Genomic DNA, 144,179 nt, shown 5'->3' with positions numbered 1-144,179 from the left:
GTTGCTGCGAAGGAGGACAAAGATAAGTAACTGAACAATCAAAAACTAAACTCTGTAGTCAACTGTGAACCTCCAAAGAAGAGAAATCCCCTAGTAATCCTTTACGATGTACCCACCATAATGACTGATGAGGAACTGACAGACACAATAAGAGAGCACAACTTTGATGACGTAAACGAGGAGGAATTTAGAAACAGCTTTAAATTAAGATTCAAGACGGGGCCTTTGGGGCGTGATGTTCATCACGTTGCTGAGGTCACGGCACCAATGTGGAGGAAGATCACGGCAATGGGCAGATTATACGTTGGCTTCCATTCGGTCAACGTCAGGGATTACATCGTGGTACCTCGCTGCCACAACTGTGGTGACCTGGACCACATTCTAAGGCTTTGTACCAGGAAGTCGGCTTGTACGAAATGTGGCACAAACGGACATAACCGCAAAGACTGCAAAGCACCAGCGGTCTCCATTTCCTGCAAAACCCGCGGAAAAAAGTCATGTGGAGCCACGGGACGTAATTGCCCAACATATCGAATGCTAGAGCAACGTTTGATCTCTAGAATCGATTATGGCTGATCACGGCCCACAAAACAGGATGCCAAGGCGCTAATCCCCAAGCAAGAGGAGGCGGGACGCTATGAGGGCAACCAGATTTAAAAACTTCTTGATGGCGCTCTCGGGCGCCACTAAGACAGAAGTAATAGACAAGGCCATCCAAACAGAGCCTTACATGATTGACAGCAGTATACAGTAGATCTCCCCGCAATGGGCATAGATCCCGCCCCTCAACGCCGGGGAACGAAGCTGACAGTCCATCTGAAGCGGCAAGGGGTTCCTATGACTGTAAGAACCCCAACAAAACTTAAAGAAAACCAACCTATTCAAGACAACGCTGTCATAAGTACAAGCCTGAAGTCCACAACGCAGAGTACTCCAGTGGTCAGATTGCCACCTACGGACCTACTAAAGGTGTACCCCAACATCAAGTACACGATGCAACTGGCCAGGCTGGAAGAGCCGATTACCCTGGCCACTGCCTTACTAAATGTGGTCCGTGTAGGACATGAAGAGGGTAGGAAGGTAACCTTCTCGGTAATGGAGGCTGTGGACAGAATTCATCTAAAGTCAGTGAATATCCCCACTGTTTTCGGAGCCCTGCAGGACCTGCTGAAAAAAGTCTTTGAGAGACATGGTGAGAAGTTTGACCTCCTGGACATCTAGGAAAATGCTGTACTGGCAAATGGACGAATTGCTTTCGACTGGAGTAAGACCTGGCCAGACGACTACATGCACACATACTTCCCATGACGACTGAAATAACAATTGGACAATTAAATATCCACAATAGCCGACTTGTTATGCAGGAGCTCTGTAAAGAGATGGAGGAGAGGAGACTGGATGTGTTCTGCCTACAGGAGCGGTACTCCCAAGCTGGAAAAATTGCTTTTTCTGCCGCAACATGGCAAATTCTCAGCAGAGGGGAGGACCCCAGAGCGGCGATAGCAGTTACAAATAAACTTCTGAGGGTCACCACGCTCTCACAATTTACAACTAGTCACTGCGACGTTGTGGAGCTTCAGTCCCCAGTTGGAGTAATTACTCTAATAAACATGTACTTCCAATACGGAGACGAGATTGAACAGCATTTAGAACACTTGGAAAGACTTACCACGGCTTTGCGGGGACGGAAGATAGTCATAACAGCTGACATCAATGCAAAATCCCCCCTGTGGTACAGCGGCACCAGACATACAAACGGCGATAAAGTGAAAGAGTTTATCATAGCTTCACAGCTCGTGGTGGCCAACAAGCCGGGCAATCCTCCTACCTACGAAGCAGAAGGAGGACAGGGCACGAACATAGACGTAACCCTAACATCTCATAACGCAGTAAATCTCATACAGAGCTGGAAAGTCGTGAGCAATGCCACCGCTCTAGGTGAAAGGGGGTGCCGCTGGACCATGGGGTGGGAAGTACAATTCAATTATAACAAAGCGAATTAGGAACGCCTAGCAAGAGAGTGCGACATTCCTGCGTTACCGGAAGGTGACGTACATCAAGACATAGACGTGGACGAAAGAGCTGACGAACTGGTGGGCGCAGTACACAGAGCGGTGAGGGCCGCTGTACCAACCAGTAGGAAGGCCATTGCGGCCTCACTGTCACCATGGTCGGCCGAATTAGAGGCACTACGTCAGTCTGTAAGGAGGAACTACCAGCGCAGCGCAGTGTCGTCTGGCTGGAAAGGCAAAGATGGCAAATGCAATACAGGGAGGCCAAGCAGAGATTTCAGAAGGAACTACGCGAAGTGAGAATGCGTAGCTGGGAGAGCTACGTGTTGAACCAGTTGGCCTTAGACCCGTGGGGTCTCCCCTATAAATTAGTGAGGGAAAAAATCCGCTCTTCCCAGGAGCTATTAACACTCAGGCAGGGGTACAGGATGACGGAATCTTGGCAGGAGACTGCAGAGGTCCTTCTCCGGTCCCTGCTGCCTGACGACAATGCGGATGGAGAAATCGTAATCCAGCAGCAATTGCGAGATACAGACCTAGAAGATTACAACAACGACACGGCAGTCTACCCCTTCTCGGAAGTGGAGGTGGCTGCACAAATAAGATCCCTAAAAGAGGGAAAGCTCCAGGACCAGACGGCATTGTGGCTGAGGTGGTGCAATTTCTGGCACCCCAGTTAATCGCGCCGCTGACACACCTCTTTAACGAGTGCCTCAGACAAAGGAAGTTCCCCAAGAGGTGGGAAACCGCGAACGTGGTCATAATAAAAAAGTGACCAGAAAAAGACCCGGCCGAAGTCAAATCATACAGGCCAATCTGATTATTGGACCTATTCGGGAAGCTTCTGGAAAAACTGCTGGCTGACAGATTGACGGCTCACTGGCTGCTGTGTGGGGTGAGCGACAGGCTGTTCGGCTTTAGGCCGGGGCGGTCGGCATTTGAGGCTATCGCTCTGGCGGCTGAGGTCTGTGGCTCAACCCCGCATATGTACGTCGTCGGCATCATGGTGGATATCAGTGGCGCATTCGACAACCTTTGGTGGTCTTCGCTCTTCTCCTGTCTGCGGGAGAAAGAGTGTCAAGGGCCACTATATGGGTGTCTGAGGAGATATTGTAAGGACTGTGAGGTATGGCTATCATCCCCTAGCGGGAGAACTGGGAAAGTAATTACCAAGGGGTGTCCCCAAGTCTCTGTTCTGGGACCCCTTTTCTGGAACATCCATATGGAACCGTTGCTAGACAGACTACAGCAAAGTGAAGAGGTGCTAGAGGTGATAGTCTACGCAGATGACCTCCTCCTGCTGGTCGGCGGTCGCAGCCGAGAGGACATCGAACCAAAGATCGTAAGGGCCATAGAGGAACTGCACCAATGGTGCCTAAATACAAAGATGAAAATATCTCCAAGTAAATCTACATCCTTACTGCTAAAAGGTCAGCTAATCAGGAATCCCACTGTTAGAATCGATGGCTCACCAGTTCTTCGGCGACGAGAGACGCGATACTTGGGAGTCATAATTGACGAGAGATGGAACTTCGGGAAACACATAGAAACCGTAACCCAGAGAGCTCTCCAACTACTAAACAATCTCATCTCCATTGGACATCAAAGATTTCATCTCCCTCCTCATCTCATAAAACTTTATCATAATAGTATTCTAATCTCAGTAGTGGGTTACGGCTCGGGAGTCTGGGCGCACCGGCTCAAGCGGGTCGTGCCCGCCATGACAGTGAGAAGAGTCCAAAGAAGCATGATTTTGAGATCGGTGGGGGCCTACAGGACATCACCAGGGGGAGCTCTGTTAGTCATAATGGGTCTCTGCCCGCTAGATATCAAGATACGAGAGTAAGCGGCATGGTACTGGGCCATAAAGAGAAACAGGGAGAAAATAATAGAAATGTTGGGTGTGAGGGTAGAGGATAAGAGAGAAATACGAAACAGAGGGGAGGAACTTTGGCAGAGGGTTTGGGAGGAAGAAGAAACGGGGAGAAGAACCTTCCAGTTCTTACCTGACGTAAAAGAGCGTGGGGACATGAAATACTTTGAACCTACACGAGGACTTACTCATTTTCTCATTGGTCATGGACCCTATCCGACATATCTATGTCGGTTTGGGGAAAGGGTAACCCCCGAGTGTGACTGTGGCGCGGTGGAGGGAACTCCCGACCATGTGGTTTTCGAGTGCCCTCTCTTCAATGATGTAGCGACAACACTCCGAGACAGACTTCCGAACAATGACACATACCATCTACTTAGACAAGAAGACACTTTTCATACTTTGAATGCTCTGGCAGATGAGGTATCACGGAAAGTGTTAACAGAATACCTGAGGGACCAAGAATAGGTACCAATTCATAGACCTACCGATTTCCATCACTTGGAAACCGCCACGTACGGGATTAGGGGGGGGGGGGTCAGTTACCACCGATTGTGACTAAAAGCACCGATGATGACATAAGTGAAGTTAGTATTTAATAGGACTTATATTAGGACATTAATTTAGGATACTGCAGCGAATACTAACCTTGGCCAGCCCAGTGCCAGGGGCATGCTCCTCGGGGTTAGCTTGTGGAGCCTGGCTATTCTAAGTAGGTTTGTGTTTTACTGGCACACCTGTGATGCTGCAGTTAGTAGTCATTTCTAGGTTAGATAAAAAATGGTTCAAATGGCTCTGAGCACTATGGGACTCAACATCTTAGGTCATAAGTCCCCTTGAACTTAGAACTACTTAAACCTAACTAACCTAAGGACATCACACACACCCATGCCCGAGGCAGGATTCGAACCTGCGACCGTAACAGTCCCGCGGTTCCGGACTGCAGCGCCAGAACCGCTAGACCACCGCGGCCGGCTAGGTTAGATAATTAAATAAAGTAGGTTAAGCTAAACTGCATACTGTTATAGAAAACTAACATACTGTAGTAGTTTAAACTGTAGTTCACTAACATAACTGTAATATCAAGCTGCATTATAACCCAATTCTATGTATCAATTAATGGCCCACTAATCATGTTAGGAGGTGGGTTAATATTTATAAATAGTATTGTTGTAAAAATAAAAAATAAAAACAGTTGTACGCGTATGAGCGAAGTCCTAAGCGGCCTCACCTTGTGTTACAGTGTATGTTATTATGAGTTTTGTGCGTGAGATGAATGTTATTGTGTGTTGATGCGAGCACGATGTGCCGAGTCGGAAGGGACCAGTTGGAAGCAGTTTGAATCAGACATGCTGTGGCCTCATGACTGAATTTCCACTCATGTTGGTACTGTTATTGAGTCTGGCTGCAACATTTGTTTTGAGAGAGCTAGCTGTATTTTTTGAACTGATTTTGACAAATACCTGTTGCTCCTCGCTGTGCATTCTGTTCAGCAATTCGAAGTAAGATGTTACTGCTTTCCTTTCCTTGCAGCTTGGCGTATAACTAGTGGCAGTGTGACTGATTCGGTTTTCTGACAAACAACACAGCAGAGCGACAATTAGGCTGAGCTCAATATTCAGCATTGGTCACGTTCACGGCCAATATGTATCCCTTGTATGGAAGTTAGTAAATCATTGCTTTCTTTCACCAAACTGGTGGGAAATAGTTCTTTATTTTGGTAGTACTGCCGATTCAGTATTCGAGCTAAATGTAGCTGCATTAACTGCAGCAGATGCTACATTTTGTTTTAATTTAGAATGGGTTTATTGTAGTAATTATTCTAATGAACGACAAAATTTATGTTAACTTTACAGTTAATTAACTTTGGTCAAGCGAATGTTCTCATGTCATACTTTTTCTAAGGTAATAAATATTTTCTTATTCATTTTAATGTGGATTATTAATTCCACTGCCTCAGTAGGGTGTCGATGACGTATGGCAGTTGTATGTTAGGGTAGAAGTAAGTCACGTTGCCAAACGACTAACCTGCGTCTGCCGCCTTATTATCTTATTTTTTCGGGTTGTTTGTCGTTGTCAGTCCATGTATGAGTAATCGTATCTGTAATTTAATTTTCTTATTATCTTATCTGATGATACATACTGGCCATCAGTAGCGTACAGAGGTTGTTTGTTAATCGAGGCACACTAGAACATCTCTAGAAAGCTCACAGGTTGTACCGTTGCGCAATACATGTGTTGCTGTCTGTCCAAACGTTCTTGGATTTAAGCAATTACTCATAATCGATATAGATACTTTCTTTTTAACAGGCACCATATGCTTTCAGCCGTGTCAGAATCCACTAATAATTATGATACACGCTCTGCAGTGAATTTATTACTGGTCTTACATTTTGATTGTAGTTATGGAAAGATATTAACAGTTTCTTAATTGACTTTTGTAAAGGACGAAAGAAATCAACTAGATGCGCTCCAATATGAATAAATGACTTGTAGAATGAAAATAATTGTAATGTATTTTACTTATATTCCTGCAGCTTGTGCATATAACCCTTTCATTTATTGTTAAACAGAAACACTTAACTATATTTTTGATTGTTCATTAATATGGGAAAACGCAGTAATATTGCCCTAATTTAATTCCTGTACCACTGAACAGTTGGGTGAAATAGACGTTACTGTATGTGGTGTCACGAAAAAACTGAAACCGCTGAAACTTAACAAAGTTCCACTGTCAAATGGAATTCCTAGCAAGTTATACTCCGAATTTATTGTTTAGTTAGCCTTCTTGGACCTGTAAGCTATAGTATATTGCCCAAACAAAAAACTTTGCCCAGTGGTTGGAAGACAGCACAAGTCATGCCTGTCTACAAGAAGGGTATCACAACACGATTTTCCATTATACTTGACCTCCATTTGTTATAGAATCTCAGACATAATGATTGACTTTCTCCCGCATTATGGATTCCGAAAACGTAGATGATGTGAAACCCAACTCACACGTTTTCTCAGATGATATATAGCAACCCATGGATGAAAACAGATTGATGAAGTATTTCCCGATTTCAGAAGAGCATTTGATTGCGTACCATGTCTACGATTCTTATCAAAAGTGTGATCGAAATTTGTGGCGGTGTTGAGAATTCATTGGTAGGAAGGATGCAGCAAGTTATCTTTGATGGAGTTTCATGGAGACATGTAGAGAAATAAATTTATTAACTATGCACCAGGGAAATGTATTTTTTTGCGTTCTTCTTCGTGTTGTATATTACACCTTGCGAACAATATTAATGGCAAGCTCACAATTCTCGTAGATGATGCAGTTATCTATGATGAAGTAGTGACTGAAAGTTGCTGCACACATTTTGAATGCCATCTTTATAAGATTTCAAAATGGTGCAAGAATTAACAACTTGCTTTATATTTTGACAAACGCGGCAGTGTGCAATTTGCTAATCGAAATGACTAAAATATCACTGAGTCACAGTTATAATTGGCCAACTCATACGAAGATTTGGGTGCAACAATTTGAACAGACATGAAATGAACGATCACGTAGTTTCAGTCGTAGGTAAATCAGGTGGGAGACAAATGGTTCAAATGGATCACAGCACTATGGGACTTAACTTCTGCGGTCATCAGTCCCCCAGAACTTAGAACTACATAAATCTAAGTAATCTAAGGACATCACACACATCCATACCTGAGGCAGGATTCGAACCTGCGACTGTAGCGGTCGCGCGGTTCCAGACTGTAGCCCCTAGAACCGCTCGGCCACTCCGGCCGGCAGGTGGGAGACATCACCCACTTAATCTAGCCGATTATATATGCAAGTGTAGGTGTGGAAACCTAACTGCCGATTCAGTTTTCCATTTTTTATCGACTACAAACTGTTGTTGAAATTTCTGCTCACAGTATCACAAATTCCAGAAAAATATTCCGTCATTCTCCAGCAAATGTCACTTCTTTTTGTTTGTACTCGTAGACTCCCGTTCACCGTTACAGAAATAAATCTGTACCCCTTACACTATACTGAAAAGGCGTCTGCTGATATCCCGTGCAGCAGGTTCCGTTAATTGGATTTTCGACTCACGCCAAAGTCTATATTTTCCTCCTGAATACAGGACAATTTCGCCCCTGGCTCCGAAATACAAGGAAATGCAGTCAGTGTACATAGGGGGCTGTATACAAAACTCTCGAGCGAACCTCCTTGAGTATTACACTCCAGCGCGTCATCACACGCATCTTCTGTCAATCTCACAGACAAGAGTGTAAGTGTCTTCAGTAATGAGCCCCATTCCAAACTAAGCCGCAGTGACCAGAAAAGGTTATGAAGACGCCCAGGACTGTGGTGGCTCTGACCCGCCATACTGCTCGACCACTTTGGTTGTCATCCGCGTCATCCTTACAGCACAGCGGTACGTCGACGATAATTCATGCACCACTATTTTGTCCTTCATGGCAAGCCATCCTGGGATTATATTTCAGCCAGATATTGCCCGACAGCAAACTGTGAGAGTTCCTAGCGCTTGTCTTGGTGCTCGACAAACTCGGCCTTGACCAGTAAGATAACCAGATCTCTCCCCGATTGAGAACGATTGGAGCATTAAGGGCAGGGTCCTCCAACCATGTCGGGATTTCGAATATCTAATGCGCCAATCTGACACAGTTTGGCACGATATACCTCACTAGGGTAACCAGAAACTCTGTCGATTGATGACAAGCTGAACCATTGCTTGCTTAATATCAAAAGGTTGTAATATGCGTTTTTGGCTTACTCAGTTTGTCAAGCTCTTTCTCGTGAATAAATGTACAGTTCTTTGAAATTGTAATCACATTTATATTTGTATTTCAGTGTACACCTGAAGACACTGAATGATTGGAAAGAAAGGCAGTACAGGTTTTTACGATTCATGGGAGAGATCACAAAGATGTGGAAACAACTGAAATGGTAGACGCTTCAAGATAGCCTCACACTGTGTGGCCTCTAAGGATATGTACAACTCTCCAGGCAGTAACAGTTCTTCTGTTTAGTTTCCTGTGAGATTTCTAACTTCAGGTAGGATACTACCTTCGAGCAGTTATACCGCTGCTCCCTTTTCTGTCAGATGGAAAAGAGATCGTAGTTTCTCGTTCTCTGATAAGGACCGATTACATACACTACTGGTCATTAAAATTGCTACACCAAGAAGAAATGCAGATGATAAACGGGTATTCATTGGACAAATATCTTATGCTAGAACTGACATGTGATTACATTTTCACGCAATTTGGGTGCATAGATCCTGAGAAATCAGTACCCAGAACAACCACCTCTGGCCATAATAACGGCCTTGATACGCCTGGGCATTGAGTCAAACAGAGCTTGGATGGTATGTATAGGTACAGCTGCCCATGCAGCTTCAACACGATACTACAGTTTATCAAGAGTAGTGACTGGCGTATTGTGACGAGCCAGTTGCTCGGCCACCACTGACCAGACGTTTTTAATTGGTGAGAGATCTGGAGAATGCGCTGGCAAGGGAGCAGTCGAACATTTTCTCTATCCAGAAGGGCCCGTACACGACCTCCGACATGCGGTCGTGCATTATCCTGCTGAAATGTAGGGTTTCGCAGGGATCGAATGAAGGGTAGAGCCCCGGGTCGTCTGAAATGTAACGTCTACTGTTCAAAGTGCCGTCAATGCGAACAAGAGGTGAGCGAGTGGCTCCCCATACCATCACCCCGGGTGGTACACCAGTATGGCGATGACGAATACACGCTTCCAATGTGCGTTCACCGCAATATCGCCAAACATGGATGCGACCATCATGATGCTGTAAACAGAACCTGGATTCATCCGAAGAAAATGACATTTTGCTATTCGTGCACCCAGGTTCGTCGTTGAGTAGACCATCGCAAGGGAGCAGTCGAACATTTTCTCTATCCAGAAGGGTAACCGCAACCATGCTCTCCGAGCTGATAGTCCATGCTGCTGCAAACGTCGTCGAAGTGTTCGTGCAGATGGTTGTTGTCTTGCAAACGTCCCCATCTGTTGACTCAGGGACCGAGACGTGGCTGCACGATCCGTTACAGCCTGTCATCTCGACTGCTAATGATACGAGGCCGTTGGGATCCAGCACGGCGTTCCGTATTACCCTCCTGAACCCACCGATTCCATATTCTGCTAACAGTCATTGTATCTCGAACAACGCTACCAGCCATTTCGCGATACGGTAAACCACATCGCGATAGGCTACAATCCGACATTTATCGAAGTCGGAAACGAGATGGTACGCAATTCACCTCCTTACACGAGGCATCACTTATCGAAGTCGGAAACGAGATGGTACGCAATTCACCTCCTTACACGAGGCATCACTTATCGAAGTCGGAAACGAGATGGTACGCAATTCACCTCCTTACACGAGGCATCACAACAACGTTTCTCCGGCAAACGCCGGTCAACTGCTGTTTGTGTATGAGAAGCCGGTTGGAAACTTTCCTCATGTCGGCACGTTGTAGGTGTCACCACCGGCGCCAACCTTGTGTGAATGCTCTGGAAAGCTAATCATTTGCATATCACAGCATCTTCTTTCTGTCGGTTAAATTTGGCGGCTGTAGCACGTCATCTTCGTGATGTAGCAATTTTAATGGCCAGTAGTATAATATTCACGCCCTCGTGTATTAGAAATTGCGAGCCTGTCATCTCTGACATTTACCAAACAACGTCGCCATTTTCCTGGAGCAAACCAACATAAGCGTTACCGTATCACGCTAAAAATTAATGTCACTTTCAGAAAAGTAGGGACGCAAGGTGCAGGCATGAATGGAAAGTGCACATAGCACCCAAATTCTCGGCGCAGTCGTGTGGAGGGCTGGCTCTAATCGTAAATGGGCCAGCGATCGTGAAAACTTTTCGATTATGAGTCAGTACTGAACGTTGTTGGGTGACACCTAGTGCAGCAAGGATAGGGAGCCGGCCGGAGTGGTTGAGCGGTTCTAGGCGCTAAAGTCTGGAACCGCTACAGTCGCATATTCGAATCCTGCCTCGGGCATGGATGTGTGTGATGTCCTTAGGTTAGTTAGGCTTAAGTAGTTCTAAGTTCTAGAGGACTGATGACCTCAGCAGTTAAGTCCCATAGTGCTCAGAGCCATTTGAACCAAGGGTAGGGAGGAGGGAGGGACTCTCAAGTGGCAATCAAAGACAAATTTAACTGTCACCAAACCATGATTGTTGATGGAAACTTACCATTTACACACTTCTAATATACGTTTTATATAACACAACAAATATTTTTGAGTGAGAAGGAAAATAATATCTCGGAACAACATCATTTTTCTGAAGGCTTAGATAGTGGCCAATTTCCCGTACCTAAGTGGATACAGTGGTCAGTACCATCATAAGAGGTCTCCATATTTGTTTTTCTGATGTCTGGGTACATTATCTAAACGTCTTCACACCCTGCTATCTGAAAGAATACCAGTCTGCTTCCGCATACCATTTTGTGTCAGAATTTAAAGCAAAATAGAACAGAGACGGTTGTAAATAATACAACTTAATTGAGTCAGAATTGTCACATCGTGGTAGAACAGCGGATGATAGCTTTGTACATGAAATACTTTATATCCGGTATTGCGGTGAACACATTGGCCACTTTTGCTAACGTGTAGTTTTGCCACTTTTCCCAATTCGATACCATGGCAGGCTTAGCGTTCCACAGAAAAACTGTCAGGCTCAAATAAATAACGAGTAACTATATTTGTAGATCAAATGACGTAGTTTGAACACTGTTATAGGAAAAACTGTGACTCTCCATACAAGTGAGCTAAAAAGATGATATAAATGCCTTATCTTACGTCAGACGACACAAAAACAAAATCGTTTCTGCTACGGAACAACGAAAGGATCTCAGTGTGATAGTCTCAATGACAACAGAGGCAATGTACATGAGAAGTACCAGGCAGGCAGCTTTGCTTCTCAGGGAAAAAATATGGAATGGCCACTTTTCCCCTTCCTGGCCACTTTACCACACCTGTTAATAGGTAACCTACATAAATTAGTATGTTATATTGGTTAATAACAGTAATCGTAATATGAGACACGATAACGAAATTATGTTTAGAATGTCAGATTTCCATTACTCACTGCAATGTATTACAACAGCCTTAATGTGATTCCATACTACTTGGCACAAAGACGAAATACATTTGAAGATGAGTGTCTTTATAACGTGCATTCATGAATCCATATTGCTTCCGTTTCACATTTATACCGTGGCAGCAGATCGGCGCTAGTTGCACATGCTCGTGACTTGTCGGAAACGGAAGGCAACTTATAAAATATTTCCCCTCTCACAGTGGCTGCTTTACACACCACTTACCACTGGCGTAAGGGACAAACGTTAATTACCTTGTAACATTACATGAGGTAATCGGCAGTCCAGAATTGCTATGAGGCGAGTTGTATTTGACACACAGCAGAGCGCTAGAGGGCACAGGGCACGCGGAGGCCAGCCTGGTTAGTTCACGTTTTCCAGCCAGTCACATGTAGAGAGAATGATTACGTTGCCGGAAACGAGTAAAGCCCAGAGCTGGGAATTTGGTCGGCTGATACTCAAATTACCATTTTGCACAAAATGCTCCAGGAAATGGCGGAGTGTCACACAGTCTTAACTATGGCGAAGTTACAGCTCTCTGAGATTCGACAATAACTTATGTGGTGTCACCGCCAGATACCACACTTGCTAGGTGGTAGCTTGTAAGTAGGCTTTTTATGTTTTCTTTATGTAAGTAGGCTGTTTATGTTTTCTTATTGGCAACGTTACGTAGCGCTCTATATGAAACTCACTGGCTGTGCTGTGTGCAGTCTGTGGCTAGTTTGCATTGTTGTCTGCCATTGTAGTGTTGGGCAGCTGGACGTGAACAGCGCGTAGCGTTGCGCAGTTGGGGAGGTGAGCCGCCAGCAGTGGTGGATGTGGGGAGAGAGATGGCGGAGTTTTGAAATTTGTTATACTGGGTATTATGAACTGCTATGTATATTATGATTTTTCAACACTATTAAGTTAAATACATTGTTTGTTCTCTATCAAAATCTTCCATTTGCTAAGTATGCCTATCAGTATTTAGCTGGCAGTAGTGGCGCTCGCTGTATTGCAGTAGTTCGAGTAACGGAGATTTTTGGTGAGGTAAGTGATTTGTGAAAGGTATAGATTAATGTTAGTCAGGGCCATTCTTTTGCAGGGATTTTAATGACACAGATGAGTGCGAACAAATTAGGAAATTCAAACAAAATCACAATCAAATTAATACGCAACACCAAAGAGAAATCCGGGAAGTACAAGATCAGCTGACACAGGTAATACAAGAATTACGTATTTGAGAGGACACTCGCGCCCCAATACGGGAAGAGGGACATAGAAATACGGAACAACCACAAAATAATAACACAGGGCATTTCGGAAGTTATGAAAGAAACTGGCAATGTGCACCGAATTTTGAGATGGAACCGCCGACACGACGTAACAATGACCGACATGTGACTCGGCGACATGATGATTTTGACTATAAGCTGTTCATTACTACACGTAAATTCAAAACGTTTAAGAATTCTGCCAACGACATTCATCCACAAGCGTGGCTCCATCAATTCTCTCATTGTTTTCCTCCCAACTGGTCATTAGAACATAGATTAGAATTTATGTGTGGCTACTTGGAGAATGAACCAGCTGTAAGAATGCGATCGGTCATTCACGATTGTCACAGTGAAGGAGAATTTTATCATGCCTTCCTCTCAGCGTATTGGTCTCAAGCTACACAAGACCGAGTAAAACATGGTATCATAATGGTGAAACGTTTCGAACAATCTGAGTTATCCAGTCTTGTGAAATATTTTGAAGACATGTTGCACAAGAATCAGTACCTGTCAAACCCATACAGCCCCTCAGAACTCATCTGCATATGCTTAATCAAATTACCTGAACATTTACGACATATTATTTTAGCAGGACGTTGCAAAGACGACATTGAAGGTTTTCATGGACTGTTACAAGAACTGGAAATTGACACTGACAGTCGCGGGATGCGAAAACAGGAAAACAATCACTACAGGTCACATCCGTCACAATTCCGTGACGACAGAAACAATAACTGGACACGACAAGTCTATTCTTACAACGCAAATCGTGACCAAAACAGACACCACCCATATGACAACCACTGGCAGAGTAATAATAGTTACAGAGAAAGATCGCATCTCCGTAGTAATGAATATGACAAAAATTACCTTTGAAACAGACAATATGGGAACCACAACAATTGTTATCAAGGGAGACAGAATAATTTCAGACGCAACAGTTCAGCGGGCAGTTACGATTCAGGGAGAAAGTCTCCACGACGTGACCGACAAGAAAGAAACTGTGGGATCTACCGACATGACGACAGACGATATAATCATAACGACAGACCTGAATTTTATCAGAACTGGCGGGAATCAAATAGAGCAGGGCACTTTCGACAACGTGAATTTGTAGAAGCTAGGTCTCCTAATCCCAATAACGACGCGCGCCAGCAAAGAAACAGACAATGACTCGCACTGCAGGCAGCCACTTGTGCCCGCTGGCTCAGGGAAATATAAGATAAACGCTAACCTTGAGAAAAATTCCAGTATTCTTTACCGACGTATACCACATGATAATTGCGTTAAAGTTGAAACTCTGCGTACTAGGAAGAGCAAAGGGTTACACCACATTTCACATGAAAAACCATTTATTGAAAGATAATCTGCTTTTTAACTTTGTCTTAGCCATAAAACATTTCACTTCACGTTACTAGTATGCTTTAGAAACTGTTATCATGCAACAATGTTTGAAGTTAAATATCCAGTCAAGAACCAAGAGAACTTATTTAGACAAATAATTGCGAATGCATTGTTATTGCGAACAGACGACACAGTGTTATTGTGTGTGTACATTCTTGCTTGTTAGTTGCACGATTACGTAACGACTATAAGGCTCACATACTTAGAACATTTACCAGTACTGCTAATGAGATTTTAATGCAACATTTTGGTTTACTTGAAAATACATTCTGAATTAAAGTACTTTCTGAGAGATACTAGATGACACAGTGGTTAGTTTATGTGACAGCTACACTATTATATCACGACGCTACTAATGAGTGACAATTTACAATATTGCTTTTGCGGTGTTTCTGTTTTATATCTGCACAGTTTTTCTGTATTATTCTGGAAAGTAAAACATGTTTTAGTAGTAACTTTTGTGGTATAGATACAAGGAGACAGCCTTTTCTGTAGGACAACAATACGTTACAGCACAGTATTTTCCTCATCACAACAATAAGCGTAATAACTAAGATATCTATATGCAAAGCATTTCACTTTGTTTATCATGAGGTAAGTACATTGGCTTCTGCAGAACTTAGCTTTCGGAGGAAAATAACTACGACACTTCCACAGAGATTATCTTACAACAAGATGCACATTTAGCGCTACAGGACACGCATTTGAGTGCTTAATTTTGTACTTAAACCATTTATTTTTCAAGATTTTTGAAATACACAGGTTTTCCGTGATACATTTCATTCCATTGCTGTAATCTGTAACACCTGAGGGTATAATTACATTAAGCCTCAGGGGGGTACACGCTTACTTTGTGTACCATGTGTTTGGCAAGCACAAGGAGCCCTAGCTAATATGGTATTTGCTTACACAACTTTACACATCGGTGCCATATTTCTCTAACAGACAAATTATACAGCTATCTGATCATTTAACTGAGAGATAAACATTTTTTTTTACTACATCAGTGACAGATGTTCATGTAATTACACCGTTGGATAACTTCACACTTACGAAATTGTATTTTGTCTGTACTTTGTGAACTTTTCATATTTTTTCAGACCCATTGCGATATTATGAGAGCTTTGAATGATGTATTTGGTATGGGATTACGATTTTTAAAGTACGTTTGAGGCAGATGACACCTTTGACATGAGCAGAGAATTTTTTTAGGTTTTGAAATTATTGCAGAAAGCTACGACGTTTTTGAGATTTGACTGAGGTGTTTTGATGTTATTATTACGACGGCGATGTGTATTATGCTGTTGAGGAATGTTTATTATGATATGTATTTATTATGATGAATTGTTGAAGACATGTTGATGAATATGTATATGTGTAATAACGTAAGGAATAAGGAGTAGTGGTTAGGGACTCTGAATTGTGGAAAAAGATGTTGGAAACCAAGAATCGTACTTTAAGAGTTATGAAATGTGTGTAAATGCGCGAATGTATCACAATGCCGAGATAAACTTTTTGGACACTGTTATATTTATAGGATTTTGTTTCTACACATTTGCTACATAAATTCCTGACCTGTGAAATACTTTTATATGAGACTGTCACTGTAGCGGAAATGGCTGTTGTAAATATTTCTGGAAGAAAGTTAAGTGACCACCTGCACGTAATGTGTCGTGGGCACTCAGCTGTGTCAGACGCCTGAAAAAAAAAGCCATTAGTGAAAGCCTTTGCAGAGGCACAGGTAGAAAAAAAAAGGGGGGGCCCTTATCCTCGCTATTGACATTCCTTTATAGAAAGCACCGCAAATACGACACGCTCATTACTTGGAAACATTCTTACATCTGCACGCCTGATTATGACAAGTATCTTTCTATGAGAGTTGAGAGACTTTTTTACTACCTTATGAAATGCCATATGGCTAATGAATGATGTTTCATGCCTTCCTTTGTACATAGTTGCTTATTTCATTTAATATCTAGTTTCTAGCTGCACTGCAGCATTGTTTAAAATAAAATTTTATGAATGTACTAATATAGATATTTTATGCCTACAGATCCAGTAAACAATGACTTAAAAAAAAACGAAAGAGCACAAAAAGACATTTCCCTTCACGGGACTTGCAAACATAATTTTCTTTTCAACTACTTGGTAATATTTTTCATAGAATAAGTTGTGGTGCACCACTTTCATTACATAGACATTAAGATGTGAATATACATTTCCCTTATCTGCATTGTTGTTTTTACTGTAATATTTTTTCTGCTTGAGATATGTCATGTTTAGGTATAAGTTACTGCTGTTTGCCAGGCATAGTGTTATTGAATTTGACTTTGTGTTACTCTTCTAAGCTAGTTTTAGTACTGATTTATTTTTCTTGTTTGCTGCGCAGTGCCTTATATTAGTTGTAATATTGCAATTGCTTTGCCTATTTAAATTCTTTGTCATTGATGTTTGTGTTAATTGTTTTGTGCTGCTGCATTGCCTCGTCCCCTAGTTTAGCATCTGAGCTCAGTAGATTTAAGTTAGCTTAAGAGGGGGTAGCCTATAAGACAATGAGTTGCGATGAATTTGAAGAAATGCACTGAGAGGTTATACGAGAAAAATACAGAAAGCATGCTTGGATAGGATTTTTTTGGCTGGAGCAAATATCGAAATAAGAGGAATGATCTATGGAATGAAGTTTTGGGTTGGACTGCAGTACCAAATGTTACACTGAAAACAAACCCTGTCCTTTCCTTTTGTGTCATCCCTCTATATGTTTGTGTACCCTTGTGTATTTGTGTTTTTCCTGTCTTTATGTGTTTAGCTGATGAGAGCTATGTTGTAGAATTTTTCTAATACTATATTATTTACTTTGTAAAGATGTTTAGACATTATTTATTCTGACAAACTGCCTATTGGCTTCCGTCTCGGGTTCTTCGGCCGACGTTCATCTAATGATTTTTCTGACGTTTCGCCAGCACGAGTGGCTGGCATTGTCAAAGCTTCACCCTCCATTGCCGGTGGTGAACTGGAGGCGAGCTCGCGGCCGCAGACTATATGTACCTGGCGCGCCAACGTCCGAGGGCTTCTCCACGGTCATTTCCGGTGCGGTTCTCCTCTTGCTACCTGCGACGGTCGTTCGCTGCAGTACGGGAAGCCAGGATCCGTTTACCTTAAGGCTTTCCTCCTTCTTGTTGAAACTGTTCGCGTGTTTTTGGATTTCTACAGCTTCTCTGAACAAGCGCGTGTGATAGTGCTTCTCTACAGCCAGAACTTCCGTGTCGGCGAATTTTATTGCGTGGTCGGTCTCATTCAGTGCGTGCTCTGCCACGGCCGATTTCTCCACCTGCCCCAACCTGCAATGTCGCTTATGCTCTTTGATCCTGGTGTTAATGGATCGTCCAGTCATTCCGACATAAACTTTTCCGCATGTGCAAGGTATACGGTATATTCCCGACATTGCAAGTGGGTCTCTTTTCTCCTTCGCCGATCTAAGACACTCTTTGATCTTCCTTGTCGGTTTGAAAATCGTCTTTACGCCGTGTTTGCGCAATATACGGCCGATTCTGTCCGTCACTCTGGGAATGTATGGCAGAAAGGCCGTACCCGACATTTCTTTTTCTGGTTCCTTACTTCGCCGAGTGTTTGGCTCTGTTACACTTCTAATGTAATTTGTGGAGTACCCATTGCTCCTCAGAACAGTTTCCAGGTGTTGCATTTCTCGTTTGAGGTGTTGAGGCTCACATATTCGTCCTGCTCTCTTTACGAGCGTACTAATCATGCCTCTTTTCTGGCTCGGGTGGTGGTTTGACAGTTTGTGCAGGTATCGGTCCGTGTGTGTCGGTTTTCGATACACGCTGTGTCCCAGGTTTTCGCCGTCCCTTGTGACCAGCACATCTAGAAATGGCAGTTTCTTGTCCTTTTCTACTTCCATGGTAAATGTTATGTTGGCATGGAGGCTGTTCAAGTGTCTCAGGAATTCACCGAGCTGTTCTTCACCATGGCTCCACACCACGAAAGTATCATCGACGTACCTGTACCACACCTTAGGTTTGCAAGTCGCCGAGTCCAGTGCCTGTGCTTCGAATTGTTCCATGAAGAAGTTGGCCACCACTGGACTGAGAGGACTACCCATGGCGACGCCTTCCAGCTGTTCGTAGAAATCGCCATTCCACGTGAAATAGCTCGTGGTGAGACATGCATGGAAGAGCTTTTTGATGTCTTGCGGGAACATGGAACCGATGTGCTCCAGAGCGTCGCTGAGTGGCACTTTCGTAAATAACGAAACAACATCAAAACTGACCAGGATGTCGTTTGGCGCAAGTTTCAGTTTCTTCAGCTTCTCAATGAAGTGTCCTGAGTCCTTAATGTATGTGTCGGTCTTTCCCACGTGTGGCTGGAGCAGAGAGGCCAAGTGTTTCGCCAGTTTATACGTTGGTGAGCCAGGAGCGCTAACGATCGGTCTCAGTGGAACGTTGTTCTTATGGATCTTGGGTAATCCATACAGCCGAGGTGGTAGGGCTTCTGTGTTGCGCAGGTTTCTCTGTATGGAGGAAAGCCTTAAGGTAAACGGATCCTGGCTTCCCGTACTGCAGCGAACGACCGTCGCAGGTAGCAAGAGGAGAACCGCACTGGAAATGACCGTGGAGAAGCCCTCGGACGTTGGCGCGCCAGGTACATATAGTCTGCGGCCGCGAGCTCGCCTCCAGTTCACCACCGGCAATGGAGGGTGAAGCTTTGACAATGCCAGCCACTCGTGCTGGCGAAACGTCAGAAAAATCATTAGATGAACGTCGGCCGAAGAACCCGAGACGGAAGCCAATAGGCAGTTTGTCAACAAGTGGCCACGAAAGCCTCAACAATTTTGTATTATTTATTCTGTTTTGTTTTAATGCTCATGTGTGAAGTTGATGTTTCAATAATTATTCTGATCTTTTATGTATTTACTTATGTCATAATTCCTGTAACACTGATTTATATGTCTATCTCTATTCTGTTGTAAAGCCTGTACTACAAATGTTATCTGTATTGTTATGTTCTTTAATGATGTATTTTGTACCTTTGTAATTGTATTCTCATGTTATAAAATCGTAATTGACACCAGTTCATCATATTAGTAACTTGTAAGTTCCATTTCACTGCACACGTTTCTGTTGGTCATAGTAATGCACAATATGTGAGAAGTTGGGACTGTTAGTGTTTGCAAGTGTGTTACTAATTCAGCAAGGGACTGGATAACAGCATTGCTGGTTCTAAGGACAATTCCAAAAACTTTGTGAGTGCACAAGTGGTGGTTATGGACTTGCTATATTATCCGCAAGACTCTTCAATGGTGATTGTGCACCTGCACAGTCACAACAGATGGCTGCTGGCCATCTCTACAAGGACTACAGTGGGTCTGCATCTTTGATGACCCACCAATACCATTATATCTACAAGGACTACAGTGGGTCTACACCTTTGCTGTCTCACCAGTACCATTATTTCTACAAGGACTGCAGTGGGTCTGCAGCTCTGGTGGCCCACCAATACCGTAATCTCTACCAGGACAACAGTGGCTCCACTGTGTGATGACCTACCTACCAATATTCTTCAAAACTTCGAATGACTCTGCTGTGGGTTTGCTCTGTTGTAGCCCATTACCTGTCAGCATGTCAAGAGTCAGCATTGTCTTTCTGTTGGAAGGACAACACTACTTCTTCAAGACTGCATGGAAATCCACTACTTCCGTGTGCATTTTCTTTTACTGCTCAGACTTTGGGAAAAACACTGCAATTTTACTGTGATGACCAATCTGGACTGTCTTTATGGACTGTGAGAAAATTTTAGCTTTTGACCAACATTTTATCAATAAGTGTGTGCATTGGATATCTTTGTTATTGTAATTATGAAAAATTTTATCAAATCATTATTGACCACTGCTCAAAACAATTTGTAAAATTTTTTTTTTGGGGATCATGGGGGCTACGTAAGTAGGCTGTTTATCTTTTCTTTATGTAAGTAGGCTGTTTATGTTTTCTTATTGGCAACGTTACGTAGCGCTCTATATGAAATTCACTGGCTGTGCTGTGTGCAGTCTATGGCTAGTTTGCATTGTTGTCTGCCATTGTAGAGTTGGGCAGCTACATGTGAACAGCATGTAGCGTTGCGCAGTTGGAGGTGAGCCGCCAGCAGTGGTGGATGTGGGGAGAGAGATGGCGGAGTTTTGAAATTTGTTATACTGGATATTATGAACTGCTATGTATATTATGATTTTTCAACACTATTAAGATAAATACATTGTTTGTTCTCTATCAAAATCTTTCATTTGCTAACTATGCCTATCAGTAGATAGTGCCTTCAGTAGTTTGAATCTTTTATTTAGCTGGCAGTAGTGGCACTCGCTGTATTGCAGTAGTTCGAGTAATGGAGATTTTTGGTGAGGTAAGTGATTTGTGAAAGGTATAGATTAATGTTAGTCAGGGCCATTCTTTTGCAGGGATTTTTGAAAGTCAGATTGCGTTGCGCTAAAAATATTGTGTGTCACTTTAGTGAATGTTTGAGTACGTTCAGTTTTGCTCAGCTGTTTGAAAAGCAAATAATGTAAGAGGTTTATCAGCACAGTAATTCTAAAATTGTTCTAACGGGACGTTTCAAGCTTTAAACCGGCCGCGGTCCATTAGTACGTATCGGACCCGCGTGTCGCCACTGTCAGTAATTGCAGACCGAGCGCTACCACACGGCAGGTCTAGAGAGACGTACTAGGACTCGGCCCAGTTGTACGACGACTTTGCTAGTGACTACACTGACGACGCCTTTCTCTCATTTGCCGAGAGATAGTTAGAATAGCCTTCAGCTAAGTCCATGGCTACGACGTAGCAAGGCGCCATTAACCTTTTCTAGAGAGAGTCTCACTTGTATCATCAAGAATGCTGTACACAAGTGATGGATTAAAGTTAAGTATTCCAGCAGCTATGTACTTTTCCTTATAGCATTCATTACGTATCCTGTTTCAGACCTAGCGCCACCTGCGTGAGTTGACGCGTGCATTTCGGCCTCCTCTTGCAACACAGTGTTGGCCCTTCTGCCAACACTACAACTTGAGCGACGACAACTTACTCTCTCCACTATTTTTATCATACAGATAATTATTAAAGATTTCATTACAATCTGACGCATCTTGTGTGAGACTCTAAATAGTTAGCCTGAGCAGACGTTGATGGAGTCTCATAGGGTGCTGAAAGCATGAGGTATTTTTATGTTTCTTAGCTCATAGAAACGGCCTGGCAGCGAGTCCATCACTTAGTAAATCTTGCTGGACAAGATAACAGCCATACAGGACAGACAGGGCAGCCCCTCATCAAGACAGGTTTCCAGTAGAACAATGCTGTGCTACCTGCTGCAGCGCCAGCAGAAGCCTGAGCTGGGGCAATGGTCTAAAGGAATGTGTCTACAGAGTGAAGTCAAAAAAGGCATTGTGTGCAGAGCCACACGTAATAAATATTCACATGTTTTTATGTTCACCAATAGACTAAATAGGCTGTCTTGGTTCTATAAGAAAAATCTGGCTATGAGAAACGTTTGGAGATAGAATCATTATTACACCTCACAGCTAGGACTAACAAGCTCTAGGGCACAGGTGACTTAGATAAACATCTTTGGGATTGTATCTGTTTGCTTGCCGCCGTGCAAAGACACATGACTTTGGAAGAAAATCATCCCTTCCACCTCTGTAAAAACTTAAATAAAAAGCCAGTAACTGACGGTTTTTTTTTTCAGAGACGCAGGTTTCTTAACTCTTGCTCTGGTTTGACATGAGTTTGTGGTGTCATGTGGGAGTGGAGATTTAGCGCCTACAGAGCCCTGTGATTGACTCAAGATGGGGTGAAGGTGGTGTCATTCATGCACTATGTGGGGAAATGGAAATTTTTTTCTGGAGAGGTGCAAAGCTCTCGGGTGAGGAACTTCGGTCTGGTAAGCACTTCTGGTCGAAGTTCTGGCATGTGTGGTTGGTACTTCTGACCTAGTTTAGACTAGGGAGCCTATGGTGACGTTCTTACTGTACCGACAGTGTGACTTCAAAGTCTCGGACTACACATTTGCTGGCGGCTCACTTATTCATTTTTGGTTTACCAGTCTTGGCGTTTGGTATCCTTGTGCGCTCTGTCGTACAAGTGAGCCAAATTGGTCCTTGGTACTACCAGCGAGTGGATGTGTCACAAATTGAAATCTAATGTGATTTCAGGGCTCTGGTAGAGTGTAAATTGCGATCGGTCTGCCTGATCGCTAGACCGTGAGATTTTTGCATTTCTTTCGTGGCCGCGATCGGTTCATATGTGCCGCCTCTATGTGTCACCTCCTCCGCACACATTTCGCCAGCTGCAAGTCACGTTGCCGCACGAAACAACAGGGTAATGTAATGCCGCTCCACCATTGTCAGGGCGTACAGATCTCAATCGCCACTTGCTCTCAGCCGCAACTATGTAGAGAAACTTCAGTGGATTTGATCAATCAAAGACTGCTAAGCGTCAGGCCAATTCAGCTTGCGTTATCCACATTTCTAGGACCAGAGTTTAACCATCTTTGCCACCCAGGATCCACCAAATGTAGTCTTAAATCACACACAATGACACAATAACATCTCTGTATCAGACACCAATAAACTGTTCTGTACGTAAGGTTTGGGAGAAGTTTCAGGGAGCTGTTTATATGCGTTACTTGTGATGCAATGGATGTGTTTCTCGTGTAATACGTGTAGTTCGTTTATAATTGTATTCCGCATTAAATTTGTTGTGTCGAGGTCATCAGATCTCACTAAAATTTTAATTGCTTAGTGCAATTATGAGTGAACATTTGCTGACACATGATCCAGTAGTGTATTGAGCTAAAACGAAAGCTAAGGGGCGATATCGACATAGGGTATTGTTAGTTTTAAACTTTAAAATCAGATACGATAAAATTGTAAATAAACGATAAAATGTTTGTGATTTATGGCATTGAAAATATTTCATAGCACGAAATACATGTCTTCTAGTGGGAACATGGATGGAGTGTTTGAAATGTCGAGCTGAATCACGTGTTTTGTCAACGCTATAAATCATTTTTGATTGCTATTCTGCCTGTGAATACATCGACTCTACTGTGCAGGACGCTTAGTGCCTGAACCGTGGGGATTTGAGATGTCAAATGATGTATTGTATTTCGACAGCTATCGTCCTTCAGCACTGATGGTGACTGCGGCTTGACGCCTGTTTCGGCGCAGTGCATGGCCAAAGGGGTCATGAACTTCTGCAGAGGCGACTGGGCTGCGACCAATCTACACTTCAACGCCAGAATACTGATCATGTGGTGTGTCAGTGTTAGGGAAATGGTATGTTGGAGTGCTCAAAGCAAAAGGTGGTGCTAAATGGGAGTGCTCAAAGCAAAAGGTGCTGATAAATGAGCGCAAAAGCTAATATGCCATCATTTCTATAATTTGTGTTAGGTATAGTAAATGTGGACTAGAACAGAGAAACAAATACAGCAGAAAACGAATAGTAGCTTTAAGATATAAAATACCGAATGCAGGAGAAGATGAAATATGTAGAAAGACAAGTAGAGTTCGAGTCTCGGTCCCGGACACAGTTTTAATCTGGCTAGAAGTTTCCTAGTAGAGATCTTTGGGTAACAAGAGAGATACTGATTTAATTCATGAAAGGACGAAATATAAAAATGCTGAAACCGAAGCAGGCGAAAGGGAATACAAACGTCTGTGTTGTTGCCGCGTTTTGACGCAGCTCTCCATGTTACTCTATCCTGTACAAGCCTCTCCATCTCTGAGTAACTAATACAACCTACATCCTTCTGAATCTGCTTACTGTATTTATCTCTTGGTCTCTCTCTAAGATTTTTCCCCTTACATTTCCCTTCAGTATTAAATTAGTGATCCTTTGATATCTCAGTATGTGTCCTACTCCTTCTCCTACTCAGGTTGTGCCACCAACTTCTTTTCTTCCCAGTTCTATATAGTACCTCCACATTAGTTAAGTGATCTACCCCTCTGATCATCAGCAGTCCTCTGTAGCACCAAGTCTCAAAAGCTTCTACTCCCTTCTTGTCTAAACTGTCTATCATCCACGTTTCACTTCCATACATGGCTACACTCCATACTTTCAGAAAGAACTTCCTGACAGTTAAATCTACATTGGATTTTAACGAGTTTCTCTTATTCAGAAACGCTTTTCTTTCCATTGACAGTCTATATTTTATATCAGAATGATATTTTCACTCTGCAGCGAAGTGTGCACTGAGATGAAACTTCCTGGCAGATTAAAACTGTGTTCCACACCGAGACTCGAAATCGGGACCTTTGCCTTTCATGGGCAAGCGCTCTACCATTTGAGCTACCCAAACACGACTCACGATCCGTCCCCCCAGCTTTAATTCCGCCAGTACCTCGTCTCCTACCTTCCAAACTTCGCAGAAGATCTCCTGCAGACCTTGCAGAACTAGCACTCCTGGAAGAAAGGATATTGTGGGGACATGGCTTAGCCACAGCCTGGGGGATGTTTCGAGAATGAGATTTTCACCCTGCAGCGGAGTGTGCGTTGATATGAAATTTCCTGGCAGATTAAAACTGTGTGCCAGACCGAGACTCGATCTCGGGACTTATGCCTTTCGCGGGCAAGTGGTCTACCATCTTAACACACTCCGGTGCAGGGTGAAAATTTCATTCTGGAAACATTCCCAAGCTATGGCTAAGCCATGTCTCCGCAATATCCATTCTTCCAGGAGTGCTAATTCTGCAAGGTCTGCAGGAGAACTTCTGCGAAGTTTGGAAGGTGGGAGCCGAGGTGGGTAGGGCTATAAGCGCTCTAGTTTTCTACATTTTCTAAGTGCTCTAGTTTCTTACATTTTACTCTACTTCAACGGTCAAGAAATCAAATTGACAGGAAGTGCAAAATAGCTAAGCAGGAATGGCTAGAGGACAAATGTAAGGGTTTAGAAGCATGTTTCACAAACGGAAAGGTAGATACTGCGTAGAGGAAAATTAAAGAGGTCTCAGAAGAAAAGAGAAGCATCTATATGAATATCAAAAACTCAGATGGAAAAACAATCCTAAGCAAAGAAAGGGATGCTGATATGTGGAAGAGGTCTATAGAGGGTGTACACAAGGGAGATGTTCTTCAAGACAACATTATAGAAAGGGAACTGGACGAAGATGAAGAGGAAGTGGGAGATGTGATACTACGAGAAAGATCTATGTCGGAACAAGGCACCGGGATTAGATGATATACCGTCGAAACTACTGACAGCCTTGGGACAGACAGTCATAATAAAACTCTTCCATTTGGTGTGCCAGATGCATGAGACAGGCGTAATATCCTCAGACTTCAAAGGAATGTAAGAACTCCGACTCCAAAGAAATGAGTCGATGGCAGGTGTGAAAATGACCCAACTATCACTTCAATTAGTCAAGTTTGCAAAAGAATGAGACGAATTCTTTACAGAAGATTCAAAAGCTGGTAGAAGTTTACCTTGGGGAAGATTAGTTTGGATTCCGGAGAAATCTCAGAACATTCAAGTCAATGCTGGCCCTACAACTTATCTTAGAAATTAGGTTAAGAAAAGGCAAACCTACGTTTACAGCATTTGTAGACTCGGAGAAGGCTTTAGAAATGTTGACTGGAATACTCTTTTTGATTTTCTAAAGGCAGCAGGGATAAAATACTTGGAGTGAAAGGCTATTTACAACCTGTTAAACAGAAATGTGACGGCAGCTGTAAGAGTCGATGGGTATGAAAGGCAAGCAGTGGTTGAGAAGGAAGTGAGACAGGGTTGCAGTATATGCCCGATGTTATTCAAGCTGTACATTGAACAAGTAGTAAAGGAAACCAAAGAAAATTTTCGAGATGGAAATGAACTTCAGGGAGAAGACCTAAGTCTCTGAGGTTTGCCGATGACTTTCTAATCCAGTCCGTGACAGCAAATAAAATTGAAGAATAGCTGAACGTAAATGACAGTGTTCTGAAAGGAGGATATAAGATGAACATTAATAAAAGCAAAATAAGAATAATGGAATGTAGTTGAATAAAAACAAGTGATGCATAAGGAATTAGATTAAGAAACGGGACGCTTGAAGTACTAGATGCGTTTTGCTATTTGGGCAGCTAAAGAACTCATGATGGCTGAAGTAGAGAGCATATGAAATGTAGACTGGCAATGGGAAGAAAGTGTTTCCGAAGAGGAGAAGTTTATGAACACCGGACACAGATTTAAGTGTTAGGAAGTCTTTTCTGAAAGTATTTGTCTGCAGTGCTGTCATGTACGGAAGTGAAACATTGACGATAAACAGTTTAGACAAGGAGCGAATAGAAGCTTTTGAAGGTCAGGTGGGTAGATCATGTACCTATTAAGGGGGCACGGAATACAAATGGGGAAACAAGAAATTTGTAAAACAACTCGACCTAAAGAAGGGATCGGTTGACAGAACACGTTCTGCGACATAAAGGGATCACCAATTTAGTACTGGAGAGAAGGGTGCTGGGTAAAATTGTAGAGGGAGACCAAGAGATGTAAGCAGTTTGAAAAGGATGTAGGTGGCAGTAGTTGTTCGTAGTTGAAAAGGCTCACACAGAATAGAGTAGCATGCAAAGCTGCTTCGGACTCATGATCACAAAAACAGCAAGAACAAGGTACTACGACGTATTCTAGGACATATACGCTGTTTCATACACCACCACAAAGGTACTTACACTATTGTTCTAACACGCATGAATATTTCTATCGCTTGCGTTCATTTGTAAATCATCATATTGAACTCTGAACTATTTCGAGCTGGTGAATACTTAATGTACTGTGGTCACTAAATGGACTTCGTCCTCGCGTGTCTTTGATGACTATTCGAAACGCTCTCATTGTAACTGTACTGCATCTGATAAGGGTATTTTCCGTATGGATTTCAAGTGAATAGCCTAGGACCACTTCCCTTTTGTTTGAAATTTTCTTTCTTGAATGAACATTATTCAAAATAGTTGTCTGTCATCTTCATCAATTACAGACTTTACAATAGAACCATGATTATTACGTTTTTCATTTATTTTTTATTTTTTATTTCTGTGTATTTTATTAACTCTCAATTTTAGCCAATGCAGTATCGCAGCTACATGTTATTATTTGCAGCGAATTGGCTGCGGGGCATGAAAACAGATGCGGGCAGCTTGATCCTATGACTACATCGAGCTATTCTTCAAACAGAACCCTGCATAGCCTCTGTAACTAAAGTACGAGAAACCACAAGTGAAGACGTAGATGCTTTTCTCGTATGGACTGCTGTTTAGAAGTGGACCTACTCAGCAGTGATCTTTAGGTATCGTCGCAAGCTAATGGTCGATTTCACCAATGTCAATAAAATTAAATACAACTTCAGTTATTACTGTATCTGTAAGTATATTCCTTTGTTACTTATAAGGAAAAGTACACTATTAAGAATCTCTTGATGTTAGTTGACGTTTTTAGATTTTGCTGTTAGTTGCTACTAGAATTAGAGTGTCATTACAAAATAGGGTTGATAGATGCAGGCTGCACGAAAACATGATTCGGGCCACGTGCGACCCATGGGCCGCAGTTTCACGAATACTGATGTACTGTTTTTGATGTGTTAACATGCCTCCAAAGATGATTCCGAGCATAGACCTTGTAAGAATGGTTGTCAGTACGAGAAGGTGCCCTCTGAACTGGTCTAAATCAAAGCGACGTCCTTGCAAAATTCAGCTGGTGCCTTGAGACGCTTATGTACGACAATGTTTATAATCTGTATTCTGAGCGAAGAGATAAACGCTATCTACAGATTAAGGCACAGAGGCACCCCACGGAAAATTCAACAGGACTGCACCCTCCCCTTTCGAAACCTACTTGATGGGGTCTATCGATGTAGAGAGACGTAATCATGTCTACAAATTCAGTTATACCTCTATACTTCCTTTATGAACGACAGCACAAGCCCGCCAAGAGCCATTTCGGGTTAAGAAAGAGAGCCAGGTTACAACTGGAACGGAACTGACGTCAGTAATGACGGGATGTCTTCACTGATGATTGTAGGATTTGTCTGATGCCTGATTCTCATCCTAGTAGACTTTAGAGGCGCAGGCAAGCATTCCCACGGGTTCAGCAGGGAAATGGACCAGCCATGTTGTAGCCTAGTACTTAATATTAATGCTGCACTCCTGTCAGCGCAATATAGGGTACTTAAGGAGATGAGCAGTTTCGACAAAGGACCATCCTACAAATTGTGAGAATGTGTTTGTTTCAAGACAATAATGCAGTACTACTCTACGGCATCTATTAAACAATGTTCTTGCGTATGCGTACATCGTTTACGGTACTTGCGGATAGTGTTGCTTAGCTACCGTTTCCTTGGCGTCAAGTGGGATTAAATGCCTGTGCAGCTCACTCTCACTGTCCACTCAGAGCTAGGGGTTTGTGGTAATATTGCGCGGAGTGGCAGATTGTCCTGGGAGCTGTGGTAGTGCGAACTCTGATGTTTATCTCGTGACACAACAGACTACATTACAACATGGGTGAAGTATTTCGGTCATCGGGCTTGCGGGGCCCAAGCAGGGCTTTGGAGGGCGTGTCGGCGGCCAGCACTGGCGGTACATCTGACCAGTGGCAGCGGCCGGCTGCCACGTGGACCTATCAGTGTCAAACTAGCGGGCGTGACGTCAGTTCCGACGCTAGCATTTTACTTGTTTAGCGTTTGCCCACCTACACTGCCAACTTTAGCAGACACACAGAAGAAAAACAAGTCTAATTAAGGAGGTGAGCATCACAATATTGCCAATATGCTGATATGAGTTCTAATTAATATATCTGAGAAGAAACAGAACCGAGATGATTTTCTTAACTGAAATTCAGAAAATCTTTAATAGCTTTTACAAAATTTATGATTCAAAAGAGATCAAGAACTCAAAGTGTAGCTGCTAGTCTTGTGCATCTATTGAACTACACTTGTTCTATAATGTACTTAATTAAGGAGTGAAACGTTTTTATTTGCTGTTTATTTTAAAATCGATGTAAAATCTGACACAATACACGTACACAATGAGCGTGGCGGTTTCAATTCGTGTATGTCATTACACATCACTTCTATCATTTAGTTCGTAGAATGGAACATTTTATTGAGTGTTTTAATTAATTATTTAAGAATTTGTATAATTCCGCCTGTGGCTTAAAAACGATAACAGCTATCATTATTCTGATTTCTTCTGTGGAAATAGAAGGAATAACCAAGTAAGAAAATGGTGCGCTACCCACATGTATTGAGATTATGAACTGATCTTCAGCGCCGCAACAAGTTTTTAGCATCTGTTTAAATTATAAGTCTACTGTTGCACATAAAATTAAGTTTAAGGCATCAGTTTTGATTAAAATTATAGGGTGCAGCTAATGACGCAGCCACAATATGGATATCATTTACGTATAAATAGTTGTGAATGAGGATGGTTAAAGAACAAAGTCATTAAGTGATGTAGGTGCGGGGTGTGTTTTTGGAGGGAAGGCCGAGGCCTGAATAGGGGTGTGTCCATCTTGCAGCTACTTTCGGTTTTATACGAGTTTGAAGACGCAATATATATGCTAGGCTGAGCCATGACCAACAACAAGCGTCTTCAGTGATATAAATTTTCCCGCTTTGTTAGTTCACAGAACTTATATTCCTGCATGTGTAGTTGATGCTGGACTCTGAATCTCAGCACTGAGTTTGGACTTTACTTTAGTTTGCCGGTGTTGGACTTTTAATTATTTGCTTTGTCACAATGACACTTTGGTTTATTGGAATGTGTGTGGTGAGACTTATATGTAAGTCGGGCTGGGGTGCAGCATCTGTTAAATTTTAGGTGTGAACACTGTGTGGTGTGTAGCGTGTCGTGGCGTGTAGAATGTCTGTCTGTATGAATCGTGTTACTGTATTAATGTATTGTAAAGGCATGCAAATGCAGTGAAATGTATCGTACGAAACTGATAAAGCTTTTTTGTGTACAGTAAATCATTGAATGTCGGCCTAGTTCAATACTGTACGTTATGTGAAACTTTCAAAATATACTCAGAAAACAATCTGCGCGGATCATGAATGTATTAAAATGCAGAGAGCTTTACCTCTGAAAACTGCTTTAAATTGAAGCAGCATGCACATACGTAATAGTAATTCTCTTTGGTGGTAAGATTCTATTAATTATTCATCTGATCTATCAGAAAACACATCGCCCCTACACACACAAACTACAGCCACACGGTATTAAAGCACCTTTGGTGGGTAGAGCTACAAGTTCCGGATATTAAGCTCTCAGGACTATGTTTTTATTAAATACTAAATACAGCTCTTTAGTAAAATATCCAACTCTCATGAGTTACGTCCTAGCATGAACAACTGTGTGTACCATCTAGCAATATTTAAAACTTCTCTCGAGAAATATTTCCTTTCTTTAAGTATTGATAAAACGTCGTCTTTTTGCCATAGATCCTATCAGCACATACAAGCACGATTATTTTACGTAAAAGTCCTTGAAATTAAGCAAAATATCTATTGGTTCTGAAAGTATATTATTAGGATTAATTTTTATGAAACAAGTCTGTGTTGAATATTATCATTCAGTTCAGTAATATAGTGAAATAACGTCATCTTCCATAAGATGGCCGACAACAATATGAATACGCACCTTTCGCGCGTTGTTGAAAATATTCATAGATACTATTTAAAGCACAAGCTGGTGGGGTTAGCAAATACTACAATAAGAAAGTGCAAAATTAGATAAAATTTCATCTGTTGCTTGAAACAACCAAATTACAATTAACAGCAATCACGTCGCCTCCAGCACGCTCAAGCTACATCAGAAATCTAAGAAGAGGAAGTAAGAACAAAAAAGTCATCAGAGAATTTGTTCTAAGAATGACAATGATCATAGATATTAGTTTCCTATATAAGAGTTATTTGTAGGTCATGACACATTTTATTAATATTTTTCGTAATGTTATTGTAAAGAAAGTCCGTGATTATCCGTTTTTGACACTTTATAGCTCGTAACGAAGTTTTTCGTGGTAAATAAAGTTTACTTTCACGAAAGTTTATCACAGGAAAGTCTTCTCCAGGACGCAAGCAGTGCAACTGCCCATGTCTCCCTGGTATTTCTATTTGTTATTTTTATGTAGTGAGCTTGCTTACCACCGTATTGGAGACTCGAGGGGTTTAAAAATCACTAAAGTCTGTACTTACTTTCATCAGCCTATGAATTAATGTGTGAATCTTAAAGGCGATAAAAGTTTAGTAGTGAAATTATAAACAATTGCAGTTGGAGAGTGTTAGTTAACGTTGAACGCATAATGTTCAATCTTGTAAAAGTTAATCTGTGTGATTGACATATGAAAGGCACATTTATAAGTTTGTTTTACTTTAAAAGGGCACATGTTATGCATAATTCAGCTGGCTATGGTTTGGTCAGTGACTAACATGGATCAGCATCACGTGATAAGTACCTAACTGTCAAAAACTTAATTGTGAGAGGGTATCAATTTCAAAAGGCTATTTTCAGTTTCCTCAAAAGGTTCTGGTGTTTCCCCATTTAAGATTTTAGTGTCTGTTCCTACGGGAATTTAAGACTCTTTTATTTTTATTTTTTTTTTTTACTTTTTGGGCTTCAGGGTGAAATGAGTGTTCTTTGGGGTCCTGCGTAGTGCCTGTCATTTACTTGACATGTTAATATAATTTGTATTCTTTTTTGTGTATGTTAGATACTACACTGAATCATTCAAGTGTTTTGGGTGTCTGCGGAAAGTTAAACAGTTACTGTGTAAACCACCATGGTTTATGCAACACATAGTGTGTTTATGTGTGTTTCTCTAACGTTGTATCCGTATTGGAATTCTCACGCCAACAAATGATAAAAAATGACCCTGCCGTTGACAATCTACACGTAACGATTTCCATGAAACGAAGTTTCGTTTTGTGGTTGTACTTTACTTCAGTTTAACACATCAAACCAGTCACTGCTATCAGGATGCTACTAGAGTGCATCACAGCTTGATATCGTAAAATATTTATTCTCAGAAGACAAGTAGAGAGCAAAAAGTAGCATAAATATCAGGTACACGATGTCAGATCCTGTCCTACATGTAATTTAGAAGTCGGTGGAACATACTTTTGACTTTCCTTGAATTGCGCCCTCACCCCCCTCCTCCCCATCATTAGATGTACACAAAATTATTTATATTAATCAATGTGGTGAAACAGAAGACATACACGTTTAACGGCATTTTCTGAAAAATCTCAGTCGACAAGCAGATGTGAGTGTTGCTACTGCTGCGAGTCCATCCGGTACGAATAAATGGAAACAGAAGAGCGCTAAGTGCGGACTGTAAGGAGGATCATGAAGTGTAGTCCAGTACATTTCCTGTAGCTTGGAGACAGTCAGAGCTGCTGTATGGGGTCGCGCATTGTCGTGGAGATGGATGACCTGTCGAATCGACTGGTCTCGTCTTTTGCGGCGATAGGTAACTCTCGCGTTGGTCAACTGTTCGCAGTAGGAAGAAGTATTGACTGTGCGTCGCTCATGCTAAAAATTAATCAGCAAAATGCCTCGCTGATCGAAAAAAAAAAACGGTTGAAAGGACCTTGCCAGCTGACAGCCGAGTCTTCGCTTTCACTGGTGCTGCCTCCACTTTCATCCGCCGCTCCTTACTGTCTTGTTTAAATTCTGGAGTGTAGTGATGAACCCATGTTTCGTCGCAGGTGACGATCCAACACAAAAATGTATCACTTTCTTCCACTAACCTTGATGTAAGCCTCTGACAGACCTCCAAACGTCTCAACTTCAGATTTTCGGTCAAACGTTTAGGGGCCCATCTGGAACACACTTAACGGAACTGTAGGTCGTTTGTGATTATTGCTTGACAGCTCAGATACTGATTCCGACTTTTTGTGCAATTTCTGATACTACCGCCAGTCGATCGTCATCAATAATGTCTTTAACCGCACGAATGTTTTTGTCTGTAATTCTGGTTCGAGGACGGCGATCGTGTTGCTGATTTTCCACACGTTCCTGTCCTTCCTTGAACTATTTATGCCAGGCAAACCCTTGCGTCCTCGATAATGTTTTATCACCGAAATTTCCAGTCGATCTTTGGCAAATTTCCGCCGCTGTAACTCCTCCATGAGCAAGAAATTTGATAATTATGCGTTGCGCAGTGGAGGGGTGAACCTGTTGCTCAGGCATCATGAGTGTTACTGACGAAACAGCAGGAAATATCGTAACAGCGTAGCGTTCTCGCTTCCCACGCTCGGGTTCCCGGGTTCGATTCCCGGCGGGGTCAGGGATTTTCTCTGCCTCGTGATGGCTGGGTGTTGTGTGCTGTCCTTTGGTTAGTTAGGTTTAAGTAGTTCTAAGTTCTAGGGGACTGATGACCATAGATGTTAAGTCCCATAGCGCTCAGAGCCATTTTTATCTTAACAGCACGCTCTCCTCACTTCTAACGATCCCGCCTAAGCATAACAGAAGCACAGAGCCAGTCCTACCAACTGATGATGTTCAGGAACAAAAATACCGTTCATATTAGATCTGCCCCTTCGTGTTTATAAACTGGTGCGCTCACGCCCCTTTCTAATTTGGACGAGTGCACTTGTGCCTCACACAGACTCCAGAAACAATTTTTCAGCTGAATGGGCAGCAGCAGAGACTGGCGATCGGAGTCTGCGAGCTCACTGTGGGCAGATGACGTCATAGGTTCCGACGGTGAGTTTGAAGCTTGTGTACGGTTTTCATTCCTGAACTCAAGAATGCATTTGCCAGCGTCTGTACACTCTGACGAAATGGCATGGCCGATTTCCGTCTCCATCCTTCCCTAACACAATGAGACCGATGACCTCGCTGTTTGGTCCACTCCCCAAAATCAGCCACCTAACCAACCAACAATTATTGCCGAGCGAATCACAAGTGAAAGAGATCCCACCATTTCAACTGAAAAAAATTTAATCACACCTACCTGTTGACTTAAAATCAGTTAGTTTTATGAAATATGTCCAGTAATAATTACCTAAAACCCATGATACATTGTAGTGCTCATACAGCAGCCCATTAGCAATGGAACAGAAACTGTGCATAGTAAAAAGTAACTTCAAATTTCTAGTAAAGTAAAGGGAATAGTCGATTTCTACTACAGTAGCTTTTATAATCGTTGTTTTCTAGTAAAGCCAAGTGAATATTCGATTTTGACTAAAGTAGCTTTTATAATCGTTCTTATGTGTTTGCAAATATTTAATGTTTCGATTTTCGTAACGTTGATGTTGCAAAGATTTCGTTGTTAATGAATGAAATTATTATGAACTATCTTAAAGCGCTATTATTTATAAAACAGTGGTTAGTCATGGGTTTTTGCTTCACAAATCTTTCCTGACCTTACAGTGAGTGAAATTACGCAGTACGACTTACTTTACAAGCTGCTAGCAGGTAATCAGCACTGAGCTTTATACATTACAAGGAAAGGCAATGCATTAAAAATGAACTTAAATTCTATTGCATTATGTGGGTTCTCCATTTAGGCTTGCGAGTGTGCATTCTTTTTCTCGATCCTGCCTACCTACGCACTTGTGATTATTATGTAATTTCAGTTTCAATTCAGTATTTAACAATTATTAACTTTTTCTCACTTGTGAGTTGGAGACCGAAAATTATTACTAGTAATTAAATTATTTATAGTTTCCGTCAGAGTTACATATTCAATTCTACAACTTACTACAGAGAATTAGTTAATAAAAACTGAATTTCACTTCGATCCTTGTCTCACGTGATTAGTGTCTGCGTGATAGAGATCAAGCTATAACCTTGCTTGTATACTTTCGATTAGCATTTATCATCGGTATCAATGCCTTTTCTGTAAAATATGGAACATGAAATCACACGGATCATTAAATCCTTAATACACCGATGAATGCGGTCGAGTTATAGTTAGAGATTCTCCTCTTTCCTTTAACATACGGAATGCGGAAAGAATTATTGTTTAAAAGTCTCTTTCCGCTCTGTAATTACATTAATGTTGCTCTCGCGGACCATATGTGAGCGAAACCTGGTGTGGACAGGGGAGAGTTGTAGTGTATTCGTAGAATCATTACTTCAAGCTGGTCCTTCAAACTTCGTATGTAGGCCTTCTAGGGATGGGTCACGTCTGTCTTCAAGCCTCTGCCTGTCAGCTACCTCAGCATCTCCATGACACATTGCAGTGGGTCAAATTATCCTATAACCATTCGTGCTCACTTTCTTTCTATAAGTACAGTATGTCACGTAATTCCTATTTGTCACGGTTCCCATAACTTAAGCAATAGTCGTGGGTGAACTGCACGGTAGATTTGATGGCAACCTTATTTGTAAAATGATCGCATTTCCACAGTATTCTACGAAGGAATTGGAGTCTTCAACCTGCTTTACCTACGAGTGAACCTACATCAGCGTTCATTTTCATATACCCACTAATTGTTACACTCAGGTATTTCCTTGAGTTCACCGATTCCATCTGTACGTCTTTGACATCTTAGTCGTAGGACGCTACGTGTTTTCGTTTTGGGAAACGCACAGTGTTAGAAGTCTGAGCATTTACACTAGGCTACCAATTTTTACACCACCTAGAAATCTTAACAACATCCCACTGAATATTTGTGTAGCTTTTTTCAGACAGTACTTCATTACAGTTAACCGCATCATCTGCGAAACTCTGAGGTCGTTGTTGATTTTGTCTGCAAGATAACTAATATACAGTATGAAAAACCGTGAGTTCCAACATACTTCCCTGGGTGCACCTTTAGTTGCTTCGTCTTTCACTGGCTTCAGATCCTTGATAGCATACTGCGTCCTTCCAACCAAATAATCCTCAAGCGACTCACAAATTCTGCTTGATTTTCCACACGATCGTACTTTCGATAATATGTGCAGGTTCGGAACCGAGCCAAATATCTGCACTTTTCGGATTCAAGAAGTACGGCATCTACCTCAATGCTTCACTTCATGCCTTTAGTGAAATTTTGTGAGAAGAGTGCCAGCTGGGTTTCAGATGATCACATTGTTTTGGTACAATCTTGACACCTGGAGGTGGAGATTCCCAGGCGTTTGGCTTCCACTATCTATTCGCGAGTGAATGCTTTGCACATCACACCGACGCGTAAGTAAAAGGCCTGAGGACATACTGTTCACGCGAATCGCTCCTGCAATAAATTTTTCGAGTTCACTTTAGTGCTCTCTCTTCAACAAAGCATTAACTCTCTTGAGTTACTAACGAGTGATAATAATCGCAGATTAAAGAAAACTGAAACGGATATAGCTCTTATATCACGTTCAACACAGCCTGTTGTTACGATTATTCGTATCGGTCAGTCTGGGAACAAATTATTTCCTGTTGTAGCAGCATACGTCGAAGTTGCGCTTCTAACAATAACGAAAATTTATCGCAAACGTTGTTATGGAATATCTTATCGTGATCGTGCAGGCTAATTTTGTGACAGTTAACAGAAATACTGAGACATCGAGCTGGATAATGCGTTTCAGAAATAAAACTAGAGTTCTCCAATGCCAGACAGTTTACCGCCTGTCGAAATATTGATCTCTGGTGAAGGCCATAAACCAGATGGTAGTTATTCTACGAAAAACGTCAGTGGGTGAAGTTATATATTTTTACGGAGTTAGGTCATCAAGTGTAATAATGAAGACTAGAAATACATGTAGCATCGATTCAGAACCACTGATTCCTCTCTCTTCCCCAATTCAATGGCTAAACACTGATTTTCGGATGCGATCTTGGAAACAGGTTTAAATTATTCGAAGTTTTGGGACAGGGTGACCCAAAAAACGGGTAAAATTTGAAAAGTCAATACTTCACGGAATAATGTAGGTAGACAGATAAATTCTTAAATGGGGTGCATGGGGCTTTATAGAATAAAAAAAGGTGCACGAAATGATCAACAGTTGGCGCCTCCATATGATAGCAGTAATTACCCCAACAATTGATTTTTAACAAAGGCCTTTATGACAGGTGATCAATATTTCGCCCGTCATTCTTCGTCAATAGCTGTACTCGATAGACAAGTTTTGAACAGCGCTGTACAGCTTTTTAGTATGTATTGTGAGAAACTCTATTCGGATGTTGTCTTTTATGATCCCCGTTGAGGTGGACGTTAACGGTAGACTTGCAGCTTCGGGTAACCCAACAACCAATAATCATCGTTTTGGAGTAGCGGCTCAGCTCGCTATTCTTACCAAACGAGATATGCGTGTAGCAATGTAGGTTGGAGCGACATACTGCGTATAAGTCCTACCTTCCAGCAGTTGTTTATCAGGCGGGCTAACGATGATCTGACTCCCTCTTACACTAAAGCTCATTTTATACACGATCCTCATGCGCCTTCATTGACGAGTTGCTGTTCAGCACCATCTGTTGGCCAGTTTCTGCACTGTGTTTCGGTTTCAACAAAAAGCAACGTCATTTCATGCGTGTGTGTCAATTTTCACCTCGCTACCTACAATTTCGTGAATTAGCACGTCTTTAAATCGTTTAGGGCCACTCTTTATGTATATAACCCAATGGTTAGCACCTGACGAATAGTCCCACTGACTACGCTAGTAACTGGAGTCGTGTCACTCTGATACCCGTCAGCATCACGGTCAAGAGAAGGGAGTGCAAATGGCATGGTGCACAGGGAAACAGCAGTTTTTCTACGAAGCCAACTGCTTAGAAATCATTAATGAATCCCACTCTTTATAATATGTACGACCATTTTGCCTGATATTCCACAATCGTAGCCAGACATGTCTCGTCAGGGCTTAGCGTGTACGCATTCCAATTTACAGCTGCATATCTTGTATCAACAATCACGTAACTCTGTTTTTTGTAGACCTGGACTGGAATCAAGGTGAGAACTTCTATGGTTCATCCTCTGTACAACCGGCCGGGGTGGCCGAGCGGTTCTAGGCGCTACAGTCTGGAACCGCGCGACCGCTACGGTCGCAAGTTCTAATCCTGCCTCGGGCATGGATGTTTGTGATGTCCTTAGGTTAGTTAGGTGTAAGTAGTTCTAAGTTCTAGGGGACTGATGGCCTCTGAAGTTAAGTCCCATAGTGCTCAGAGCCATTTCATCCACTGTACATTCGTCTCCCAACGCGTAGTGAGCAACTCCATTTCATTTTCTTACAGATCATAATTTTGTCGTTGACTCCAGGCTGTTTCCAGGCCTTTTCCCTGTCGCTACAAACTACTTCCTTGGTAATTTTTTCATAACGCGGGGCCAAAGTCATAACATATTTCTTTAAATTCGGTACCGCCATTAGACTGTTGCTTATTTGCAGTGTTACATTTACACTTACACGATCATGACTTCGGCTTCAAATTGTCATTATAAAGTGTTTTAAGTGCTATACAGTGCCTAAGATGGCATTGTGTCTGATAGTGTATTTTAAATACGAGAGTATGCCATGTTAGGCACTGTATAACACTTAAAACACTTGATAATGGCACTTTGAAGCCGAAATCATTATCGTGTAAGTGTAAATGTAACACTGCAAATAAACAAGTCTAATGGCGGTACTGACTTTAAAGAAATAATTCCTTGGTGCCCATGGTAGCTGCATGGTCAGCGTGACAGATTGTCAATCCTCTGGGCCCGGGTTCGATTCCCGACTGGGTCGGGGAATTATCTCCACCCAAGGACTAGGTGTTTCGCTGTCCTCATCATCATCCTATCATCTTCATCGATCCAGGTCGCCGAAGTGGCGATCCAGGTCGCCGAAGTGGCGTCAAGTTGAAAGAGCGGCACCCGGCGAACGGTCTGACCGACGGGGAGCCCTAGCCATAAGATTAAATTAAACTTCCATGGTATTTATCTCTGTTGCTTGCTAAGCACTGTTAGTTTCTGAATTCTTTTGCCATTAATATTTTATGTCTCAATGTCATAAATCAAATCAGCACTGCACGAAAAAAACGTATATTTTCAGACACATCGTGTAATTAGATTTGGAAACCGCATTTGTTTTATGAGAAGCACACCATACAACTGCTATTCCTCTCGATTTTACTGCTTTTTTACCTATCCAGTCAATGATTTCAACTCTTCTGCAGATAAAATACTCGTCTACTGGCTTTGTTACATCGTTGTTAATTTCGATAATTCCGTTTTCATTCCTTACGAAGGATGTTGGTCTTAATGTTATTGGTTTACAAGCCTACTACTTAATTTCCCCTATTCCGTTCTTCCATTCATTTTGTTAAATTTCACGGGAACTAGACGAGAGCATTTGAATATTATCGGTATACGGAAGGTGTTTTATACACACTGAAGAGCCAATACATATTGACCACTGCCCACCGCCAGGCTGAATGCCGTCTGTTGTCGTCGTGGTTAAGAATCTTTGACAAGGATATATTGTCATAGGCCGGCATGTGTGAACGAGCATTTCGGAAACGGCGTGGTTCGCCGGCTGCGCGCGTGCCTGTCGTGTGCGTCTATGGAAAGTGGTCGAAGGACTGTGAAACTGCGCGTAGGTGACAAGATGTTTTTCGTCGAACGCCTTATCAAATAATATGATGGACGGAGGCTTGCCCACTATCTAAGGCTGGATAGGCCAGGATCTGCGATAGACGTGACGACTGAGTACAATGACGCTGTTCCGGAGCACATCGTAAAGCACACATTGTTAAACTGGGGGTTCCACAGCAGGCGACCCCTGTTTGTCCCTATGTTGAGCTAACACTTTAAATTACACCTGCTGTGGGCATGAGATCGTCAAAACTAGACCGTGGAGGAGTATAAACATGTCTCCTGATGGAATGAATCATATATGGTAACGCGTACCTTCGAAAATAATTAAGGATTTTTCTAAATCATGCCATGCAAAACTGCTGTTGTACTGCTTTTCAAAAACGGGTCAACTTGCTATTAAGCAGGAATCATAATATTTCGGCTCATCTGTGTGTGTTCCATCTACATGGATTCCTTCTGGGTTTTCTCAGTTTATGAATCTAGAAACTTTCTCTAAAGCTACTACGAATACGTTTAATTCTCAAAATTTCGGTTTTCTAGTGACGTCTGATGGAAATTGTAGCATACGTCGTCATACTTTATGTATGAGAAGGTACATCCCTGTAACTTTAAAAACAGATGAATCCATGAGCGAGCTTATTGTTTGTGACGAGAGACAGGCATGGGCAAACCATCGAAACTGTTCTGACAACTGAAGAGGCACGGAGGAGGAGCTGGCCAGAGCCCAGCAGCAACATGATTCTCACAATCTGTCAAAAGGTCGCGGCACCCTTTGAGATCCAGCGACTGGCGAACACCCTGAGCATTAGAATAATAAAGATTGCAGGACAACGGCTGGCATTTAAACCCTTGCACTAGATGTGTGGTCGGGGAAACGCAGTCGTTTGGCCACCGGCACGAAAAATAAAGGGTAACCGGCATGACTAAATTTGGAGTCCATAACAGATATCAAACTTGAATACATCCAAGAAAAACGGAATCCGACAAGTTACAGAGAAGCCAGCGACATGGTTACAAGGAGCGTGCTTGGGTGGAAACGCACTTTCCATCTTAAAAGTAGGTTTTAGGTGTTTTCATGTTATGTGTTTCATGTATAAAAATTAACTCTGAAAATTTGTATCTCGACAACGCTACAAGCGATTGTCACAAAGAAAGTGTCAAGCATCTACGGATGTCTCTCATTAGTACTATCGTGCTATCATTTTTTGTAAATGTTACCTATTTTGAATTGTAGAGTGGGATGTGTATTCTGACTTTAAAAACCCAAATTTTCACAACAATAAGAAATGAAACATTAAAAACACCGGCAGCGTTACGAATAATGAGGGGAGTTGCAGGAAGAGATGAAACAAACACAGAGTTAATGAAACACACGGAGAACTCCTTCCATCTCACATGCCTAAGTCTCTTAAAGATATAGTTCTTTTGTTTATGTTCACCAGTATATTAACATAATAGAAATCAATTACTTTCTTCACCACGGCTATGAGAAGTGAATCAAAAGTTCTCTCAAAATCTATAATGTCACAAAGAAATTGATAATTCACTCGTCCATTGTGAATGGTCCATTGTTTTACCCACTTCTACACCCAGGCCTTTTGTTTGTTTGGCTTTAACAGGGCTAAAATCTTTAGGATTTTTTTACGGTATAATTACAGGGAACACAGCGCGTAATCAGGTAAGGGCAGAACACACAGTCAAGGGTTTGTTCAACTGAAGACAAAATTTTGTTACGCCACGTCGTGTTCCTCTTTAATTTTTTTCTTACGGAGACGTCGTCCGCCCTTCTGCTGGTATATTGTGCCAAGGATTTGAAAGAGAGGTTCAAATGGCTCAAAGCACTATGGGACTTAAAACATCTGAAGTCATCAGTCCCCTAGAACTTAGAACTACTTAATCCTAACTAACCTAAGGACATCACACACATTCATGCCCGAGGCAGGATTTGAACCTGCAACCGTAGCCGTCGCGCGGTTCCGGACTGTAGCGCCTAGAACCGCTCGGACACACCGGCCGGCAGCATTTTACACATGTTGATCATTTCTTACTCTTCAGCCTACTGAGAACACAGTCTGTGACTTGAATAACGTAAGTTTGTTGCGAATTACATCACAAGTTTTACTTTTAAAATTGTGGACTTACATTTCATCTGTTGAGAAAGGAGATGGTCACAGAAGTTGAACTCGCAACAGTTTCAACCGAGGAATTTACTCTCTCTCTCTCTCTCTCCCTCTCTCTCTCTCTCTTTCTTATACACACACACATGCGCGAGTGCGCACTTTCCAAATTAAATTACAACGAACAATTACACTTCTGTTTATTCAGCACGGCCATATTGTTATTATTTTGCAAATTTGATAAAGTTATTGATATTGCAAACGCGTTAAGACTGTAGCAAAGTCTTGTAAGCAATCACACATTATTCTGAAAATCAAAACCTCAAAATAGATCATGCACTTACTCTGTTTTCGATGGTACATTATCGTAGGCAACTACTGAAATATTTTATGGAACTATTAGTCTACGCAACTTAAGTTATGAATAATATCAAATGCTAATCGTTAAACGAGGATAATGATACATTCATACATGGAAAATTAGCCCAGTCAACTCCAGCAGCCGTCTTCCTCAGGTATCTTCTTGCTAAGGAAGATTTTTGCCATGAAAGCGGCTGAATGCTTTGCAGTTCTCGTCCGGTTCGGGCTATTGAAGTCCACCTCGTAAAGTCCGAATTTCCTCCTGTAGAATAACAAAACAACACTGTAGACTCTTTCCGACATCAAATAATTTACGCAATAGTTACATTATCATATGCTGATAGAAGCTATTTCGTGGTGCATCTGAATGGTAATTAAATTTCCGCATTCCTATTGTTACACAGTATTAAGGCCTGTGAATTATTGTGATAAGAGAAACACTAGTCACCAAATCTCACATGTAGGTAGTAGGTGATTGTAATGTCACAGCATAGTTGTTGATAGCTGCAATATACCACCAAACATGGGAGTGGCCCTGTAAAGTGCTCCACGTGCATAAACTGTGTTTCATGATTAGGTAAAATTGAAACTTGAATAAATCTCGGAGAATAAACAAGTGGATTTATGGTTTATTAATGCAAGAATTGTCATTCTATTCTCTTCTCCTGACCAATAGAATTTCTGAAATCTTAGACTAATGAAGTTCTTGAACAACTTTATAATCGTTCAGACACAATGAACCATCACTACTCCAACATATCCTCTTAGGAAGGCGGTGACAGGCTACCAGTACCGAAAAAACAATGCGATTTAGAGATGGAGTATAACTTTGATTTCCTGCATATAAACAGCTGTATCTCGGTGTGGAACACTTGTGACGTCGTCTGCATTAAAATAAAAGCTGGATTAGCTATCTTTTCACTGATCCCCTTCAATCACAAGAAATACTAAGAATGAGCGAGGAAGAGCGTGTAATAGGCTATGACTACAAATAAAAGCATTGCGCTTAGAAACTAAAGAGGTTAATGAAACTGCGAGTTAAATTATACGATATCATTACAAATACGAACAACGTACACGCGCAGATATCTAGGTAGTAAAGGAACTTGAATATGCAACTGAAAAAGGGATCTTAATCACCTAGAAAATGTGATCCTCTAACTACACGTAAAGGCGAGATGAATAAATTTTGAATCCTTTTTGTCTTGAATATTTAGAATATTTCAGAGAGATACGTATCCCTTTAAAACAACTCTACCTCGTCTTCTTCTTCTTTCTTTCTCGAATTATTGCCAGCGCTTGAGCTAGTGCATCCAGATCTAATATAACTAAATTCAAATGGCTCTGAGCACTATGGGACTTAACAGCTGTGGTCATCAGTCCCCTAGAACTTAGAACTACTTAAACCTAACTAACCTAAGGACATCACACACATCCATGCCCGAGGCAGGATTCGAACCTGCGACCGTAGCAGTCGCGCGGTTCCATCTAATATAACTGGCATGTTGTATTTTAATCGGAGGTTGCGCTTCTACGTGACCAAGCCAATAACTTAAAGAATTTTCTACTTGTGAGGTACTACTCTACCTTCATCTAACCACTGAGCTCTACCAAATTCAGTCTTTTCATTTCAACTTACAAATTTTCTAACTTCCTTACAACATTCAGACTTCTGACACACCATGCTCTGACTCACAGAACATCGTATTCTGATCTGTACACCACTCTTTTCCTCAGGATCACCTCAGCATAGACTGTGCCCCCGAGGATATCCGAATGGCTGACTAAATCGGGGTAATTTACAAAAAGTCGTCAATAATCTTTTACAAAATACAAGCTTGAATTGTTGTATACTGAAATTATATGCCTCAAAAGGAACGGTTCCCAATGCCCGATGGCAGGACGAGGCACTCCTTATACTACGACTTTCCGGCTGCCTCTCTTGATAAATCTACTTCTTAATCTACGTTCTGGTTCGGATCTAAACCAGCAGCTAGTACTTTGCGACCGGTAGTCAAGTGCACTAACTCTAGAGAACCAAGCAAATAAATTGAACCTACAATCACTCATGTACATATTACTTGACATTCAGTACCATATATTTTCAGGAGATTACGGTTTAATGTCATTTCGACGAGGACGTTTTTAGAGCGGTACTACAAACCCGGGTTGAGCAAAAGTGAGGAAGGAGTAGGTTCGTGTTTATTTTCGAAGGAATCATCCTTGCATATTTCTCAGGTGATTTAGGAAGATAACAGAAAACGTAAATTAAAGTAGCGTAATAGGGACTGGGACAGCTGGACTCACGAATACGTTTTCATCTCTCCGACCACTGCACTGCCTTGCTCAGTTCAGTTACGTGGGAACCAGAGTGATTATAGTTGTAAAAGCCGGAGAGCAATTTAAGACCACGGCACACAATGTCTTGAATCGTGTCATAGTGAAGAGAACGAATGGAATATGAAGACCAAGAGAACACTCACGTGAATCCTTCAGTCCATTCCAGATTGTCCATTAGGCTCCACGCAATGTAGCCAATTACTGGTACTTTCTCGATATTCACTGCTTGCTGGAGCTCTGTTAGATATTCCTGCAATTGGTGGGTATGTGTCTTCTTTACAAGAAACAAAGTGGCAAGGAATTCTAAAAGTGACTTAGGAGAAATATGTAGGGTCTTACCTTATAATATTGTATCCTGCCTATATCGTTTAATCCAGTGGATGTCTCAACTCCATTTTCCGTCACAAAGATGGAATAGCCGGGATACTCGTTAACAATCCAGTTCAGTATGTTCCGAAAACCCCACGAGTGTAACTGAAACACGAAAATGTTTAAACCGTTTCATCTCAGTTTTACTAATAAATAAAGATTGTTCTTAAAAAGTAAGTGAAAAATCTTCATTGTCAAAAGATGTATGTCTTTGAATTCTCATTTTGTTCTAGATCGCCAGCTACGTAAAATACACATCCTCTTCAGTGAAGAGTATATGATTCCCCAAAGCAATATGTCTTTTACATATATGAAGAACATCAAGAATTTTGCTATGTATTACAAAATTGGAAATAATATACTTTATATTGTTTAAACTACTGGATCCCATTTCATTAAACAGGTCTTGGACATAACAGCATACCGGCACCGTTCAACAAATCAGAAATGTTATTAACCTAGAAAGCTTGCTTTTCAATACTGAATAAAGTAATTCATCTTACTACGTAGCAGGCAAATGCTAATAGTAATATATGTTCTTGAGCAACAAACTGTATTTTGTGATACACATTTTAAGTACGTAGAATATATCAGTAGCATAACCCCATGCAGTATTTATGTCTGTCTATGAAGTGACGTAAATTTTTATGCCACACCTACAGAAATTTCTCCAAATTTAATATCTGGATGCCGGCCCATGTTTATCAATTTAATGTACTATCAGTTTTGACTATACAATAACATTTCTCGCAACTTACTGTAGAATGCTCTAGAAGACGTGTGTTATCTGTTGGGATTCACTCGAAACTTGGTCGTAGTGATGCATTTCACTTCATCAGTAATAGTACAGAGAAGAATAACATCCGTCTAGATTTAGTTTATACTAGTGAAACTCGACTGTCTCTGATTTTAGGTAAAAGCATGATATAATCATATTGATGAACGTAGGACAAGTCATAGACAAAGTTTTAATGTGTTATTAGTAAATAATAGGTGCATGTGACAGTTGCTTCTTTGCAGAGAATCATGTTCGGTTTTGAGGAGTGTTGTCTGTTTACCAGACGAAAGAAAAAATGTTTGTGTAAAATGCACCAAGACCTCGCCATATTTTCCTGACACTTTAGTCAGTAAGGCTTCCTTCATTGTAAATGATGTTCATAATCATGCTACCGCATAAAAACATTTTGCTTTAAATACTGGAAACTAAACGCCATTATGTGCAAAATTGAAATGTTACGTGCTTTAGTCTAGAAATCCTAAAGATAAAATTATCTGCTCAACTTCAAAATAAAATTGTATTTTTTGTAATAAATTATTGATTTCGAACCATTCCGTTCTTTCCATCCATTAAGGGACTAATGATCACGCCACCTTGGCATGAACAGACCAGGATGGCTCCTAAAGTCTTCCCTCAGAAGCAGGCCATTTCTTGTTGGGAACGTGACATGTATTTAAAAAAAAATGACAGATGAAAATTAATTTGATTTTGTCATTGTGATAAATAAGGAATCATTATTATTATTGACGAAATAAACAAGCGTAATCTCCTGATGAAGTCAAATATTGCTAAGTTAAAACCAAACAGCTAGTTATATAACTTCAGTGTTAATTCGTACAGTTTTCGTCTAATTATAATGTCTAGCTTTTAGTCTTATTACAACTGGATTTCAGTTCTATTTTCCACTTTGCTCGAATAAATTATCCCGTGGTAGTCAATGGTCCACAAACGGCAATTATTTCAATATCAGTAAAATGAAGAAGGTTAAGGAATATCCTATTACATTTTCCCCCCTCTTAAAACTTCCTCTGAGGCCATTGAAATTAATTCTGGAGAGAATAAAGCAATTTGACGGACGAGGACCAACAATCAAAACAGATAACTCGCAAACAGATTGTAATGGTGTGAAGCATACGAAAAATGAGAAACACAAAGTTAATAAGCATACCTCTCGTTTCTGTGTATCATATCTTGGTCCTGTTGTATTATTAGCATTAATTCCCGACATAATCTGCACATGGAGACAAGCGATCTAAATACTTTCATAAAAATTTTAAAATCATTTTTTCACAAGCCCTTTTAATAGCCAAGACCGCGAATGAAAAGACAGTAAAAGGCGACTAGTTTTAACTGTTCATACTACTATCTTCATATTTGGAATAAGAAGCAAAACAGCAAATTGCAATTATAAAAATCAAGAGCAGTGTCAGCTCATAAACTGAGGCTAGGACACAACGTCTGCAAATTGCTGTGCATACAACACAGTTCGTAAAATGTCCATTATTAGTGTATTAATAGTTTATCAATACCCTCTATGAAGTTTTTGGTGTACAACATCGTTACATAAGTGACTACTCTACCATCAAAATACAATGTACAGCTTTGCAAGTAGGTGCAGAACTAAGCTACACATTCAGAATCGTACGAAAATTTTATCTGACTGGTATGGCCAACATTTTATTGACATGGACTTCCATAGGAGAATGCACTGTGAAGTGGAGATAATGTGTCATAGTCTTATTTTACGAGCTGACACTAAGCTGGATTTTATAACGGCTATTTTCTATTGTGCTTATTATTCCAGATCTGAAGATGGTTGCATGAACAGCTAAAAGTACTTGTCTATTTACATGCGATCCTGGCGTATTTGTTGATCGAACAGTCCACGGGTGTAATGCCGGTCCACAGTGTCCAACGGGCGCAATATTTCGGTGATCAAACATGTCGCCATAGTAAGGTCCGCTGACGAACTGAGCTCCTGAAGGCCCGCGCCCCAGGGCGCGCAACGACGGTCGCAGATACGCGTCCGTCGGCCTCTGTGGTAGCATCAACGTAATGGCACTGTCACCGCTGGTCACCAGTACTGGTTGCCAAACCTTGGTGAGACTACAGCCGCAGTGTCGCTTGACAAATTATCCCTGGTGTGGATTTCGACATTTCACTAACTACACTGTAGCAGTTTTTGGAAGACCACGTTAAAATGTGTATTCCTTAGCTTGATTCCCTGACAACAGTGCTCTGTGACCGCTGAATTGTTAGGGTACATTAGTCCAGAGTGCCTCTGGTGATCTCGACATCGATCTTCTATCGTGCTCACTGTTTGTCCAACGTTCTTCTAGCCACATTGGCACGGAATCTCAGTGCCACGGCCTTCCGAAAAACCAAGCTCGTCTTTGACGGTCCCCAAAAGTACCTATTTTTTATTGGATGGGCAAAACACAGTTCTTACGTGGTGCCTTCTAAGTAAGCGCCCGACTTTTCCCGATAATGCGTAGTTTTATGGTGTAAAGGCTGTGACTAGCTGTTCCCCCGCGATTTCTTCGCGTCCGTATGTTGAACTGTAGCGTTTAATCTGCCATTGTGGATAACCATATTTTCGGAATACTGTTCTGAGGTGTTCCAGTTCGTGAGGCGGACTCTCTACGTTTGAGATTGTGTGCGCTTTATATACTAGTGTTTATAGTAAACCACTCCTATGTGCAGGTGGGTGGCAGCTAAGTGCGCCCAAATAGATATCAGTGTGCATTTTCTTCCGATTCGTCCTGTGGCCCAGAGTCGCACCAGCTCTTCTCTTGACCATGACGTCCAAGAATGGTAGGCTTCCATTTTTTCGGTCTCTGTACTGAATTTGATGTTGGGATTTTCGGAGTATAGATGTACAAGGAATTCAAGGAATCTGTCTCTTCCGTGGTGCCAGAAGACGAACGTATCATCCATTTGACGGAAGAAGAAGGTGGGTTCCCATCTATACGAGGTAAGGGACTCTTCTTCCAAGTTCCCAATATACAAATTCGCTACCACTGATGAGAGTGGGCTGCCCATTGCGACTCCCTCCGTTTTCACATACTAATCGGCATTCAACAGAGAATACGTGAAGGTTAGGGCATGCCTGAAAAGGTAAATGGTCTTCTCTGACCAATGAGTTCTACTGACTCACATAGAGGTACTGAGGCAGCCTGGTGAATAAGGGAACAACATCAAAGCCCACCATGATTTCTGAGTCCAACAGGCTTAAACTGCTGAGGCCTTTCACAAAATCCAATTAATTTAGGATGCAATGTAGGCATTCACCCGCATAAGTAGCTCTTCCAGATATTTCGCCAGCAAGGACTACACCGATAACATGACGACTCCTACAGGATGATCAAAAATAACTTCATCAAGCAGGTGGAGAACAGGAGCAGGGGCGCTTCTGAAGCAAGTGGAGGTTGTCATCAAGAAATTGTCGCTGCAAGGACTTATACCGCCAAATATTTATGCACTCCCCAAGGTCCACAAAGGCTGGGTGCCGTTACGCCCCATTGCCAGCAAATCACAGCTCCTACTTATGTGCTGGAAAAATCTTGACACTGCTACTAAGTCCTTATGTGGGTAAATTCCCACATCACACCCACAATTTTGTTGATTTTGTGAAATACTTTAACAACTTCAGGCTGAAGGACTTAGATATTTTGGTAAGCTTTATTCAGCAAGGTGCCCCTATGTGAGTCACTAGAACTCATTGGTCAGAAATTTGACGAGAAGACCACTGACCTTTTCACCAAGTTCTAAGCTCCAGAATATCTTGTTTAACGGAGAAAACTATGCGCAAGCGGAAGGAGTCGCAGTAGGTAGTCCACCATCGCCAGTGGTTTCGAATTTGTATATGGAGGACTTGGAGGAAGAAGCCCTGACGTCATCCTAGTGGAAACCAACCTGCCTTATCCGTTCTGTGGATTACACGTTTGTCATCTGCTCTCATGGGAGGAACAAACTCCTTGACTTCCAGGTACATCTGAACTCCATACAATCCGACATTAGTTCACAACAGAAGATGGAAGCCTATGATTCCTGGACGTCGTGGGCAAGACAAGTGCTGATGGCACCCTGGGCCACGGTGTTATCGGAATATAACGCACACTGATATGTATTCACCCGCAGATGGCTGCCACCAACCTGCGCAAGGGAATGGGATGTTAAAAACAGCAAGTAGTACACATGGCGCATACCATCTCAGATGCAAATAGTTTGCCCCAGGAGCTGCAACACCTTCAGAACTGTGTTCTGAAAAAACTGACACTCATAATGGCAGATTATGCGCGCTCTTTGGTCCATCGCTACAGTCTAACGTGTGGAAACGGAAGAAAACGCGGAGAAAGAGGTATTCACATCTTATATAAGATCGACCGGTGCGTTATCGGGAGAAGTCTGCCGCATACTGAAAAAGCACCAGCTAAGGACTGTCGTTGGCCCGCCCAGTAAAACTGAGGCATTATTGCGGAATGTAAAAGATGACCTCTGTTTACGGGAAGCCGGGGAATATCAGATTCCGTGCCAATGTGGCCAGGCATATATTGGACAAACAGTGGGCACCATCGAAGATAGATGCCGAGAACATTAGCCGCACACTCGAATAACGTACCCCAGCAAGCAGGCGGTCGCGGAACACTGTTCGTCATGCTATGGAATATGAAAATATCAGGATTTTAGCTTAGACTTCCATGTACTGGGACGGGGTCGTTAGAGAAGAGATCAAAATTGCACCATGGATAATTTTACCAATCGGGACTGTGGCTATGATGTCAGCAAGGCTCGGAACCAGCCCTAGGACTAATTAAGAAGACGCTTAAGAAACACAACGATCTAACGAGCGTGGCGGGCACAGTAACTACATCTATGTTATCACCGACGCCAAAACAAGCGTTTCCGCAACTACCGAAGCGCACCCTTGGGCGCGGAGCGAGGAGGGAACGGCTTGCAGGTGGAAGGGATATAAGTTGGCGGCGCACCCATGCCTGATAAGTGCTCGAACTCTAAGGTACTCATACGGCCCGCTCTTCCGCTCTAATGGATAATAATAAACAGAGTGACAGAGAGAGACAGAAGGATGAGAGAGAGAGAGAGAGAGAGAGAGAGAGAGAGAGAGAAAGAGAGAGAGAGAGAAAGAGAGAGTGAAAGAGAGAAACAAAGATGAAAGAGAGAGAGAGGGAGAAGAAAATCTGAGGAGCTCAGCTTGTCAAAACACCTGACCATGTCGATATGCCTGATAAACGAAATATTGTGACTGTTGACACTATGGCCCACCTGTATACCCGTAGGTTGTTCCGTCATTTTCTGATGTGTTTTCGTTTGTGATCTAGTAATGAAATATATCGTGAAAAAATTTCTTAAAAATCTTTTTTGTATAATATGTCTTTGGAGGATCAAAATCACAGAAAACTTACAAAAGGCCTTTTATTACTTTAGTCTATAGGAAGGGGATTAGGCAGGGCTGCGGAAATTAACAGTGCATAGGAGATATCCTCAATAGCACGATTAAACGGGAAAATCTTAAAGGAATGAATAGAGATGGAGACTAAAATATCAGAGAACAGAATGGTTTTAGACCAGCGTGCTTATGGAATATTCGCATTGCAGAATCTAATAGAGAATAGCCTTCTTGGATTTGCAGTAGCGTATGATACGCTACCACAAAACAATTTGTGTCCCAGTATCAAGTATAGTGATGTATCAACTACCTATATCAAAAGAGTTAAACATTTCTGTAAGGACAACATGAGTGCTGTCAAAGTAGGAAATTCAGTGTCACCGGAGTTTCCTGTCAGAGCAGCTCTATTCCTAAGGTGTGCTATAGCACTGATGCTATTTAAAATCTATGTAGCGGAAACACTTAAACCGTGGAGGAGCAAATGTGACGGCATGGGAGTCCCTGTGAGCGACGAAATCTTGCACACACACATCTCTTCACTGACGACCAGGCCAGTGTAACAGGAAACCAGGATGTTGCTGTGAACATGCTTCCGAAGTTAAAAGAGGAATATGAAAGATGGTTCCTCACGATTAGCTTGGCAAAAACCGAAAATTTGGAGTTTTGGAAACAGTATTACAGGAAGTCTGGAGTCTGCAACCAGCAAGATTGAGGGATGGAAATCTCTTAAGTGTCAGATAGTTAGATATTACCGAAAGGAAGAAAAGTGAAGATTACACAAATAATAAAATAGGTCAGGGCAATAGGATCGTACTCCGTCGCTTGGAATAACTAAACAACCAAACCGGTGACACATCGTTCATTTGTTGAAAACGTAGCTAAGACGTATGACATAAATAAACGTCAGAGTAACAAGCTACTCGCGCTAAAGATGGACTTTTGGAGGTGAATTTATGGCATCACCAAGCTAGACCGTGTACCAAATACCAACAGATGACCGGCTAAGTGTTCCGACAAGTCAATAAGAGACACCACAGAGCCGTGTAAATTGTTTTGGATATCTAGGGAGGACAGGCAGCAGTCGATGGCCAAAAAATGTGTGGTAGTGGACCCCGCAGAAAGAAAAAAGCGTAGTGATCTAGTAGGATCTAGGAACGAGGTGTGCGGAACGTGGTGGATGCCAGAAGGCTGCAAGAAGGAGACTAGCGTATTCGGAGGAAATGGAATACGTGAAGCGAAATGTGGTGCCAGCCTTAGGATACTGACACATGATGACGAGAGATGTAAAGGACAACCTGTGAACGGTGATGGTGTCGACATAAAAAGAGATAAAAGATTTGCCTTTTTGAGCCTATTTGGGGGTGAAGCTCTTGCAGTCACGTCCTCTGTTGACATACTGAAAATGACTTTACGTCTTAAAATTATAGTTGCTGAAATATTTCACGACATAGTAGATCATGCCTATAATGTACTGAATACGCTAGCAGAGGTATTTGTGATGCGAAAATTTATTGTGACTCGCCACCAATAGAGACAATTATACTAGCGATGTTAATTTTCGAGAAAGCTCATATGTTACGCGTCGTCAGTATATTGCACTTTCTGTCGAATTTACCAGACAGATTTTTCTTGACACTAACTACAATGAACACTAGTTACGCACTCCATTTCCTTCCACTATTTTTCCTTCATTGAAAAATCCCTTAGAAGATGTCTGGAAAACTCCCATCGCCTACCGCTTACAACTTAAAAATGAGTATGTACTTGATCCCAATACGCAAGAATCGTTTAATGCTATATACGATTATTTACCAAATCAGAGTAATGCATTTAATTTTATGTAACACGAATAAAATTGTTTCTTAAATGCATCGGAATGATACTAGTATTGGATGACATCACAAGAAAGTACTATATAACTTACATACTTTGGAGTGTTCACTTCAGTGGGTTTTGTCCCATGGAAAATAATTTATCTGGAGTTTTCCATACAATAATGACTCGTGATTTCTGAATACGATTTACAACAAATAATTGTTGTTGTAGTCTTGAACCTGAAGACCAGTTTGACGCTCTCCACACTATCCTATACAAGTCTCTGAATAACGACTGCAACGTACATACTATTGGAACCACTTCCTGTATACACCTCTTGGTATAGCACTAAAATTTTAAACCCCGCACTTCAAATACTGAGCTGGTGATCCCTTGATGTCTCGGAATGTGTCCTACCAACAGATTCCTTCTTTTAGGCAAGTTATGCCACAAATTTCTTAGCTCCCAACACAATTTAGTACCACTTCATGATCTACTCATCTAACTTTCAGCATTCTTCCTTAGCCAAAAATTCTAAAACATTTGTTCCCTTTCTGTCTAAACTGATTATTATCCACGTTTTAGTTCCATACAAAGCTACACTCCTGGCCAATACCTAGAGAAAAGACTTCACATCATTTATATCCATATTCAATGTTAATAAATTTCTCTACTGCAGATAACGTTTGTCTTGCCGTTTGCAGTGTATATTTTATATCCTGTCTACTTCGGCCATCATGTTGTTTTTTTGCCAAAAATAGCAGTACTCATCTACTACTTTCAGTGTCTCGTTCCCTAATATAATTATCTGATCAGCAACTAATTTAATTCAACTACATTCCATTACTCTTGTTTTGATTTTATTAATGTTCTTCTTACGTCCTCCTATCTACACGCTGTCCATTCCTTTCAACTGCTCTTCCCAGTCCTTTGCTGTCTGTGATGGAATAACAGTGTTATCGGCTAACCTCAAAGCTTTTTATTTCTTCCCCCTGAACTTTACTTACAAACCTTTCTTCCTTTATTTTTTGCTCAATGCGCAGATTGAACAATATCAGGAGTGGGCTACAAGTCTCTCTCACTCCCTTCTCAACCACTGGTTCCCATTCCGCTCCCTCAACTCTTGTAACTGCCTTGTGGTTCCTGTACAAGGAACCACAGGGAGGTGGTGCCTCCCTGGAGGCACCTCCTTATCGTGGCACTGTCCGTGCGGGTGGGAGAGTTTGCGTGTTCCTGTGATGCTGAGAGTTATACCGGTGGTAGCGTAGCTACTGGCAGGTTCAACCTAGCCGGTCAGGTCTCAGCAGAGGAGCCAGACGAAGTGTGCTTCACAACGACCTACCGTCCTTTCTTCCCTTTCCCTTTCAGTCCCTTCCCTTTCCTTCTTCCCTTCTGTCAGTCTCTTCATCGGTGTAGGAGGCGGGTAATATCGATAGGTAAACACTCACGGCTTCTGTACCGACGAAGCAAGGCACTTGTGATGTGCCTTAAGGGCGTATGTCAGGATACTTCCAGTGGCATATGGCCATTCACTGCATCCCCTGCCTCTTGCCAGTCGTATCGGCCCTACGATCCACTGCCTACCAGAGGCAGAGGACGAGAGAGTGGATCTGCATCTGCGCAACTGCTTGTCCACTTTAAATACCTTCACGCGCAGATGACTCCAGCAAAGTTTCAATGGACTATGAGCTTTGAAAGTCCTGCGGCGATGGAGTACTGATGGTGAGGCAAGGGTTTGGTGTACCTGAACCTTAGTTGGTGCTCTGCACGTTAGGCGGTCAGACGGTGATGGTCGTTCTGGTACTCGTGAGAGACGGGAGGACTGGTTCGGCAGCTCGTCAGACGACAAAGCAGCACTATTTAGGATCGCTCTGCTTTCCCTAATCCAGGGAGGGGCCTAGAAAAGGTGGCCTAAACATAGCCCGTCTCAACCCAGCACAAGTGGCAAACTGCGGTCACTTGTTCACTAACATATGCGGTCAAAAAAATAATAAAATAAACAGTTACCTTAAATATCTAATGATTGGAGTCTGGAACGTCCGTACTTTACAGGATAACGACCATAATCAGTGCCCAGAGAGAAAGACAGGATTTATCGCAAGGGAATTGGCTAGATATAACATCGACATTACCGCCGTAAGTGAAACACATCTTAGTGACTCTGGACAGTTATGTGAACCGCTCGGAGGTTATACCTACAACTGGAGTGGAAAATCATCCACTGAATGGGTGGAAAGTGGGGTAGGCTTTGCCATACGCAATAAATTGGCATGCTCACTAACAGAACTCCCAAAAGTTATCAGTGACAGAATAATAACACTCAGACTTCACCTGGCATCCAAGAAATATCTTTACTTGATCAATGTATACGCACCTACATTGCCATCTCCGGATGAAGAGAAGAACAAGTTCTACCAAGACCTCCGACATGTCCTTAGGGATATTCGTTCTGCAGATACACTTCTGTTACTTGGTGATTTTAATGCTCGTGTTGGGAATGATTTCAGTGCTTGGAATGGAGTCCTCGGTCACCATGGGATTGGAAAATGCAACTCGAATGGTTTGGATCTTCTAACTCTATGTGCCGAGTTTGAACTCTGTCTGACAAATACATATTTTCGTCTGCCTGAAAAATACAAAACGACATGGATGCATCCGCGATCTAAACACTGGCACCTTCTGGATTATGTGATAGTACGGAAAAAAGATCTTGGTGACGTACTGGTCACACGAGCAATGAGAGGCGCTCAGAGATGGACAGACCATCGACTCGTGAGGTCCAAATTAAAGATAACTTTGAAGGCACCACGCCGACCTTCACACAAAATACCAACAAAATTGTCCTGCAAAATCTTGGCCAATGATCAGACTATGAGAGTAAAACTGGATGAAAAATTTGGTGTCGATGGCCTTTTGATATCTGAATCTGACCCTGTGGATGAACAGTGGAGTGCATACGCTGGCAGACTGCGTGGCTGTGCTTCAGAAGTCTAGGGAAAGCCTCAGAACAAGCACCAGGACTGGTTTGACGACTCATATCCAGAGATCAGAAAGCTAATTAATGATTTCAGAACTCTCTTCGCACCTCTGACGATAACAAGCGTAGAGCAGCGCATTACAATCTGAAAGTGAAGGTACGTGCTCTCAAAGACAGTTGGTGGGCAAATAAAGCAAATGAAATACAGTTATAAGCCGACACACACCAAACGGGCAGATTCTTTGAGTCCCTGAAAACTATATTTGGTCCAAGAGTTGGGAAGATAGCAGCAGTCTATAACAAAGATAAAAGTTGTCGGCTGGCGCAACAGAGTGACATCTTGTCTCGGTGGGCGGAACATTTTAATGACGTTCTTAATCCCGACCATCAGACAACCGATATTCCATACATAGAAGCACTTGAAGACCTGCCAGTTGAGGAACAACTTGCGGATGCCCCTTCCTACGATGAATTCATTTCAGCACTGGCTAAGCTGAAAAATGACAAAACAGCAGGATTAGATAACTTGCCATCAGAGCTATATAAATATGGGGACCCAAACATCAAGAAACCATTGTTTGCTCTGACCTTAAGGATTTGGGAGTATAAAATGATTCCACAAGACTGGAAAGATGCTTGTATATCCAAGATCTATAAAGGCAAGGGTGACATATCAGACTGCAGCTCCCACAGGGGCATCTCTCTTCTCTCAGCAGCGGGAAGAGTCCTTGCCCACATAATTAACACCCGGTTAACACACTTTGCAGAAAAACTGCAACCAGAGACCCAGTGTGGCTTTCGCCCAAACAGAGGCACAGTGGATGCCATATTTGTTGTCAAACAAATGCAAGAGAAAAGCTTAGAGCAACATCGGCCTTTGTTCATGTGCTTTGTAGACCTGGAAAAAGCTTTTGATCGTGTCCCACGGGAAGCTCTCTGGATCATACTAAAGAAAACTGGGTGCCCTGACAAAATTGTCAGTTTGATTCGGCAGTTTCATGAAAACATGATGGCAAAAATCCGCCACGAGGACAAGCTCTCAGAACAGTTTCCAGTGACATGTGGTGTAAAACAAGGCTGTGTTCTGGCTCCCACACTCTTCTCACTTTACTTCGCAGTTGTTATGAGAGACGCGACCAAAGCCTGTAGTAATCAAATTAGTCTCGACACAAGGACAGACGAAAGTGTCTTCAACATCTCTCGCCTCAGAACAAAAAGTCGCGTAACCAAACTATCCATCTTAGAGATTCTCTACGCGGATGATGTATGCATGATGGCTAATTCTTGCGAAACTCTTCAGACTTACATAAATGTGCTAAATGCCTCCTGCAGAAGATTTGGCTTAGCCATTAGCATCACTAAGACGCAAGTTCTCAAACAGCCACTTAGAGGTCTTAATGCAGATGATTCCAGTATTGAGTTAAATAACAAACCCTTGCAAAATATGTCAAATTTCAAATACCTGGGAAGCCAAATTAGAAGTGACAACAGCCTGACAACGGAAATCGCAGCGCGTATAGCCAGCGCAGCCTCAGCTTTCGGTAAGCTTAATGACCGAGTATGGAAATCACATGATCTCAAACTACAAACAAAAATTGCAGTCTGCAAAGCAGTAGTATTATCCACCTTACTCTATGCCTCGGAAACCTGGTGGTGTTACAAAGCTGACATTAAGAGGCTAGATAAATTTCATCTTCGATGTCTGAGATCAATTCTGCGCATCAAATGGGAAGACCGTGTCCCAAACACGGAGATTTTGCGCCGCGTGAAACTGGCTGGTATTGAAGCTTTAATAATGAAACATCAACTGAGATGGAGTGGTCACATAGTACGCATGGATGACAGTTGGCTACCTATAGCGGTGTTCTACTCGCAGCTCTCGTGCGGGAAGAGGAGGAAAGGTGGTCAACACCTGCGATATAAAGACACCATTAAACGCCACCTTGCAGCCTGTGGCATTCCAAGCAACCGTTGGGAGGAGCTAGCATTGCGCCGATCGGAGTGGCGATCAACTGTACATAACAGCATCGAACAATTCGAGCAAAAGTGTCTAATGAACCTGGATGCTGAAAGAGAGCTCCGAAAAGCTCAGCTCAAGCTTGTCTACACGTATACTTACAACTCTGCTGGTCAACTTCACTGTGCTTCAGGCAACAGGATATTCAAAGCGAAATTCGGATTCGCGAGCCACATCCGAGCCTACCACAATAAGGACAGAGAAGACTGACGGAGTCGCTGTCGCCGGACACGGCGAGGAGGACATCATCTACATCTACATCTACATCTATACTCCGCGAGCCACCTTACGGTGTGTGGCGGAGGGTACTTATTGTACCACTATCTCCGTATTTGCTCTAATTTCTCGGATCTTTTCGTTGTGATCATTACGCGAGATATATGTGGGCGGTAGTAATATGTTGCCCATCTCTTCCCGGAATGTGCTCTCTCGTAATTTCGATAATAAACCTCTCCGTATTGCGTAACGCCTTTCTTGAAGTGTCCGCCACTGGAGCTTGTTCAGCATCTCCGTAACGCTCTCGCGCTGACTAAATGTCCCCATGACGAATCGCGCTGCTTTTCGCTGGATCATGTCTATCTCTTCTATTAATCCAACCTGGTAAGGGTCCCATACTGATGAGCAATACTCAAGAATCGGACGAACAAGCGTTTTGTAAGCTACTTCTTTCGTCGATGAGTCACATTTCCTTAGAATTCTTCCCATGAATCTCAACCTGGCGCCTGCTTTTCCCACTATTTGTTTTATGTGATCATTCCACTTCAGATCGCTCCGGATAGTAACTCCTAAGTATTTTACGGTCGTTACCGCTTCCAGTGATTTACCACCTATGGCATAATCGTACTGGAATGGATTTCTGCCCCTATGTATGCGCATTATATTACATTTATCTACGTTTAGGGAAAGCTGCCAGCTGTCGCACCATGAATTAATCCTCTGCAGGTCTTCCTGGAGTACGTACGAGTCTTCTGATGTTGCTACTTTCTTGTAGACAACCGTGTCATCTGCAAATAGCCTCACGGAGCTACCGATGTTGTCAACTAAGTCATTTATGTATATTGTAAACAATAAAGGTCCTATCACGCTTCCTTGCGGTACTCCCGAAATTACCTCTACATCTGCAGATTTTGAACCGTTAAGAATGACATGTTGTGTTCTTTCTTCTAGGAAATCCTGAATCCAATCACAAACCTGGTCCGATATTCCGTAAGCTCGTATTTTTTTCACTAAACGTAAGTGCGGAACCGTATCAAATGCCTTCCTGAAGTCCAGGAATACGGCATCAATCTGCTCGCCAGTGTCTACGGCACTGTGAATTTCTTGGGCAAATAGGGCGAGCTGAGTTTCACATGATCTCTGTTTGCGGAATCCATGTTGGTTATGATGAAGGAGATTTGTATTATCTAAGAACGTCATAATACGAGAACACAAAACATGTTCCATTATTCTACAACAGATTGACGTAAGCGAAATAGGCCTATAATTATTCGCATCTGATTTATGACCCTTCTTGAAAATGGGAACGACCTGCGCTTTCTTCCAGTCGCTAGGTACTTTACGTTCTTCCAGCGATCTACGATAAATTGCTGATAGAAAGGAGGCAAGTTCTTTAGCATAATCACTGTAGAATCTTAAGGGTATCTCGTCTGGTCCGGATGCTTTTCCGCTACTAAGTGATAGCAGTTGTTTTTCAATTCCGATATCGTTTATTTCAATATTTTCCATTTTGGCGTCCGTGCGACGGCTGAAGTCAGGGACCGTGTTACGATTTTCCGCAGTGAAACAGTTTCGGAACACTGAATTCAGTATTTCTGCCTTTCTTCGGTCGTCCTCTGTTTCGGTGTCATCGTGGTCAACGAGTGACTGAATAGGGGATTTAGATCCGCTTACCGATTTTACATATGACCAAAACTTTTTAGGGTTCTTGTTTAGATTGTTTGCCAATGTTTTACGTTCGAATTCGTTGAATGCTTCTCTCATTGCTCTCTTTACGCTCTTTTTCGCTTCGTTCAGCTTTTCCTTATCAGCTATGATTCGACTACTCTTAAACCTATGATGAAGCTTTCTTTGTTTCCGTAGTACCTTTCGTACATGATTGTTATACCACGGTGGATCTTTCCCCTCGCTTTGGACCTTAGTCGGTACGAACTTATCTAAGGCGTACTGGACGATGTTTCTGAATTTTTTCCATTTTTGTTCCACATCCTCTTCCTCAGAAATGAACGTTTGATGGTGGTCACTCAGATATTCTGCGATTTGTGCCCTATCACTCTTGTTAAGCAAATATATTTTCCTCCCTTTCTTGGCATTTCTTATTACACTTGTAGTCATTGATGCAACCACTGACTTATGATCACTGATACCCTCTTCTACATTCACGGAGTCGAAAAGTTCCGGTCTATTTGTTGCTATGAGGTCTAAAACGTTAGCTTCACGAGTTGGTTCTCTAACTATCTGCTCGAAGTAATTCTCGGACAAGGCAGTCAGGATAATGTCACAAGAGTCTCTGTCCCTGGCTCCAGTTCTGATTGTGTGACTATCCCATTCTATACCTGGTAGATTGAAGTCTCCCCCTATTACAATAGTATGATCACGAAACTTCTTCACGACGTTCTGCAGGTTCTCTCTGAGGCGCTCAACTACTACGGTTGCTGATGCAGGTGGTCTATAGAAGCATCCGACTATCATATCTGACCCACCTTTGATACTTAGCTTAACCCAGATTATTTCACATTCGCATTCGCTAATAACTTCACTGGATATTATTGAATTCTTTACTGCTATAAATACTCCTCCACCATTGGCGTTTATCCTATCCTTGCGGTATATATTCCATTCTGTGTCTAGGTTTTCGTTACTGTTCACTTCCGGTTTTAACCAACTTTCCGTTCCTAATACTATATGCGCACTATTTCCATCAATAAGAGATACTAATTCAGGAACCTTGCCCTGGATACTCCTGCAGCTTACCAATATTACGTTAACTTTTCCTGTTTTTGGTCTCTGAGGACGGACGTTCTTTATCAACGATGATAATGTCCTCTCTGGTAAGCCGTCAGGTATTTTATCGTTTCGCCCAGGGGGGGGGGGGGGTCCCTCTAACCTAAAAAACCCCCGTGTGCACGCCACACGTACTCTGCTACCCTAGTAGCTGCTTCCGGTGTGTAGTGCACGCCTGACCTGTCTAGGGGGGCCCTACAGTTCTCCACCCAATAACGGAGGTCGATGAATTTGCAACCATTATAGTCGCAGAGTCGTCTGAGCCTCAGGTTTAGACCCTCCACACGGCTCCAAACCAGAGGACCGCGATCGACTCTGGGCACTATGCTGCAGATATCATCATCATCATCATATATAACCTTTTGCTCCCCGTATTTTAGCCTGGCAGGCGTATAACTCTTATACTCGTCTTCTTCGGATGTGATGTCAGTTTATTCATGTCTTAAAATGTGGAAACAAACGGCTGGAAGAAACCGTAATGTGTGATATCTCAGAACACGAAAATAGTTTATTGACCTTCACTTAATACGAGTACGCAGCAATGGTGTTCGCTGTCAACTTACGCCATTTCTGACGGCAGTAGCGCCCGTGTCGCCAGCCTTTGAGGGCGACGTGGCGTTCACTTCATCAGTTACGAAGTCCGTCCAGTAGTGGTTCAACCCGAAGAAGTCAGCAGATCCTGCAACAGTCAGTTAAATAGTGAAGAGCATATCTCAACAACTGACCGTTATGCCAGTGCCAAATCAGTAAGATGTTAGTGAGAATTTTCCGCAGAGCAAGAGGAAGTGGAGACTTAGTAAGAGTCGATGTCACTTTGGAAGCTGGTAAAGGTTTTTTAAATTACCGCTACCAGTCACAAACTTTGTTAACTATAGTATTATTTATTTATATTGATAGATGCTTCGAGGGAATACCTCATCTTCAGGCTAATTGGCATTACAAAAACAATTTCACGCTAAGATTATACTGATGTTACACAGTCTTTTCATAAATGCTGTGGTTATTCTCTTACTCAGTTTCCTCTTCTTCCACAAGATAACCACAGCATTTATGACAAGACTGTGTAACATCAGTAAGATCTTATCGTGAAATTGTTTTCGTAATGCTATTTAGCCTGAAAATGATGTATTCTCTCGCAACATGTAGAAAAATAAATAAATAATACTACAGTTATCAAAGTTTGTGACTGGTAGCGGTAATTAAAAAAAAAATTTACATATTTCTTGAGACACTCACGGTCGAAAAATAGTCAAAATGACAGTAGATATACTATATGAAATACTCTCGTCTTATTATCAATTTCGTTCCCTTGAAACAAGGTCTATATGTTGCAAAATATGTATTCGGGAAAAGTGTGCACTTGACTACAATGCCCGACTGGACGCCAGTACACTAAAAGTTATCTCAATAGGAAATTACATAACCAGGGTAATACATAAAACGAGCTTTTGAATGCTAAAATATAAGGTTTTACCACCACTGCAACAGTTGACTGTCAAAATGCATATAATTTCAATACATGAAAACGAATTTATCATTCGCCTTATGTCATTGCAAGAGAGCGCGCGCAGCTATCGCCAGGTAACTCGCTGACAAAACCAAAGAATGCTCTTTGAATAGTTATAAATTTTCGCACTAGGCTTCAGGTATCTCCACGACAGTGAAACTTTGCCCCCCTTCCCCCTGGCCACTACAACCATTCTTAATCTAGTAAGCTAGAATGCCATTCGATCATACCTGACGTCTCAGTGGTAAAAAGAGAGCTCCGCAACGGAGTACCTCAACTTGTTACCCTGCAAATTCAACGACTTCGTCACGATTTTAGTGAACACGAGATCATCGAGACAGGACCGTGAATCAATTAAAACCTGTCGGCTGACCGGATGAGTCGTCTTCTTTCTACGCCTGTTAGATACACTCCTGGAAATGGAAAAAAGAACACATTGACACCGGTGTGTCAGACCCACCATACTTGCTCCGGACACTGCGAGAGGGCTGTACAAGCAATGATCACACGCACGGCACAGCGGACACACCAGGAACCGCGGTGTTGGCCGTCGAATGGCGCTAGCTGCGCAGCATTTGTGCACCGCCGCCGTCAGTGTCAGCCAGTTTGCCGTGGCATACGGAGCTCCATCGCAGTCTTTAACACTGGTAGCATGCCGCGACAGCGTGGCCGTGAACCGTATGTGCAGTTGACGGACTTTGAGCGAGGGCGTATAGTGGGCATGCGGGAGGCCGGGTGGACGTACCGCCGAATTGCTCAACACGTGGGGCGTGAGGTCTCCACAGTACATCGATGTTGTCGCCAGTGGTCGGCGGAAGGTGCACGTGCCCGTCGACCTGGGACCGGACCGCAGCGACGCACGGATGCACGCCAAGACCGTAGGATCCTACGCAGTGCCGTAGGGGACCGCACCGCCACTTCCCAGCAAATTAGGGACACTGTTGCTCCTGGGGTATCGGCGAGGACCATTCGCAACCGTCTCCATGAAGCTGGGCTACGGTCCCGCACACCGTTAGGCCGTCTTCCGCTCACGCCCCAACATCGTGCAGCCCGCCTCCAGTGGTGTCGCGACAGGCGTGAATGGAGGGACGAATGGAGACGTGTCGTCTTCAGCGATGAGAGTCGCTTCTGCCTTGGTGCCAATGATGGTCGTATGCGTGTTTGGCGCCGTGCAGGTGAGCGCCACAATCAGGACTGCATACGACCGAGGCACACAGGGCCAACACCCGGCATCATGGTGTGGGGAGCGATCTCCTACACTGGCCGTACACCACTGGTGATCGTCGAGGGGACACTGAATAGTGCACGGTACATCCAAACCGTCATCGAACCCATCGTTCTACCATTCCTAGACCGGCAAGGGAACTTGCTGTTCCAACAGGACAATGCACGTCCGCATGTATCCCGTGCCACCCAACGTGCTCTAGAAGGTGTAAGTCAACTACCCTGGCCAGCAAGATCTCCGGATCTGTCCCCAATTGAGCATGTTTGGGACTGGATGAAGCGTCGTCTCACGCGGTCTGCACGTCCAGCACGAACGCTGGTCCAACTGAGGCGCCAGGTGGAAATGGCATGGCAAGCCGTTCCACAGGACTACATCCAGCATCTCTACGATCGTCTCCATGGGAGAATAGCAGCCTGCATTGCTGCGAAAGGTGGATATACACTGTACTAGTGCCGACATTGTGCATGCTCTGTTGCCTGTGTCTATGTGCCTGTGGTTCTGTCAGTGTGATAATGTGATGTATCTGACCCCAGGAATGTGTCAATAAAGTTTCCCCTTCCTGGGACAATGAATTCACGGTGTTCTTATTTCAATTTCCAGGAGTGTAGTTGTGTCCGGACATGTTGTGACACCGACGAACGGCAGCTTGAAATACGCACTGCGGCACAGATATAGGCCGGTAGGGGAAGTATTAAGTTCTGGGGACATTCACCTCGTCTTCAATGCGACCTGTAGTAGAGATCGACTAGTCAGTAACAGCTGTGGACCATTTGCGTCTCTTCACGGTTGATATCTTCCCCGACGGTGATGGCATCTTTCAAGTGGCCAATATCGTACTATACCGGTTTAAGAACCATGACAGTGAGTTACTGCTCTTACCCACCAAATTCGCCTGTTTTGAACACGAACTGGACCCCGTAGCAACTGGAGCCAGTTCTGCGCCCACAAACCGCAGGTTAATGAATTACGTTGCATGTACGTTGTCATCTGGTACTACATACCTCCAGAACCTACCAACGTCTTATCCAAACCATACCACGAAAGTCGCTGCTGCAGTGCATTCCAAAGGTGGACCAACATGATATCAGACATAATAATTTCGTCTATCACTGTATATCATTCGTCAATTCACGAATGGGGAAGAAATATTTATGCAGAACAATGATTTCGCATTGCAGTAAGGAAGTCAAAGAACGTCACCGGGCACAGAGCCTACGAGGAGACCGCGCCTTCCTTTCATCACCGTCTTCGTACAGATTGAAGTTATATCCAGCATTTGGCCGGAAGCGAAAGTGAAAAAAAGTGTGAATTTCAGGTAGCCAAAAGTTTAGAAAGTAATATCAGTTTTGAGGCGTGTTGGACGAATCGTGATACATTAACTTAGTCGTCACTAGGCAACGGACAGAGCAAAGAAAGAATTACAGAATTGCAATCTGAAGGTCGTGCGATTGACTCACTATGCAGAAAAAACTATTTTCAATTTGTTCATTACATAAACTGCAAATCAACCGAGATAAGGCTCATTATATTCCAGGTGATATGATAAAACACCATGTAAAGGGGAGCAAATTTCTTCTGATAAATGACTCTTGGGGAGGAAAATCCACAATTAAGCGACGAGATTTTTGAAGATGAAGAATGATTGGCGTTGTGCAGTATTAAAGTGGGCCACCTGCCCCCACATACACTCGCTACTGCAACCCTGCGATGTCTGTTTTTCTCGTCAGCTAAATAATTTTATCAAATAGCTTCAAAACTGCTCTTATCTCTTCGAAAGAAAAAAAGAAAGCAAATCCCGAGCAGACTATTCCAAAATATATTTCATTGCACATCATCAGCTGTCCTTAGCAATATTAGGCGAAATGATGATGTGGTTTACTGCCAAACTGCGATGAGAGAGAACCTCTCATTACAGCAAACCAAGTTAGTTTTTCATTAGAAACTGTAAGAAATGCGACGTGTACAATGTGTATAAGATGCTGAAACATTACAGCTTCCTCTTATTTTACGATGACTATTACCCAGCATATACAGATCATCAACACTAGAAGTATCTAACTCTACATACGAATTTCTCGTGTACGCATTACGATCCCTTCCCAGAAATTTTTTCGTAATCCCAAATTTTCCTTTGGCTCTCGATTTCATGCCTTTGATGAAAAAGTTAAGAAATACAGCACACTGAGTATTATATCGGTTTATTTGCAGTGTAAGTAATGTAAACATTGAAAATTAAGAAAAAGCATCCGCAGAGGAACAGTAACCCTCGACCTTCGGATTATCGCTCTGTAGTGTTTTTCGTGGGGGAGCCAACCGCTGCCTGGAGACTGCGAAGATGGAAATGGTTCATACCCGTGCCAAAAGTGTTATTTAGCTCCCAGCTCTGTCACTTTCATTTTTGGCCAAGCGCTAGATACTCCATGAATCTGGACGAAATAGGTGATGACAAGAAGGTGCGCTGGCCTTGTTACCTCCATCGCAGGATCAGTGCCATTGCACGTTTGCAGTACACATTGAGTCCGCCCGTATTCACGAGTCGTGTTACACTGCAAAATTCGATTTCCTCGAAAACCAAACGAGGCCATACATACTTCTGAACGGCGCAGCTCATGCACGTGGTGGTGATTTCCCCAGTGGAGGATGCAAATTGCGATGAAATTTCGGGTCTGTCATTGTCTGTAACAGTACAGAAACCTACCGTCCCTGAAATAGCATGCTTTGATTTTGCCTCTTGTATTCGCAAGAGACCTAAATTTTAACATCGGGCTCTGCCCCTTCACAACTCAAATGTGATTGAATGGTGATACAGATAACAAAGGAGAGCGTAGTAAAACACTCTTGTTCATGAATATTAAAATACAGTGACAGAAAAATAATCGCAACATCAAAATATAGTTAATGTAAAGTCATGAAATTCCACGAATGTTTTGGTCTAGGTAACATATTTATGTGATTAACAAATGGCTCTGAGCACTATGGGACTTAAACTTCTGAGGTCATCAGTCCCCTAGAACTTAGAACTACTTAAACCTAACTAACCTAAGGACATCACACACATCCATGCCCGAGGCAGGATTCGACCCTGCGACCGTAGCGGTCGCGTGGTTCCAAACTCTAGCGCCTAGAACCGCTCGGCCACTCCATCCGGCTATGTGATTAACATTACAAGATCACATGTTAATGTAAGCGTGAGATAAGCCATTGAAAATGTGAAATGCTGGTACATTAATAATCCGTGTCACCACCAGAATGCTGATTGTAACCATGTAAATGCGCAAGCATTGTGTTTAACAGGTGCCAGATGTCAGTATCTGCATTGGATTTCCATGCCTGTTGCACTTGGTTGGTCTATACAGGATCGGGTAATGCTGTTTGTGGATGACGCTGGAGTTGTCGTCCGATGATGTCCCATATGTGCTCGATTGGAGACAGACCTGGTGGTAGAGCAGGTCAAGGCAACATGTCGAGATCCTATAGAACCAGTTCGGTTACAACATCTGCATGTCGGCGAGCGTTGTCCTGTTGGAAAACAGCCACTTGAATGCTGTTCATGAATGGCAGCACTGCTGGTCAAATCATCAGATAGGCGTACAAATTTGCAGTCAGGATGCGTGGAGTAGCCGCTGACCAAAACTCCAGTTTATGTCCATTTTGTCTAGCATACAGGCAGGCTGGTTGCATTCTCTCAACTGGCCTCGTTGTAACCAATACACGGCTATAAATGATGCCGTGGCAGAATTATCTTTCACTAGAAAAGGCTACAGATCTGCATCCTGCTCTTGAGTGAGCTCTCGGTTGACGTCACTGATATCCCAAACGGCAGTAGTTTGGGGTCAGTGGAATGCACGTTACAGAGCGTCTGGTTCGGAGCTGTCCTTGAAGTATCCGTTTTGTACCAGTTCGTTGTTTCATTGTGGTGCCAACTGCTACTCATATTGCTGCAGTAGATGCTGTACGATGCACCAGAGCCATAGGTGGAATACGGTGGTCTACCCTCTTGGAAGTGTTGAGGGATCGTCCGAAGTTCGGTTTCCATACACCGTAGCAATCATGTAAAATGGCTACGTTCCTGTGAAGTCATTCTCTATCATCACAGAAGGAACATCCAGCTTCTCGTAGCGCTATTACACGAGCTCCTTCAAACTCACTGAGGTGTTGACAATGGTGTCTTTGTCGCCTTAAGGGTATTCTTGACTAGCATCAACTCACCATGTCCACTTGAAACGTCCCCTTTGAAAAACTATACATGACTGTGCTTGAACTGACACACAATATTTTTAGCGCAACGCAATCTGACTTTCAATAATCCCTACAAAACAATGGCCCTGACTAACATTAACTTATACCTTTCACAAATCACTTACCTCACAAAAATCTTCGTTACTCGAACTACTGCAATACAGCGAGCGCCACTACTGCCAGCTAAATAAAAGATTCAAACTACAGAAGGCACTACCTACTGATAGGCATAGTTAGCAAAAGAAAGATTTTAATAGAGAACAAACAATGTATTTACCTTTTCACACTCTCAATGGTAACTTACGCACACGACCATTACATTGTGTATTTAAAGCAAATGTGATTTTCATTCTCATAGTGACGCTGTTAGCACCAATCTTTTGCGACTGGTGCGAAATTTGAATTGACACCATCTTTGAGATGTAGAAACACGCCTACCAACTTTTATTTATGTCGCACAGATCCTTCTTGGTATTGCCATTTTTTCCGTCAGCATAATTACTCCTGATTCTTCTTAGTTCTTAACTGAACGCTGTAGAAGAGATTTTGAATTATATCGACTTTATATTTGACAACTTCCCTTTGATCCACTATCGTCAGATGTTTCGCTATCTGAATCCCATGACATCTACATCTACATCTACATCTACATCCATACTCCGCAAGCCACCTGACGGTGTGTGGCGGAGGGTACCTTCCGTACCTCTATCGGTTCTCCCTTCTATTCCAGTCTCGTATTGTTCGTGGAAAGAAGGATTGTCGGTATGCCTCTGTGTGGGCTCTAATCTCTCTGATTTTATCCTCATGGTCTCTTCGCGAGATATACGTAGGAGGGAGCAATATACTGCTTGACTTTTCGGTGAAGGTATGTTCTCGAAACTTTGACAAAAGCCCGTACCGAGCTACTGAGCGTCTCTCCTGCAGAGTCTTCCACTGGAGTTTATCTATCATCTCCGTAACGCTTTCGTGATTACTAAATGATCCTGGAACGAAGCGCGCTGCTCTCCGTTGGATCTTCTCTATGTCTTGTATCAACCCTATCTGGTACGGATCCCACACTGCTGAGCAGTATTCAAGCAGTGGGCGAACAAGCGTACTGTAACCTACTTCCTTTGTTTTCGGATTGCATTTCCTTAGGATTCTTCCAATGAATCTCAGTCTGGCATCTGCTTTACCGACAATCAACATTATATGATCATTCCATTTTAAATCACTCCTAATGCGTACTCCCAGATAATTTATGGTATTAACTGCTTCCAGTGGCTGACCTGCTATTTTGTAGCTAAATGATAAAGGATCTATCTTTCTGTGTATTCGCAGCACATTACACTTGTCTACATTGAGATTCAGTTGCCATTCCCTGCACCATGCGTCAATTCGCTGCAGATCCTTTTGCATTTCAGTACAATTTTCCATTGTTACAACCTCTCGATACACCACAGCATCATCTGCAAAAAGCCTCAGTGAACTTCCGATGTCATCCACCAGGTCATTTATGTATATTGTGAATAGCAACGGTCCTATGACACTCCCCTGCGGCACACCTGAAATTACTCTTACTTCGGAAGACTTCTCTCCATTGAGAATAACATGCTGCGTCCTGTTATCTAGGAACTCCTCAATCCAATCACACAATTGGTCTGATAGTCCATATGCTCTTACTTTGTTTAATAAACGACTGTGGGAAACTGTATCGAACGCCTTGCGGAAGTCAAGAAACACGGCATCTACCTGTGAACCCGTGTCTATGGCCCTCTGAGTCTCGTGGACGAATAGCGCGAGCTGGGTTTCACATGACCGTCTTTTTCGAAACCCATGCTGATTCCTACAGAGTAGATTTCTAGTCTCCAGAAAAGTCATTATACTCGAACACAATACGTGTTCCAAAATTCTACAACTGATCGACGTTAGAGATATAGGTCTATAGTTCTGCACATCTGTTCGACGTCCCTTCTTGAAAACGGGGATGACCTGTGCCCTTTTCCAATCCTTTGGAACGCTACGCTCTTCTAGAGACCTACGGTACACCGCTGCAAGAAGGGGGGCAAGTTCCTTCGCGTACTCTGTGTAAAATTGAACTGGTATCCCATCAGGTCCAGAGGCCTTTCCTCTTTTGAGCGATTTTAATTGTTTCTCTATCCCTCTGTCGTCTATTGCGATATCTACCATTTTGTCATCTGTGCGACAATCTAGAGAAGGAACTACAGTGCAATCTTCCTCTGTGAAACAACTTTGGAAAAAGACATTTAGTATCTCGGCCTTTAGTCTGTCATCCTCTGTTTCAGTACCATTTTGGTCACAGAGTGTCTGGACATTTTGTTTTGATCCACCTACCGCTTTGACATAAGACCAGAATTTCTTAGGATTTTCTGCCAAGTCAGTACATAGAATTTTACTTTCGAATTCATTGAACGCCTCTCGCATAGCTCTCTTCACACTACATTTCGCTTCGCGTAACTTTTGTTTGTCTACAAGGCTTTGGCTATGTTTATGTTTGCTGTGAAGTTCCCTTTGCTTCCGCAGCAGTTTTCTAACTCGGTTGTTGAACCACGGTGGCTCTTTTCCATCTCTTACGATCTTGCTTGGCACATACTCATCTAACGCATATTGTACGATGGTTTTGAACTTTGTCCACTGATCCTCAACACTATCAGTACTTGAGACAAAACTTTTGTGTTGAGCCAACAGGTACTCTGAAATCTGCTTTTTGTCACTTTTTCTAAACAGAAAAATCTTCCTACCCTTTTTAATATTCCTATTTACGGCTGAAATCATCGATGCCGTAACCGCTTTATGATCACTGATTCCCTGTTCTGCGTTAACTTTTTCAAATAGTTCGGGTCTGTTTGTCACCAGAAGGTCTAATATGTTATCGCCACGAGTCGGTTCTCTGTTTAACTGCTCAAGGTAGTTTTCAGATAAAGCACTTAAAAAAATTTCACTGGATTCTTTGTCCCTGCCACCCGTTATGAACGTCTGAGTCTCCCAGTCTATATCCGGCAGATTAAAATCTCCACCCAGAACTATAACATGGTGGGGAAATATACTCGAAATATTTTCCAAATTATCCTTCAGGTGCTCAGCCACAACAGCTGCTGAGCCAGGGGGCCTATAGCGACATCCAATTACCATGTCTGAGCCTGCTTTAACCGCGACCTTCACCCAAATCATTTCACATTTCGGATCTCCGTCAATTTCCTTCGATACTATTGCACTTCTTACCGCTATAAACACGCCTCCCCCTTCACTGTTCAGCTTGTCTCTGCGGTATACATTCCAATCTGAGTTTAGGATTTCGTTACTGCTTACGTCTGGTTTCAGCCAACTTTCTGTCCCTAGTACTATATGGGCGTTGTGATCGTTTATTAATGAGAGCAGTTCTGGGACCTTTCTATAGACGCTCCTGCAGTTTACTATTAGCACATTAATATTGTTATTCCCTGTTGCATTTTGCCTACTCCTATCTTGCCGCGTCTCAGGAGGCGTCTTGTGACAGTGACGACATGAGCGTTCAGAGTGCGTCATTCTTTAGACAGAGGACGAGGCCTGCCCAAGACATCCATCCTGTAACGATACTGATAACACTTTTGTGTGAAGCAACTCAAATGCTTTTTATGTTGAATAATGTTTACTAAAGTTAGGATCAATCACAGTCTATAATTCTATCCATTTGTGTCTTGTCGGTGGCCATTATCGATTGCAATAAATAAAATTTCATCCCTAAGACAATTCTCATTGGTAAATGCTACCTGCCTTGGAGGATTAATGCCACATTTCAATGTGTATGAACGTGGACAGGGGAAGCCACCAGCCTCAAGATGTTGGAGCCATGATTAAAGCCAATACCTTCTACGTTAGCGCGAATCAAAAGCAACGCGATCATCGGATGGCATACCACCTACAAACGAAGGATTTGGTTACAAAATTCACCACTTCCCTTTGTTACATTGTATCATAGTCTTCTATAATATCCGTCCATCGAATGGCTACGTTAAACCCCACAGAGTTCGGTTATTTCCAATAGGAAGTGCTTGGGAGCCATCCCACCCACCCACCCCCCTAACCAGTCATTAGCAAGAAAACTCAACACCATCTTCTTCAGTCAAGCATCACTTCGGTCTACTGTGAAAAGTTTTATTGAACACATCATGTGCTGTACATGAGGTGAAATTCACAACTGACATCATTAAAAAATCTTGTCTATTAACTGCATCATCTTCAGGAAACTTCATTACAAATTTAAATAGTAAACAGTGTGTGTGTGTGTTTGTGTGTGTTTGTATGTGTTTGTGTGCATGTACCTCTGATGTACTTCACTTCCTCTTGCGTAAATATTGGCAGCCTCGAACGTGGTCGACCCTCCCTCTTGCTGTTGGCGTCTACTCTCTGGCGCATTACTGCCGGATAGTCACCTTCTTGGCTGAAGATGGGATGAGCGAAGTGTCCTGCCTGAAACAGGGAGTGTTTGAGTACAATCGCCGGCTAAATTTAGACTATGTGGAAATGTTGCTCGTGTACATTGAGCTAATTTGTACGCTAATGAAATTACTACTGAGAACATTGAACCCACAAGGCTTCAGACCAATGAGACTTGTCAGCTGAGTAACATCAAAAAAGAATTTTACACGTATTTCCTCACGGAATTTACCTCAAACTGCTGGTATCTGTCGGCAGCCACAACGTCTTCTGTCGAATTCGTAAGTGGGGCACTTCCTTGGACATCCAATGAAATCCCAACACTACCTGAAACGCAAAAAGTTCGTACTAAATAATTTTATGAAGCCCAAAAAGTAACACATATTTTACGTGAAACCGAGTAGAACTTTATGTTGTTTTTGCGCACCGTTTAAATTGCAACTGAAAAAAAAACAGACATTTGAAGGTTGATACTGTACTTGTATATTGTCATATACTATGTCAATGTATTAATTCGATTTCCTGCTCTTGTAGGTACACACTATACATGGAAAGTACATACACAGTATGATACAATTTATTCAAAAAGGACGGAAGTGACTTTAGGGTTTAACGCCCCTCGATATCGAGGTCATTAGAGACAGAGCAGAAGCTCTGACTGTTTTCAAGGACAGGTTCAAAAAAATGGTTCAAATGGCTCTGAGCACTATGGGACTTATCATCTGAGGTCATCAGTCCCCTAGAGCATAGAACTACTTAAACCTAACTAATCTAAGGACACCACGCACATCCATGCCCGAGGCAGGATTAGAACCTGCGACCGTAGCAGTCACGCGGTTCCGGACTGAAGCGCCTAGAACCGCTCGACCACCGCGGCCGGCTCATGGACAGGGAAGGAAACTGCCATGCCCTTTCTAAGGAAACATCTAAGGATTTGTCTGGAGGGATTTAGAGAAATCACAGGAAATCCAAATCAGGATAGTCGAACACGGGATTGAACCGATTCCTCCAGGATGCGAGTCATTGAGTATTTCAACTGAGGATCCAATCGCGGAACAAAGCGGACAAAATTCTACTGATATTGCGATTCTTTCCTTAGTGGCAAGCCCCTGAACATCAAGTTTTATTTCTTAAGAAACGATAAGATAAGCCAGACTCATAGGCGTTGAAGATGTCTTCCGCGTCACATTTTTCAAGTATGCCGTTCTTGTAGTCGTAATCGGTAAAACTATATTCGCTTCACCGCAAACGGATACACGAAGAATTGCATGAATATCTGTACATATTATACAAATGGATGTGTGTGTGTGTGTGTGTGTGTGTGTGTGTGTATGTGCGTGCGTGTGTATGAGTGCCTGAGTATGTATGTGCTTGTATGCGTTCCACGTCTCCTAAACCACTGAATTAACTGCAGGCAAACGTGGTACACTTATCCTTTATCGTCAGGCAAGAACTGCTGTGAGAAGAACCACCTACCTATCATAGTTCAGAATATTTGGCGTCATAAAGAGGTACGTGAAAAACCACATGTCGTTTTAGTTTATTATTTCTTTGCTACGAACGCTACTCTAAACTCATTCAACAGATGGCATCCACATACGCCGCTGAATGTACCTGCACAAATATATCACTGTACGACACATACTTCAAGAGATATGACGTCATCAGTACTGAGATAATTGAGAAAATGCCACCTGATTTAAAAAAAAATGGCTCTGAGCACTATGGGACTTAACTTTGGAGGTCATCAGTCCCTTAGAACTACTTAAACCTAACTAACCTGACGACATCACACACATCCATGACCGAGGCAGGATTCGAACCTGTGACCGCAGCGATCGCGCGGTTCCTGCCTCCTGGTGCATGAAGTTTTTTAAAACTAATGACACTCCTAACAGTCGATGTAACTTAAGGAAATGCCTGACAGCTGGTCACGCTTTTGACAGCTTTCACCTACCAAGCGCAAACGGCTGTAGGCGAAAACAGCAGCCGTTTACAGTGCTATGAAGAGGCGTTACCATAGAGACGATCGTAAAATCGCGTTTAAGACACGCGAAGCAGCTGCCCCCAGCGTCTAGAAACTGTCCAGGATAATGTTTCTTCTCCCGGATACTGTACTTACACATATGTTCATTATGCACATTTATCGTGCGACTGTTTCATAATGCCAAAGATATTTTCACGAATACATTTTACAGTAGAAACACAGTTCACTTTTTGTTTTCGTTTGTAATAGAAAATTAGCAACATGGATACCCGGGCAACGCCGCGCTTGTCAGCTAGTATATAATAAAAATGACATTTCTCGCGTTAATCAAATTCACTGCAGTTGTTATGAGCCTAAAATTACAAACATATGGCAAAACAGATATTATTATTTATAATAATAATTTCCACACAGTGGAACTGTTAATTTGACCTGCAGATAGTGTAAATATTTATTCATAAGAATACTGGCTTCATATCTTTATCTGTCGACAATAGAGAGGATTCTTAAGCGCATACTCCGCGAGGGGAATAGAAGAGCAGGTGCCCTCCGCTCCGCACCGCATAGAGTAAATCTTCGCTAACCGAAATCGCACCATGTGCCACAGTACACAGAGTAGACAGTCCACATCAGTTTGAAGAAATTCTGAGCATGTAATGGATGTGGCTACTAGCAAGTGTACCCAGAACCCAATGTCATAAAATCTCAAAGTTATTACGTTATTTTAATTATGTTTATCGGAAGGCTGTATTTTAATTTTTAGGGTAAGCTGAAGGCTGGAGAGGAATTTATGGGACATATGACGAATGTTTCGCTAATTATTCTAGCACGTGAAGTCAGCTTTACGGGAGAAGAATTTGACTTAATAATTTTGAACTCTATGTACAAGTTCTGTCCTGCTCAGCGGCGGTTTAATGAAAGATATTGAATAAAGATACATTAGTTCGTCACAATCGTTATCTGCGCTCTGAGTATGTTACTAGCATTTCCTTCTCCGGATGTACAAAGTCGAACCTGAAATCTAAAAACGGAAATTCGTATTATATAAATGCAGAATATTCGTACACTGGAAAAGAATATAGAACTCTGAGACCTTTTGCTATCTGATTTGTTATGCTGGCTACAAAACACGGTCCATCTAAAAACTGAATTCGCATTCGGTAATTAAAGGAACGTAACACCGCACCCAACACAGGAGTTGGTAGCAGGCAGTGCAGCGGCGCCTGGGGTCGAAGCAGTGGCTGGCGTGACGAGGACAACGCGTTATACGGGCCTCGCATAGCGCCCCGTACCTTCCACTGTGTGCGATATTCACTCGCTCACTATGCACTCTTTATGTTGCCGATATGGAGACTATTTCACCCCAACGTCAACGTTCTGAGATAAGTGGGTGACGTATGTATGTAATACCAATCGTCGTGCTTTTGGGTGACAACGTTATGGCGCAGGTGTCAATATGGCCACATGGGAGCTTGGAAGTTGACTCACATTGCCACAGGATAAATTTGCAATAGGAATGTCCACGAGAAAACGACACCATTACTACTCATCTGACCTCCTGCTTCGTCCTTGCAACTTTCCCTTACAGACGCATGCTTAGCTACTTAACGTCTACTTTGACTTCAAACTGACGTGCACGTGTCAAGTTGCGTTACTAATAGACAAGGTGGAACACACTGCGAATACATCGCGGATGCTTGCGAGACGTTGGTGGGGAAACGAACCGACTCCTGTTACCTCTGTGTAAGGTCTTAGATTATGGCAGCATCGTCTATGATAAAGCGTCAACATCGATGTGCAACCCGAAGTCTCCAGTATAGATCATCTATCTTATTCTTGGAGCTAAGAAATCTATGCCCACCAAATACTACCAGTGGAAGCGTCTGCCATGCCGATCACCATACGACGACAAATATTGTCCGATAATTTTCTCTTTAGTCGGTCTTCCGTAATTGACTGCGCTGCCTCAAGGAAGTGCTTCAGTTCTGGGTTCTCACACAGGCTCCTAACAGATGAAGGTCGAAACGAACTCTTTTACCGCTAGTCCTGCAAAGCTAGAAACTCCTTTGTTGTCGTACTCTGTTTTGCAGCCCCGCAGTCGTACTTGTCATCCAATTTCGGAAAGGGGATGAACATTGATCTCGACGTGGAACACTTCCTTACCCGACAATGGCCAAAGTACACTTCCATCGATAAGGCTGGATCTAAAAGTCGGGCCCTCTAACGACACATACCAAATGTTTGCACTGTCGCTTGAATCTCTGTCTACACCGCGGAGTTACTAACAAACAGAAACAGTATTTATTATGGCAGGAATGTCTTCCGGCTCCTATTGATCCTTGATTCCCAAAGTTGCAGAAAACACAGTTCTTGAGTTTGATAAAACGACTCTTGTTTCTATTATGTTGCTATGCGTATCATTATACTCTGAGATCGAACCGCTTCGAACCATGGGTAGCAATTTTGTGTTTTATTTTTTTAATGTACACTAATGACCATTAAAATTGCTACACCACGAAGATGATGTGCTACAGACGCGAAATTTAACTGACAGGAACAAGATGCACTGATATGCAAATCATTACCTTTTCAGAGCATTCACACAGGGTTGGCGCTGGTGGTGACACCTACAACGTGCAGACATAACGAAAGTTTCCAACCGATTTCTCATACACAAACAGCATTGGCCGGCGTTGCTTGGTGAAATGTTATTGTGATGCCTCGTGTATGGAGGAGAAATGAGTACCATCACGTTTCCGACTTTGATAAAGCTCGGTTTGTAGCCTATCGCGATTGCGGTTTATCGTATCGCGACATTGCTGCTCGAGTTGGTCGAGATCCAATGACAGTTAGCAGAATATGGAATCGGTGGGTTCAGGAGGGTCATACGGAACGCCGTGCTGGATCCCAACGGCCTCATATCACTAGCAGTCGAGATGACAGGCATCTTATCCGCATGGCTGTAACGGATCGTGCTGCCACGTCTCGATCCCTGAGTCAACAGATGACGACGTTTGCAAGACAACAACCATCTGCACGAACAGTTCGACGACGTTTGCAGCAGCATGGACTAGCAGCTCGGAGACCATGGCTGCGGTTACCCATGACGCTGCATCAGAGACAGGAGCTCCTGCGATGGTGTACTCAACGACGAACCTGGGTGCACGAAGGGCAAAACGTCATTTTTTTCGGATGAATCCAGGTTCTGTTTACAGCATTATGATGGTCGCATGCGTGTTTGGCGACTTCGCGGTGAACGCACATTGGAAGCGTGTATTTTCGCCATACTGGTGTATCACCCGGTGTGATGGTATGGGGTGCCATCGGTTACACGTCTCGGTCACCTCTTGTTCGCATTGACGGCACTTTGAACAGTGGACATTACATTTGAGATGTGTTACGACCCGTGGCTCTACCTTTCATTCGATCCCTGCGAAGCCCTACATTTCAGCAGGATAATGCACGACCGCATGTTGCAGGTCCTGTACGAGCCTTTCTGGATACAGAAAATGTTCGACTGCTGCCCTGGCAAGCACATTCTCCAGAGCTCTCACCAATTGAAAACGTCTGGTCAATGGTGGCCGAGCAACTGGCTCGTCACAATACGCCAGTGACTACTCTTGATGGACTGTGGTATCGCGTTGGGAGGTGCATGGGCAGCTGGACCTGTACACGCCATCCAAGCTCTGTTTTAATCAATGCCCAGGCGTATCAAGGTCATTCTTACGGCCAGAGATGGTTGTTCTGGGTACTGATTTCTCAGCATCTATGTACCCAAATTGCGTGAAAATGTAATCACATGTCAGTTCTAGTATGATATATTTGTCCAATGAATACCCGGTTATCGTCTGCATTTCTTCTTGGTGTAGCAATTTTAATGGCCAGTAGTGTATATAAGAAAGTTATCTTTTTACTTCACACTCTTATCATTGATCTGTTATGGAAATTGCACTAATACAGCTGGGCACTATTGTAACTACTACTGCCTCTCTGGTGTTCGTCTTTTAGTGTTTTTATTTTACATTAAGGACTTATAGTTTTACATTGAACTCTTTTTTATTGTCCTACTGTGGAAATTGCAATTATGTTACATGAGCCGCCTTTGTAATTACTGTTGGCTGTATAGTCTTTGAGGTCCTACGCCAAAAATAAATAAATAAATAAAAGCAGTGGCTGTCGACGTAGAACCCGTATCTAGAGGCGGACTAGCGCTGGGCCTGCATCGACGTTGCTTTGGCCCCACCGTAGCGCAGCCTCGGTGATGGACGCCTGTTTACTTCGCGTCGGGAAAGTCTGTCGCCCACAAACGCGACACTATCCAACACTGTACCGTCAGCTGTGATGTAAGCAGCCAAGTCAATAGCCGTTACGGCAGGCCGCCCGTCGTGTGGAAACACATTACGTGCGGAGCGTACCGCTGGTCAACATGTCCTGCATTGGGAAATACGATCGTTACAGAGCCTCGTCTAGGCGGAGTGCTCTGATGCTGGCAGTTAATGACATTCGACAGTGGCTTCTGGCTCCGCTTGTACATCACCTTACGTCTTTTAGCTGAGGTGAGACAGGAGTCTGCATTTGATTTAAATATTCTTTCTTGTAGCTCCTGTTTTTCCAGTCCGATGCTGCTAGCTACTCTGTTTGACGCTTTACAGTTTCGCGTACCTTGTTTTACTTTGCACTTTAAAAGTTTAGTCTTTCCACAGTACGAGTTGTCTGATGCATTGTGTTCTGATCGTTAACTGAAAAAAATGGTTCAAATGGCTCTGAGCACTATGGGACTTAACATGTATGCTCATCAGTCCCCTAGAACTCAGAACTACGTAAACCTGACTAACCTAAGGACATCACACACATCCATGCCCGTGGCTGAATTCGAACCTGCGACCGCAGCAGTCGCGCGGTTCCTGACTGAGCGCCTAGAACCGCTCGGCCACCGTGGCCGGCGATCGTTAACTGAAAATGATTTTATGTTGTGATAGTATCTCGTCAATCTGGAAGAGACTGTTAGGGCAGCGATTTTATTTATACGGTGGAAACTTATATTTATCTGACCCTCATTTATCCGGATTTCAGCTCCATTCAGACAGTTTTTTTAAATAACCATCTACGACGAGAATCATTTCAATTAAATACATCTAAGCATCGTACAGACCCTGGCAAGGCGTCAGTCAAGACGTAAAGTGTAGAGCACTGTGATGGCCATGTTTGTTGCGATTATAAAATGACAGCAAAGAAAATGAAGGTGCTTTTTTGCAAGGACAAATGTTAGATGCACTAGATGTAATGAGGAACTGTTGGAAAACATTGCTGCTGTATATATTCCTGAAACATTTGCAAAGATCCCAGGATCCATAGACGGAGGATGCGAAATAACGTTGGCTGCGGAAATATTTTTGACGGCGGAATTATCGCCATTTGTGTGGTTGCGGCCAATAGCGATAGTCTTGATGGATTAACTGAAGAGGTTGGTGGTTATAATATCTCAGGATATTAAATTATGACACATACAGCGACAACAACGAAGCTGAATTAAAACAATAGTTAAAAATATTTTCTGGAGTTGATGTCGTACAGTTTTTATGAATTTTCAGAAATGCATTATGCAGTACACTGCTGTGCAGTATATTTTATTAGAGACGATCGATTTCGGTCTGAGATCAGACTACAATCAGTACAAAAATACATCTCACTACGTATTTGCCTAACTGAAATTACAGTTAACAGATGCACATTGTTTCATCGCTGATAGTGAAGGAGACAATGTTACGCATACAGGGTAAACATTAATAAAACCGACATATGCAGTGGCGGATTCGTGACTGGAAATAGAGGAGCAAAAGTTCCTATGAACATGTGTCCGGGAAAGCATCGTTGTCATGGCGCTGACGAATGACAGTTCCTCAGACCACGTGCCATGTGTCCCTTGTGCGTTGCAGGCTGTGTGATTGATGTAACGTAATTTAAGCAGCAGAATAGTCCGGTATTCATGTTGGAAACAAGTAGAGATGGTGTTTGGGTACGGCCAAGCGGATGAAAACGGTCGAGAGGCAGTACGGCTATATCAAAATAAGTACCCTCACAGACGTTTGTGTCTATGAGGTAAAATACAGACAATGTTACGTTACCTAAGGACCTCACACACATCCATGCCGAGGCAGGATTCGAACCCTTGACCGCAGCTGTCACGCGGTTCCAGACTGAAGTGCCTAAAATCGCTCGGTCACAACGGATGGCCGTGATGGAATAATGTGCATTTGATAACCGTTATTCCAGCCACGCAAATTCATAGATTTTTGGATAATATGTTGGTCTTACCCTAGATCGAAATCGATCGTCTCTAATAAAATATAATGTTACAGTTATGTATTGCATAATGCAGTTCCTAACCAATAATGGTTTGTTTGGAACCGCCATGCAGAAATAACTTCAACCGAACAATTCTTTGTAAATCGCCTACGAGACCGGGCGGAACGTAAACGGCATATTTAGCTCAATAGGAACTTCATGAGTCTTCCGGATGACGAACGTTACTCTTAAGCAATCTCTAACCAACATTTACGTGAAAATAATGTATACTATGTGCATATTTAAAAAATTAGTTATTAATTCTGTGCTTCTAGCATTTGAAGGACGTCTTTCTTTATACAATCCAGATGCTCTGGATTCTTAATTATCCGGGTGATCTATGATTCCATCTAGACCAAATATACGAGGCCCCCGTACCTTTCAGTTTTATTACTGAGGTAGCGATGTTAATAGCTGCTCTGCTCCGTTGTGGTACATCTCTGTCTGCCTTGCTGTTAACAGGCATGGAATTGGAATTAAGTTCAGAACCTTCTGATCCCTATCATCTTTTTCTTCCTGTGCCAGGCAAAATGTTCCGTTTTGTGTCTATTCTTAACAGCCAGCCGTAACCATTTTACTTTTCTTTAAATTTACGTTTTATTTATTTAATTATTTAATTTTTTTATAAATTGTACATTTAGGTTTGTGAGAAACACTCCTGCTTATGGTGTCGAAATAAAATAGAAACATAGATTGTTGCACGTCTTTCCGATTTTGTATTAATTGCTATGCTTCTGTTTATGATTCGAAATATTTATTTCTCTTTTGGTAGTCCGAGGATTTCGTATATTTTAGGTACGTATCCTGTTCAAAAAATGGTTCAAATGGTTCTGAGCACTATGGGACTTAACATCTATGGTCATCAGTCCCCTAGAACTTAGAACTACTTAAACTAAACTAACCTAAGGCATCACACAACATCCAATCATCACGAGACAGAGAAAATCCCTTACCCCGCCGGGAATCGAACCCGGGAACCCGGGCGCGGGAAGCGAGAACGCTACCGCACCACCACGAGCTGCGGACAGATACGTATCCTGGATATCTAACAACTCTTGTCACCATTCCTACACTCTTTCCATAAATTCCGCTATTACAAAAATTTCGGTGGTGGTGTGCACCATTTCTGAGAATCGTTAGGAAAAATTAATTCGAAAAATATAAAAATAATTGTGCAGAATGGAGATGGGAATCAAAAGCAGTTAGCCCTTGCGAACATTCACGTTCTCTGCACAAACTGTGTACGTCCAAACGTTCCGTGCTTCATTTGAGAGGTCACACTGGTCATTGCATGTGTAGCCGAGTTACTGTCCTACATAAGCAGTTGGAGTGTTGCCTCTGACACGGGAGAGTTGGTCGATTTTACTTACGTATCGGAGTGTTGCTAGCGTAACCCTTTCGCCGTATCATCTGTTAAGTTTGACATTAAAGTGTAATTGCGTTTATAAACGTCAGTTGGATCCATTGTTACTACATTTTTACTAGAGTTAAATTAATATACTAAATGATTTTGGTATGGTTTTATTCACGTCTGCAAAATGAATGCCCAGTTTGGTGATTAGATGGTACTGACCTTCAAAATGTATCGAGTGCGCGTCGTGCGTTGTTACAAATTATTATACACCTGACATATTCTTTCCCGTTTTAAAATGTGTGTTACTTCCACAGGTCTCGCAAAGTTCTGAAGATGAACACGTTTTTACTGTATTACTCTTCATGTTACTTGTCTTGGTGCCTGCAGACCACACATGTCTCTATGAACGTTCCATTTGAAGAAACAAGCACAAGTGAGATATCTGGGAATATACACTCCTGGAAATTGAAATAAGAACACCGTGAATTCATTGTCCCAGGAAGGGGAAACTTTATTGACACATTCCTGGGGTCAGATACATCACATGATCACACTGACAGAACCACAGGCACATAGACACAGGCAACAGAGTATGCACAATGTCGGCGCTAGTACAGTGTATATCCACCTTTCGCAGCAATGCAGGCTGCTATTCTCCCATGGAGACGATCGTAGAGATGCTGGATGTAGTCCTGTGGAACGGCTTGCCATGTCATTTCCACCTGGCGCCTCACTTGGACCAGCGTTAGTGCTGGACGTGCAGACCGCGTGAGACGACGCTTCATCCAGTCCCAAACATGCTCAATGGGGGACAGATCCGGAGATCTTGCTGGCCAGGGTAGTTGACTTACACCTTCTAGAGCACGTTGGGTGGCACGGGATACATGCGGACGTGCATTGTCCTGTTGGAACAGCAAGTTCCCTTGCCGGTCTAGGAATGGTAGAACGATGGGTTCGATGACAGTTTGGATGTACCGTGCACTATTCAGTGTCCCCTCGACGATCACCAGTGGTGTACGGCCAGTGTAGGAGATCGCTCCCCACACCATGATGCCGGGTGTTGGCCCTGTGTGCCTCGGTCGTATGCAGTCCTGATTGTGGCGCTCACCTGCACGGCGCCAAACACGCATACGACCATCATTGGCACCAAGGCAGAAGCGACTCTCATCGCTGAAGACGACACGTCTCCATTCGTCCCTCCATTCACGCCTGTCGCGACACCACTGGAGGCGGGCTGCACGATGTTGGGGCGTGAGCGGAAGACGGCCTAACGGTGTGCGGGACCGTAGCCCAGCTTCATGGAGACGGTTGCGAATGGTCCTCGCCGATACCCCAGGAGCAACAGTGTCCCTAATTTGCTGGGAAGTGGCGGTGCGGTCCCCTACGGCACTGCGTAGGATCCTACGGTCTTGGCGTGCATCCGTGCGTCGCTGCGGTCCGGTCCCAGGTCGACGGGCACGTGCACCTTCCGCCGACCACTGGCGACAACATCGATGTACTGTGGAGACCTCACGCCCCACGTGTTGAGCAATTCGGCGGTACATCCACCCGGCCTCCCGCATGCCCACTATACGCCCTCGCTCAAAGTCCGTCAGCTGCACATACGGTTCACGTCCACGCTGTTGCGGCATGTTACCAGTGCTAAAGACTGCGATGGAGCTCCGTATGCCACGGCAAACTGGCTGACACTGACGGCGGCGGTGCACAAATGCTGCGCAGCTAGCGCCATTCGACGGCCAACACCGCGGTTCCTGGTGTGTCCGCTGTGCCGTGCGTGTGATCATTGCTTGTACAGCCCTCTCGCAGTGTCCGGAGCAAGTATGGTGGGTCTGACATACCGGTGTCAATGTGTTCTTTTTTCCATTTCCAGGAGTGTATTACAACATAGCATGCATCGCTCCTGTCTTACAGCACGCACACACGCACAGAGGCGTTGAATCAAATGGTCTTAGTGCGCTTTATGCGCGTATGGAACGACCAGAAACTGGTTCAACGTGAAGTGCTCTTTACAGTGCATAAACACATATACACACATGCGCCCACTCACCCACCCACATACCCACAAACCTACACCCATACACACCCACCCACACTCACCCTCACACACACCCTACCACACACACACACACACACACACACACACATACATGTACACCACGGACCCTGTTGTTGGTGGGGAGGCTTGCGTGCCTCAGCGATAGAGATAGCTGAACCGTAGGTGCAACCACAATGGAGGGGTATCTGTTGAAAGGTCAGACAAACGTATGGATCCTGAAGAGCGGTAGCAGCCTTTTCAGTAGTTGCAGGGGCAACAGTCTGGATGATTGACTGATCTTGTAACATTAACCAAAACGGCCTTGCTGCGCTCGTACTGCGAACGGCTGAAAGCAAGGGGAAACTACAGCCATAATTTTTCTACAGGGCATGCAACTTTACTATATGGTTAACTGATGATGGTGTCCTCTTGGGTAAAATATTCCGGAGGTAAAATAGTCCCTCAATCGGATCTTCGGGAAGAGACAACTCTAGAGGACGTCGTCATCAGGAGAAAGAACACTAGCGTTCTACGGACGGGAGGGTGGGAAGTGAGATCCCTTAATCGGAAACATGGCATAGAAATTTTAAAAAGAGAAATGGATAGGTTAAGGTTATATATAGTGGGAATTAGTGAAGTTTGGTGGCAGGAGAAACTAGGCTTCTGTTCAGATGAACACAATGTTTTAAATACAAAATCAAATAGGGGTAATGTACGAGTAGGTTTAATAATGAATAAAAAAATAGTAGCACGTACAGCAAAGTGAACGCCTTATTGTAGCCAAGACAGACACGAAACCCACGCCTACCACAGTAGTACAAGTTTATATGCCAACTAGCTCCGCAGATGATGAAGATATTGAAGAAATGTTTGATGCGATAAAAGATATTATTCAGATAGTTAAGGCACCCGAATATTTAATATTCATAGGGGACTGGAATTCGATAGTAGGGAAAGGAAGAGAAGAAGAATACGGACTGAGGGTAAGGAATGAATGAGGAAGCCACCTGGGAGAATTTTGCACAGAGCATAACTTAATCATAGTTACCACTTGGTTTAAGAAACATGAGAGATTTAGGAGCCAGGTTCTAAATTGTAAGACATTTCCAGGGGCGGATGTGGTCTCTGACCACAATCTATTGTTTATGAACTGAAGATTAAAACTGAAGAAACTGCAAAAAGATAGGAATTTAAGGAAATGAGACCTGGATAAACTGAAAGACCCAGAGGTTGCAGAGAATTTCAGAGAGAGCATTAAGGAACGACTGACAAATACAGGGGAAATAAATTGTTCAAAATGGTTCAAATGTCTCTGAGCGCTATGGGACTTAACATCTGAGGTCATCAGTCCCCTAGAACATAGAACTACTTAAACCGAACTAACTTAAGGATATCACACACATCCATGCCAGAGGCAGGATTATAACCTGCGACGTAGTGGTCGCACGGTTCCGAACTGAAGCGCCTAGAACCGCTTGGCCACTCCGGTCGGTGGGAAATAAATACAGCAGAAGAAGAATAGGTAGCTTTGAGAGATGCAATAGTGAAGGAAGCAGAGAATTAAGTAGGTAAAATGACGATGGCTTGTAGAAGTCCTTGGGTAGCCGAAGAGATATTGACTGATTGATAAAAATATAAATGAAGCAGGAGAAAAAGAAGACGAACTTCTCAAAAATGAGATCGACAGTAAGTGCAAAATGGCTAACCTAGAATGGCTAGAGGACAAATGTAAGAACGTAGAGGCATATATCATTAGGGGTAAGATAGATACCGCCTACAGGGAAATTGAAGAGACCCTTTCAGAAAAGATGACTATCTTTGTGAATATCAGAAGCACAAATGGAAAACCAGTCCTAAGCAACGGGGGGAAAGCAGAAAGGTGGAATGAGGATACGGAGGGACTATACAAGGGCGGTGTCCTTGAGGGCAATGTTATGGAAACGGAAGAGGACGTAGATAAAGATGAATGGGAGATATGATACTGCATAAAGAATTTGGCAGCGTACTAAAAGACCTAAGTCAAAAATAGGCTCCAGGAGTAGACAACATTCCATTAGAAGAACTGATAGCTGTCGGAGAGCAAGCCGTGAAAATATTCTACCATCTGGTGAGCAAGATGTATGAGACTGGCGAAATACCCTCGGACTTCAAGAAGAATATAATAATTCCAATCCCAAAGAAAGCAGGTGTCGACAGGTGTGAAAATTTCCAACCTATCAGTTTAATAAGTCATGGCTGCAAAATACTAACACGAATTCCTTACAGACGTATGGAAAACTGGTAAAAGCTAACCTCGGGGAATATCAATTTGGTTCCATATAAATTGTGGAACACGCGAGCCAATACTGACCCTACCACTTATCTTAGGAGAGGGATTAAGAAAACGCAAACCTACGTTTCTGGCATCTGTAGACTTAAAGAAATCTTTTTTACAATGTTGGCTGGAATATTCTCTTTCAAATTATGAAGGTGGCAGGGGTAAAATACAAGGAGCGAAAGGCCATTTACAATTTGTACAGAAACCAGATGGCAGTTATAGGAGTCAAGGGGCATGAAAGGGAAGCAGTGGTTTGGAAGGGAGTGAGACAGAGCTGTAGCCTATCCTCGATGTTATTCAATCTGTATATTGAGCAAGCAGTAAAGGAAAAAAAAGATAAATTTTGAGAAGGAATTATAATCCATGGGGAAGAAATCAAAACATTGAGGTCTGCCGATGTCATTGTAATGCTGTCAGAGACAGCAAAGGACTTAGAAGAGCAGCTGAACGGAATGGACAGGAGGATACAAGATGAACATCAACACAAGCAAAACGAGGATAATGGAATACAGTCGAATTAACTCAGCCGATGCTGAGGGAACTAGATTAGGAGATGAGACACTTGAAGTAGTAGATGAGTTTTGTTATTTGGCACCAAAATAACTGATGACAGTCGAAGGAGCGGGGATATAAAATGTACGCTTGCAATGGTAAGGACAGCTTTTCGGAAGAAGAGAAATTTGGTAACGTAGAGTATATATTTAAGTGTCAGGAGGTCTCTTTTTGAAAGTATTTGTATGGAGCGTAGCCATCTATGGAAGTGAAACATGGACAATAAATAGAACAGACATGAAGAGAATTGAAGCTTTCGAAATGTGGTGCTACAGAAGAATGAGGAAGATTAGATGGGTAGATCACGCAACTATTGAGGAGGTACTGAATAGAATTGGGGAGAAGAGGAATTTGTGGCACAACTTGACTAAAAGAAGGGATCGGTTGGTAGGACACGTTTTGAGGCATCAAGGAATCACTGATTTAGTACTGGAGAATCATAGTCGTAGTGGACCACTGGATGACTGCACTAAGCAGGTTCAGGATGTAGGTTGCAGCAATTACTCGGATATAAGACGTGTGGACAGAATAGGGTAGCATGGACAGCTGCATCAAACCAATCTCTGGACTGAAGATCACAACACACACACACACACACACACACACACAAACACACACACACACACACGCACACACGTGCGCGCGGGCGCGCGCGCGCGTGTGTGTGTGTGTCGTTGTGATCTTTGATTTTTTTTCCGGATTCCTGATATTCACGGTACACTCAAGAAATGGTCGTTCGTGAAAATCCCCAATTCATCGCTACCTCGGAGATGCTGTGTCCCGTAGCTCGTGCATCAGCTATAGCATGACGTTCAAAGTTACTCAGAACTTGATAACCTGCCATTGTAGCAACAGTACCCGATCTAACAACTGCGTCAGACACTTTGTGTCTTATATAGGTGTTGCCGACTACAGCACGGTATTCAGCCTGCTTACATATCTCTGTAGTTTAATACGCATGTCTATACCAGTTTCTTTTGCTCTTCAGTATAAATTTTGTACGACTGCTAGAACCATTTTTCATGTGTGAGTAGCCGTTATGCCCCATTGAGGAAAAAAAACACTGAAGATAGTTTCTATTGACAGCATGGAAGAGCACTGACAGGGGAACCTACTTTGTTATAGATAGGTAGCATTTACATCTACATCAGCACTCCACAAGCCACCTGATGGCGTATGGTAGGAGATCCCGGTAGCACTAACTGACGTCCCCTTTCCAGTTTCACTCGGTAATGATTATCGGTAAGCCTCTATATTGCGTCTAATTTCTCGAATTTTTTCGTCGAGGTCATTTTGCGTAACGTTTATGGATGGGAGGAACTAGTACGTTGACTGAAACTGCCCAAAAAATACTCTCTCGAAATTTCAACTGCACATTTCACAGAGAGGGACAACCTTCTCTTGTAGTGCGTACCACTGGAGCTTGTTGAGCAGCTCTGTAACGCTCTCCCGCCGACTAAACAATACTGTGATGTAGCGCGCCGCTCATCGTTGGATCTTCTCGATGTCTTCTGTCGGTACATCCTGGTCAGTAACCCAGACAGATGAATGAGAGTCAAGAATCTATCGAACAAGTGCCTTGTAAGCCACTTCAAGCGTGGATGAGTTACGTCAATCTGTTGTCTGCTTTTCCTAATTTTTGATTTATGTCGTTATTGCTCTTCAGGTCTGTCTAGATAGCTACTCCAAAGATATTTTTTGGTGCGTAGTGTTTCTAGCAATTTCTCGTAACTAGTGTAGTTGTATAACAGTGGATTTCTTTTCCTAAGTGTGTGCAATATTTCCCATTTATTTACGTTGAGGAACAACTGCCAGAGCCTGCACCTCTCGTCAGTCTTCTGTAGATCATTTCGCAAATCGATACTATCTTCTGTCGTTGCTGCTCTCTTAGAGACATCCGCATCATCTCCAAGCAGTCTTAAAGAGCTCACGACGCCTTCTACTAGATCATTTATATACATTGTAAGGGGTAGGGTTCCTCTCACTCCATAAATCACGTTTAAATTTCTCGGTTTTGTTCCGTCAAGAGCGACATGTTGAGTAGTTTCTCCAACGAAGTCTTGAACCCAGTCGAGGATATCGTCTGATTCTCGTTAACCTCGTATTTATCACTAGACGACTGAGCGGAACGGTGTCAAATGCCTTCAAGAAATCAAGGAGCACGACATCAACCTGACGACATCTACAGTGCTATGGATCTCATGGAGGAACAAAGCAAGCAGAATTTCGTTGGATTTCTGTTTTCAGAATACATGTTGCTTTTTATAGAGTACGTTTCCGTTCTCCGGAACGTCGTAAGTCTTGAGCTAAGACAACTTCTATAATTCTTTAACGGGTTGAAGTCAACTGTATCGGCCTATAATTAAACGCGTCTCTCGTACTACTTTTCTCTATAACTGGAATGATCAGCGCTTTTTCTTCCAGTCGCTGGCTACCATTCATTGCTCCAGCGAATTTGATAAGCTGCTGCTAGAAGGGAAGCAAGTTCTTTCGCGGAATCTTTGTAGAATGTTGCAGGTTCCCCGTCTGTTTCTCATGTCTTTCCAATGCTAAGCGGTTGTAGTTGCTTTTCTATTCGGTTATTTAAATATCTGACAATTCGACGTTCGTACGGTGATTGAAGGGAGGCACTCTATTACGATTTTGAAACATTTTTCGGAAGTCCGTATTCAGTACCTCAACCCTCTTTCTGATACCTTCAGTTTCTGTGCCCGTATGGTCACTGAGTGGCTGAATAGATGATTTCCATCCGCTTACTGATTTTACGTAAGACTTAAACCTCTTAGACCGTTCTGTCAGATCTGGTGACAAACTTTTATTTTCTAAGTCACTGAATGCTTCTTTCAATGGTCTCTTTGCCCTCATTCTCACTTCGTACAGCTGTTGACTTCTCTTGAGTCTGTGATGAAGCTCTGTTCATCCAGCAGCACCGTCGGAGACACGGGCGTACGTGGAGGGCCCAAGCTCGCTTCTCAATAGGAACAGTGGGAACTATCGTCATCCCTATAAAGAAACTCCATCGTGCACAGTCGACTTCTGGATATATCGCCGCAAGAACGCCATGACAGGGTGAACATAGGCTATTGCTATTCTACTGTTTGTACAAAGTGAAACACTACGAAGCAATAGTCTGCAACATGCCACGATAAGAGGATGTGTATAACAGCAGGAGCATAATAAGTGATTTAATTGGGAGACAGGTAACATGCACCTAAGCCCAACAGCTCCCTCGTTTACGTGAGCGTTCAGGTCGTCACGCAATATTCAGTCGTTGCAGGGACGTGATACGAAGTGCCAGTATGCCTCGCCGAGATTACCGGGTGGCATATCGGCATGTGAATGCTTTCGAAATGGGCAGAATGACTGGTCTCCGTCAGGCGTGTCTGTCTTTTCGTAACACTTCGGCTCTTAGAGTGCACACTGCTTCAACACTAAGGCGTATTTTGAACCAGTGGGGAGAAGAGGAATGTCCACAATGCCGTCAGGGACGAAAAAATGTGAGCACAGTGCGAGATGACCGCCATCATATTCTCTTGGCCGTAACGGACAGAATAGCCACATCCACAGTGTTGACGCGATGTAGGAGCACTGCAACAGGTGTGGAGGTGTTCGTCGATGGTTAGACGCCTTCTTCTACGTGCGGGACTGATGGGATGAATGCCATTTCGTCGGTTTGCGTTAACCAAAACCTACAAACGCCACAGACTGCTCTGGACACTCGAATGCCAAACTGGGATTCTGAGTGTCAAAATGCAGTGTTTTAGGACGGGTTCCGATTCAAATTGTCCTGCAGTGATGGCCGCATAAGCGATCGACGGCGCCGTGGTGAACGCAATCGTGCAGACTGTATTGTTAAGCGGCATAGCGGACAAACTCCAAGTGTAATGGATTGTGGTGTTATTGCCTATAACAGGCGATCTCACGTTCTACGTCTTGAGGGCTAAATCAGAGAGGTTCTACAGCCCTAGGCATTGCCCTTCCCGCAGGCCGTTCCACATGTCATATTTCAGCAGGATAACGCCAGCCCCCACGTGACGAAGAATGTGAAAAACCTTCTTCGAAGAACGACGGCCACTGCTTCCCTGGCCTGCCCGTTCGCCTTACAAGTCGCCCTTCTAAAATGTCTGGGATATGGTCGGTCGGCAGCTTGTTCGTACTTTTCCTTCTGCAGCCACAGTTAAAGCTTAGTGGGCACGCCTACAAAGCGCTTGCCAGAGTATTCCTCAGAATCATAGTCAGGCACTCTTTAATCCTATGCCATGACGTCTAGCAGCTGTGACTGCACAACATAGTGGTTCTACTTCTTTCTGAATTTTCACAATCACAGTGCATATAAAGGTGTATAAATCTAATCATTTGTAGAGCGTCATTTCCCCAATCGGAATAATTTTCACTGTGATCACATCTCTCGGTCACGATGTTCCACTTTTTCCAAACAGCACTGCACTTGGTAGCAGCTACCATCAGGAGAATCCTTCAACCGAAGCAGATTTACACAACCAAGAACGGGCAACGGACGGGAGATTTAATGAAATCCTCTCCGGCTTCCAACCGGATAGCTACGTCGAAAATCCGCTACGTTTCGGTGAGTGTCGTTCTCATCATCTTCGGGCGAAGATGATGAGAATGACACTCACCGAAACGTTGCGGATTTTCGACGCAGCTACCCGGTTGGAAGCCCGAGAAGATTTCATCAGCAGTATTCACAGGGAAAGCCTGTATTCAGAGACGGGAGATTTGTCTAGTGAAATACCTATCGTTTAAAGATTAGTGTTGGTTCTCGCTTATTCTTAGAAGCAGACAGGCGTTCAAGACAGTGCGAGGCAGTGAACTGTGCGACGCGCGCCACGCGCCGCCTCACCGTTCTGCGTGGCCCTGTACTGCTGGTCGTACAGCCGGTAGACGCGCCCGTGCGCCCTTAGCAGGGTGTGCGCCGCCAGGTAGTCGCCGACGCCCGGCGCTGGCTGCGAGGGCGCCCGATCCTTCCTCGCGTAGCCCTGCACGACCATAGCTGGCTCGTTGAAAGTGATCCACCACTTCACCTGCAAGGATGAGTCGCGTCAAACTGTCACTGGAGACATGTAGTAACGCCAATGTTCAAAGGCAACCTGCTAGTACTCACCCTGTCGCCGAAGTTTTCAAACAGCACCCTGGCGTATTCCACGAAGTAGTCTGCCATCAGGCCGTTGGTCCATCCGCCAATGTACTGCAGCGCTTGTGGCAGATCCCAGTGGTACATTGTCACCTGCGTCAGAAATGCACTCGTCAAAGAATGAATAACTTGGTCTACAAAGGGTAGAAAGGACATACCTAACAAAAGCGAAAATGATCGGTAGACACAAATATCTTTGTAGATAGTTTGAAACAAAAAATATTGCTTTTCAAACTTTACTTCACCTTTGCAGTCACGTTTTGTCTCAGCACTGATTGGAAAACTGTTCTGACATGTGACATTCACACAATTCTTGTTCAACATGTGAGGTTCATTCCATCAGTTATGGCAACTATGGTGTATCATGCGAACATGTGGCGTCACCGTAATCGCACTAAATACTTTCGAAACCCAGTGGCAAACAGTGTAGAACCCAACCGACAGATTGCGACTACATCTGTTGATTGCTCGTTGCCAAGGCCTGAAACACTCAGTGTGACCTTGGCCACGCAACAATATGGTTGTAAACAGACTGGAGCAGCGATTTCAAGTGAAAATTGCCTTTCTCGCTGTCAGAAATGCTTCTCAGTGTCATGCGGAGCTACAAGCAGCTGTGAGGACTGCTGGATAACGCAGCCATACTCCATGGTACAGCTCACACTGCAGGCGTCACCAAGAATTGTGTTCAACGGTGGGGTGGTAAATGATCCCCCACCCACCCTACTCACCGGACCCCAATCCATGCGACTTCGACCTCATTTCACAATTAAAGAGACCATTGGATAGGAGGACCTTTGTAAACAGGACGGATATCCTTACGGTATTTCAGCCACAAGTGCCACACATTGATAGCAATGCTAGTGGTATGTGGCGCCTTCCCCATCGTTGGCGACGCTGTCTGGATCCACTCTGGTAGTATTTTGAGGGACAGTAGTTGATTTTGTTTCATTTTTGTTCCATTTGTACTCCAATACAAAAAATTTCCGCAGAGTTCCAATGCGTGTGTTTCATTTCACCCCCTACCTTGACCTCCTGTAATGAAACCCTATTTTACGTTGATATCATGACACACAGTGTCTTACCATTTCAACGCACATCCTAGAATTCCCATGACGTCACATTATTAATGCGAAATGCTATTAATATTTCCCACAACGAAACTCAGTCTCGAAATTCGTCATATGTTAAGTACACCAGCGGCAAGACGCAGTCAATACCTTCAATTTGTGATAAAAATGTTGATGTTACTGATGGCAGTGCCACCAAAACAGAATTACTAGTCACGGTTTTACGACATTCCTTCTCCAAAGAAGAAATAATTTTCCCAAATTTCGAATCAAGAACTACTGCTGAGATGAGTAACTTAGAACGACATGTCGTCGGTGTAGCGAAGCAGCTTAAATCTCTTAATAGAGGCAAGACCTCCGGTCCAGATTGTATACCAGTCATATTCCTTTTAGAGTATGCTGATACAGTAGCTCCTTATTTAGCAATTATATACAACCACTCATTCGTCGAAAGATCCGTACCTGAAGGCTGGAAAGCAGCACAAGCCACACGAATAACCAAGAAAGGAAATACGAGTATCCGCTGCGTTACAGAGCCATATCACAAACGTCGATCTGCAGTTGGATTTTGGACCATACACTGTATTCGCACATCAAGAGTTACCTCGGAGAAAACGATGTATAGACAAATACCACGGATCCACACAATATCATTCATGCGAAACACAACTAGCTTTTATCCTTAAAAAGTAATGAGTGTTGTCTACAGAGGATGTCAAACTGATTCCATAATTTTAGATTTCCAGAAGGCCTTTGACACCATTCCTCACAAGCGACTACTAGTGAAATAGCGTGTCTGTAGAGTATCGCCTCAGTTGTGAGTGGATTCGTGATTTCCTCTCGAAAATGTTACAGTTCGTAATAATTGAAGGAAGGTCAGTGAATAAATCAAAAGTAGTACAACAATATGAGAAATTGAATCCGCCTTGATGAAAACACCATGTTAATTGTTTACTTGTTTATTTTCTTAAACTAGTTTCGGCGACAAATATCCCCATCATCGGTGTTTTTTTATGTAAAACATGCAGAAAATAGCATAGTTATACAAACACATTGACAAATTATTACATTTCTACTATTCGTTTTTTGAAATACCGTTTTCTATGGATACTCTCATACTACCTTATTTACTGTGTGTTATAACATGCTTTTGAGAATTATTGTCGCTGTTTACGACATATTTTCTGTGTTTTTCTTCTGTTGCCGATTTTCCCATCGAACATCATGTCATTTGCTACTGTGTGAGTGGCTATTAGTAAAAAAATACTAACAGGTGAACCTCGTATGTCAGCAATATACATTTAGGATTGCGGTAGTGTTGTGGAATCCAGTTATTTGGTGTGTACAGGGGTGTTACTTAGTTATTCGTGTACTCACGTTCGTTGGACGGCATGTAGGTGATTCTATACACAGAAAACAAAATTTTCGCAATTTAATTATGATCAAGAATATTATACCATCTTGCTGTTCGCGTGTGTCGCGAGAGGTGTGTCACATGTTGCGAGAAGGCTATGAAAACCGTACCGTAAATTACCACTTCTGTTCCTTATTTATGTCTGTGTGTGTGATGGGGAAGGGGTTCTTTTGCGAGTGTATGCATTCTGTTCTGTGTCCTTGTTCAGTTCTCTGAGCGGTAAAAAGTGTGTTGTTGCAAAGTGTTGTGTTTTCGTTTATTACATTTTCCCTTCGACTATAGGCTTTTCTATATACCGGGTGATCAAAAATTCAGTATAAACTTGAAAACTTAATAAACCACGGAATAATGTAGATAGAGAGGTAGAAATTGACACACATGCTTGGAATGACATGGGATTTCATTAGAACCAAAAAAAGAACACATAATGTCCGACAGATGGCGCTGGACAGAAAAACGTAGGTGACTGCTACCGTGACGGGTGAGAGGTACGCCGATATGTTACAGAATCACATCATCCCCTGCCTGGCTGATAAACACCTGCTTGAACGTAGGATGTTTGTGCAGGATGGCGCTCCACCTCATAGTGCTAGACGCGTCAAAGATCTCTTGCGCGGCGCGCGTCGTTTGGTGATGATCATGTGCTCAGCCACCACTTTCGTCATGCTTGGCCGCCCAGCTCCCCAGACGACAGTCCGTGCGATTATTGGCTTTGAGGTTACCTGAAGTCGCAAGTGTATCGTGATCAACGGACGCCTCTAGGGATGCTGAAAGACAACATCTGACTCCAATGCCTCACCATAACTCCGGACATGCTTTACAGTGCTGTTCACAACATTATTCCTCGACTACAGCTATTGTTGAGGAATTACGGTGGACATATTGAGCATTCCCTGTAAATAACATCATTTTTGCTTTGCATTACTTTGTTATGCTAATTATTGCTATTCTGATCAGATAAAGCGCCATCTGTCGGACATTTTTTGAACTTTTCTATTTTTCGGTTTTAATAAAACCCCATGTCATTCCAAGCATGTGTGTCAATTTGTACCTCTCTATCTACATTATTCCGTGATTTATTCAGTTTTCAAATTTACACTGACTTTTTGATCACCCGGTATTAATTTTCTTCCGTTGTTAGATGTCGGTATAGACTGTTGCTGTTTTTCAGATAGTGTAGATCGTTTTCGATATTAGTGGGGTTATGCTTTTTTGTTCATTAGATGTTCTGCAAAGGTTGAATGTGTGCTGTCACCCTTTAGAGCTCTCATGTACACTGTGTACCTCATTCGGAAGTTTCTGCTTGTTTGTCCTGTATATTGGGCCTGACAGGAGTTGCAAGTGAGTTGATAATTTGTCTGAGTTTTTTCTGACTGGTCTTAGTCTTTTCTGAACTGTATTGTTTGTTCTTAATGTTACTGGGATCCCTTGTTTTTTCAAGATGTTTCCAATTCTGTGTGATATTTTGTTATTGTATGTTAGTGTGTACCATCTGTATCATTTTCTTGAAGTGGTGTGGTCTGCTGTGTTGTGTGTGTGTACAGCATGTTTCAGTTTTACCTTGCTGTTGAGTTTGTTTTTGACGTCTGCTTTGTAGTCGCTTTCAACAGCAATTTGTTTGATTATATTTAGTTCAAGTGTGTAGTTCTCTGGTTTAAGAGGGTTCTGTTTATCCTGTGGAACATGTGTGTAAACTGTCGTATTTATGCACTGTCAGGTGGTTGGATGAGCTGTGGATGACAGCTCATGAGTGGCTGAAGAAAACATTTCACACCGACTTTTGGAAGTGACACAAAAGGCCTCAGGAGTTGGTATATAGGACTTCAAGAAAACCATCCCCCTTCATTGGGACGTTGATGTACTCCCACTTCGTAGTCAGAGACGACTGTTCGCAATGTGATGAGGAACAGGGAGACGTTTTGGGCAACTTTTGACACTATTAACACCTTCTGGGCGATTCAACCCTTCTCGACGGAAATCACAGGGCTGCTACCCCATTAAAAATTAGCTCACACCTTTGGAGTGCAGTGGGACCAGAATTTTTGCCTTGTGTACGGGATGGAACCTCTAATGCTCATTCAAAACAATTCGACCAGATGTGTACGTGATCAAAGGTAGTAGAGGTTGCTTATGCTTTTTCAGTGCTCTTGTTTCATGCCCGCCTATGGTGTGATCATGGAGGGGTGTGACAATGCATGCCGGCCGTGGTGGCCGTGCGGTTCTAGGCGCTTCAGTCCGGAACCGCGGGACTGCTACGGTCGCAGGTTCGAATCCTGCCTCGGGCATGGATGCGTGTGATGTCTTTAGGTTAGTTAGGTTTAAATAGTTCTAAGTTCTAGGGGACTGATGACCTAAGATGGTAAGTCCCATAGTGCTCAGAGCCATTTGAACCATTTTTTTTTGACAATGCATGTATACAATGGGAAAGAGTACCTTTAAGGCACCTGAGGTTGGAATTACCATTGGTGGCATGTGCTCCCGAATAGAAAACGTGCCTCTACAGAAAAAGGCCAGCGAAATAGTCCTATGCTGCTGCAGGCTTGCAGCTGGCGTCGGAAGTCTGTCAAATGCTTGCCTATTTGCTGGCACTAGGGTACTTCACCGGTTATCTCTGTAATGGCTCATTTTTAAAATTTGATTTTACAGAAGATTTCGTCGAAATGGATGAGCTTAGAGTGACTCCTTGCAATTTTATTCATGAATCTGTTAATGTCGCAGCCCTCTGTGATCAGGAGTGTGTGAAACAGGAACACTGTAAAAGCTTAACCACCTTTTGCTGCTTCAGATCGCATTCAAATTTCGTCGAATGGTTTTGAATGGTCTGTAGTGATTCCACAGAGCAAAAATTGCGGTCACATTGCACTCCAAAGGGTGACGTCACGTTCATTTGGGTTGAAGCACCATGATATCCATCGAGAATAGCTGGAGCGTATGGGAAACATCACTAGTATCAAAGGTTGTCAAGAACGTCTTCCTGTTCCTCAACGCGCTGTGAACTATCATTTTCGATCGCGAAATGTATGGGAATCGACGTCCGAAGGAAAGGGATGGTTTCATTGACACACTCTATGCCACTCCTGAGGTATAGATCCTGTCGATTTTGAACGGCTGTGTATCTGAAATATTTTCCTCGGCCACTCAGAGGGCAATCGAGTCATTTTAGCACTGGGATTGACGCTTTTGATCTCCATTGCATGGCCGCCAATGTAAGGGATGAAATGTAGTTAAGAAGGACTTAGACGTTCTTCTCATTGGGTGACACATCCATGGTGGCGTTGGGCAGAATAGATGTAACATTTTGTGTCAATGTGACATCATTAACCCACTCTACACGTCACATGAACTTCTCAGCTCGGGCTTTTGTTCGCATGTGTCGACACTATGCTGTTTGAAGCGTCGGTGAGCCTTAGGTAAACTTTGTAGGATGCCACGCTTTTGCACCATTTGTAAGCATCTTTGGGTCAAATTTCAAACTTGTTCGTGGCGACGGGCGACTGTTACGCGGTTTCGAAAAAGTGGTTCTTTATTCTGTTGCGCAGTGTAGTTCTTCTGGTATATTATTAGCGGAAGCGAGTAGATGATGGAACGAGTAATTAGTAGACGTAGTGGTAGGTTTCCCTCCGACGGTATCCTTCCCTTATCGTGGTGGTGGGGCTTGCGTGGTCAAATGATCCTCAGAGATATGCCGGCTGTACTTTAGTAATCACCAATCACCAACAGACGTAGAAAGTTACACAATATTCTATGGGGAGGCAGGGAAGCACAGTTTTCGAACTGGTTTCTGTGTTAACAAAGACACTGTACCAATGGTAAAGAATTTTACGGCAGTGAACCCAAGAATCTCAGTTCTAAATTTATCGGTGAGAAACTACCAACTGACTTTCGTGAACTGTCATGCATAAACAGAGGGAAGTGAAGATCAGTTAATGGCTATATTCTATGCAGAGCTGGAAAACGTTATGGATTACATCCCTAAAAACAGCTGCAGAATTCTCAACGGCAATTTTAGTGTTAAGATTGGAAAGGAGACCATCTTTACTCCCACAATAGGTCTTCGTAGTCTCCATGAAAATAGTAACGACAATGGAATAAGCTTCGCTACGTCCAAGGGCATGTTTATCGATAACAATAACTGCCCACATAGACAGGTGCACAAAGGAGCATGGGTATCCTCAAATGGAAAAACAGTTAAACAAATATATCACATAACAATTAACGCAGAATCCAGGAATTGGATTCTGGATTTAAGAAATTCCTGTGGGTCTGAGTGCGGTTCCGACCATATATTGGTTAAAAGTCAACTCAGAGTCACCCTGAAACCAAACCAAAGAAGTAAACTAAGGAAAGAGGCACGTTTAGAAATAGAAAAAGTAGCACAGGAAGAAACCAGAAATGAACTTCTAGTTGAGGTCAGGAATCGTTTTACAATACTGCCGGCAACAGAGGACTCAGATGTAAATCAGCAATGGGAAGAAATTAGAAATGTGGTTACAAAGGCTGCAGGAGCAGTCATTGGAAAAAGAGTGGCGAGGAAGAAGAAATGGTACACTGAGGTCTGTGAAGAGGCGGTCAACAAGAAAAAAGGAGCCCGTGACAAGTGGTTACAGTCAGCAACAGATCAGAGCAGTAAGGGAGAATTTGACAGAGTCCGATGAGAAACTCAAGCGGGATTGTGGAAGGAAAGTTCGTGAGTGGCGTTATTACAGAAGCAGAAGAAGACTTCCAGGGAAGGAGGACGAAAACCATGTACAGAAAGGTCAACTATCTGAGGAAAAGCTATAAATCGACTTAGAAATTCATTAACAAATTCCAAAGGAGAGGTGCTGACAAATGAATATCAAATTGCAAAGAGATGGGAAGAATATTCCAGTGACTTGTTAAATTGTGAAGACCCACGATACTCTTGATCTCCCCCCTGCCCCAGACAGCGGGCACTGAATATCTACCACCAATTGTAGGAGAGATCAGGAAGCAGATAAAACAGCTTGAAAAGGTCAGAAGCCCTGGAGAAGATGACATCCATCCTGAAATAATTCAGGAAGGGGGTGCATACTTTGTCGCAAGGATTCTCACATTAATAGAGACCATTTGGAACACTGAAAACATTCCACAAGACTGGAGGAATGAACTGATCTGTCCCATCCACGAGAAGAATGATCGAATTAAATGTGGAAACTACCGTGGTATCACTCTGTTCAGTATTTATTATAAGATCTTCTCAAACTGTCTTCTAGACCGAGTCCAACCATTGGAAGACACTGTTATTGGAGAATATGAAGGAAGATTTCGTCACGGGACATCTACTATCGACCAAATCTTTGTCTTACGCCAGATCGTAGAAAAAAGGTGGGAGTTGACCAAGAACTACACATGCTCCTTGTCAACTTCAGAAAAGCGTATGATTGCATTCATCGGTAAAGTATGCTGAGATGTCTGGAAGAGTTTGGTTTTGTCAAGAAACTAGTAAGCCTCATGAAGGTCTATCTGATGGATACTACCACAAAGCTAAAATTGGAAATAAGGTAACTGAGGCATTCAAAACAAATATTGAGCTACGGCAGGGCGATGAACTATCTCCTGTACCTTTCAGTCTCGCATTAGAGAAGATAATGCGAGAGATGTCATCTAATGAACTCACAAGAGTCCAGACCGTGGATGTGAACATCAAATACCTTGGACATGCCGATGATACAGTGCTACTACCTGGGGCGCGAGAAGGATTAAAGGAAATGGCTGACATTCTTGAAGCAACAACGATGAAAATAGGATTTCAAATCAATCGTGACAAGGCGGAACACATGGTTCTACACCGTCGACATAATGATACTCAAGAGCCATTTCCACTCTTACAAATAACTGAAGGTTATTATCGTCAAGTCAGGGAGTTGAAATATCTGGGCTCAGTATTCTGAGATGAACCATTCAGTAAAATGGAAATACGGGCAAGACTACAGGCATATTTATTCGCTGTTACCACGACCTTAAAGCTCTCCGCAAAATCAGAAGTTTGTCAAGACATTTCAAAATAGGCATATACAAAACAGTCCTGGAGCCGGTAGTACTATACGGATGTGCCACCTGGAGTACAACCAAGCAAGATCTGAACAGACTAATGATATTTGAAAGGAAAGTCCTTCGGAAGATTTTTGGACCAGTTTACGATAATGAGAGTGAAAAATGGAGGATTCGTCACAATACAGAGTTGTATCACATTTACAAAGAACCGAACATCGTGGCTATAGTGAAGGCAGGGCGACTCCAGTAGGCAAGGCATATTCCTGGAATGCAGGACAACCGATGACCGAAAACTGTATCCAACACCAAGCCAACGGGGAGAAGGCCTGTAGAAGACCTAGAACTCGATGGAGTGACTGCGTGTCCAAAGACCATCAGAGAGTGGGACTGCTGGAAGGAGAGCAGAAGGGAGCCGAAGACATATAACATATCACAGCTGAGGACTCCGCATGCTGTCTGTTCTTTTGGACGTGTCCGAAAGAACAAATGCCACGAATTCATATAACTGATTCGCCTAGATGACCAATGGATCCTCCTTCTTCAGTGTGGATGCATAAAAGCGTCCGACCTCCCACGTGAATCCGAGAGTAGCGAGCATGAAGGAAAGGGACAGGGACGGCGAACAGGTTGCGCACGGCTGGAAAGTGGGTCGGCCGTCATGTGTACCAAGGTAGTCAGCGCAGTTGCGGTAGTCACTGTGTCCCAGGTTGCACAGTGGTTAACGCAACTGCCCAGTAAGCAGGACATCCTGGGTCCGAAAACTTGGTCTGGCACACTTTTCACTCGTTGCTGCTGATTCCGCGTCATGTCTCGATGCAGCTGACGTCACTCATCCCTTGCCTTTCCTTTACTTTTTCGCCCCTCCCCCTTCTATTTACATATAATTCTCGGATATGACAGGAACGATCGGTTTATGCAATATACTCCATGTGGTTATTTGCCCTCTTCTGAATTGTTCCGAAGGTAGAACGCAATAAATGCACTTCGGCATTTACTTTCTTCATTATTGGATAGAATGTCAGGTATAAACCTGTACACATGACACTGTTAAGAAAGGTCACACCGTCCGTTTCGCCGGCCGGAGTGGCCGAGCGGTTCTAGGAGCGTCAGTCTGGAGCCGCGCGACCGCTACAGTCGCAGGTTCGAATCCTGCCTAGGGTATGGATGTGTGTGATGTCCTTAGGTTAGTTACGTTTAAGTAGTTCTAGGGGACTGATGACCTCAGAAGTTAAGTCCCATAGTGCTCAGAGCCATTTGAACCGTCCGTTTTGTAAAGTTTGAATTAAAAATACGTATGTTTAACGCATTCACTTCCAAGCAGTGTAACGTTACACGTATGTAGGAGAGTGACTGGGCCATTTGGAAGTGATATGAGGAGAACTGAAGTTGTGTGGTTGAACGCTAGCGGGTCCAGGGTTCAGGGCCCACAGCACCACGTCCGGCTAGGCGAGCGCTACAGGTGAGTCCAGGTACAAATATGTGCAGCGTCGACGGAAACAGGTAAATCCCAAAGCTTTCAGTGTGGGGTGTTTTAGCTCGCATAACATTAGTGCCGATGACGCACATGGCGGATGTGATGCAAGCAAATAGATTGTATCTTAAGTGGTTGAGAGTCTATAATAATTCACAGTTCAGCATTAAAAAAATTCTGAATACAGCTGCGCCGCGCGGGATTAGCCGAGCGGTCTGGGGCGCCGCAGTCATGGACTGTGCGGCTGGTCCCAGCGGAGGTTCGAGTCCTCCCTCGGGCACGGGTGTGTGTGTTTGTCCTTGGATAATTTAGGTTAAATAGTGTGTAAGCTTAGGGACTGATGATCTTAGCAGTTAAGTCCCATAAGATACATTTGAACAATACAGCTGCGAACTCAGTAAAATGGGATGCATCAAATGACACAACAATATTTCAGTATCTTTAAAACTAAACAAATTAATAATTCACAGCGAATAAACGTTTTAACAATGAATCTCCGAATTAACATCTTTTAAAAGCTTCATGAGATTTCTATTTACGTTATCTTAGACGATACCATTGCACAATAGCTATCAATCCTAGAACCTATATATCTTTAACTATTTTACCTATTGATTTATCATTTTTTTAAAACTTTCCATAATATAAATGTTTGTCAGAACACCGTATACAGCATAAATACAGAGCAAATGCATGCAGCGTGAATGCTTCACGATTTGTCATATTTCTGTATTTATTTAATGAACAGTTTACTATTTCGCCAGGAACTTTATATAATTTTCAAACAAAATTGATAATACAAAACCACGATAGTTTAAGAAATGGCCTGTCGCATGCTTTAACTGTCACCACCTTTGTAAAACAGTGCCAGAGAAGGCCTAAATAATAGATTTAAAAACGTTTAACGACAATATATTTTCATTCATCGTGAGTGTACTTGCGCAAGAATACTGGCTTCTTTATTTATGAACAAATCTTTATATATAATTTTTGTGAATCGTCTGAGTGTGATCGAATGTTTATAATATTTATTTATTTAAATACTGTTGTAATGTTTTAGTTAAGTCCGGAAAGTGATCAAACTTGATCAGATCATGTCTGTAGCAGTTAAAAGTGATGTATTTTTGTTGAGGACGGCCTTTAGCCAATGGGAAACACTGCGAGAGTGAAGTGGAGCTGCGACGTCTCGAGTGAAGAGCTCAGGGGAGCGACTCTGGGCACTTTTTCGTGACTTCTGGAAGGAGGCAGACCTATAGACGAGTGGGCAATACATTCTGTCGACGAATGGCTGCTGCAATACTCTAACCTCTGAAGGGACTCAGATTTCGAGAGGTTTGAATGTGCTCCAGGGTAGAACTCTTCACCTCTTCCGCTTGTATTACGCAAAAGAAGACAGATAGAGTGTGAGTTACTGTCCTTTGTATCGCGCGTGTTACTTTGTTAATCATCATGTTGAACTCTGAACTGTTCTGAGCTGGTGAATATTTCGTGTATTGCGATCACGAAATGGACTTTGTTTTCGTGTATCTTTGATGACTGTTTAGTTTGGGGATTTTGTTGCAAATCTCGTAAGGCTCTCAACATAATTTTGCTGCATTTGATAAGGATATTTTATGTCTGTACTTTAACTGAATATCGTTGGCCCACTCCCATTTATTTGAGATGTCATTTCTTGAATGAACAGTATTCAACATAATTCTCTGTCGTTTCCATCATTTACAGACGTTATATATAATAATTTATCTTCTGTTTTATAATTCTGTATATTTTATTAATTTGCAGTTCTAGACAATGCTTAGAGTAATTGCCTGCGTGATAGCAGCTACAGATTATAATTTGTAGAGAATTAGCTGCAGGGCGGCGTGAAAGCAGATGTGCGTGTGTCGCCTTGTGAGTACATCGAGCTATTCTTTTTAAACATAGCCGTGAATAGCCCACTACCTAAGGTACTAGCAACGTCAAGGAAAGTCTCAGTCGGATTGCTCGCATGGACTGTTGGTTAGAAGAGCAACTGCTCAGCAGTAACCATTAGATGCCGTCGCAGCATTATCGTACACATCACTTTACAGCTGTTGTACAATTCACAATAAATGTTCGAATATCCCACAACCATTTATAATACATTTGTGCACTCTTGGGAGGACATGTTGTTATGCTTTCCTGAGTGCTCCTGTACGTTCCCTCACAAGGAGAGCAGCGACCATGATGCGACCAAGTGGATCGTCTCGCATTGTCACCTTTGATTTGCACACCTCGGACGTCGTCCAGTCCAATAAATAAATACCTACTACACGTCCCACATATTACATACCTGTGCGCCACTAGCCAAAAACAGTTATACATTAAATCTGTTCTGCCTATGAACGATTCGCAATAGGGCACATCCGTAGGAAGCTTTTTTCTTCACATGAGCTCCAGTTATATGCGTGAATATTAATTATTCCTTCTCGGACGACCTGTACGTTTTCTGGTAAAGTACGTAGAGTGGAATGACAGAGTTGTCAGTTACTAGTAGTTTTGGATGAGGTTTATATTATGTACACCTGGTTACCGCCCAGCACGTAAACAAAAATAATGTGACCTAATACGGTCTACCAATTGATACAGAGGGATATACTATTAACACCAGGAGTGTCATACTCATATCAAGTATACCCTCTACCAACATATTATCGTGCCACAGCACGGCGCGAGTGAACGTAAGGAATAACAAGTGTGTGTCTCATTACGAAATAACTAAGCCTTCAATGCCCAGGAAGCGGTTCGTCATTATGCATCACTTTATCGTCGACGATGTGTCCGAGTCGGCTGCTGAGCGATGCCGCTTCCAGTAGATCGTATTATGCGCTCGTTTCTACTATCAACGTCTTACTTTCATTTCCAGTCTTTTTTTTTTATTTTTCCGGACTACATCCAATGTACTCTACTTAGTGGAATCCTGGGCATAGTGGGCATTCTGTTTTGACAAGCCAAGTATTGATTTCTACCAACGGTTTGACTATCAGTCAGGTGTTTCGGTGATTGTTACAGTGAAAAATACTTCTTGGTTCAAATGGCTCTAAGCAGTATGGGACTTGGCATCTCAGGTCATCAGTCCCCTAGACTGAGAACTACTTAAACCTAACCAACCTAAGGACATCACACTCATCCATGCCCGAGGCAGGATTCGAACCTGCCACCGTAGCAGCAGCGCGGTTCCGGACTGAAGCGCCTAGAACCGCTTGGTCACAACGGCGGGCGTAAAATATTATCAAAGATATTTTACAAAAGACGTTTCCGATAGCGTAATGACGTGCTGTAAGTCGTAACATGGTTCTGCCTTTCACAGAATAACAGCAGCTTTACTAATAGCGTATGCTATACATATACAATATGTACAACAACCAAGAGGGAATAATAAGAGTGGACGATCAAGAACGAAGTGTTCGTATTAAGAAGGGTGTAATACAAGGCTGTCGCCTTTCACCCCTACTCTTCAATCTGTACATCGAGGAAGCAATGATAATAAAAGAAAGGTTCAGAAGTGGAATTAAAATACAAGGTGAAAAGATATCAATAATACGATTCGCTGATGACATTGCTATCCTGAGTGAAAGTGAAGAAGAATTAAATGATCTGCTGAACTGAATGAACAGTCTAATGAGTACACAGTATGGTTTGAGAGTAAATCGGAGAAAGACGAAGGTAATGAGAAGTAGTAGAAATGAGAACAGCGAGAAACTTAACACTAGGATTGATGGTCACGAAGTCAATGAAGTTAAGGAATTCTGCTACCTAGGCAGTAAAATAACCAATGACGGACGGAGCAAGGAGGGCATCAAAAGCAGACTCGCTATGGCAAAAAAGGAATTTCTGGCCAAGGGAAGTCCACTAATATCAAATACCGGCCTTATTTGAGGAAGAAATTTCTGAGGATGTACGTCTGGAGTACAGCATTGTATGGTAGTGAAACATGGGCTGTGGGAAAACCGGAACAGAAGAGAATCGAAGCATTTGAGATGTGGTGCTATAGACGAATGTTGAAAATTAGGTGGACTGATAAGGTAAGGAGTGAGTAAGTTCTACGCAGAATCGGAGAGGAAAGGAATATGTGGAAAACACTGATAAGGAGAAGGGACAGGATAATAGGACATCTGCTAAGACATGAGGGAATGACTTCCATGGTACTAGAGGGAGCTGTAGAGGGCAAAAACTGTAGAGGAAGACAGAGATTGGAATACGTCAAGCAAATAATTGAGGACGTAGGTTGCAAGTGCTACTCTGAGATGAAGAGGTTAGCACAGGAAAGGAATTCGTGGCGGGCCGCATCAAACCAGTCAGTAGACCGATGACAAAAAAAAAAAAAAAAAAAAATGCAGACGTGGTGAAGAATGGATGAATTTCACGAGAGAGGTATGTGCGCAATGTTTTTCTCGGGAAATACCTAATTTCAAACTAAATATGGCTTTGTCTATCAGGGACACATCGACAGAAACAGTAATAGATTTATTTCTCACCATTCTGGTTGGAATGGAAAGGATTCAGTGAGAAGAGGGGCTGTTTGAAGATGAATGACTATGTACCCTGGCATTGGAAGAATGTTTTCTGCAATGTTAACGGACATAACAGGTTTTCCGAAATATTACAATGCGACTTCATCTCGCCAGAAATTTTTAAGAATTTATCTATGCACGAAATATGCCGTGTCGAAGCTTATACCGAAGGCAGTACAGCTGCTCTTTGCACTGGGATAAGATTTATCTAGAATCCCATGATTCAGCGAGTCAGTCAAATCTAGTCTGATTGAATGAAAGGCTCTCATCGCAGCGCGTAACTACCACTCTTTCTGCTGATAACAGAAAAGTAATATTGCTTCATTCCTCGATACAATGTGGGATTTTTTGCCTCATCTTAATGCGTAACATTTCGGTATATTCAAATTAATTTCATCGACTTTTGCCATTGTCCGCGGAGTTTTCATCCTGAAAAGCACATAAATAGAGAGAGAGAGAGAGAGAGAGAGAGAGAGAGAGAGAGAGAGAGAGAGAGATACCCAGTAAAATTAATCTCTCAGCGTGTGTCATGCCTGCCTTCAGAATTAGTAATCAAGTCAATAGCTCCCTAAATTAAGTTTCAGTGTAACGAATTGTTTTAAACCAGATGAACATACAAAACTCATATTTATCCTAGCAGACAAGTGTCCTCGCTTCATCGCATCGAATCATCATTGAAATTTTACTGAAGTGCAAATTCAGCTTGTACTTTTCCTAGAAACTGAAAACTACGTGAGTATATCTCACGTAAGTAATCTGAAGTCAGGTATTCCACAAAACGCGCTACAGTTAGCGTCCAACGTAACATTTTGACTTACCATGGGCTGGATACCATTGTCGAGCAGTTCATTGATGAGATTGTTGTAGTAGTCGATGCCCGGCTGGTTGATGATGTCCACATCTCCAGTCGGCAAGATGCGAGGCCAGGAGATGGAGAAGCGGTACACGTCCACCTACATCAGTATGTCAGTCTTTTGAGAAATAAGTTACTTTGTGTGGTAATGCACATTCTTCAGTAAGTAAAACCTTAATAAATGCCATTTCAGTACGTTCTTTGTCAAAATGGCTATTTTACTTAACTGATCGTGTGCTTTCGGAAGCACACACAGGGGATCATTCTAAAGATATATTATACTATGTATATGCACTGTATACAGTATAGTGCATACTGTAAGAGTGCACAACAAATAAGATGAGACCAGGCTGCAAGTACAAAGCACACCATAAACTGTTCCAGGTTTCCTCCCGTTCAGAATATCCTACAAAAAACTTTGGGTAAGGTTTGACAGTTTGGGCACCTTACCCTAAAAGAACTTAGGCCATTGTACAAGAAAGTACTTACTGAAAGGCGCTGTAGAAGGGATGGGAATAGGAAGAAGCAGAAGAGGGAGGAAAATAATGTTAATAGATAAGGTTAATAGATAAGTGCCACAGAGTTATACAATGATCGAAAATTGTCTGAAGGAAGAAAACGGTGCAAAGACGTTAGTATGGGTCATCGGGAGACGGCTGAACTTGCAGTTTGAGTCATAATACGACGACGGAAATGGTGTACACCTACAGTATCCAAACGGCCACCCTGTCCTGACGAGAATTTAAGTGTATGCCGGAGTGATGGAATTTGTTGTGGATGGATCTCAAAGGAAACAGCCAAAGCGTGACTAGGACAAACGATATGGATCTTGGACTGATTAAGAATAGGAAACTGAAGTGCACAAGACTGGGACGAAATGGACAACAGCAAAACAATGAGTTAAAGACCAGAAACATTAACATGATGATATTAACTGATATTACAAATAAACTAGAAGGAGAAAAGGATGTGGTTGATCATGTAATGGCTTTCAGTAGAGAGAGTCAAACTACCACAACAAAGTGAGGAGTAGCATTATTAATTGATAACAAGTGGAAGAACCAAATTCACTGCTATACCTTGATAATTGAAAGAATGATGTCTATAACGCTAAAATTAGAGAGAGGCTATCTCGCTTTTTTTAGATTTCCGTTTCTCTGAAGAATGCAGGAGAGAATAAACTCAAATATTTTGTGAAGATCTTGAAAAGCAAGTTGACCAAACCAAAAGATACTCGTATACTCTTACTACAAGTCGAAACCTTAAGGCATTTGTGTGATATTTGCCAATAGTTGTAACAATAGGAACTTTTGGAGAGCAGGTTATAAATAACAATGGACACGAATTATGTCAGTTAGTGACATATAACGAAACGTAAATTACCAGAGAAGGAAATTCATAATTTCATGTGGAGTGCAAAGGGCTACAGACTGACTTTTGCCTATATCGTAGCGAACGGAGCTCTCGGAGGTCTAGTACAAGGTGTAAGAGTACATTAACGCAGTACGAAGTCAGATCATTTCATGGTGACAGCCGAAGTGAACCTGATTTCGAAATTGAAGAAACAAACTGCTACAAAGAATAAACTATTAAACGAAGTTCTCAAATTCTACCTATTGCAACAACACAGAGTAAGAAGTCTGTTTCAACAGTGACATTCGCGTTATTTACAATGTAAATTCACAAAATGGGAAAATGTTAAAGCATGTGTGTTCAAAGCTGTAAGAAGGCACTAGAGATGAAAAAAAGTTTAAAAGGAAAAAGGGGGTCAAAATGTGAATTCAATGTATGGCAAATGCAATTAAAGAGAGACAAAAGGCTTGCGTTACAGATCTACAGCACGATACAGAGGAAACGGAAGTGCGGTGTTATGAGTAACGTAACTCTGATAAGAAAATGGTGGGAGAAGGGATCAGTAATTTTGGGACAGAATGAAATCAAACATTAAAATGATCTACCATTTAGACAAGAGATGAGTTACTAAATTTTGGAACAACTTAACAAACAGGAAAAGATTCTGCACGATTATACGTAATAGAAAACAAAAAATGGGAAATACACTGTCAAGAACTGTGAGTAAAATGCAATGATAAAACCGAAATAAAGACCATTTCAGAGCATGAAAAAGAACAAAATGATGAAATACACCAAGGAGACAATATTACACTGAAGGAGATGCAAGAAGGATTAAAGCAGTTGTAGAGTAGAAAAGCTACAGCACCCGATTATATGAATGCAGAACTTATTAAGTGTCGAGGTTTAATGTCACAACTGAGACTGTTGCATTTACTAAATGAATGCCGAAAATGGAAGATAAACCGACCCTTCCAGAGTGGCGGGCGTAATATCACTCTATAAAAAGGAACTGAAAATGCTGATGAATATTTTAGACGAATAAGTCTGTTGAACACTGGCTATAAGTTATAGGCATAAATAATAATAACAGAAAGAAAAAACTAGCTGATGCCCAATTACTGTAGGAAGAGAGGTTCTAGAAGTGGACGATCAAACATGACAATATTAAAGTAGTGCGGCAGATAACTGAAAAGAGGCGAGAGTATGATATGCAGAATTATACTGTACTGTTTTGAAGATTATGCAAAACCTTAGTTACAATGAATAAGTATATTGCTGTGGAATGTAATGGCAAGACGATTTAATGCTAAACAATGAATACAAGTGATAACAAGTTTGACAATAAACAACGAAATTTTAATTACTACAGGTAAAGATAGATTAGGTCCAATACCAATTAACAGAGGGGAAGGACAAGGATGCAATCTCCCACCCACTTTATTTAATGTACACACCGATGACTATGTTGGTCAGTGGAAAGACCGAGGGTGATTTACAGTTCGAAATTTCCTGGTATATTAAAACTGCTTTTGGAAGGTTGATGAGGTACTGTCGCCGTTAGAGCTGTGAGAACGAGTCGTCAGTCTCCCTTAGCTAGCTCAGTCGGAAGAGCACTTGCCTGCGAGAGGCAAAGGTCCGACACGCAGTTTTAATCTGCCAGAAAGTTTCATATCTAAACACACTCCGCTACAGAGTGCAAAATTAATTCTGACTTACCGTTTGCACTACATCCTTTGGAATTAATAGGTAAGCTCTGTAACTTGAAGGTGAAGGATTTACGAAATGAAGCCAAAGTTATGGATTTTAAAGGAAAGCACTTATTAAGTTCTAAAATAATGCTAAATCAAAAATTGTCTGAATAGCTACCACACTTTAAATTATAAGTTAGTGATGTAAGCTATGAATTGGATGATGTCATCCCTATTAAGTGTAACACGTTGCAAATATAATGTGAAACTATACACAGAACGTTAGCCAATGAAACCACAAAAGACGTAATGAAAATCTACAAAGTAATGGCAACATATATGCTCATGTACGGAACTCAGACCTTGACAATAATTAAGAAAGATCAAAGAAGGATGTAGTTAGCTGAAATGAAATTTTTAAGGATGTAAATGGATGTACTTCGATTGATCAGATAAAGAATTCTGACACCAGGAATAGAATCGACATAACAAAATGGAAGGTGCATACTGAAAGAATAGTGGCAGAAATAGAAGTCGGACATGCAACAGACAATATACGTACAGAGAAGAGAGATAAATGAAGGCCCAGGAAAAGGGAGGTTTTGCGAAGACGGAAAAGTTATAAGCCTGCTCATTGAAATGAAGAAGAGAAAGGAGACGAAGCAGGTGAAGATATACTGAATTCTCCACTTTGGACTGATACTCACGTTCAGAGCCTTCAGCATTTGCACGTCCTCCTTGTACTTGTGGTAAGAATCGCAGGCCACATCCCCGTTGTCGCCGTTTGTTCCGTATTCCGGATGCTCGTGAAACATGTGATCCCAAATATTCTCGCCCTTTCCTAAAAAAGTAAGATCGTTCTTAAAAATTACTGTAAGTCACTGGAAACAATTCATACTTCAGTTATGAAAGTGTGAAACATTTAGTAGTTAAGAGGAGACATTGCCACTACGCATTACGTGAAACTGGAAAAACAGAGTATAGTTCAAATATCGCAATGGTTTCTAGGTAAATGACAGTAACAGTAGCTACATGAATTTTTCTCAGTTCTGCTTTCTTCCACGATTTATTGAAGTTACACTCGCATTACACGAGGGTATACTCTACTTCTCGCTACACGTTTCTCTCACATATATGTTATACAGACATGGCTCTGGAAACGCTTTGGTTACCACATTATACCGTTTCATGCATGAGGTCGACAAAATGTGTCCAGGACACCTCTAATTGAGTCGTAACGCCTAGGCTCAGCGGTAGATATTTGGTTCCTTACACTGTCAATGATGTTGACCCATGATGTCAATTTCGGTAATCAGTAAGCGTGTCAACGTGCCACTAGCGTTGCTTGGATAATGGCGTCCTCTCAGTTTTGTAAGAACCGTCACGTATACATGTGTTGCCTGTAAATAAGACTTAAACTAATAAAACTTTCTTCGAGGTCCAGAATTCGATAGAAATACCATCGAATCAAATGCCTTTCAGTATGCATCTTGCGTTTGCAATTGGCTGTCGATGAGGATACATTTCCATACGCACTCTTTCTCACATCCCCATAGCTACACTGTAACAAATATGCATGAAAATCAGAATGGAAGGTAGGAGACGACATCCTGGCAAAAGCAAAGCCGTGAGGACGTGGCGTGAGTCGTGCTTGCGTAGCTCAGTTGGTAGAACACTTGCACACGAAAGGCTAAGGTCCCGAGTTGAAGTCTCGGTCCGGAACACAGTTTTATTCAGCCAGGAAGTTTCATGCAGGAAAATGTATGCACAGAACATTAGCGAGGAAAATACAACGCGTTGATTGAAACTCGCGCCACACTAATGAATATTGCTGTGTATTCCGAACAAGACACAGGCAGGACAAAAGCATCCCAGGCGCAGAAATGCGAGCTGGTGCCAGTGCCGTAGTGACTCGAGCGGCGCTGAGAATGACGATGTCGACTTCGCCTCAGCCAATTGCTTTCTGAATACAATCCGCCAATGACCGGACGACGACGGACAAAAGCCTGCTCGGAAGATAGAAGAGCAGCTCTCGCCCACTTAGTTATAGATCATCGTCCAAGGCTGACTTAGACAGGGAACGACGTTTAGTTAAGTCTTACAGGTGGACAGACAGTTGCTGTAAATTGCATTTGCTGTGTACTGTGAAGATTACCTAGGATTATTTGCAATTACAAATTGATGGCCTTTTTTGGTTGTATTATATTTAGTGTTGCACACTTCGTTATTCGACAAGTCACAAAAATAAGTAAACCTTTTTAACTCATTTATCTAATTTGGTTACTAATTTGTTGAGTGTTTCAGAACATTCGTTCTCCTATCCTGTTACCTGACTCTGGGGCATAGCTGTGTAATAGTGGCAAGGAGAAATTGCCTTAGGCTGTACCGCAACAGAAGCAGTTTCACGAACTAACAAATTCGGCCTACCGCGACAACAGTGGCAACTCGGCCACCACAGCAGTAGCGACGAGGCCTTTACAATTGTGGCGACGAGAGTTCACAAAAAAATATTAGTAATAGTTGGTCGCTATAATGGAAGCAAATGTGAAGAAAAATCAAAAACTTTCATAACATTTTTCGACCCGGGAAAAGAGTTCAACAATATAAAAGTGTGCAACATGTCCGAAATTTTGGGAAAAGTAGCTATAACGAAAGATGGGTAATATACAGGGTGATCAAAAAGTCAGTATAAATTTGAAAACTGAATAAATCACGCAATAATGTAGATAGAGAGGTATATAAATTGACACACACGCTTGGAATGACATGGGGTTTTCTTAGAACAAAAAAAAAAACGAAAGTTCAAAAATGTCTGACAGATGGCGCTTCATCTGATCAGAATAGCAATAATTAGCATAACAAAGTAAGATCAAGCAAAGATGATGTTCTTTACAGGAAATCCTCAATATGTCCACCATCATTCCTCAACAATAGCTGTAGTCGAGGAATAACTTGTGAACAGCACTGTAAAACATGTCCGGAGGTATGGTGAGGCATTGGCGTCGGATGTTGTCTTTCAGCATCGCTAGAGATGTCGGTCGATCACGACACGCTTGCGACTTCAGATAACCCCAAAGCCAATAATCGCACGGACTGAGGTCTGAGGACCTGGCAGGCCAATCATGACAAAAGTGGCGTCTGAGCACCTCGGTATAATATGTACAGAACCAAGAGGGAACAATAACAAGGAAAGGCCAAGATCGAAGTGTTCGGATTAAAAAAGGTGTAACACGGCGATGTAGTTTTTCACCCATGCTGTTCAATCTACACATCGAAGAAACAATGATGGAAATGAAAGAAAGAAAAGATTAAAATTCAGGGTGAAAGGACGTCAATGATAAGATACGCTGATGACAGTGAATAAGAAATGCGAACGGAATAAACAGTCTGATGAGTATAGAATATGGATGTAGACTAAATCGAGGAAAGACAAATGTAATGAAAAGTAGCAGAAACGAGAACAGTGAGAAACTCAACGAGAAATTTGGTGATCACGAAGGATATGGAGTTGAGGAATTCTGATGCTTAGACAGCAAAATAACCCATGACGGACGGAGCAAGGAGGACATTAACAGAAGACTAGCATTGGCGAAAACGGCATTTGTTGCCTAGAGAAAGCTTCTACTATCAAACATGGGCGTTATTTAGAGGTAACAATTACTGGGAATGTACTTCTGTAGCACAGTATCGTTTGGTAGTGAAATATGGACTATCAGAAAACCGGAACAGAAGGGATTCGAAGCCTGTGAAACGTGGTGCTGTAGAAGAATGTTGAAAATGAGATAGAATGATACGGTAAAGAATGACGTGGTCCCCCACAGAACCGTCGAGGAACGGAATGTATGAAAGTGACTAACAAAAGCCTAAGGGACAGGGTGGTAGGTCAAATGCTAAGACATCAGGAAATAACTTCCGTGGTACTAGAGGAAGCTGTAGAGGGTAAAAGTTGTAGAGGAATATTTGAATACATCCCGCAATTAATTGAGGGCGTAGATAGCAAATGTTATTCTGAGATTAAAAGGTTGCTATAATACTCGTATTAAGTTCGTCTCCGAACTGAAGCCTCTTCATATCACCGCACCGTTAACTTCCAATGTGAATCATACCACAAAATTTAGTCTTGAAAGCTAAAAGGTAATCATCCAATTTAAGAATAATTAAACGGACTCTTTAATACAGGATGATTTCTCACCACTAACAGATGTAGACATTTACATTTAGCTTCAACTGTATTCCACATATTTTAACACAATATTTGAATAATAAAAGCTGCGAATTCCATGCTCAAATTTACAAACACTACTAGCTTGTACCATAAATCGATACAGAGACACAAATATTTTATTCACTCATCAGAAAATGGATAATGAACAAAATACTGTCATCAGAGAGACAACTAAGCGCTGAGGGCATACTCTGTCAAAAAAACAGAACTTGATATGCTGTAGCATATCATATCGATACCTTCTTTAAACTATTATCTCGCAATTGCTCTTTTTCGGACTCATGTTTACTGCTACGTTTTGTTTCTACCGTCGAATATTTTCACCTGGGTCTTGTTTAGCTATTATTTATGGTGTTGTTGTTCTGGTCTCCAGACTGAGGACAGGCATGACGCAGCTTTCCTCAATAATGTTTCCTGTGCAAGAATCTTCACCTTTACGTAACTATTGCAACCTACATCTATTCAAATTGCTTACTGCATTCATGCCTTTGCCTGACTCTACCACTGTTACCACCCCCCCTTGTCCCCCCCATCCCCCAAACACACACACAATTTCCTTTATTGCCAAACTGAATTGATGTATCAGGATATATCCTGTCAACTGATCTGTTCTTTTAGTAAGAATGTGCCATAAATTTCTTATACCGAATTCCGTTCAGTATCTTCCCATTAGTTATTCGCTCTACCCTTCTAGTCTTTATCATTCTTGTGCAACACTGCATTTCAAAAGCTTCTATTCTCTTCTTGTCTCAACTGTTAACCGTCCACGTCTCCCTCCACTCAGTGCGAATACCTTCGGAAAAGGACTCCTAACATTTGAATTTATATTGCACGTTAAAAAATTCATCTTTTCCAGAAATTCTCTTCCTGCTATTCCCAGTCTATATTTTATGTCCTCTCTGCATCGAGCCGCCCAAACAGCAGAATACGTCGACTAGTTTTTGTATATTTCCTAATGTATTCTCCTTAGTATCACCATCTATTCGAATACTTTCCATTATCCTTATATTATTTTTGTTGATGTTCATCTTATAACCTATTCTGAAGACATCATTCATTCCGTTCAGCTGTTCTTTCAAGTCATTTACCGTTGCTGACAGAATTACAATGCCGCCAGCAAACCGCGAAGTTTTTATTTTCTCTCCTTGAACTTTAACGGCCTCTCTAAATTTCTACTTCGCTCCCTTTACAGTTTGCACAGTGTACTGATTGAATACCATATCTTGTCTCACACTCTTCGCAGCTAATAATTACGTTTCACGTCCATTGACTATTATAGCTGCAGTCTAGCTTCTGGATAAGCTGTACGTAACTTTTCGCCCCGTGTATATTATCTGTGATACATTCTGAACATCAAACAGCTATTCCAGTCAACATTGTCAAAAGCTTTCTCTAAATCTACAAAAATGATAAATGTACGTCCCTTACTTTAACTGATCTCCCGAAATAAGTCGTAAAGACGGCACGGCTGGAAAGAATTCGTGTTAGTATTTGCAACAACTGTGACTTATTAAACTGATCGATCGAGGTTATTCACACCTAACAGCACTTGCCTTCTCTATAGGGGTAATTATTACATTCATCTTGAAACGTATGGGGACTTCACGTGTCTCATATATCTAGCACACCAGGTGGAATAGTTTTCTCATGGCTGGCTCAGCAATCCTGAGGGAATGTTGTCCACCCCAGGGACATTGTTTCAACTTAGGTCTCGCAGTACGCTGTCAGGTTCTTAGTTGATACACATTGTGTACAATTCAACGACTTTTCATATCAACAGCTAAGGCTGCGTACCTTGGATTTTCTGTCACATGTGATGAAGGTTTTTTTATGTGGATCGTCCGTCTTAATTTATTTATAAATAACACATTTTGCAACTTCAGTCACATTTACAACAATATTTAGTTTGGGACGATGCATTTCGGTTGGATTCAGTTATTATCTGCTGCCCATTGTCTTATTACATATCATTTCGTATGATTATATTTGTCACAGATTCAACGTTTCCACAAAATTACAGTGAAAACATGACTGAATATCGCATTAACAATTACTGCAAATCAGCAATAGCTGTTTCCGTAAATGATACTGGTTACTGGATTCACGGCAACTGAACTTCACATAATCCGAGAAATAAGCACGCATTATCTAAAGAATTCATATAAATGAAAACCTCAAAATGTGGAAACAAGATGCTGAATGATAAGCTTGAAAGTAACATTCTAATTATTTTTAGAATCCTCTCCACATTTGAATTTCTATTTCACTAACAACTCGGAAATATGGGCATTTATTGGGCCTTTGTTTAACACATCTGAGTTTTAACATGATCTAGTGTCCGTTATGTCAGTGAAAAATTCAGTTTTCCGAACTAATTGTTGTTAAGTTCAACTGCAATAATACATATGTTGAAGTTCAGAATCTTACCATTACGAATATCTTTGCCTCCAGTATAAACATAGACATGTGGAAGTTTTTGGCATATGTACCAGCAACTTGGATGTGAATTTTTACCACATTTAAGAAATATTGTGATTCACTGAATAAGCGCCACGAGAAAGTACAAAAACTTTTGGATGGTAACTCGCGAAAGAACGAACTAAGAGCCACCTAACCATACTGGCGTAAAAATCACCAATGACATGTCATGTATACTCATATAAACTAAGCTATTATCATTGTATGGGCATGTGATGATGACAAGATCCTGCCGAAATGCTACGTGTCAAACTGGACATTGATACTGGACGTGAATGTAGCTTCAATGCGTGTTGTTCATAAAAACATATATTGTTACATCTGCATCTGTATGGTCCCTCATTTCTGTTACAGATCGTAGAAGAGACTTTATGCATTGGTGTTAATTTTCTTGTCTGCCTCTGCAGGTCAGAGGTCAGCAAGAGTGTTTGCCTTGCGCAGGATACGAGTTCCATTCCTGGTACTGCCAGGGATCTTGGGAGGGCTGGAACGGTGTTCACTCAATCTCGTGATAGCAATTCAGGAGATACTTGAATGGAAAGTAGCGGAAATAGCTGCACCTAGGTCTAGAAAGCCGATAACGTGCTGGAAGGACCCTATTCTTAACGAACGTGCCTCTACTCCGCATCCAAATGATACCCTTCGCAGGGGATGACGTGGTAGTCGGTTGGTCGCGATTAGCATGTCTGAGCCAGAAGGCGGAGGCTTGCAGTCTTAGCTTCGCTTAATTTTATTTATTTGTCTTCTGTGTCGGTTCCGTGGATGAGTTATATCCGTAATATATAGAAGGAAAACATCTGGTATCAGTTACAAATCGTGATATTCATTCGATATCACGGATCGTTTTGACGTGCTCAACACCATATTGAAGTCAGTTTTTGTACATAGATGTTCCTACTGGTTCCCACAGCAAAAATATTATTTCCTTTAGCAACAATATAGAGCGATTAACGCAAATACCTGTCATGAAACTATATAATCGGTTTGTGATGTCAAATGTCTGTTCAAATGTCTCTGAGCACTATGGGACTTAACAGGTTTGTGATCGGTTGCACAGGGCGGAAGAACGAATAATTGATATCATATAGCAGAAAATGTGATCATCACATTGCTTAGAGTACAAAGCGGATGACAAAATTATGTTAAGCACCTGAAGATGGACCTATAAACTGCCTCATACTCAACACAATAAGTACCACTATTTGTAACTGAGGGAAAATATTTGTTCTGTCGTACCTCGTTGGTATTTTTGTATAACATTTTTACGTTTTCCCCTCAAAAATTTCAGCGTACGGTATTTGTTCCCAGTTGTCATGATATGCTATGAGAATCTGTCATCAACCACGTACATCATTTCTCATTTTAACATTAGATGTACCATCCACATAATAAGGCGGTGACACCACTGTATGTACACCAAATGCAAGTAAAAATAAAGAAAAATATTCTATTCAATTCACTGTTTCCACACATGGATCAGAGACGTAACAATAAACCCCTTCGCCAAAGACAGATGACGGTAGCGCTTCCGAAATCTCACACAGGGTAATATGGCACACTTTCACTTCGACAAGAGATACTGGCCCTCGCTGTCTAGTTTCCACTTCATTTTACTTATCTGCAGTGAATGATTTTGGCATGTCATGGACCATTCTCACCATGCAATACAGGTCGCTGCTGAAAATTCGCGCGCTCCATCTCTCTGCAATGTCAGTCATCTGTTTCTCGCAGATCCTTCTACACCCTATCCGACTACGTGTTACAGTTACGACCAACATATAAAGGGCTTATTTCAATAGTGGTACAAGTCCATTTTCGTTCATAATGAGATTTAGACTCCTAAAGTTAAATGAGCGATGAAAAATCTGCAGTTGAGATACCAGAAATATTCAAGCATATGGCTTCTTGTTAGAGATGAACCTTTCTTTCTGTTTGTTTGGCTCATTAATTTCAGAAGCATTATAGACAGAAAAGTGGAGGTAATGGACTTGTACCACTATTGAAATAGGCCCTTCGTATCTGCATTTTTACATTATGGGATCTTCCACGCATTTACTTTTTCAAATTGAGTATACTCGAAATCTGTGGTGGTCTGAAGTAGACTACATTAACTCGAGAGGTATATTCATCGAAGTCCCACTTCGGATCCCACATACATGTATATATGTATCTGATTATATATCTTTCAGTCTTATTATACACTAACAAAGTCATATCACGACAGAAGCTATAGATTTTCAAAGAATTATCATCACACAATCACAGTGAATCTGAACAAATAATCTTAACCCACACCATAGTAGTTTTATCTGAATACATGATTTCTCCTGAAATTTAATCCTATATTAAGACCTTTTTCTCCAACAACTGGTGTCCAAGATGCTGTTACTGAATGTCTATACTATGCCGAAAATGGGGATTGGGATACACCATGTTTCATGACTTCCCTCTGTCAAATCTAAAATATCTTTGTTTTCAATTTTAGAAAAGCTTTGTCGTCAACACTGTACTATATGCGCACTAATTCTTTCAAATGATGAGCTTATATCAATGTTGCGAGATAGGATTCGTCTGGTTTTATTAATGTATTTAAAGTGCTTCACTAACTAAACTACAGTGCAATTTTAATATTAGCACTCACCGTCTTCGTTCCATGCTCCCTCTACCTGGTAGGAAGCCGTTCCGCACCCCATCAAGAAACCATCTGGGAACTTGTTGTCTGACGCCCGTGTGTAGCCGAGAGTCACCAAAGCTGCAATTAAGGTGGGTGCCCACATCTTCACCAGCACTGATCGCTCACGACTCGCCGCGAGGTGTTATATACGTGGACTGACATGCTGAGTCACACCACTACTTATTCGGCGTAATAAGGAGCTATGAAACTTTCTATTCACCTTTGAGCATGTAAGACGGTGCGTAATCTTCGTGTGAAGTGCCATAATATATTTTGCGTTTAATCGAATTTTAACGTTGGTGTACTGGCATTTGTTTTCTAAAAATATATACTTCCTTCTCAATAGTTTTGCTAATATCTACAGGAAATCAGCATACACACATGCCACAGAGAATAAAACCTCATGACACTCACATAGGCACAAAATGGCATCATACACTGCAAAGCACAATAGAGTGCACATAATCTCATTGGAAACAGCTGGTCGAACCGAAACATCGCTAAGGCAGTTACTTACTATAATAATTGCTACAGTATAAAATTAATATATGAGGTAAATAGTAAATTCGGTTGCTATACAACCAACTATACAGGTAAATCAACGCTAGATTTTGCAGGTAACAGAGAAATAGGTGAGCAATCCATTTTTAGGAAAACTGTCATCTACCAGTGGCTAATCTTTACGAGGAACAAATGTCAAAATTAGCTTTTACACAATCAAAAAATTAAGGACATCGGCATCCATAATATCGAAGATAACTTCAAGCCATACAGCCAAGCAGAAACATACAAACAAAACTGTAATTCATGTTCGAAGACATACATTTGCAAAACATGAAGAAATTTTTATACACGTTTCCGGGAATACATGGATGCAAAAGTTAAGCAGATCCATATGTAGCTAAAGGTGGCAGCAATAGCTTACAGCTTGCAAACACTGCACCTGTCCTACAGAGCAAAAAGGAAGAACTTGCTTGCATGAAGGAATTGAAATTTGTTCTTACAAATGAGATATCCTAAATGACCAAACACAACAAAATTTTTCTAAGAAACTTCCATAACTTTTGCGTACATGCATACACTAAGTACAGGTATGTAGAAACACAGTCCAATGCATATAGTAGTTCTACATCCAGAAGGTCTGTTGTTGTGGCTTTTTTTGTAAATTTTAGTCAAACTGTGAGAAAAATATGTAATACCAGTTCTTTTACATAAAATGTATCACTTTTTTTCATAATAATCGGTATATTCTGTTTAAACAGTCACTACTACATTTATTTAATAACAATACAGAGCACTCAACACAATCATGTAACACAGAAGCTTAAACTAGAAATAGTATTTTCAGAACCTGCACGTGGGAGTTGACCATATATATAATTTTTCAGGAGAACAAAGACGTCAGTGGACCACATCGCTGAAACTACACTGTTTTTATGCAACTCGGAATAACAGCAATCAGAGGAGAATGTAAGTAAACCTAACCAGTAGTACATCGTAAATATGTAAGTAAGAAGTGTAGCAACTAAACAGATTTGTTAATTTGCACAGACCAGCTGCAGCATCCAAATCGCTGTCTATGCATTTAACGACGAACTTATTGTGGTAGTGTATTACACAATACAAGATGGGCGAAATCTCAAAACGGTAACTGGAATAAATAAAAATACATAAAAAGTGGATGGTTGCAGCATCTCTTAAAATAATCTTAACATTTCATTTTCAGTGTGAAACACAATTGGCATTTTATTCGCAGGAAGTGATGAGTTCTACTGACAGGGGACCTCGATTCCACATTTCTAGAAATCCAGATTAGACAGAGTTTTTCAAAAGCGGCATCTAAGTAAATTGCATGCCTATTGAATATATTCTCATTTATGCGACTTAGTTTGTGAAATAATGTCAGAAAGGCCACAGATCACAGTAATTGACGTGAAGTCGTCTATGAAACTGAAGTAATACTGGGATTCCCCAGGCAGGTGGAACAGGGCCTCGCAATCTTGCAGGAGGTAGTCTGAGAAATCCTCATAGAATAATTGCACAGACGCTATCGTTCACCGTCTAGTAAAGTCATCGGAAGACCAGAACGAATTGTAAAATGATTTAGATAACATATGTGTATTTCTACTTTCAAAAATAGAACGGGCCTCTGAAAAGACAGATTTAATCGACGACGAACTGCCTATAAGCAGGGACTAAGATTTGGTACAATAAATATACAAGCATTGATTGAAAAGGTGAAGGAGATGGTAAAAATGATGGAAAAAAGGAAGTTAGACCAATTGGGGTTAGCTGAAATGAGATGGAAAGGAGAAGGAAGAGAGAACAGAGGAAAGGCTACCAACTGTACTGGAGTAGAAATGAGTAGGGAAGGAGAAATCGAGTCGGAATAGTAGTAAGAGATGGATTAAAAGAGGAAGTGAAGAGAATAAATGATAGGATGAGGAAGACCAAAATATCACTCAAGGGGACGATCATAGAGGTAATACAATTGTATGCACCGCAGGTGGGTTGCACTTCTGAGGAGAAACCGGAGTTTGAAGAGGAAATACAGAACCAGATAAGAAAGAAGAGTGTGATGATAATGGGGGATTTAAACGCACACGTTAGACGAGAAAGACAAGGCTGCGAAAGTGTGCTTCCACCAGAGGGTTGGGGCTGCCGAAATGAGGAAGGTGAAAGACTATTGGAGTTCTGACAAAGGAATGGCTTGCTGATTGGGAACTTTTGGTTCAGGAAAAGGGAGAGCGGCAAGATTACCTGGTACAGTCAAGACTTAAAGAGGAAATCTATAGTTGAGTACTTCCTGTAGTGACATGAACAGGAACATCATTGACATTAAGATATTAGCATCAGAGGCCTTGGATAGCGACCACTGTTTGGTAATGAACCTGAGAGGGACTAAGGATAATAAAAGGGACGAAAACCCAGGAAAGACGTATAAGGGTATGGAAGTCGAAGGAGGAAGAAAGCAGGCTACAGTACCTAAAAGTAGTAAAGGAAAGCATCCCAAAGGATGAACTAAGAACGGTAGACAAGAAACTGGGTAGATTCAAGGGAACATTAGAGATTGTTGTGGAAGCAATATGTGGGAGGACAAGCAACAAAAGAGATGGGAAGAAACACCCTGTTGGAATAATAAAACAAAGGATATAGTACAAAAGAAGAATAGAGCCTTCAGGGTATGGTTCCAGGAGAGAACAGTAGAGACAAGGGAAGAGTATTGGGCAAGAAAGAAAGAAGCAAAAAGAGTGGTGGCGGAGGAAAGAAGAAAGTGGATAGAACAGTGGACCAGAATGATGGAAGAGGATATTGAAGGTTAAGAAAAGGTGTTATTTTGGATGATTAAAGGTAAGAGGATAACGGTACGAAAGATTATGCTCGAATGGTGAACAAAAGAGGACCAGATGTAGAGAATAAGGAGGAACTCAAGAATATGTGGAAGGAGTACTTTGAAGAACTCCTGAATCTGAATGAGGACCTGGATGAGGGGGAACAAGCCGAGGAGAAAAGGGAGGTGGAACAGCAAATAGAAAAGACCTTACATGGGGAGAAGTGGAAGCGGCATTGGGCGAGATGGAGGGAGGGAAGTCACCAGGTCAGGCTGAGCTAAGTGTAGAGATTGTTGTGGAAGCAATATGTGGGAGGACAAGCAACAAAAGATATGGGTGAGAGCAGCGGGAGAGTTGGGGATACAATGGCTATATCGAGTAATGAAAATTGTGTGGAGACAGAAGATCATCCCAGAAGACTGGAAGAAGAGAACAATTGTCCCGGTATTTAAGAAGGGAAATAGAAAAGAGTGCAAGAACTATCAGGGGATAACACTGATGAGTCACTGAGCTAAGATTTTTGAGGAAATTTTGGAAGCACAAATTTGGGCAAAATTTGAAGGAAGAATGAGAGAAGAGCAACATGGCTTCAGAACAGGAAGGTCCACGGTGGATCTCATATTTGCTGTAAGACAACTGCAGGAACAAGACTATGAACGTGGGATAGACCTACTAATGGCCTTCCTGCACATTGAAAAAGCGTATGATAATGTATGTAGGAGCAAAGTGTGGAAAGCCCTGGAGAACAGAGGAGTAGCGAAACAGATTATTTGGAAGATAAGGGAAATGTACCATGGTAGTGTGAGCTATGTGAAACTGGGAGGAGAGAGTTCAGCTTGGAATGAATAGAAGAATGCCTTGAGTCAGGGAAGTGCACTTTCACCATTACTCTTCATTGTAGTGATGCATGATATAATGAGTACAGTAGCACAAGTAATTGGTGAAAGGAAGATGAAAGCTATGATGTTTGCAGATGATCTGATGATTTGGGGGAATAAGGAGGAGGAAGTATAAGTTCAGTTAGATGTATGGGAACGAACAGTACAAGAATATGGGATAAAATTTAGTACAAGTAAAACTGAAATGATAATCACAACAAGAATGAAGGAGAGAGGAACAACTGAAATAACAATTGGTGAGGAACGATTGAGGTAAGCGAAGAGTCTCAAGTACCTAGGAAGCCTGATACAGGAGGATGGAAAAAACGGCAGAGAAATAAAGGAGAGGGGGAGAAAAGCAGAAGCATTTCGGAAGAGTGTCAGAAGCCTGATATGGAACAAGGAAGTACCCCAAATCAGTAAAAAGCTTACATACCGGTCCCGCTATGTCCCAGTCCTGAAATATGCATCAGGAACCTGGGTTATGAAAGGAAGAGAGAAAAGCAAAGTACAAGCTAGCGAGATGAAATTCTTGGGAAACAGTATTGGAGTGACAAAGACAGACAGGTCAAGAAACGAGAGGATCAGAGACTTAATGAAGGTGGAACCATTACAGAAGGAGACAGAGAAATCAAGGCTGAGATGGTGGGGACAGGTTACGAGAATAGAGGAGAAGAAGATACCTATGAGGATACAGGAGATGAAACTGGAAGTAAAGAGACCAAGAGGAAGACCGAGAGACTGATAGCTGAAAGGAGTAGAGAAATGCGTCCAGAAGAAAGGAGAAGACTGGACCAAGGTGAAAACGGAGAGATGGTGGCAAGACAGAAGACGATGGAGAGGACTATGTTCCATACAGACCAGGCCAGAGTCTGGAAACTGTCTAAGATGATGATGATGACGATGATGATGATGATGATCTGTGTGGTGCGAAGAGTGGCTATTGGCAATAAGCAATGAAAATTAGGATGCTATCCACATGCATACTAAAAAAAAATCAAATACATTTAGGTTACACGACAAGTTACACAAAATCGAAAGTTTTCAATTTGGCTAAATACTTAGGGATCACAAATACGAACAACTTAGATCAGAATCATGATACCGAAAATTATGATGGGAAGACAAACCGTAGACTGCATTTTACTGACAGAAAATTTAGAGGATTTAACAACTCAAGTAAAGAGACCGTCTACTCTACGCTTGCACGCCATCTTCTGGAGTACTGCTGTGCTCTGCGGTATTCTTACCAGGTAGGACTGACAGAAGAAAAGTTTAAAGAAGGGTAACACGTTTTGTATTATCACGAAACAGAGGACAAAATGTCAACGTGACAAGCGAATTGGGGTGGCAATCATTAAAAAGACGTTTGTCATTAAGGTGAGATTTTTTAACAAATTACAATAATAACTCCCATTTACATTGGAATAAATGGCCATCTTGATAAAATAAAAATCAGAGCTGCCAAGGAAAGACGTAAGTGTTCATTTTTCCTTACGCGCTCGTCGAGATGGAAACGGTTGACAAATAGTTGAAAGTGGTTTGGAGAGCAGCTATGAGAATGTAGATGAAGATCGGTAGGTCGCACAACTGAAGTGGTATAAGTTTGTATGAATAACGTATACCGGTTATGTTTGATCTGTTTATGGTGAATAAAAATTTTCCTGTATCTGAGTGCCTGTTGCCGGCCGGGGTGGCCGAGCGGTTCTAGGCGCTCCAGTCTGGAACCGAGCGACCGCTACGGTCGCAGGTTCGAATCCTGCCTCACTCATGGATGTGTGTGATGTCCTTAGGTTAGTTAGGTTTAAGTAGTTCTAAGTTCTAGGGGACTAATGACCTTCGAAGTTAAGTCCCATATTGCTCAGAGCCATTTGAACAATTTTTTTGAGTGCCTGTTGCTGGGCCTACGATTTGAAAACCCAGCCCATAATGCTCAAAGGTGTTCCTACATTACTTCAAAAGCGGTCGTTAATAACTAGCCAGTGATTAAGAGGGTTCCTCTTATTTCTAGTAAGTTGCTATTGCAATAACATATAAAATTCTGTGGACCTGTGAAGCATAGTACTATCAAAATAAATCCATTAAGGTAATTCAGTTCCTTAATGCAGTGCAACACGTGCTTGTTGTCTAAATCAACCATTAACCTTCATATCTTGAATAACAGGAAAGAGATAACTTGTGCAGTAATCGTCATCCCGTTACTCTACAACTACATCTCCTCTCTGAAAGCCACGTTATAGTTTGTGACGGATGTGTTATAATTTCTCCCTTTCCTCCGCCATTCACCAATTGTGCACGTGAAGAATAAATCTCCAGTAATACTTCTAATTTCTGTGATTTTATCATCATGGTCGAGCCACAACATGTACGTGTGAGAAAATAATGTTCCCCGACTCTACCAGGAACTAGCGTTCGCAGAATTTCAACAATAATACCCTTCGCAAAGGAAGCGACGTAATTATTTTATCATCTGCCTTTGTAGCTCGCTAAGCATAGTCTAATCCTTTGACCGTTAGAAAACGAAATCATAACGAAGTACACCGCTCGTCTTCGGATCTTCTCTGTCTCTTCTGTTAATCCGTTCAATAGCTACTACATATCTTTCTGTTGTTATGTTTGCAGCACTTTATCGTCAATAGTATAATCGAGAAATAAGAGGTCTTTCAGTCTATTTATATGCAATATGAAGATTTACTTTCTTTGAGAAACTGCTGCTAGTCCCTTTGCCAAATGTCGAGTCGCTGTGGGACTTAATGCATTTTACAAGAGTTTTCTGCCTTTGAAATATACTTACATACTACAGTACCACCCTTGGACGATCTTACGGAGCTTCTGTCTGTGATTCACAAATCACGACCGCCGCGCACACATTTTTAAATTCTTGAGATTAGTTTGATGCCGCCCCCCTGACTTTGTCTCTTATGCCAACTTCCGCGTCTCTTAGGTAGCGCGCATACACAACGCCCTCAATCATTTGTTGGGCGTATACCTATATATGTTTTTCCCTGTCGTCTGAGCCGTGGACATTCTTCCCTCATACCTATCATCAAGTTACTTCTTCTAATCATTGATTTCTTTATTTCCTTTTCCCTTCGTTTCTGCGGTGGCTCTTCTAATTTCATTTGTTATCCGTCCATTTAATTTTTAAGATGCTTCTGTAACATCACATTACAAAAGCATCATTTCCCTTCCACCCTGGTACTCCCACAGTCTTTGATTCCCTACCATACAATGTTGTCCACACACGCGTATATTACCACAAACGCCTTCCTCAAATTGTGGCCTACGTATGATACTAGTAGATTTCTGTTAATAGCGAATGCTCTGTTTCCCCTTTCTAGTCGCTTCTTACGTCCGCCTCGCTTTGTGGGTCATACGTTGGAAATCCCAGCGTAGCAGATTCCCTTTGCTTTGCCTACTACATCGTCTGCTATCTTTATATCAATATCACCGATAATCTCATTTCTGCTACTCAATATTTTCTCTCTGAACATATGCAGCACCCAGTGCAAAACTGATACCATGCAACAGATCCTATAGCTCTTCCTCATTGCTGCTGAAGATAGCAATTACGTCGGCGAGTATTTAAACCCTTATCCCCAAGACTGCTTTGGTTTTAGTCACTGCTCCTTAGGTCACAGTTCTAAGAGTAGGGGAGAAAGACTGCACCCCTGCCTCAAGCCTTCTTTAGCACGGGGAACTCATCCATAGTTTTTCAATCTTACTTCACTCTCATTGTTGTTGTAATTGCACATTGTCATTTTTCACTATAATTTATACCAATTGTTCTGAGAATTTCGAACATCTTATAGTATTTTACGTTGAAAAATGCTTCTTCTAAGTTGCCGAAACCTATTAAATTAACTCAATTTTTTAAAGTCCCAACCCATCCTCCTCCCCCCCCCCTACACCTGTTTAGGAATCCATGTTGATGTGTACAGAGGAGATATTTTATGTTGCTCCAGTGACATGCCTCTAGAAGGGAGATAAGTGCTATCGTGTAATCTCTCGAGAACGCCCAGATTTCTCATGCGATCTAGACGCCTTTCCACTATTTCACGCCGGCCGGTGTGGCCGAGTGGTTCTAGGTGCTACAGTTTGGAACCGCGCGACCTGTACGGCTGCAGGTTCGAATCCTGCCTCGGGCATGGATGTGTGCGATGTCCTTAGGTTAGTTAGGTTTAAGTAGTTCTAAGTTCTGGGGGACTGATGACCTTAGAAGTTAAGTCCCATAGTGCTCAGAGACATTTGAACCACTATTTCGCAGTTTTTGTTGATTTTCTATTCCCCGATCGCTTATCTCTATATCTACCAGTTCAACATTCGGGTGATGATCGAAAGGAGGGACCGAATTACGATTTTCTGCAGTGAAACAATTTCGGGAGACCGACTTCAGCATTTCAGCCTTTCCTCTGTTATCTTCTGTTTCGGTGTCATTATGCTCACTAAGCTATTAAACAGATAATTTCAATCGTTTTACTGCTCTTACATCAGACCAATACTTAATGAGTTTTTTGGTCACATCGTCTGGAGAAATTTTACTTTGACGTTTCTCGCATTTCCCTCCCAACGTTCATAATGGGGAAACTTTGCCTCACTCAGTATGCTTCCAAAATAGGATAGAACCGTGCTAATATTGGTACGAAGTAGTTATTGGCAGTCACTATTATACACTCAGGAACACTGAAAATAGTACAGCCAGAGGGATGAAAGGTACAATCATGAAACTTAGTAAATAATACAGTCAGATACGATGTCCATAGTTATGCAAGTTTGGTGTCAGTGCACATGTTTACAAAGCCTACAATAACGCTCCATTCCGGCAGGAAACTCCATTTAAACGGGGCGTAGCCGACAAGTCATACACGTGAAGGTCACATCCCCACTCGAGGAGGTGGAGAACGGCACGTAAACGTGGTAGAAGATATTTCTCACAGTCAATCGAATTTGTGAGGGTCCTAATCACCGGAACAAAAAGCGCATGCTGGCGACACGCCATGTGGCTTGCGAGGTCTAGCGTTCGGAATGTTCCGTCACACGATTTTGGGAGCAGTGAACACGAGATGGCAGCTACGTTTGACCCACCGGGTCTGGAGGGACCAGGTAGACGACGAGGCAGGCTGATCGAAGGATCGATCGACTGACGATCAGGGATCTAAAGTGACTTGCCTCACGATACAAGTTGATTTACAGGTGTCAGTTGTTTCACACAACATTTCCTGACGCCTTTCGAATGCAAATTTGAAATCCAGGCGTCCTTGCCATGTACTGCTGTCAACACCGAGACAAAGCGACATTGGTGCCAAACCAGATAGGCGTGGACTGCTAGAGATTGGCAAAACATGGTGTTTAGGGACGAATACAGATTCATTTTGGGGCGGATGCAAACACCATTCGGAGGTAGAGGCAACCGTGTGAAAGATAGAGTTCCACCAACGCTGTCCCGCCTCGCACCATCCACACAGCAGGCGTAATGGATTGAGAGCTATAGCCAGTCCCCTATAATTGTGCCAAGTGGTACACTAACCCTAACAGCATTATGTTGATGACATTCTTCAGTCCCATGTGAGGTCTGTCCTACATTCTCCTCCAGGGCTACTTTTCTAGTATGATACTGCTCGTTCGAATAAAGATCGAGTTACTCAAGTCTTAATACGTTATGTTCCGACTCAAACATGGTCTGCTTAGTCCCAGGACTTGTCCTCTATAGAGCACCTTTGGGACCAGCTGAAGCAGCAGGTGTCATCGTGACTAAGAGAGGGCTGTTCAAGATTTGTGGACCAGTCTGCCTCAGTACAACATCAGAAGTGTCATCAACTCCACGACGAATCGTTTATCCGCATGTATTGCAGCAAAAGGTGGTCCAACGCGTTATTGGTGTTGCACTGTATTTTCCGATATGGACTCATTGTATCTGCTCTTTTCTTGACTTTGGGATCAAGTGAATCTCTCATCTGTATCATTACGTTTTATACTCGTAAATTTCATTTCCTTCAGACGTTCCCCTCTCTGCAATAGCATGAACACAAGCAAGCGCTACTTTGCAGTGCACGAAAAATTCCATTACTGCCACTTGAGAAGGACTTGAGTTGAGTACCGCTTTATCGGACGCAATGACTGATAATGTGTTTTCCATTCAAGTGCCTCAGAAAAGATAACAGTCCGTCGGTGCTACACAACGTCGGACGTACCTCCCTGCGGGACTTAATGTCCTTGTTTTCGGGCTGCCGCTGCGATAAACTTTCATAGCAAAGAGTAAATGCAAAACAATATTACAGAACTGGAGAGCAGTTTCCAAACGTACAACCCTTCAAATGAAAAATTAGTGAAATTCTCCAGCCTGTATATTAATTAGTGGAGCAGAAGAAGGTCAGAGGTTAACGTGTCATCCACGTCGGCGTTATTAGAGACTGAGCTCAGGTGGAAAACGGTGGCTGAAGGAAGTGGCCGCGACCCTGGATATACAAAATATTATTTTACGAACTGAGCGGTTGACTGCTGTACGCAGTCATAAAATAGAATGTGCAATACAGCAGATAATGTTGTAAGGCGATCTTTGAAACGTAAAACTAGGAAAAGCACCAACACAATCAGTAAACAGAAAGCTAGAGAGGATTTTAGGAATGTTTATTGCAGGCAGTCCCCATGTATATAGAAATATATAGAGCATTATTGGCATCTTATGAGCTACAAGTGGAAACTATTAATTTTAGTCTGGTGTGTCACTTTAGACATTGGCCCATTATCGAAAATAATAAGAAATTAATATTTTAGCGCTGATGTGTACTCTTGTTTGTGGAAAGCCGTTGACCTTTTATAGGCTATAAGTATCATCTATTAATCAGAATTTGAAGTTCCACTTTAGACATATGTAGAATCTCGAAAAAGCAACAAAAATTCTAAACAGCTTAATAACTTTAGGGATCATAGTATCATTGACAGGAAACAAACACGTTTTCAGTGGAAATGTTGTTTTTATATTATGCGTTTCCATGGAGGTCTACTTGAATCATTCCTTCTGGTTTGCTAGGTATCTTCATTTCTTATTTGAATTGCCAAAAACAGTGAATTTCAGAATGACACTTGAAACACGGTGAAATTTTATCAAAAATCAACTTGTATATCACTGCATCCAAACTGTTGTGGCCCTCTTTCATATTATTTACGCCAGAAACATGTATAAGTGTGGTATCTACGATAAAAAACGAGAATGAGAACGAACTCAAATCAGTATTCAAAAATTCCATGATGAATTAAAGGGCAATTAACGTTCGTGTGGATGGATAATAACTAACTGATAGAACAACCTTCTGAATATGCACGATTCAGAGTACTTTAGTGAAGCAGAAAACCGTGCGGTTGCAATTGCATAGAACGAGATAAGTATTCACAGACAACCAAGTACTTCAATGCTGTTATGCTACTTGCCAATTATGGTTTGGAGTCAGTTTGATTAACACAACAGAAAAGATGGGTGACACCTCTGGTAAAATTCTGTAAGAAAATGAAGGAGAGCACTCATACTATTGATGTTCTGAACGAAGTCTATGCCGCACCATACTGCAGTTTAACAATGGGAACTTTACATCTACATCTACATTCATACTCCGCATGCCGCCCAACGGTGTGTGGCGGAGGGCACTTTACGTGCCACTGTCATTACCTCCCCTTTTCTGTTCCAATCGCGTATGGTTCGCAGGAAGAACGACTGTCGGAAAGCCTCCGTGCGCGCTCGATTCTCTCTAATTTTATATTCATGATCTCCTCTAGAGGTATAAGTAGGGGGAAGCAATATATTCGATATCTCATGTAGAAACGCACCCTCTCGAAACCTGGCGAGCAAGCTACACCGCGATGCAGAGCGCCTCTCTTGCAGAGTCTGCTACTTGAGTTTGCTAAACATCTCCGTAACGCTATCACGGTTACCAAATAACCCTGTGACGAAACTCGCCGCTCTTCTTTGGATCTTCTCTATCTCCTCCGTCAACCCGATCTGGTACGGATGCCACACTGATGAGCAATACTCAAGTATAGGTCGAACGAGTGTTTTGTAAGCCACCTCCTTTGTTGATGGACTACATTTTCTAAGGACTCTCCCAATGAATCTCAACCTGGTACCCGCCTTACCAACAATTAATTTTATATGATCATTCCACTTCAAAAAAATGGTTCAAATGGCTCTGAGCCCTATGGGACTTAGCATCTGTGGTCATCAGTCCCCTAGAACTTAGAACTACTTAAACCTAACTAACCTAAGGACATCACACACATCCATGCCCGAGGCAGGATTCGAACCTGTGACCGTAGCAGCCGCGCGGTTCCGGACTGCGCGCCTAGAACCGCTAGACCACCGCGGACGGCATTCCACTTCAAATCGTTCCGCACGCGTACTCCCAGATATCTCACAGAAGTAACTGCTACCAGTGTTTGTTCCGCTATCATTCAATCATACAATAAAGGGTCCTTCTTTCTATGTATTCGCAAAACATTACATTTGTCTATGTTAAGGGTCAGTTGCCACTCCCTGCACCAAGTGCCTATCCGCTGCAGATCTTCCTGCATTTCGCTACGATTTTCTAATGCTGCAACTTCTCTGTATACTACAGCATCATCCGCGAAAGGCGCATGGAACTTCCGACACTATCTACTAGGTCATTTATATATATTGTGAAAAGCAATGGTCCTATAACACTCCCCTGTGGCACGCCAGAAGTTACTTTAACGTCTGTAGACGTCTCTCCATTGATAACAACATGCTGTGTTCTGTTTGCTAAAAACTCTTCAATCCAGCCACACAGCTGGTCTGATATTCCGTAGGCTCTTACTTTGTTTATCAGGCGACAGTGCGGAACTGTATCGAACGCCTTCCGGAAGTCAAGGAAAATAGCATCTACCTGGGAGCCTGTATCTAATATTTTCTGGCTCTCATGAACAAATAAAGCGAGTTGGGTCTCACAGGATTGCTGTTTCCGGAATCCGTGTTGATTCCTACATAGTAGATTCTGGGTTTCCAAAAACGACATGATACTCGAGCAAAAAACATGTTCTAAAATTCTACAACAGATCGATGTCAGAGATATAGGCCTATAGTTTTGCGCATCTGCTCGACGACCCTTCTTGAAGACTGGGACTACCTGTGCTCTTTTCCAATCATTTGTAACCTTCCGTTCCTCTAGAGACACGGCTGTTATAATGGGGGCAAGTTCTTTCGCGTACTCTGAGTAGAGTCGAATTGGCATCCCGTCAGATCCAGTGGACTTTCCTCTGTTGAGTGATTCCAGTTGCTTTTCTATTCCTTAGACACTTATTTTGATGTCAGCCATTTTTTCGTTTGTGTGAGGATTTAGAGAAGGAACTGCAGTGCGTTCTTCCTCTGTGAAACAGCTTTGGAAAAAGGTGTTTAGTATTTCAGCTTTACGCGTGTCATCCTCTGTTTCAATGCCATCATCATCCCGGAGTGTCTGGATATGCTGTTTCGAGCCACTTACTGATTTAACGTAAGATCAGAACTTTCTAGGATTTTCTTTCAAGTCGTTACATACAACTTTACTTTCGAATTCACTGAACGCTTCACGCATAGCCTTCCTTACGCTAACTTTGACATCGTTTAACTTCTGTTTGTCTGAGAGGTTTTGGCTGCGTTTAAACTTGGAGTGAAGCTCTCTTTGCTTTCGCAGTCGTTTCCTAACTTTGTTGTTGAACCACGGTGGGTTTTTCCCGTTCCTCACAGTTTTACTCGGCACGTACCTTTCTAAAACGCATTTTACGATTGCCTTGAACTTTTTCCACAAACACTCAACATTGTCAATGTCGGAACAGAAATTTTCGTTTTTATCTGTTAGGTAGTCTGAAATCTGCCTTCTAGTACTCTTGCTAAACACATAAACCTTCCTCCCTTTTTTTATATTCCTATTAACTTCCATATTCAGGGATACTGCAACGGCCTTATGATCACTTATTCCCTGTTCTGCACTTACAGAGTCGAAATGTTTGGGTCTGTTTGTTATCAGTAGGACCAAGATGTTATCTCCACGAGTCGGTTCTCTGTTTAATAGCTCAAGGTAATTTTCGGATAGTGCACTCAGTATAATGTCACTCGATGCTCTGTCCCTACCAACCGTCGCAAACATCTGAGTGTCCCAGTCTATATTTGGTAAATTGAAATCTCCACCTAAGACTATAACATGCTGAGAAAATTTGTGTGAAATGTATTCCAAATTTTCTCTCAGTTGTTCTGCCATTAATGCTGCTGAGTCAGGAGATCGGTAAAAGGAGCCAATTATTAACCTAGCTCGGTTGTTGAGTGTAACCTCCACCCATAATAATTCACAGGAACTATCCACTTCTACTTCACTACAGGATAAACTACTACTAACAGCGACAAACACGCCACCACCGGTTGCATGCAATCTATGCTTTCTAAACACCGTCTGTGCCATTGTAAAAATTTCGGCAGAATTTATCTCTGGCTTCAGCCAGCTTTCTGTACCTAAAACGATTTCAGCTTCGGTGCCTTCTATCAGCGCTTGAAATTCCGGTACTTTACCAATGCAGTTTCGACAGTTTACAATTACAACACCGATTGCTGCTTGGTCCCCGCATGTCCTGATTTTGCCCCGCACCCTTTGAGGCTGTTGCCCTTTCTGTACTTGCCCCAGGCCATCTAACCTAAAAAACCGCCCAGTCCACGCCACACAACCCCTGCTACCCGTGTAGCCGCTTGCTGCGTGTAGTGAACTCCTGACCTATCCAGCGGAACCCGAAACCCCAACACCCTATGGCGCAAGTCGAGGGATCTGCAACCCACACGGTCGCAGAACCGTCTCAGCCTCCGATTCAGACCCTCCACTCGGCTCTGAACCAAAAGTCTGCAATCAGTCCTGTCGACGATGCTGCAGATGGTGAGCTCTGCTTTCGTCCCGCTAGCGAGACTGGCAGTCTTCACCAAATCACATAGCCGCCGGAAGCCAGAGAGGATTTCCTCCGATCCATAACGACACACATCATTGGTGCCGACATGAGCGACCACCTGCAGATGGGTGCACCCATTGGCCCGAGAGGATATTTCTATATACAGTCTTCCCCTGCAAATTTTATTCGATCCTATTTTGAGGAGATCTAGTGTACTTAAGAGCCTCTGCTTACCAGTAACTCGTGGCATCAGAAAGTCACGTAAGGTTCTTCGAGTACTTAGGCTTGTATCTATTCGAACTCTGTGACATCTAATATTGAGTTGAGGGTACCAGTAGTTCGTGACGCTCGCGCTTATACAACTTAGCACGTTATGATAACTGTGTTTTAGCTCAAAATAAAATCATATTATTCTGTAGTGCTTGCCTAGAATCTGAATTTACGTGGTTCTTACTTCACAAATTTTCATGCCTCATTCCAAACAGGATAAATCGTCCAGGCTGAATAGTGAAACGGTTGTGCTATAACAGTTCTACTAAGGTTATAGAAGCGTACGGTTATGGCTTCACGAGAAAATATTCGGCTCAGTCATAGATTTGAGTGACCCTTTTTAACAGTTACTAACATTCCCAATATCGGAATAAGGCCACGAAATTTCTCATAACCTCCTCTATGTTCGCTGGTGAATAAGAGGAATTTGTGTCTGACGAATACCGCAACTCACCACCGCAGGCCTTGCTCACGATGAATTTCACGACTGCTGCTGTCTCGTTATTGGTTGTACGCTACTGCCGTCTCTAACGTGTCGACCACCTTCACATTGACAGCTTAGCCCCAACCTTCATGTGAAGACATGGAAAGTCGAATTGAAGATGACCGCTAAAGAGCTCTAAGTCGTGCACGTGCAAAACCTTATCGCTAGCACCATTATCATCGTCATAATCGAACAGATGAAAAATCATCATTGCAACTTCCAATAATACCGAAACGTCGCGACTTCACAGCAGTCGACGTAAACAACAAGACAATAAATCGTTAGTTTCACAGTGGATGCCAGGAAACGCGATCAACACGTCCGAAAATATCAGACTTCTGAATGAACTCCTCGCCCTCTGATGCCTTCCATATCATTACTGACCACAGTGTGGCGATATGTACAGCGGTCGGTGTAATGAAGGTGAAAATAAACCGGCACTCTTTATGTAGTTCAGTATAGCACTGTGTTTACAATCGCAAAATGGTAAATGCCTGTGTGCAATGTTGGGTCTCTCAACGTTCTACGAATGGTAAGTTCAAGCTTACACTGAACGAGTATTGTCACGTTCTGGCAAGAAGAAATATCAGCATGGTATGTTGGGCGCTGAATTCATGTGCCACCCATTGAGGTCACACGATAAATCGATCGATAAAGTGTGTCATTAAACTTCGATTTGCTCGTACTAATCGTCAGCGGTCATCATGCTGTACAGGCTGACATTTCGGCTACTACGAACGAATAAAGTTACTAGATTAACGAATTCTTTCGAACGAAATGTTTCTGTCAGTCATGAGCATATTGAGGAGTGTTTTACCGAATACATCAAAATTAGGGGACTGTGGTTAACGGGCACTAGCTGGCGCCTAATAGCGTCCTAGGTATGTTTCCATAGAGGACGGATTAAACGTATTTAGTACGCACGACATTGGTGTCACCTCATTCCATGCTTCTTAAAATATTGTAACACATTGATGGCCTTGACGCACGTACAATTATTCTACAGTAGATGTTATCACCAATATAAAGAAGCAATACAGCAGTGTAAATCACTTAAGAATGAAATAAATAGAAAGTGCGGGTTAGCTAAGGGCGAAAGGCTGCTGGAAGGATGTGAAGAAATAGAAAAAAAAACATCTTTGAATGAACTGACTAAGTGCATACAAAAACCAAAACAACTTTTGGTGAAATGAAAAGCAACGGTGGCTACATGTAGAGTGCAATTGTAATCTACTGTTCAATGTAGAGATTGAAGCGGACAGGTGGAAAGAGTGCACTGAAAGCTTGTAAGATGGAGAAGACTTGTCTGAACACTGGCTAGAAGAAGAAACTAGTTTCGATTAGTAGAAGGACGTAGTGCATTCAGTATTAATATTAGAATTTAGGAAAGGTCTGAACTTTAAATCAGAATTAATAAAATCATTGGGAGAAGTGGCAAGCAAACGGCTGTTCAAGTTGGTGTGTGGAATCTATCAAACAGCCGGTTGTTCAAGTTGGTGTGTGGAGCCTATGAGCCGGGTGACATGTCATCCGACATTCGGAAACTTTCATCCCCAACATTCCGAAGATTCCAAGAGCATACAGACCCAAAACCTATCACACTATCAACCTAACACATCATGCATCCCAGCTGATAACGAGAATAATATACAAAAGAACGGAAAGAAAACTGAGGATCTGTTAAATGACAGTCAGTTTGCCTTTAGAAATGGTAAATTCGCCTGATAGGTAGTTCTGAATTTGCATCAATTATGAAAGCAAGAGTGAAGAAAAATATAATTACGCTCATTTGATGTGATGATCTGAGAGAAGCGTTAACATTCGCTGATGGCATTACCAACCTCAGTGAAAGTGGAGAATAGCTTCAAGAACTATTGAATCTATTGAACAATCGAATGAGTAGAGAATATGGATAGAGACTACACCAGAGAAGGAGAACAGTAGTCAGAAGTTGCAGAAAAGAGAATAGCTTGACACTTTACATTACAATTGGTAGTCAAGAAGTAGACGAAGTCAAGATATGTTGCTAACTTGGAAGCAAAATAACCCAAGACAGACAAAGCAAGGAAGACATAAAAAGCAGACACGCAGGCACAGAGGACATTGCTGGCCAAGGGAAGTCAACAGCTATCAAAAATGAACCTTAGTTAGAAGAAAAAATTTCTGAGGATGTACGTTTCGATGATGATGATGTTTGGTTTGTGGGGCGCTGAACTGCGCGGTTGTCAGCGCCCGTACAAATTCCCAACCTTTGCTCAGTCCAATCTCACCACTTTCATGAATGATAATGAAATGATGAGGACAACATGAACACCCATTCAGCTCGAGGCTGTACGTTTCGAGATCAGAATTGTATAGTAATCGTCGAAGGGAAAACCGAAACAGAAGACAGTCGAAGCGTTCAAGATGTGGTGGTACACAAGAATGTTTAAAATCAGATAAATTGGTCAGATTAGGAATAAGGTGTTGCTCCGCTGTATCACCAAAGAAAGGAACGTATGGAAAGCAATGTCAAAAAGAAGGGACAGGTTGCTAGGGCATGCGTACAGGTATGAGGAAGCTAACCTCATGACGCTAGAGAAACTGCAGAGGTTAAAAACTGTAGGAGAAAACACAGGCTGGCACACATTCATCATATCACTGAGGACGTTGGATCCAATAGCTAGTCAGAAGCGATATTGTTTTTGTGGCGGAGGGCGTGAAACTAGTTAGAAGACCGATGACATAGACAATAAAGAGAAGCTCTCGCCACAGGCGAACACATAAAATACGTAGTGACACAAGTGTTCCGCAATAACGTTCACACCGTCCTCTACTATCTAGGGTGCCTTCGATTACTGCCGCCTGTGCAATGAAATCCCAGTTTAATGCCCCAAAACTGCAGTATCAGTAGTGCCAAAGTGCTGTTTCAAGAACAGATAATGTACTCATCCCAAGTCCACTGATGAGCTTAGACTTCGGGAAACACTGCCCTCGGGTCTGTGGCAACAGGGCTTATTATCATCAAGCACTTGAATAACGATAATAAAACCAACAGCTGTAGTAGAATCCAATGTCGTTTATTTAACACATACTACCTGTTTCGACGACAAATAGTGTTATATTCAGGCTTCTGCTTATGGAAACACACAAAGCGTGATGACAGGGTGTGAGATTACAGACAACAAAAATCACAGTTTATGACAAAATGGGGATAAATCGCATCATAAAATTACGTAACTAAATACGTTGTTGTCATCCATACAAAAAATTAGTAATTAATTTACATTGCAACTTTTTTTAATCCAATGTAAACATAGACCAATGGCGTAATTGACCTGAGGGAAACACACACGTACAATGAGTCACACCAACAAACCAAAGTCACATGCATCCCTAAGTGGTACACCTACAAATATACGATGTACCAATAATAAAACGAAACAATCTAATAACAGAATACCAAACGGCTGGAGTGAACATATGCAACACAAACCTAACGAACAAATGTTCATTGGAAATGCAAAGCCACCGAAATAATAGCATATACTTTAATGACCTCAAAAACATAAACAGTGTACAATATGATCTAAAACCTGGTATACAAATACACATATGCTCAGTGATGTTAGGCGAATTGGTTCATAGATTAGTACCTTACCAAAATATGGTATCCATATTACCCTAATTAACAGTGCCAAACGCCCATATTCAAGTATTGTACCTTAATTATTTGAAACTATTACCAGTTGGCGTTGGGAGTGCCAGTCCTGACAAAACTCTACCATCTGGTGAGCAAGATGTATGAAACAGGTGAAATACCCTCAGACTTCAAGAAGAATATAATAATTACAATCCCAAAGAAAGCTGGTGTTGATAGATGTGAAAATTACCGAACTATCAGTTTAATAAATCATAGCTGCAAAATACTAACGCGAATTCTTTACAAACGAATGGAAAAACTGGTAGAATTCGACCTTGGGGAAGATCAGTTTGGATTCCGCAGAAATGTTGGAACACGTGAGGCAATACTGACCCTACGACTTATCTTAGAAAATAGATTAAAGAAAGGCAAACCTACGTTTCTAGCATTTGTAGACTTAGAGAAAGCTTTTGACAATGTTGACTGGAATACTCTCTTTCAAATTCTGAGGGTGGCAGGGGTAAAATACAGGGAGCGAAAGTCTATTTACAATTTGTACAGAAACCAGACGGCAGTTATAAGAGTCGAGGGGCATGAAAGGGAAGCAGTGGTTGGGAAGGGAGTGACACAGGGTTATAGCCTCTCCCCGATGTTATTCAATCTGTATATTGAGCAAGCAGTAAAGGAAACAAAAGAAAAATTCGGAGTAGGTATTAAAATCCATGGAGAAGAAATAAAAGCTTTGAGGATCGCCGATGACACTGTAATTCTGTCAGAGACAGCAAAGGACTTGGAAGAGCAGTTGAACGGAATGGACGGTGTCTTGAAACGAGGATATAAGATGAACATCAACAAAAGCAAAACGAGGATACTGGAATGTAGTCGAACTAAGTCGGGTGATGCTGAGGGAATTAGATTAGGAAATGAGACGCTTAAAGTAGTAAAGGAGTTTTGCTATTTGGGGAGCAAAATGACTGATGATGGTCGAAGTAGAGAGGATATAAAATGTAGACTGGCAATGACAAGGGAAGCGTTTCTGAAGAAGAGAAATTTGTTAACATCGAGTATAGATTGAAGTGTCAGGAAGTCGTTTCTGAAAGTATTTGTACGGAATGTAGCTGTGTATGGAAGTGAAACATGGACGATAAATAGTTTATATGGAAGTGAAACATGGATGATAAATAGTTTGGACAAGAAGAGAATAGAAGCTTTTGAAATGTGGTGCTACAGAAGAATGTTGAAGATTAGATGGGTGGGTCACGTACCTAATGAGGAGGTATTGAATAGAATTGGGGAGAAGAGGAGTTTGTGGCACAACTTGACTAGAAGAAGGGATCGGTTGGTAGGACATGTTCTGAGGCATCAAGGGATCACCAATTTAGTACTGGAGGGCAGCGTGGAGGGTAAAAATCGTAGAGGGAGACCAAGAGATGAATACAGTAAGCAGATTCAGAAGGCTGTAGGTTGCAGTAAGTACTGGGAGATGAAGAAGCTAGCACAGGATAGAGTAGCATGGAGAGCTGCATCAAACCAGTCTCTGGACTGAAGACAACAACAACAACATTACCAGTAAAATACTGAAAATTTTCTGTAAACGCTCTATCTCTCAGTAGTACGTACAACAATGATTGATTTTTACACAAATGCTAACCTTTTTTTGCTATTCCTGAGAATCTACTAGCATTTGTGTCTTATAGGCAACCTTCTTAGTCTCTGGCAAACATATTTTCAAGCAGGATGGCTTTGACAATGCCTCCTTGTATGACTTCTTCGCACTTTTTGCCTACGATAAATCTTAGTGCATTATCGACACGTTTATTATTGTCTGCCAGGTCTTTTGTAAGGTTTTCAGTCTTAACTGAACAGAAAGCATCCGCAATTTTACCCCTTGTATGGCTCCCAGCGACGACTCTTATTGGGCTTCGTTATAGCGTTATTTGCTATCGATCAGTTAATCTTAGTTAATGGTTTTCATCCACCGTCCACGAACAACAAAGTCATTTGCGATTGACTAAAAGTAAATTGTTGTAGCACTTTGAGGTATGGCAACTCCATCGTGGTTACGAGTCTTGCCAACTTGGACTCTTCGTGCCCATCCTACATTCGATACCTCTTAGAAAACGTAAATTTTAACCTTTATTTAAAAGTATTACATGTGTTTTCAGTATTTCTGATATTCATTAAAGGTTTCACGCTCACTGACACAACGCAGAGGGGTGCACGGCAAACAATTATCATTCTGCCCTAGCAAGAAACGGATTTAATGTATGAGATGAAATGAATTTTCTTAATGTAGATGCTGTTTACTAAATTTTGTAGCTCTTGTTTAAACATCACCTTGGAAAGCTAATGTCTTCTAGTATTGTTTTTTTCGTAAGTAAGTTTTGTGGTTCGCTGCAGGAAAGGTTACGTTTATAATGTGTTAAATTATTTCCATAATGGTGAGTAGAACCCATAGGGCAGTAGTGTTGGAACTTCATAATTTTTCATTACTGCTCTTAGCGATACGCTGTCGAGCACAGACAATGTCGAAACTGCAGTCTATAAGAGGCAGGAGTACTAGTGATCATCACATATCGATAATAAATTTCTTAATTTACATAACTGGTTTTGGACTTGGTTGCAAGCTAAACAACTTCCTTACGTGGTATATTTTTGTTAAGTTTCCCTGTCGTAACACACTTGTCTCACGGTGGGCAAGAAGGGGCAGGGGTGAGGGGAAGTAATACATCAGGAATTTTGCATGTGTTAAGTCAATACGGAAGACTTGCTTGAATGTGGAAGAAGGTTCAAATGGCTCTGAGCACTATGGGACTTAACATCTATGGTCATCAGCCCCTAGAACTTAGAACTACTTAAACCAAACTAACCTAAGGACATCACACAACACCCAGTCATCACGAGGCAGAGAAAATCCATGACCCCGCCGGGAATCGAACCCGGGAACCCGGGCGTGGGAAGCGAGAACGCTACCGCACGACCACGAGCTGCGGACGTGGAAGAAGGCTGTACCGTGAGCTAGGTCATTGTGGTATCTGAGTTTCGTCCAGTGCCCGACTACGAATAGGAACGAAATATGAGCGTAACTTTAATGTATTGCTCACTCTTAGTGCAGCTTAACCTCAAGCTTGTGAGTAAGATGACAAAATTAATACGATACAAAATGGGATGTTTGATGCAGGCTGCTACGAATCCCTCTCCTGCGCCAACTCCTTCACCTCGCAGTAGCATTTGCAACCTAAGTCCTCAGTTGTTTGCTGAAAGTACTGCAGTCTTTGTCTTCCTCTACAGATTTTACCCTCTTAAGTCAGTCTAGTGCTATGAGGGTTATTCCCTGATGTGTTCACACGTGTACTGCCATCCAGTGCCTTCTTCTTGCCAGTGTTTTCTATACGTTACTCCCTTCACCGATTTTGTGGAGAACTTCCTCAGTCCTTATTTTCTCACTCCACTAAATTTTAGACATTCTTCTGTAACATCGCATCCCAGATGCTTCGTTTGTTCCCGTTTTCCCACTGCCCATGATTCACTATCATGCAGTGCTCTGATCCAAACGTCCATTCTCCGACATTTGTTCCTCAAATGAAGACCTACGTTTCGTACCAATATTTGCCAAGAACCCTCTCATTGTCTATGCTAACCCGCCTTTTATGTCCTCTTTACTTTGTCCGTCATGGGTTATTCTGCTTCCAGCGTAGACGAATTCCTTAACTTCCTCTTCTTCCTGATCACCAGTTTTCATTTGAAGGCCTCACTATACTTATTTCTGGTACCTCTTATTACTTTCTCTCCGGTTTATTCTTAATCCATATTCTGTGGTAAGTAGACTGTTCATGCCATTCAACAGGTCCTGTAATTCCACTTCATTTTTACTGAGTATAGCAATATCATTAGCGAATCTTATCACTGATATCCTTTTACCCAGAATTTTAAGCCCACTCTTGAAACTTTCATTTACGTGCATCATTGTTCCTCCGATGAACATAGTGAACAAAAGGAGTAAAAGACTATGTCCCAGGGTCACACCCCTTTTAAGCCAACCATTTCGTTCTCGATTGTCTATTCCTATTGCTCCCTCTTATTAATTGTATGCATTGTGTATTACCTGTCTTTGCCTGCTGCGTACTCCCGTTTTCTTCAGAATTTCGAACATTTTGCACCATTTCACTTTATCGAACGCTTTTTCTAGCTCAACATATCCAATGAACGTGTCTTAATTATCTTCCAGTCTTGCTGCGTTTATCAAGCGCAACATTAGAACTGCCTGTCAGGTACCTTGACCTTTCCTAACGAGAAATTTATCGTCATCTGACTGATAATCAGTTTCGTTTACCGTTCTTTCGTATATTAACCTTGTCGGCAGTTTGGATGCATGAGATGTGAAGGTGATTGTAGATGGTTCTCGCACTTATC

At 42.3% G+C, this 144,179-nt stretch overlaps 1 protein-coding gene across 1 annotated transcript; it reads right to left on the bottom strand.

Moving 5' to 3' along the window:
- Positions 1 to 45,143: 45,143 nt before the first annotated feature.
- LOC126095584 (myrosinase 1-like) lies at positions 45,144 to 120,372 on the bottom strand. The gene is made up of 10 exons (XM_049910358.1): positions 120,237 to 120,372; positions 111,600 to 111,733; positions 107,814 to 107,948; positions 92,467 to 92,589; positions 92,206 to 92,386; positions 72,987 to 73,081; positions 72,640 to 72,787; positions 61,931 to 62,046; positions 45,344 to 45,478; positions 45,144 to 45,254 (listed from the first exon to the last, which is right to left on the bottom strand). Exons 1-10 carry the CDS (start codon positions 120,370 to 120,372, stop codon positions 45,144 to 45,146), a joined length of 1,314 nt encoding a protein of 437 aa, XP_049766315.1.
- Between the last annotated feature and the right edge of the window lie 23,807 nt (positions 120,373 to 144,179).

The sequence above is a fragment of the Schistocerca cancellata genome, chromosome 8 (genome assembly GCF_023864275.1).
Source record: "Schistocerca cancellata isolate TAMUIC-IGC-003103 chromosome 8, iqSchCanc2.1, whole genome shotgun sequence".
Classification (NCBI taxonomy): domain Eukaryota; kingdom Metazoa; phylum Arthropoda; class Insecta; order Orthoptera; family Acrididae; genus Schistocerca; species Schistocerca cancellata.
This window is presented reverse-complemented; position numbering and strand designations above follow the sequence as displayed.

Bases quoted from the DNA above. Each gene is read 5' to 3' on its own strand.
- LOC126095584 (XM_049910358.1), bottom strand. From the start codon at position 120,372: ATGTGGGCACCCACCTTAATTGCAGCTTTGGTGACTCTCGGCTACACA. The intron at 92,387-92,466 runs GTGAGTACTAGC...TCATCCTTGCAG, and splicing joins TTGAAAACTTCGGCGACAGG to GTGAAGTGGTGGATCACTTT. The intron at 45,255-45,343 runs GTAAGACCCTAC...CACCAATTGCAG, and splicing joins GCAGGATACAATATTATAAG to GAATATCTAACAGAGCTCCA.